At 47.2% G+C, this 121,896-nt stretch overlaps 1 protein-coding gene across 1 annotated transcript; it reads right to left on the minus strand.

Annotated features, from left to right (window-relative positions):
- Positions 1 to 14,485: 14,485 nt before the first annotated feature.
- LOC149371975 (carbonic anhydrase-related protein 10-like) lies at positions 14,486 to 114,709 on the minus strand. The gene is made up of 10 exons (XM_089566314.1): positions 114,589 to 114,709; positions 86,622 to 86,669; positions 49,944 to 50,080; positions 36,862 to 37,053; positions 33,705 to 33,800; positions 30,605 to 30,671; positions 26,384 to 26,538; positions 24,591 to 24,719; positions 22,286 to 22,322; positions 14,486 to 20,915 (listed from the first exon to the last, which is right to left on the minus strand). The coding sequence occupies exons 1-10, from the start codon at positions 114,677 to 114,679 to the stop codon at positions 20,890 to 20,892; spliced, it is 978 nt and encodes a 325-aa protein (XP_089422440.1). The 5' UTR covers positions 114,680 to 114,709; the 3' UTR covers positions 14,486 to 20,889.
- Between the last annotated feature and the right edge of the window lie 7,187 nt (positions 114,710 to 121,896).

Here is a 121,896-nt window from a genome sequence, read left to right on the forward strand (position 1 = left end):
ATCCTATCCTATCCTATCCTATCCTATCCTATCCTATCCTATCCTATCCTATCCTATCCTATCCTATCCTATCCTATCCTATCCTATCCTATCCTATCCTATCCTATCCTATCCTATCCTATCCTATCCTATCCTAATCTTAAAGTATCGCGATCGGCCTCTCTTCGCTGCTATATTTGCAAGGTTAATTGCTGTCTCTGTCTGACGTTCCCAGCACCACAGTCGCAACCGTATTGTCTTGTCTTTCCCCATTCGCAGTGTAGTTAGTATGATTGATAAATAAAACTTCTGCGAAGTTGACACAGCAAACTTCGGACATGTCATGAACGAACAGTAGGAAAGACGGTAAACAATAATTTTTCTAAATCGTTGAAGCAAACCTTGCGCGAGGTGCTTCACCTTGCGGGGGATCTGGAAAAAAGGGGGACCTTTCCCGTCCTTCTAATGCACCGCGGATGCGCAAAAAGCAGGTAGTAGTCTAGGCGTTCAAAGAAACGCAGAAAAGACCCGCTTTTGCACCACTGATATATCTCTGGGAGTACAGAAGAAACGGGACATTTAACATTTCAATTACCGACGCATTACAAGCTTACTGCTCAATGTTCAGGTCAATAATTAGCTGAGGTTCACGGAGTTTGTGAAGTACAGGTGACACACATGATCTAGGAGACATGGAACCCCAAAGCTGTCCTTGAATCTGCCTTGTTACGTCATGTTACGTGAGGAGAGCGCAGTGTCGGTCGTGAGGCACCTTGTCAGTGTGACAGGAATTGCTTGCTAGCAGTGTTTTATTAAGTTTTTTTTTTATCCGGCGGGAAAGTAAACCGTTATCAGGATACGCGTGTTAAGATACCAGCTGATGATAGCGTGTTACTACACTGCGCTCTAGCAGTGCGTACTGTACTCGTCTGTGGCTTTGACTGCCTGGGAAAAGAGGCTTTCACCGCCTCAAAAAGAAGCAATAAAATGACTTACGGACACCGGTGGCAGTAAGAAACGTCTGATTTGTCCTTGTTCAGCTTTTTGTTTTCTTTTTCTTCTGCGTTTCTTTGCATTCTACGATAAGTGGCTTATATAATTGCGCAAGTGTAAAAATAAATCGTAATTAAAAGCCTGCGCTTGTAGACTCGGTATTGTTTATGTTTTCCCATGGTGTATAGTCTTGTCCAGAAGTTAGCGTACTTATGAATCTATGTTAATATGGATAACTAACTGCAGGACGCTTTTTGGTTGCGTTATGAAGAATACTGAGGCCTAAATTTGAACTTGCTTTTGTCCAACCTTTGGGATCTTCGCGGAAAGTTTGCAGTATGAATCACGCTAAGGTGCAGCTACCCTTTTTTCGCCATGAAAAATAAAAGCCGAAAATTTGATAAACAAGTTTAACATTCTATATAAATTAGTTATTGACATGACGTTGCCAGTAATCACCGCGGTTAATGCCCGCGTAGCTAAATAGTACTGCTGCAAATTAGGTGACGACAACAGCTCCACAGCTTTCTCTAAGTGTTTGGACGTCATCAGTTCTAAAACAGGAAAATTTAATATACTCGATAGCCTCCAGATGCTAGAAGGCTCACTCCCGCTGCAGACGAGATCAGGGCTTCGAGGTTACGGGTGTCCTGTTCAGGCCTGGCGTTCTAGAATGCCAAAAAACGGTGGGTGGCTTCGGGTCACCACTCTAAAAGCTTCTGTGCTGTTTTCCGTTAATCATATTTCTTTTATTTTGTTAGTGTCATGAAGTAGCGCCGCTGGACGCATAATGAAGCAGCGCTACGGATTTTTCTCGTGATATGTGGCATTTCCACAGCCCTCCTACCCCCCCGTGACCTCAGCGGAGCACGAAGCGGTGTACGCCTCGCAGTGTGATGCGCGCGACTCGATCCGCAGTGGGCACTGCCGATCGGCCCAGCGACAGCTGCGAGTCCACTTGCCGCATAACGAGCGAATCACTGAACCCGGCCCGGCCGCGTCGTGTCCCGCAGTTACAGCGGCACCGTGCACGCGCCCTTAAAGGCGCAAGCTCGCCCCTGCAAAGTGAATACGAAGCTCTCCTCTCGTATAAACGGACGCTCCGGTGCAAGGCGCCGCTGGCGAAGAAGAAGCGGCCACTGTAAATCTCTCGCGGCCCAGTCGCTACACGGGTTTCGTACGGCTGCCGCATAATGCAGCGATCGGGAGAAGTGCGCGGGTGCTTCCCTCGGAGCCGCCGACTGTTTGTGCTCCGTTCTCGCGCTCGGCCTCGTTGCAGGGCTCACCACGGCGGCGGGATGCATAAGCAATGCCTGTGGCGCGCGTGTTTGCGAAGTCAGTTGCCGGCATCTCGGCTCTAGACTAGCGCGTGCCAGCCGCCGTTTTGCTCGAGTCCGCGGCTGCGACTGACTTGCTAAGCGGCCCTCAAACGAACCCCTTTCTACTCACTGGAGGTCACTTCTGTTCACGACTATTGGCTAGCTGATTCCCTCTCGGTGTGCAGGCGTGTCCTCGTAGGTTTAAACGCTACAAATGGAGCCGACCGTTTAGGTCAATTAGAAGGCCGCCTGTAGTTGCGCGAGGTTATTATTTTTTTTTAAACCAGAAAATGGCACCTGGTGTAGAGCGCCCAAGGTGGTTGTAAATATGTATACGGTGCGACCATTTATGGCTCACTTATGTACCGTTTGGTTGAATTTCAGTAAGAAAGAGAATAAAAACATGTCTTGGACACGCGAAAACAAAAATAAAAAGCATTGGGAAGCGACGCCTCCAAGGAATGTACGCATAAAATGAGGAGCGTGTTTTGCGGCACTGAATTCCGAAAGTCGGTGAAAAATCTGGAATAAAAGTGCGTGCTTATATTTTCAGCATTTAAAGCAATAACAAGAAAAGGTTCCTCAAGAGCATGGCGTTTGTTTGATGATACAAGGCATCTTGGTTCCTGATCGTACTCTCGTACGAACCATTATTGCAGAGTGGGCCGTGTGTTTGGCTGCAGCTTTGATAATCCGCGTGCCGTTGAACTGGGCAGCAAGGACTTTGCACCTATGATGCTCGGTACCCCGTGGTTGCGCGCAAAAAATTTTCAGAGCCGGGCGCCGGATGGCAGTGCTTGATGCTTGCGCCGACGATTATGAGTGTCATTTCTGGACGCAGCGCTCGCTTCACTGGAGAAGAATGTGCACAGAATTAGTTTCTACTAGAATTTCGGTTTAGTTAGTTCGTGATTCTCTTGTTTGCGCCGTTTTCTTCGAAAAATAAGATGCGCGGAAATGATGCACTTACTTATTGTGCTAAGAATTCCCTGTTCATTGCGATCGGAGCGGAACAGTCATCAAAACATTATCGCTGCGTTGAGCTGCGACGCACGTTAGATATATGACCGGATTTTAACGCGTAGTGTTAGGCAGCTCGTGTCGCAGAAAATCCGGTGTCGTCGGCGTCCTTGACGGTGAGCGAAGGATCCCCGAAAAATCCCGAGAAGCAGCTTAGGAGGTAGGTGAGCCAGCTAGGTCACGTGACTTTGTGGCGTCATCATAACCTGCCGACCGGATTGGGAGAAAACTGCCCACCGTGGCAGGTGGCAGTTAAATTAATGATTTGTCGCCAGAGTTTGCTGGGGAGAGCAACCTGGATCGCACAAGTCCCACCGGTGGTAGCACCTGCGATCGCAGGGCAGTGGCGCATCGCTTAACACATGCATCGCTGCACCAGAAGTGGCATGAGGGCTCCCAGGAATCTATGAATGCTAAGTAGAGAATGCCTTTTCTGCTTATATGGGCATTAAACTATTAGCTATTGCGTCATACCGTTAAGACGGAGCTCAAGTGTCCCCTCCAATTCTTATTTCCCGTTCTTGTTTAACCTGCTGGAAGAAGGGCTTAGCATACGGTTCAAGTTATTAGCATCACGGAGAGGGGTAGCGCAAATGTAACAAGGGCGACATAGACAGAAAGAAAACAGGACGAGCGCTTTGTGTCTAAGTCATCCTTGTTTCCTTTGCGCTGCACCTCTCCATGATGCCTCACCCACTGGCCCACACGAAGGTACTTACCAAGTTATTAGATTCATCGTGAAATGTATCTTTCCGGTGAGAGACTCCGCTTACAGAAAATCGCTAAGCATTTACTGAAATCTTGCATCATAAGGGGGGCCCGGATCAGTACGTAGTAAAGACCAAACTATAAATCACTTTGGATATCACGACTACTACCATATCTTTGACATGTGAGTATCCAAGTGGCAAGCATGTCTCATTTTCCATAGCATCTTCATGTAGACAGTGACGAGCACCGAAGGCAGACTCTCAATTATAAGCAGTTTATTTGCAGAAAACAGGTAGCCTGACTACCGCAGTGATTTCAGCTGTCGCTCTGTTGCCCTAAACTTCATAAAAAAAAATAAACAAATCTTTTGTTTGCACTTTTTTCTACATTACTGGGATGTCAGCTGCCGCATCTCCTATGTTGCATGACATGAGTGAAGTTCTTGTGCCTATTTTTCACTGTGCATATACATACAATTCTTTCCCTAGGGAGCACTCTAGCGCAGTGTCATCATCGTTATCCAATTGTTCTCCAACAGCGCTCTCTTAACGGCACAAGTCGTTATGTGGCGAGGGAGGAGGTGAAGGCACTTCCGAGAAGCAAGCGGCCTCGCGCGGTGGATCCTTGAATCTCAACGAGCTCCAGCGCAGCGCACCGCAAGCACTGGCGTGAATGTTGGAGGCGACATTACACAGTCGCACCTCACAGATAAGACACATGGAGAACAGATGAAACTGCTCGTTTGTTTCCCCCTTTATTCAGCATTCTATTTTAAGAATTTTAAGAAAAATTCACGCTTTATAAATTTGTATTGTTTACACCTAGTTAGGGCTACGAATGGGCCAACTTACGAGGGGGTTAAAACTTGCATATGCCCCTTCGTGGGAGATGCGTGACAGCGTGCTGCTGAGCCTGACTGCACGGCAATGTTTCCCAACCACCGTCGGCTCCCCCAAATTGGGCGCCGCTGGTTTACAAGGAGCTTTGTCTGGTCGTCCACGTGTAGTAGACTCTCAAGAAGCGCGAAACTATGGACAAGGAGAACTGGAGGCTTCTCTTCCGGGCCCTCGTCCTTCGCTTTGTTGCACATCGTGCACATGTTTTGCTCGGCGTAGGCTTTTGCACCCTGCATTCAGCCAGAATCCCATTTCGGTCCTGCGATCTCACAATTACGCAGGGAGAGCGAGGCAGCTCCACGATCTCCTCCCGGCCGCCGCTTGTGACGCAATGAGATCGCATCCCTGTCTCTGAAAAAGAATACTGCGTAGCCGCAGCAACAGACTTTGTCTCCATGATTTCGCATCACAACCAGAACCCCCCCCCCCCCCTTTTTCTGGCGGGTTACGTCAAAAGCTGGCGATATTATGGTTCTGGCGCAATAGGCCCGTTCCGGCAGACGTGTCGCAACGTTGTTTGTCGCGCTAAGCATCTGGATAATGGGCCCTTAAGCGCCGACATTTGGTGTCACGGAGAGATCGCAATACGTCTACGAGTTGCTGCAATAAGCACCACTGCATTTCATTTTATTTTTTGTGTAGTAACTCTTCACCGAAGGCTATGGAGTCAATTCGCACGATCTTGGCGCTGCACCGCTCATGAAAATATTTAGTATACAATGCTTCCTATGGGATACCTGCGGATGTTATGTTGACATTATTTTCGTTGCTTGGTTAGGGCAGTGATTATCAAGCACGGCTTGTATTACACGGTTCAAGGGGTCAACAAGGAGTTCGACACAGGTGAAGCGGACGGGGGCTAGAGGCGCAAAATTCGGGTTATACGCTCGCGGACAGAAGATCCTGGACACACGCAAAACGGTCTAGGTGCTCGGTTTCCTCGCCTTCCAACAGTCAACTCATTTTATTACCACACTTTACAGCAATTAAGCCCGACTTTAGCCTTCTTGAGTGTGGTCTCGTGCCACCGGCTCATAACAAACCTGCGGGGTTAGGCTGTGGCTCACAATAGTATATAACATGCTATAGAATCTATATAAACAAACCTCGATCAATAATTTCATTGTGGTAATTGTATGTATCGTGATACGAAGAGAGACTCTTCGATACTTCTGGCTCCAGTTTGTACTCCCCTCCCCCTCTTTTTTTGCGTAATCGCTTTTTCGCATATTACGCTATCATGACACCTCCCGCAACCGGCAGTTGTCGCTACGTGAATAGTTAACTGCTTGATAATTTATTTTTACCTCTACGAAGGGAAACATCGACATCCTATTCGGGATCCTATTATTCGAGAAACATCGAGGTCCTTATATTCAAAGTTTTCATAACAATGAATACTCCCTGGTACCACTGTTATCTCAGCATGAATTCCTGTTTTATGTGGTAGCTTTAATGGAAACCTGGCTGAAAAGAGAAACGATCCGTGTGCCCGGATATACACTACTAACCAACTGTAGGAATTAGCTATCTAGAGAAGGAGGAGTAGCTCTCTTAATCAGGCCCTCTTTACAGCACACAATAATCAATAACATATCAATTCATTACCAAACAATTCAATCTCTTCTTTTAGAGGTTTCAAACGGTATAATAGTGGGCGCGGTATAGTGGCTGCCCGGCTCTAGCCTCTGTCTATTTCTAGAGGAAATGGATGGTATCCTTTAGTCAATACACAGTAAACATACAGGCCGTGTTTTAATAACAGGAGACTTTAACATTGATATTTTTACAGTATCGGATTCTGAGTGTTTACTACTTCTGAAGTCTTCAGTATTACTAACTTTATATCTGAACCAACTCGAATCACTCCTACATCAGCCACAACTTTCGTCATGTTTTGTGCAACATTACCGATATACCTTTGAGAGTCTACAATGTGCCTATATCTGACAATTTACCAATATTTGGACTCCTTCGGAGCCACTGGTGACAACCGGGAAAGGTCTCCAGGAAAACCCAGAATCAACAACAACTTATTACGTAATGAGCTCTTACGCATGAAATACAGCTGTGGCTTTAGCGATGGTGTTAATGCTGTATCTTCAAAGTTCATTGCAAATTTAATTCGCCTAATAACTCAGTGTGGTACGTATTCTAACCTTAGATATAGTGAACCGATACGCCCCTGGATGATTACAGTTATCATTAATGCTATTAAAGAGAAAGACAGGTGGTAACAAAAATGGAAGGTGCAAAAACAAAACAGCTTCTATTTGCAAAAGTTTCGAGCTAGTCGGAACAAAGTGGTTGCTATGATAAGGAATAGGAAAAAAGACGGTAACACTTCACTCATATAAAAGGCCCATGGAAATACGAAAAAAAAAATGCGGGATGTTGTTAATAAAGTAATAGGGAAACCGGTTCAGAAAACCGTAGCTCCTGATTTGGGAGGTGCCATTTCAGTAGACGATTTTAACAGCTACTTCGTGAATATCGGGACTCAACTAGGTAGCCCTCTGGTCTTAAGGGCGTCCCATTTACTGATACAGTAGCATACAATTTTGAGCTTGATGCCACTGATTCTTTGGAAATTACCACAATAGTTTCTAGCTCGGCCAATCGTAAAGCTCCAGGATCTGATGGCATAAGCGTAAAGGCTTTCAAGGACAATGTTGACGTTCTGGCACCGATAATTGCAGAGTTGTTCAATTTTGCTATGCAACAGGGTGAATACCCAGATGTTTTCAAATTAGCAAATGGATGGAAATCATAACGAACCATGCAGCTACCGACCCATATCGGTGTTAAGCATTGTCAACACTGTATTTGGGAAAGTAATATCAGTGCGGCTACAAAAATTTCTGCATGAAAATAATATAATTACGGTTTCATAACATGGTTTCAGAGCTCAAAGGTCAACGGCGACTGTGGTGATGGAACTCACGCAGACTATTTGCTCCTCATTACACAACGGCAACATCATCATCATCATCATCAGCCTGACTACACCCACTGCAGGGCAAAGGCCACTCCCATGTCTCTCCAATTAACCCTGTCCTTTGTCAGTTGCCGCCACTGTATCCCCGCAAACTTCTTAATCTCACCCGCCCACCTAAATTTCTGCCATCCCCTGCTACGTTTGCTTTCTCTTGGAATCCACTCCGTTACCCTTAAGGACCAGCGGTTATCTTGCCTTCGCCTACTAACCTTACTAAGCAGCAGCAGCAGCAGCAGTAGTAGTAGTAGTAGTAGTAGTAGTAGTAGTAGTAGTAGTAGTAGTAGTAGTAGTAGTAGTAGTAGTAGTAGTAGTAGTAGTAGTAGTAGTAGTAGTAGTAGTAGTAGTAGTAGTAGTAGTAGTAGTAGTAGTAGTAGTAGTAGTAGTAGTAGTAGTAGTAGTAGTAGTAGTAGTAGTAGTAGTAGTAGTAGTAGTAGTAGTAGTAGTAGTAGTAGTAGTAGTAGTAGTAGTAGTAGTAGTAGTAGTAGTAGTAGTAGTAGTAGTAGTAGTAGTAGTAGTAGTAGTAGTAGTAGTAGTAGTAGTAGTAGTAGTAGTAGTAGTAGTAGTAGTAGTAGTAGTAGTAGTAGTAGTAGTAGTAGTAGTAGTAGTAGTAGTAGTAGTAGTAGTAGTAGTAGTAGTAGTAGTAGTAGTAGTAGTAGTAGTAGTAGTAGTAGTAGTAGTAGTAGTAGTAGTAGTAGTAGTAGTAGTAGTAGTAGTAGTAGTAGTAGTAGTAGTAGTAGTAGTAGTAGTAGTAGTAGTAGTAGTAGTAGTAGTAGTAGTAGTAGTAGTAGTAGTAGTAGTAGTAGTAGTAGTAGTAGTAGTAGTAGTAGTAGTAGTAGTAGTAGTAGTAGTAGTAGTAGTAGTAGTAGTAGTAGTAGTAGTAGTAGTAGTAGTAGTAGTAGTAGTAGTAGTAGTAGTAGTAGTAGTAGTAGTAGTAGTAGTAGTAGTAGTAGTAGTAGTAGTAGTAGTAGTAGTAGTAGTAGTAGTAGTAGTAGTAGTAGTAGTAGTAGTAGTAGTAGTAGTAGTAGTAGTAGTAGTAGTAGTAGTAGTAGTAGTAGTAGTAGTAGTAGTAGTAGTAGTAGTAGTAGTAGTAGTAGTAGTAGTAGTAGTAGTAGTAGTAGTAGTAGTAGTAGTAGTAGTAGTAGTAGTAGTAGTAGTAGTAGTAGTAGTAGTAGTAGTAGTAGTAGTAGTAGTAGTAGTAGTAGTAGTAGTAGTAGTAGTAGTAGTAGTAGTAGTAGTAGTAGTAGTAGTAGTAGTAGTAGTAGTAGTAGTAGTAGTAGTAGTAGTAGTAGTAGTAGTAGTAGTAGTAGTAGTAGTAGTAGTAGTAGTAGTAGTAGTAGTAGTAGTAGTAGTAGTAGTAGTAGTAGTAGTAGTAGTAGTAGTAGTAGTAGTAGTAGTAGTAGTAGTAGTAGTAGTAGTAGTAGTAGTAGTAGTAGTAGTAGTAGTAGTAGTAGTAGTAGTAGTAGTAGTAGTAGTAGTAGTAGTAGTAGTAGTAGTAGTAGTAGTAGTAGTAGTAGTAGTAGTAGTAGTAGTAGTAGTAGTAGTAGTAGTAGTAGTAGTAGTAGTAGTAGTAGTAGTAGTAGTAGTAGTAGTAGTAGTAGTAGTAGTAGTAGTAGTAGTAGTAGTAGTAGTAGTAGTAGTAGTAGTAGTAGTAGTAGTAGTAGTAGTAGTAGTAGTAGTAGTAGTAGTAGTAGTAGTAGTAGTAGTAGTAGTAGTAGTAGTAGTAGTAGTAGTAGTAGTAGTAGTAGTAGTAGTAGTAGTAGTAGTAGTAGTAGTAGTAGTAGTAGTAGTAGTAGTAGTAGTAGTAGTAGTAGTAGTAGTAGTAGTAGTAGTAGTAGTAGTAGTAGTAGTAGTAGTAGTAGTAGTAGTAGTAGTAGTAGTAGTAGTAGTAGTAGTAGTAGTAGTAGTAGTAGTAGTAGTAGTAGTAGTAGTAGTAGTAGTAGTAGTAGTAGTAGTAGTAGTAGTAGTAGTAGTAGTAGTAGTAGTAGTAGTAGTAGTAGTAGTAGTAGTAGTAGTAGTAGTAGTAGTAGTAGTAGTAGTAGTAGTAGTAGTAGTAGTAGTAGTAGTAGTAGTAGTAGTAGTAGTAGTAGTAGTAGTAGTAGTAGTAGTAGTAGTAGTAGTAGTAGTAGTAGTAGTAGTAGTAGTAGTAGTAGTAGTAGTAGTAGTAGTAGTAGTAGTAGTAGTAGTAGTAGTAGTAGTAGTAGTAGTAGTAGTAGTAGTAGTAGTAGTAGTAGTAGTAGTAGTAGTAGTAGTAGTAGTAGTAGTAGTAGTAGTAGTAGTAGTAGTAGTAGTAGTAGTAGTAGTAGTAGTAGTAGTAGTAGTAGTAAGCAGTAGTTATATTTTTGGGCCTTAAAAAGGCTTTCGATACCATAGCATATTCAATTTTGTTAGACAAATTACAACAGTATGAGTTTGGAGAAATAACTCTTGGATTTTTCACTAGCTATTTAGAGAACCGTCAACAGTACGTTCGTATAAACCAACTTTCATCTTCACGCCTAGCAGTTCTAACTGGAGTGCCTCAGGGTTCCGTTCTAGGGTCAATTTTGTTTTTTCTTCATGTTAATGAGTTGCCCTCAATTATGCGGGAATCTAAAACAGCCATGTATGCCGCCGATACCGCGCTCGTTTTTTTCTGGGAAAGCACTGGAACAGATAGGCACAATTGTGAACGAAGAACTAGTAAACTTGTCATTGTGGCTAAGGACAAATAGCTTAACACTTAACACCTTTAAAACAAAGTACATAGTGTTTCGCTCTGAGCACCTGTGTATTGACACGCATTTTGTAAAAAATTCTTTCGACAATTTTCTGTTGGAAGAAGCGGACACTATAAAATATCTAGGCGTTGTTATGACTACAACCTGAACTGCAAACCACATATTGCGCATGTGTGTTCCAAATTAGCATCATCATGTTATGCTCTACTGAGAAGTAGAGCCCACTTTGACACAGCTATACTGAAAATCATTTACTACTCCATATTTCATTGTCACGTCGCTTATTGTTGCAACTCATGGGGCTCTACCGTTAAAACCTACTTAGATCATTACAAGCCTTCAAAAGCGGGCGATAAGCGTTATGATATTCTCCAACCGACACCAATCAACCCGTACGCTTTATCAAGAACTTAAAATATTTCCGTTCATGCTTGAGTTTCAGATCAAGGTGTCATGTACAGTGCCCAACATTATATCTAACTACCCACTCCCAATCCATATTTTTACTATGCCTACCAGTAACACCAGCAATAAAAACCATCTCAACTTCAATCTCCCTGTAACACGCAACATTTATGGTCAGCGACTGCTGCAGTTCCATGGGGCAAAAATTTGGAGTGATATGCCGCCTGAGGTGAAAATATCCACGAACTTTGAATATAATCAATAGTTCGACGAAAATACGTCCGGTCAGGCATTGAATTAAAGGAAAAAGAATACGGTCACTGACCAAATGCGATGAGAACGCTCTCGAAGTGATTCTCCGAAAAATCTATAAGAGAGCTCTCGACCTCCCAATTGCAACTTCCAACCAACGTCTCCTCGGCCTGGGGATGACGAACACCTTTGGGGAGCTGCGCGAGGCTTATCTCAGCAATCAATACTTGCGGTTAAGCAAAACACGTGCGGGTAGCCGCCTATTGACCCGCCTCCACATCAATTACACAACACAAGAGTGGAAGCGAGTATCCATGACCGAGGCCTGGCGCTTCGCACTAAAGGTTCGCCCCCTTCCCAATAACATGACAAAAGATGCCCATGATGGCCGCCGCCTCGCGCGAGCGGAGGCCATTTCCAAGCAGTATAGTGCTCGACCAGGGGTATTTTACACGGACGCGGCCGGTCCACACCATGGGGGTTGGTACACGGCTGCCGTTGTCCACCAAAACAACCCAGTTCAGGGCCTCACCTTCCTTGCCCCCAACATTACATTCGCGGAGGAAGTTGCTATCGCACTTGCAGCTGCGGATCCAGCGTCCCGAGTCATTATCACCGACTCAAGGGGAGCTTGCCGCAATTTTGAGCAGGGCCAAATTCCAGATCGTGCCTTCCAAATTTTACACAGATGTGAGTACCGGGATTTCCCAACCCGGCGCACTATCATCTGGGCCCGAGCACATGCGGGGATAGAGGGAAATAAGGTAGCGGACACTACCGCCCGCGCGCTTAGCCACCGGGCATCGCCTCTCTCGCCGCCTGATCCGGCTACTGATTTTAATCCGGCTATTACTTTTCGGGAGATCTCCCTCCTGTATCAAAACGCTCACGGCCGATACCCATCCCTCTGTAAAGGCCTCAAGAAGGCAGAGCAGCGTTGGCTACTTCGCCTCTACACCAACACGGTACTGTGCTCGCCAGTCCTCAAACATTTCAATTCGGCCTTTTCGGGCGAGTGTCCACACTGTGGGGAAGTGTTTGCGGACACGTATCACATGGTGTGGGCATGCCCTGCCAATCCTGCTTTCCCACCCCACCCCCACCCCACCCGAGAGGACTGGGAGGCTGCCCTGCTCGGCTGCTCAACTCTCCAGGACCAACGAGCCCTGGTGACAAGAGCCCGGGCCGCCGCGGAGGCCACAGGGGTCCCGGACTAGGGATCCCTCCTAGTGATTGTGAGGGCCGGGCCCTTCAGGCACGGTCCAAGCAATATCTCTCTTGTATATAGTATAAATAAATGTTTTACACCACCACCACCACCACTGACCAAGTCAAGAAATTTTTGAGACGTTTCGGAACCTCGTAGGGGTTCCTTGATCACTGAGCGGGACAGGAAGCGCCGCGACTTATATACGCAACACGGGACGTAACGAGCGTGCGTAGATTGGTGGCATATTTCCTTGCATCCGGTTCATGGTAGCTGGTGTCGACTTGGTGATTAGAGATTCCAGCAGCCGCCGAGATGACACGTTCCTTTCCTTCGCGACGGCAGTGGCGTGGTCCCAGTCAATCGCGTCACCATGTTCTTGCACATGCTGTGCAATGTGTGCACTGTGCAATGTGCAATGTGTTCTTGCATGTGTGAGTCGCGTGATTATTATTTCTTACGTCACGTTTGTGTTCATTGAGCCGTCTTGTGAACTTTCCCGTCTCACCAATGTACACCTGGGGTCAGTCAGCATATGATATCTGGTATATGACGCCTGGATACTCTTCAATCTGCAGTCTATCTTTCACGTTCACGAGCTGGTTACGGAGCTTGCTGGTCGGGATGTGGACAATGCGCAGGTCGGACAATGCGCAGGAAGCGTCTAGAAGCCAGTCACAGCGCCCGGCCAATGGGAAAGCACGCCCGGCGCGATAAGGAGGAGGAGATTGCGCAGCCGATACTTTGTGTATGTGCGCGCCTGCCTTGGCGCGAAGAACGAACAGACGTGGAACAAGCTTATATAAGAAGGGCGTTGACCGCTGTCGGTCAGCCCGAGCTGCCGTTTAAGCTGCCGAGAAGCGCGCCCGCTCGATTCCCGGGACAACACCACTCGCCCAGCCACGGACCGACGAGGCAGCGCGCGCCAGTCTGCGGGAAGGCACCGTCGTCGGATTGTCGCAGTGCCCGGTGAACAAATTGTGCCTTGTTTGTTTGCCTCTCTCTTGTGTTAGTGCACTTTAGGTGTAAATTTTTTTTTGTGTTGTAATCTCTCTCGATTGTAGCTCTGCAAGAGTTGTGTTGTTTTATTAATCACTTTGTGCTCGTGCGAGTGATTGTGAGATCCTCTGTACCGTCTCTTTGGTGTAAAAAAGTTTGTTTTGTTTGTGAACCTATGGCTTCGACCCATTCTCTGACTTGCGACCGGCGAAAGCTGGGCACCAAACGACCAAACCTCTTGTCACTTGGTAGCTGGTCTCTGCTGAGCTTGCCACGCTGAGTCGAGGGTCCACGCTGAGTCCTTTGAGTCCGAGACCGCTACTCCCACACGCTCTGAGGGTGTCTGGGAGCGCCCACTAAAGTGCGAGAAGTGGTGACAATCTCAATGAGATTTTTTTTTCCTTTTCACCATGAAACCCTCCACTCGACCGCAGTTGAGAGGAGTTAAAAAGGCGAAAGAGGGTCCTCAGACCGCTGACCATCACCTCGCAGCCTCCACTGGTGCCATGCTAGGCACGTCAACCTGATGCACTGGCAAGGCTTAGTCAGCGTGCCGTACAGCATGGACTGGCGACTTGTAAATGGCACTGCTTGGTGACAACAGCAACGGGCCTTTCACCCTATAAGAGAACAGTACAACTCCAGTGAGGAAGCCAGAAGGCGGAAGAGTGATGGCCATTTTGACACGAATTTTCATCTTTTTCTGCTCGTTTGCGTTTTTCCCTGCTTACTAAATTCGCAATGATCTTCTGAAGGACGAGAGAAAAAGACAAAATGGAGATCGAGTCCGTATCACGCGCACATTTTTATTTCTCCTAAATTTCCTTCACCATCGTACTGTTCGCAGTCAAGGACATTGCAGGGGTCGATGGAGGCTTCAGCACTCTGTGATTACATTGGTGTCTTTCAGATTCGTAATTGAGAGGGGCCATAAGTTATACACTTTATTAAAAAATATCTATCCAAAAAACAAGAAGCCAAAAAAATTCGTGTGCTTGATGACACTGATAAATCATGGAGCAGTGTAAAAGCTGGTCACAACTGCGCCGTTCAAAGTGATATGAGCCAGTGGCAGCACGGAATCAACCCTATTTGCTTCACCTGTCTCACTAACCGCACTGACGCGAAATGAAGTAGACCGCGATGCGAAGTATTCCCCGTCTTTTGCAACATTCATTAAGGCAAAATACGACAACAAAAACTCAGAGTATTCTTTTAAAACGCGCTTTGATTCCCCTACTTCGATGGTCTCCGATAAAAATAAAACGAAAGCAGTGCTTAAATTTGCTTCAAAGAGGCATATAAAGGGAAACTTGGACCACCCTGTGCCGAAGCTCCCGTTCGCTATGAGAGGCTTTCCTTCCCTTCTCGGCATCACTAGCGTGCTGGGAGGTACTACACCGACAGGGTCGGGCTCGGCACACGTAACTCACGCGATCTTCGGCCCCTTATGCGCCTCGTGGCCGCGTGCTTTTTTTTTTTTTTACCTTCCTTCCAGACAATGTGCTGTTGAACGTGCTGCACCCTCCCTTCGCGCAGTAAGCCCAGCACGAATGGCTATTTATTTCCAGCGACACAGGTGAGCGTTCTTGACGCGGAAGGCAAGCATGAGGATGGCGAGAGATGGGACCCAAAAGAGGGCGTGGCCAGCAAGAATACGTTAGGGTTACGAAGTTACGAAAAGGCGAAAATTTGGACCAGCAGGAGAGTAACAGGACTTTCTCGCGAAAATGTGCTCACACGTCTCTTTTGTATGCTTTTAGTTTAGATTAGAACCCGGCTTGCAAGGAGGCCGTATTAAGGGGCATGGATTCGCACTTCGTCTTGTTTGCAGTCGAATGGATGGTTGAGGACCCTTTACTAAGCACAGCCAAAGTGTGAGTGCCACCTGAAAATAAAATTGAAAATTGGTTTCTGAGGAAAGAAAATGGAGTAGTAAATGTCTCATATATCTCTGTGGACACCCGAACCACGCCGTAAAGGATAAATGAGGGAATGAAAGAAGGAAGAGAGAAAGAGGTGCCGTAGTGGAGGGGTCCGGAATAATTTCGACCACCTAGGGATCTTTAACGTCCACTGACATCGCACAGCACACGGGCGTTTTTTGCCTTCCGCCTGCATCGAAGAACGTGTTTCTGCTCTCTTTACCCATTGGCGGTTTAATACTTCACAAGTTGAGATCAGAGATGTGAAGGCCTGAAAAAAACTGCAATTTTGGAAAAAAAAAACGTTTTTTTTTCGTTTTTTTTCAGACGAGAAAAAATGGAAGCATCGAAAATTTCACACCACAATTTTAATGTTTTAGGATTGCTTGCTTTTAGTTTAGGTTTTTGTTTTTGCTTTGAAAACCATTACAGCGTGCATCATTGAACGATTGGAGAGCAGTCGTCATCGCCGGTTCCAGGTAGTGCTTTTAAAACGTTCTTGCTGCGAGTACGTGAGTTGAAGGCCAGGTCACATATAAGATCCAGGCTTGACTTAAAAACACACTAATACTTGAACTCACGGCTGAAGTAGAACAAAATGGCTGCAAATTTTACAGCACTACACACACGGCATAAATAACATAGGCTGCTGTGCACGTAAGTGGTTTTAGCCAAATACAAGCCCAGCTTCTTGATTTCCAACGTAGCAGAGTACAGGACATCCGCAGGAATTTGGTGCAGGACAGGGGTCTTCAGCGAAGCACGTGGCCCCATCTACCTGGTGGCGAGGCCTTTGCACCAACCAGCCGCTAACTCGTCTGGCTTGCCGACTGCTGCAGATACCACCATCATCCGCCAGCTGCGAACGAAACTGGTCCTGTTTCGGAAACGTCCATACAAGGATTCGCAACAGGCTTTCAGGGGAACGCGTTCGAAAGCTTGTGTATGTGCAGTCGAACCTAGCTGTGGGCACAGCTTCGATTCATGCTGCTGCGCGTAGTGCCGCATCCAGCGACAGTGACTCTGAGTCCGATATGGAGTGACTTATGGATCAGTTTTCATGTTCGCTTTCTCGGTGCAATAGAACAAGAAGTTCGTTTCACAATATGGCATCTATAACTGCATATTCGACTGAACGCCGGAGCATTACTATTGATCGTTGTGCTGTTGCAAATAAATCTGTTTTTGTCCCGTTCTGCAAAATTTGCATTGTTTCATGAAAAAAAAACCCTGAAAGAAACGGTTTTTTTCATGCCATTCAAAATTTCTTGAAATTTTACATCTCTAGTTGAGATCGAACCAAAATAGGATGACATATACTTTGGACTCTGCTATTACTGGTTAACGCAGTTTTGGAAGCTGTAGCTCGTTGCGAATGCGCCGCCACCGGCAAATATATTTACTTCCTGAAAAGAAAGGAGGTTTCAGAGAGTGCTACCGGAGATATCGAAGCGCATTCACGTAGCTGACTGTATCGCTGGTGCTTCTCCCTAGGAGATGACTTCCATGAAAAAACAGGCCACTTTATGCCTCCTCACATCGACGTCTAACTCACGGAAAATTCGTACTGCAGTCCCGGATAAATCTTCGTTCGCGGCATGCCGAACTCCTTGTGTCTATACCCGACGCGGCGATCTCGCTGTCTAATGCAGAACGGCTGCCCACCTGTTCCCTGTTCTAATGAAACTGTAAGCGCACTCTGGCCGTTGGATGTGGTATCAGCCAATCAGGATCGAGACCGATATCTCCGCTGGCATTTTCTAGCGGTTCATGGTTTTGCTGTCTGCTGAGCGCTGGCCAATTACGAGAGCCAACAACGTTACAGGCACAGCCTCGGCCAATCGCAGAAAGGCGGCTACATAAATTGGTCGTGATTGGCCGACGTCAGCTGTAGCTCCGCATCTCGCCACCCTAAAAATGATCAGAGCTGTGCCCACACTCGCATCGCGACGTTTTGGACTCCACGAAGAGTCCGGCACTCTTCGGCCTAGCTCTGGGCTCAGACGGGTGGGCTATTGTTATTCGTTTGACTGTCAGCATTCGAAACTGGACAGTCACTCCTCGTCGTTTTTAGCGGTTGAAGTGCGACTTGATTTCTTTATTGATCACGTTACGCAGTGTTGCATCGTGACTTCGTGGGAACATCCAAAAGCTCGCTGAAGGATATAAATTTCACGGGCCAAGTGCCACACGCTGATTATATTCTCCTGCTAGCTGATTCCAGTGCTTTGCGGTCTGCAGCAGGCTTACATGAGAAGAAGCTCTCGCTAGGCCTGGCCTTATAGAAGAGCACAACTCAGTCACTTCGAGGTGCACTCGCTGCCGCTGAGGCCCGTCGATTGATTAAAAATAACCGGCAATTACAGGCCGAAGAAACTAGGATACACATTTTTTCCAGGCATAGCTGCTCATTGAATATACCCTCGGAAAAGAGAAACCCGATCCATTGGGTCTCGCCTCCTGGGCAGTGACATGGGACGGTGACTTAAAGGAAAAGGGCTGTGGACACCACGACGACTGCTTCGGCTGTTTTAAAGGCATAGGGGCTGCGATAAGCGATGGAGTCTCTTTATGTTTTGCGAGGCAGTTTCGGTGTGCTCGTAGGGCACTCATCTCTCTAATACATGCACTTGCATTTTCATCTCAACCTTCAACGGATGCCACGAGGAATTATCTGAGCTGACAGTTGAAAGCTGATGTACAAACGGTCTAAAGTGTTGTTACGCTGCCGATGCTTCGGCCTCGCAAGGCGCGCAGGCGTATACTGCTTGTTCGTTATTTTTGCCTCCCATGGGGGAATCTGGCAGATACGAGTGGGGAGATACGGAAAGACCATGAAGCACTCAGCGCCTGTGATGGTGCAGTAGCGGTTTTTTTAAACTGCTCGTCTGTTACGGGTGCCGGACATTTTGCCAGTCCGTTAAATGGGAGAAAGCCAGCACCGCACGTTGCCTTCGAGTGTCCAGACTATATCGAAAGCTGCGCCCTCTGAGCACTATCCTTTTAAAGGGTGTGCATATGAAAGATCAGTTTGCCTGCCATTTCCTGACTTATTGCAGACTCCGTCTTAACGGAACTCGGCAGCAAGGAAAAAGTGCGCGATATTGTAGAAATATGACTTCGCTTTTAAGCTCCAAGTGTTTTCACTATGGCAGAGAGCAAAAGTTTCTTTAATCGAACCCAAAGCCCGGCGTTATGGCTGAGGGAAATTCTTTTTGTCATTGACTCATTGCGTAGAGATTACGATGACAATATTTGGCGTTCGTCACTATCAACTGAGCCTGCTGTCATAATGTAGTACATTTTTGGGCACAATGAAATGGAAACAACTATAGGATTCTACGAGCTCACCAGCACAACTTGTTTTTTGTGCTTCAATGTCGATTGCCTGGGGAGGCTAACTCAGGACGCGAAAATATACTATGCTGTAATGCTACACTCCATCAGCCTCACCGAGGAAAGCCAGGATATTTATATTGCCACACTCTCGCGAGGTCATATTCAAAATCCGACAGCTCATCATGCATCATGTGCATAGGTTTAGATCTCAATAAGGTGCCCTCTTTGAAGCAATTTATTTCGGAATGTCGTTGTAAGCCCCACTCTGTGCGCGTATCTACGAATAACAACACATAGATAAGCGTAAAATAATAATAATCACCATCATTTTAACTACACGTCCCTTTCACAGCAAAGTCCTCTCTTATGTCTCTCCAATTAATCTTGTCATTTGTCAGCTGCGGCCACCGTACCCCGCAAACTTCTTAATCTCATACGCCCGCCTACCTTTCTGCCGCCCCCAGCTACGCTTGCCTTCTCTTGGAATCCACTCTATAACGCTTAACGACCAGCGGTTATGTTGCCTTCGCATTTACATGCCCTGCCTAAGCCCATTTCCTCCTCTTGATTTCGAGTAGGATGTCATAACTCGGGTTTTTTCCATAACCCATTTTGCTCTCTTCCGGTCTCTTAACCTTACACCTATCATATTTCATTCCATCTCTCGCTGCGCTGTCTTCAGTTTAAGCTCAACCCTTTTCGTTAGCATCAATGTTTCGGTCCCATAGCCTACTACTGGTAAGATACAGCTGTTATATACTTCCTTCTTGAAGGATGGATATTGATAAACTTCTATCCATCATGTGCAAGTGCCTGCAAAATGCACTCCACCCCATTCTTAATCTCCTGGTCATTGCAGTCGCGTGTAATTAGATGTAAGTAGATGTATTCCCTTAAAACTTACAATGCTTTCCTGCCTGTTGCAAACCGTTGTGCCCTACCCATACTGTTGAACATTACTTTAGTTTTCTGCGTATTAATTTTTAGACCCACCTATCTGCTTCATCTGTCTATGTCCTCGATCATGCTTTGCAGTTCGGCCCCTGAGTTGCTTAGCAACGCAATGTCATTAGCAAATCGGAGTTCGCTACGATATTCTCTATTAGATTTTATCCCCAACTTCGCATGCAGTTCACTGAGTACCCCTTGTTTCAGCTGACTCACCACATTCTTACAATTTTACACTAATTTCCTTCGCCCTTATTCATTCAAAGCGTGCATTCATTTTTATTTGCGTTTGCCCGGCTATTTTCGTTGTACAGCCATGTTCTTAATTTTTGTGGTTGTATGGATGTGTTGTATATGTCTGACATCTCTCATTCGCTTAACCAAGTAGAAAAACAAGAATTACCTTTGCACGCGTTAGCGTTCTGTGTTGTCATCTTCTAGAGGGTATTTGGACTCCTGTCAAACTTACGCCGTTCGCGCAACCATTGACCACAGCCTCTGGCGTCGTGTGGATGGAAATAAAGTAGATTACTATTATGTCATTATTTTTTTCTCATCATTCACTCGCTTGTTCCAGTTATTCACCTCCTGTAACTGTCAGACTGACTAACATTCCTACAAAACGCCATTTATCCACTTCTGCCAGTGTTCCTCAAAGCCTGAGTCGCTTTGGGACGTTCAACCTCATAAAACCACAGCGGAACCACTTCTGCCAGCCCTAATCCAGCACGTCAACTACATTCTAGATGACAAGTGGTAGAAACCCGGTCTCTCCAAGCAACGCTGTGCACGGTAAATGCAATTTTTCTTTCTCTCCACGTAACCGATGGGAACTTGAAGAGTGATTCGATTATCCGCAGCATCACGTTTCTAACCAAACACAAGAAACCTCCGATCGTGGGATATAGTATTAGTATTGTTCTGCTCATCCGGAGTCCACTTCCAGTTTGCTGCCACCGCCTGAAGCACCCCTGGCAGGCAGTTCCCGACAGCAGTTCCTACGTAGCACACACAGGCTGGCGACCACACTCTGCCAGGAACGCACAGGCCTCGTTGGCGTTTCTCCGTCTCCGCGCAGGCGGGGCCGAGCGCGCGGCGCGAAGAGCCGTCGTCGCGGGCTCTCCGCGTGCTCCATCTCGGTGGGCGACGAGGATCCTCTCCTCTTCAGCCACCGGCTGCTGCTATCGGCTGAGAAGATCCAGGTTCGCTGCGAGCGCCAGAGAAGAGAGAACGCGCTTTCGCATCACCTGGGCTCGCGCCGGGTGCACAGAGGGGAGGATCGCCTAACCCCTCTGCACCGGCTTTTAAAGGTCTTAAAACTGGGAATGCTCTTGTTATATTGAACTGTAAACAATATCTTTCCTGCCTGCTCCTTAAGGAGGAGAAAAAGCGGGGGAAATAGCAAGTTAAAGCTTCGAGCAGGTGCTATTTTTTTCTTCGGTGATGCAGGAATGGTTTCTTGAGCATGTTAGAAGGACTGAGGAAAGTGAAAAAGAAAAGTGTTGCATATTAAAGGTGGCCCAGGAAAGTGACTGGCTTTGAAACTGCGTGTGCAGTGCGCAAGGCAAGTAAGTATAGTTCACATGTTTTAGCCAAGATGGGGCTCCACAGACTAGAGGACGACGTTTTTAGGTGATGATATTCGGCATCACGTTGTGGCTGCCGCAGTTTTGTGAACTGGTACAGTCTTCCGTTCGCATATAACTCTACAACGAACTTTACGTGCGTAAATGAAGGTTTGAAAGCCTTTCTTGAGTTTCAAGTACAGTTGGACCGTAACAGCGTATTTCTTTACTTTCTCGCGCCTAGAATGAGTAAATTTTGCTCCAGTAATGTGCGGAGTATAAACATGAACTGCTCAGCGCTCACCGTCATCGTGTGGAACAGTTACCCAGTGATTAAAATGGATCTTCGTGGGTATACATGACGTATCGTCGCGATCGGCTCGGTTAAATGTTCATTATCGACTAGTCCTTCCTGTGGGAATTTCGGAATGCAGTATCCATCCCTGGCCGGTGAGGCGCGCCGTGGAGACGGGCTAAATCGTCCCCCCCCCCCCCCCCCCCCCTCTCCTTGCGGGTGAGCAACCGGATGGTCCGCTCGAGAGCGCTTGGCTGCCCTCTTCCCCAAACTGGTCGCAAGCGCGCACCGCCAGGCGCCGCCGAAGCGGTCGCTGATTGGCCGGAAGTGATAACGGGCAAGTGCGCCGAGGTCGGTGGGGATCGGCTGCGGCCGGGAGGAGACAACCGCGAGCCGCGACAGCGAGAAGTCGTCGGGTGAATACCTCCCATTTTCCCTGTTTGTTGTCGTCACCTTGCCCCGTCAGCCGCACGACCAAGCCAGACGGCAAGGGTCGAAGATCGAGCAGCCAGCGATTTTGGGAGAACGCAATAAACGTTCGGCTCCAGACAAATAATCCTGAGTTCTCGGAGTTCACGGCCTAGACCTCAAAGGAGGCTCAGCGGCCGAGTAAGAACCCCCTCAACCCCCCCCCCCCCCCCCCCCCCCGTTTCATAATGATTATTTTCACAAAACGTCGAGAGGCCGCACAAACACGACGCTTGGATGCAAACCCACCTTGGTAAAACTTGTTGACGTGCATTCCAGGGCAGTCCTGTACGAAGGAAAAAAAATATGTAATCGTCAAGAAGTCGAGTCTTTGCAGAAGGCAGTTAAACGTCTGGTTTGCTCATGGCATGCATGGAAAAGCGGCAGCACAGATATTAATGAACAGGATCCCTGGCAAAGTACTGCACAAAAAAGACACCAATAAGGACACCTTTCGCCGAGGAATACATATCTTTTTGTAAGTTTCCAGAGCTATCCTCGACCAAGTGTCATTCGCGTTCTGATGTTTGGCTCGGGCTTCGGTTATAATCAGGCTATCCCAAAAAGGAGCTCTAGTTAAAGGGATACAAACAAAAAATTTTCCAGTGCCCGTATTTTTTTCCTCACACAAGCCTACGGGCTGAGTGACTGATTAATTAATTAAAAATTGTTTTGTACAGCACTCTCGGTCTTGGTAGGCGCCAGCGCTGGAGTGCACCTTGACGTTATTCCTGATGACGTCGGCATCGCCGGCAAGCACTGGTTGTTTCTGTGAGCTACCACTGGGCTCGGAGACGTCTCGATAACTGGGGGCAAGTGCACTTTGATGTCACTCGATGCGGGTCGAAATGCCGAGCAGCTCCTCTGACAACATTAAAAACCAGGTTAAATCATGTTGTACTCAAATGATGCGGCTGAATCTTGCTGGGCGGCATCTCTATATACCCATTTTGTGTCAGTACCCTGAAAGAATTAGTACGGTTGAAATGGACAAGGAACAGGTGACCATTTCAGCTTGATTTATAGGATAGCCTGACCTATATGTGTAGTTGTGCACTTCCGACGCCCGTAATGAGCTGCAGCGTGATGAAAAAGCAGGACGACAAGAAGTTTTGAGAGGACAGAGAATAAACGAAAAAAAGATAAAATGCTAGTAGCGCTCTGTTCTTTCTTCTATGGTGTTCTATATATTTTTTGTGGTATAACTTTTAGCCGTACGTCTATTGTTCGTTCCTCTATCGACATTCTACTCAATTATTTCAGTAAAGTTCATGCGTTGAGCGTATTTTTATTTATTTATTTTTTGATTACCTGCATCGTCTGTTCCAGGCATTACAGCAGAGGGGACATCTTCGTCACAAAAATCACATCGAAATCACATGCGCAAAACGTGGCAAAAAGCATCATTTGCTAGTACTGGAACAGCATCTGATAGTAAAGCATTCCAGTCTCTAATCGCACGTGCAAAAAAAAAAAAGAATAACGCAAGTGGTCACTTCAAAAAGAAAGTTCATGAACTTTCAGAGAGTGGTCACGCCTTTTCGATATATAAGATGGAGGTTTTATGAATTTATCTCTACTTATTCCGGTTTTACAGTAGTACATATTATGAAAAAAAATTAACCTCATTACAAAGAGGAATAGTTATTCAGTCTTTGAATGGGTTGGTCATAACTGTTCCTGAAAGATATAAGATTCAAGGTTGATGGCGATTAAGAGGAGGGAGGGGGGGGGGGGGGGGGGGGTGATTCGCTGAATGCCGTTGGCAAAAAGGAGTTAATGTACAAGTTGGTACCGCATATTAGTACACGAACCTTTCATCACCAATGCTTAAGAGAACTTCTTGCTGGGGCTAGTTGGTAATTCATTGTAAAAGTAAAGGCGCCAAAAACCACACACACACACAAGACAAGAGAACGGGACAGAGCCCTGTTGCTCTGTCTCGTTCTCTTGTCTTGTGTGTGTGTGTGTGGTTTTTTGGCGTCTTTACTTTTACATCACCAATGCAGCAACAAATACAAGAATCTGCGAAAAAAACTTCGCGCTAGAGTTTGGGGTTATTGTAATAAAGTGCAAAAAAAAAAAAGGGCACACGCGCGATATATTCTTTCACAATATTCTTTCACAAAATGAGATTTTTTAATAGATTAAACATTGTCATTTCTACCATGATTATTGTAACGAATGATGAACTAGTCATACTTTAGAAATGACTAGCTCATAGAACACATTAATAGAAGCATCGAGAAGCCCGACACATCTTTTCGGCATCGGTGGAATATGATGGCTGCGCTCTCTGTTCTAAGATAGTTTCGCAAAGGCGCTCTTATCACTGAGAAGTGGTGGGGGGTTCCTAGGGTCGATCTTGCTCGTCGCTCGCAAGTGCGACTTCTGTGAGGCAACGCAATCGCCCCGCGCAAGCGGTGGGCGTTCCTAACGCGCTCAGGGCCAGCGCGACGCTTTCCGACGCGCCCAGAATAGCGTGGCGACCCCGAGAGAGGCGTCACACTGGAGCGAAGGATTGAATGCTCGAGCGCGGTGGGTGTCCACTCACATCGCTCCTAATATCAATGTTGGTGCGCACGACGCGGCCGTGGAGTGGCTGCGTGGGCCTGAAGTTGTTCCCCAGCGGAGCCTTGGGATGGAATGCGTCGCCCTGCATCAGCTTCCGCGTGGCGAACAGCTGCAGCCGCCGACCACGCGCGTTGGAGAGGGCAGAAAGAGAGGGGAAGGAGGAGGAAGAGAAGAAAGAAACAGGAAAAGGAAAGAGTCAGTAGTCTGCGAGAAATTTGTTCACGCAGGCAGAATAACTGCGTGGAGAATAAGTGTCGAGCCTGCTCAGAATTAACCTTATTGGCAGACTATTATCCCAGTGAGAAAAGCTGTCTGATGCAATAACCTCATACAGGTTTGTAACACAAATTTCATACACATATAATTCTGATGTCGTATAAACGTCATTTAAATGTCATACATTCTTGCAAAAATCGTACATACGTCATCCGATATCATAAATATACTGTATGACATTTGTATGACAAAGCCCTGTTTTGCGCAGGCTCATTCATTGAGGTAAATAAATAAATAACTATACAGTACGTAAGTGGTGCCTGTCTGAAAGCGCATTTAATTGTTCACTGCATCGATGCTGCCACAAAAAAAAAAAGAAAAAGAACACGTTTTGTTTTGAGGACGAGAAAGTTACCGGCGAACTCGACCAGACTTTGGACAAGCTTTCCCAGTGCCTCCCCAAGCACTGTTCACCACCCGTCGTGGTAAAGTCGTCACCGTTCGAGACCTTCGATCGCACGTTTTTGTGACCGACGAGCTACCGGCTAAACGTTTAGCCGATCACGCGCTATCCTGCACTTGTACGAGCTTTGCCCGCTTTTAGTAAACACTGAGGAATAAAGAATACGCATACCCTTCACGGCGACAGAGATGGTGAAGGCAATGAAATAAATCCTAACGACAATATATGTTTTCTCTCCTGGCTACTTGCTTATACGAAATTGCTGGGATAATTACGTTCAACGCCTTGAAACCGCACATTAATAATTTTTTTCTTGAGAAAATAAAAACATTCGCTCCGAATTGAGAACTTGATAATATTTATTCTGCGGCAAGCCGCGCTGAATGCCGCCGAAATCATTTTTCCAGGTTTTCATCGCAGCTACGGCTCATACGTACACCTGCAGTCAAAAGTTTGCGAAATGCAATTACAGCGCAAAGGCGTAATTGCATCACCGTCTTTGCAAGCAACCCTAAACAGTGATGTTTCATACCGTAAAAAAGTTCTTCAGTTAGACCCAAAACATCCATATCGTGCCTTTTTTCTCTGCAGCATATTGAATAATCCGTCATTTTTGAAAAGAGGCGAAAATTGCTCTTCCTAAAAATCTTTGACACTGCGTAATTTTTTTTTTTTGCGCCAAGTTTAACTCGTCATTTTCCCCGGAAAAGGAAAAATTCTCCGAACGGAACATCACTGGCCCGAAATACATGCATGCTGCTTAATTTTGGGTGCGCGAATGGACCAGTGCGCCATTAAATGGAACCAATGAGTCCTGAATGCGAAGAAATCCGCATTTTTCGCCAGTGTGGAGCTCCATAGATTTCCAACGGCGGGTGTACATGGCGCAAATAAAAAAAAAATGCAGCCCCTGAAAATGGCTCCACTGTTGTTAAGTTCAGTCAGTGGTAAGCGGCAGCTAAAGAACTGATGCTTAACAGTAGCGCAAAGGTTTTATCGCGCCTCATTCAAACAGGCTCCATGTCCGCAAGGCGGAGCCCTTTCGGTTTCGTTTTTTATTCAATTGTACCCTTGCAGCGGGACGGGAGAGTCACCTGTTGCCGGGTCATGTACAGCGGCCGGTTCATCAGGATCCAGGTGACCGTCTCCTCACAGCCAGGCGTCGTGCTCGAACCCTCGTAGGTCATGTAACTGTCCGTGTCAGGAAGCAGGTCTCGGATGGACACCGACTTCACGGCAACCTGCGAGCCTGGCGCACGCACTCAGAGTGAGGCTGGAGCCGTTAAAGAAGAGAGGTGGCGTCGTGCGGTGGTGTTTGTCCCAAGCCTCAAAGAATGAATCGCTGATACAGGTTCCCCTGAGGGCCTACTTCGAGCGCTGTAAACATGGGACATCTAATGTGGCGATGTCTAGCCTCAGCATCGGTCCGCTAGTGCTTCCTCTAGGGGCATCGCCTAACCACTTACACTTACTGGACCGCCCCGCGGACAGCGGGAAGGGCCAACCTATGAGCTCTGTTTGATTTCGCCCAGAACATCCACGTCATGGGCCTCCTATAGCCCCTGCACAACCTTTACTATTAACTCTTATCCCCAGCTGTTCCCACGTCAGCAGGCGCTTTCAGTTGCACAAAACCTGTTTTTTGTAAGCTCTGCGGAGAAAAAGAAAATAAGTAGTTTCGTAAACTATACTTATCTGAACTATGCCACTGGTCTGAACCGGTTTGCTGGTATCTAAACATTTTGGCCGAAAATAAGAGCAGATAATATCGGTTTGTGCAGAATTTCGGGACTCAGTGATTATTAGTGTACAAATGCACAACTTTAATTGGCGCAGCTAATGAGTAACCGCATAGCATTTCCAGCCGGCACGTGCGCATCTCTTCTGGCAAGAGAGCTTACAGGGTAGTCACAAATAAACATTGAGAGCAGATACGAAGATCTACATGACGACATAAGGCACGAGAACATCCGGCTAAGATCTGCAGGCTTATTACTTCTGACGGTCCTATATCTCGAACCTAAGCACCAATGAGTGGCGAAGTCCTGAGCCAAAGCCTATCGCGGGAGAAACACCAGCGAGAGATCTCGAGCACGGAACTTACCCATCAGCTTAGTACCTCTCTGGCCTTTACTTTTAGTGATGGAAAGTTCGGGGTTACTCGCTGTACTTCCCCTCCCGAAAAACTTCCTCGTTCCTTTCCTCAAGGACGGAATAGAGCCAATACACCGAGGCACTCGACACCACACACGCGCTCTCTCGCTTAATTGGGGCGGCCGCACCGCCTAGGAGTCGGGATCATCGCGATCTGTCGACGAAACATCCATCTCTCGGCACTCCACTCAGACCAGACGCACCAAGGAGGAGAAGACGGGGCAACGAGAGCGAGAATAAGGCAAGATGCGCCCGAGAAGAAGGCACAAGTGAAAGCATCTAACGAGCGTCCAGCGCGCAGCGGCGCGGTCTCAGAGCGAAGGTCCGCCCTCGGCGCCGGTGGGCCCCGGCGGGCCGCACGCGCGCGCCGCTTTTTCTCCCGCGCGACCGATTAGGGGGAGGCCTCATTAGCCGCCGATGGCCTGCGAGGACGCTGATCGCGGCCCAATTACGAGGATTGCCCATCGCCGGTGGCGGAAGCATCTCGCCGCTCAACACGTGGTCCCGCCACCGCCGCCACGCTACCGGTGCCGTCGATGCCGCTGGCCGGGAGTGCGGGCAGGCGCCCATTCTCTACGGATCGGAGCGCCGTGGCTTTTTACTGCGGGTCTCATCAGCGACGGACAGAGCGGCGGTCTCCACTGGTGCTTGCGCTATGCTCTGCCGGATCGCCATTACTCCTGCTGTGAGGACTGACTCCAAGGGAGGTGTATACGCGTGCCGCACTAAAAACCCCTACTACAGGATTCACGTCAGGTAGGCTACTGAGAAAGCTGGGGATAAAAATGTAGCCAGAAATACAAGGTGCCTGCGTTGTGCTGTTCTGCCCGTGCATCATATAACCAGAATTCACGGCGCCGAGTGTCTATTTTTCGCTTCTTCAAAGCGAACCTCTCCTCATCGGTTAACTCTACGACAAAGCAGAACGAAACGCGCTCAAGCCAAATGCTTGAGGCGAATCAGCATCATACCTCCTTCTTACATATTTCACGAGCCTTCCACCATTATAGGCGCTGCTGAGGGAAGCAGGCATATAATGTGCATTCAAAAACTATGCAGTGAACTTACTGTTTATCTCTCGGGTGGGAAACTAGGGGGGTTCCAGAGTAGTCTCACGATACGTGTGTTACAATGAAAGTCAACGCGATTTTCTGGAACCACCTTTTACTCCTTCAAAGCCCATACACTAGAACTCATTACTTTTCTTTTTCGTTCTTAAACACTTATAACTAATCACCTACTTCAGACCCACCGCGGTGACTTAGTGCTTAGGGTGCTTGGTTGCTGAGCCTAGGGACACGGGTTCTATCCCGGCCGCGGCGGCCACTTGTCTAGGGAGGCGAAACGAAAGACGCTCCTGGGCTGTGCGATGTCAGTGCACCTTAAAGAATCCCAACTTGTCGGAATCAGCCCGGAGTCCTCCACTGTGAGTTTCGTTCTCTGTTTCTTCTTTCCCTCTTTCCTTCCTCCTTCATGTTTTTTTCTCACGGCACGCTTCGGTTGTCCATCGAGAAGGGAGTGAGTTACTGAGCTCATTCCTTTACTCTAATAAAATTTTTTAACTTCTCCTCGGAGTGCAGGGACACATGTTAGGACAGAAGGACCCACTGGATGGATATTCATACCTCAGTTTCATTAAATGCCTATTTGAACACCGCGTAAGAAGACCTGCTCGTTGAAAGCGGCGCTTTCTGTGCGGGGTTTAGTTCTGCGAGAACACCGTCACTGCATCGGCTACAAGAAACCAGAGGAGAACGGGGCTTTGCTCTCCAATACGCTTCGCATAATGAAACACACGGAGGCAAACTTGAGGCTAAAAGCGTTGCACTCGCTCCACGATGACACATTTCGTCTTCGCAGCCCTTCCTAACGACGATGTAACAATTTCATCGAGAATGCACAATGCTGAATATGCGACTAGAGTGCCTTGTCAGTAAAGATGACTAAAACTGGGTGCCTTGGTAATAGAAGGCAGTCAGTGGGCGAGCTCTCTCTCTTTCTCTCTCTCTCTGCTTTTCACTTCGCCTGCCTTCCTCCTTGGCACGACTCAGATGCCAAATGCATTTTTTGTAAAGTGAGCTTGTCTTCTAGGCATCAATGCCATTAGAGAAGCCGAACACCTGACTGAGTAGTACTGCCACACGACGACAAGAGGTTAAGCGGAATAAAAAATCCGCAACCTTCTACCAGGATGATGATGTTCGCTAACCGGAGGCAGTTGAACACATAGCTTGGCATTGTCAACGTCATTATATGTGAGCTTCGCTTCAGTGGACAGTAGTCTTCGCAAGCCTCACAGTGTACAAAACCTCACAATGGCTGCCGCGCCTAAGTTTGCACGAAGCCATGCAACACACTGTAGCGTAGTATAGTCATTCTGCTTGGCAAAACAAATGTTTCTGAATGTCATTTGTTGACATGGTAGAGGGTGCACCTAAATTAAGTAACCCTTTTCATGAACACGGCATCAGCGTGGAGATAGTAGATGGGATTTTCGCAACTTCGGTGCGAATCGTTTGCCCGAAATTCAAAGCCTGACACTTTTGAGCTACACTTATTCCGCTCTTGGAATACGTGTCATTCTACTACAAAGCCTAAAAATAGTACTTGCGACCGTCTCGCGTGATACCTAGTCGGTTTAATTCGAGACTGTAGCACGTTATGAAGAAAAATATGTGAGAAAGGCAGAGAGATACGCATGGCTTGGGCAAATAATAAAAAACAAAGACTGATAATACTCAGCATTCGTAAATTGAGGTTACTTTTGTATGCCTGCTGTGTAGGCTAAGAGTATGCGGCGGCGGTAGTCGAAGTAAATAATACTGCATTTCAAGGAGTGCTGTTAATGGGGGCAGTAAATGCATTAAAATGGCGAAGTTACGAATATTGACCTCGTGTCTGAGTGGTAGACTGCTTTATTTTTTTTTTAATTGGCCAGGAAAGAGTGTCAAACTTTTGTATTTCGATGCGTTCTTCTGTCGAAATTACTTTTATCATAGGCCTGAGCACCTAACACTTAGCACTTCGGGCACCGATGATGTTGTCGCTGAGAGCAAATATGGCGCAGTTTTAATATTACTGGCATATTGCAATTGATGACCATGAACAGTACGTTATAGCACCTGTGTTACCAAGTGTATATCGCGTCTCAATTTCCTCACCTTTAAATGCCAAGTGGAGCAGCTGACTGGTGAGAAGCCGAAGCTCTACGTTGGCGGCGTCTCGTAGCTGGAAAGAGACAAGCAGCAAAAAAAGCAAACTATTTGTGTTCTATCAATAAAACATTTTCTTGGACGATGCAGCTGAAAGAATTTCTTGATTAAAGAAGAACATCAATTCATATGACACCAGCAATGCACTCTGCTGATCGCAATGAAACGAGAACAGGTGCTCCGTTCAATTAAAGGCCGCGGAGATTCTGGTTTGTTACGTGGAAGTTTGCAAGAATAAAGGTGCGTCCGACGCTGTTTGTCTGGAGCTGCACAAAACTGAGCACAATATCGGTGGTTGATTATGAGAGGCACATGAATTCTATGACGTCTGCATAGAATTTACTTCTATTTTTGAGTAGAATAGAGCTGCTGAACACTTGTACCAAGGCGCACGATTAAATGAACAGTTAATGGACAATAGCTCATGTATGGTTGTTCATATAATTTCTTCTTTAGAGACACTGTAAGCTTGTGGAGGGTTGTTTTCTCAGCTAGTGCGGCGGCAAATTAGGGAAGGTAATCTGGTGCACATACGTTGTGGGGATTATTGTTAAGGATTTGTTAGGTAACATATCTCTGTGGCTACGAGTAAATGTTTTAGATGCTATATTTCTCACAAGTGTGTGGCATTGGCCTCCACCAATCCTTATATTTAATCAAAAGCAAAAGGGAGTTTTTACTAAAAAACTTAAGTTGTTCTTTATCTCCTTCAAATTTCATTGTGTGAATGCATTGAGAAACATCGTTCTCGAGTGGTACGCTTTATGATTGCGGTCTACATGAAGAAAATTTCCACACCGCACATTATAAGCTGAAAAAGCAGCTAACATAAATAGACGATCCTACCATTGTTATGCATCACACTGAGCAGTCCCTTAGTCTCCTACCTGAATCTGGAGAGCACGCGCGAATCAATCTATTTGCTCCGGCAAAAGAAAGACCACCGGACCAGCATTGGCAATTACCTCGCCGTGTTGACTGTCGATAATGTGGTCGGGAGCGAACACGACACTTTCATCGATTATGTGCTTGATAATTTGCTTTTTCTTTCTTGCTTATCCAAGCACGGAGCTATCCCACTGCTTTTCTCACTTGTGTGTCCCAGCAGGATTTTTTTTTGCCCTCGGCACATTATTAATTTCTTTCGCCATAAAAGTCGCTTTTCTCCGAACGCAGGACACATGGAGAAAGCTGGACAAATAGTCATCGCTTGTACCACGGTTTTCAGCCGTCAGAAGTTCCAGCATGCATACGGCAGTGGCAGAGGAACCTAAAAAAGGGTAAATTGGAAATGGATATAGCACCGTTACGTTATTTTCGGGATATTCGGATTGCTCTCGCTGATTACCAAGACAGCTTACGTCTGCCAAGAAACCCTGGGCACGTGGCAGTTACATTGCAGACCAGCATAATTCATTGGAAGACGCATCCCGATCTGACGGCAGTGCTCGAAGCGCATGGATTTCTTATGAGCGACGCGCTGTGACGGGCCACGGGCAGCCGCTCTTTCGCTCTCTCTCTCTTTTTTTTTGCGGCCGTGCTTGAAGCGGGACAGTGTTCCGTTGTGCGGCTACACTGTCGCAATTGCGTTTAGTGGAGCCGCGGATTCGCGTGTGCTCGCGCATTCGTCGCATGAATATTCGCCGAGAGCGTGGCCCAGTTTACGTCTCCAAAGAAATACGAAGCGCGCTGGAAGGACCGCCTCGAAGTGAGACGTCTGTGGTCGGTAACGGCTGTTACGCGCCGAGTGTGTCGTTGGTGGCCGTGATAATGGCACAGTCAAATTTCTTGCTGCTTCGCCTTGAGGGAAAAATCTGGGTTTAAAAATGTAGCATAAAATGAGTTGACGGATAAGGGCTCTTTTAGAGCGGAAGCTCTACTCCTCCCGTGCGAAACCTCAAGGTCATGTCGCTCGGAAGAATGACCTTCAAGCGGCGGAGCGAGGGGGTGTGGCTGTGATGTCATACCATGTGACTCACAGCGCCTCGGCGCTGCTGCGGAGTGCGGAGCCGGAGGCGTTCGCTCGCCTTCGCAACTGCGTTGAACAACGTGTTTCAAGGCTCACTTCTTAGTGGCGCTGTACCATGTGACTCGCCGTTCACCTAATCAGATAATAAAAAGCGCGAAGCGTTGCTTGACGCTTGCAGATAGCCATGCAGGAGTCGTGCACTGGAACTAGTGCTTCGGCTGTGTATCGTAGACGGCTTATTAAATCTGATGATTCTTGTGATCAAGGAAGTCGACAGGGCGCGTTAGCAAAGGATAGGACGAGGAAACGTTAAACCACAAAAACATGTCTAACCATGCTTAATCGAGCTTCCGCTCTGTAAACTAGGTTCAGTCGGGTTGAACATCAGCCAATTTTTTTTTAATTCTGCCTATCGGATGCAGACTAATATGAAGAACACCAGTGGTGTGACTTGAAAATTTTCTTTCTCAGCCTGAAAGGAGACGAAGCGGTCACGGACGCGTGAGCTTGAGCGCTCGTTTTGCGTTGCAGCTGTGCGGTTGTTCACGAGTTAAGCGAAGTCCATCGCTGTCCAGGTGCCCAAAACAACTTCTTGCGGTAGAGAATAAGAAAACAACAAAAAGCCGGTACTGTTCAGTACTGCTCACGTTGCAGTACTGCTCACGGAAGCTGTACTTTATGTGCATGGTGCGTAAGCATCCGGCAATCTATGCTTTCGCACTCCAATACTGTTGTTTGCGCTGACTGTTTAGCTACCTCTTCTTTCACCGCAGTTACTCTTCTTCGACTGGTGTCGTTTCAAATATTAAGGAGGAAACTTCAGCTCTCATCTCCGTCTGTTAAGGGTCTATGTCGAAATGGACGGTTTCAATGCCCGCACTGAACGATGTTTCTTTTTTAATTTTTGTTATGAACGAATGACAAAGCGCAAGAGAACGCGGCAAAGCGCAAGCCACTCATCGTCATGGGTATTCTGGTTCCTGTAATAAAGACCAATGAGGGAAAAAATGTTTTCATACGAGCCCAAAGAAAAAAAGTGGCTCTTCTATCTTATAGTAGGAACGAAGAGCGCATTCTCACCTTAATTATGACCGCTAGAGCCACGAGGCCTTGCGCTCGTTGCCTCGCTTCGGACACGTTGGCGTATAGGTCGCAGTTGTAGCCCAGGATCTGTAGCTGTGAAATGACAGTTAATGACAGCACAAATTATCAGTGACCGTTTTGTGAAGTCCTCAAGCTGTTGCTACTCAGGCAAAGTACGCCTGCGCGTTAGGTGAGTGTTATATGCCTTTTGTTTTAGACCGTGCAGCGTCACCTAATGTTTGCAACAAAAAGACACTCATTGTTTTGATGCACGTAATCTTTCACATTTGGTGGTTTCACAACGAGATAGCGTCACGTAACTACTGCATAGCATATTAAAGCTCTAGCTCTTGACAGCCAAATATTAGATGTTTCAGTTACTCCACCGGTGCTCCAGAAGATTTGGTGTGGACACTGCACATGGTCACATCTTATTTTTGTCTCCTTTTGTATTCCGAGTACAGCATTTAAAAAAAAAAAAGCATTGAAGGGCTGTGGCCCCCTGATGGAAGGAGGTGTTTGGCCTTATCAGTGGACCTTCTGCACCACTCACGGCACAGCAAACCTTTAGAGGTAAGATTGTGCATACTCTCCATTAGTCAGTACTCAAGGGGTGCCGTATTCGAGCCAAATAAAGCAGCCCGTATGTCAGTTCTGCTCTAGCGCCCATTGGTGTGTCTAATTTTTGAGGAATGAGTTTTTCAAAGACGCTTGCACATTGACAGCACTTTGCCCGGCACGATCACATGGCCAGCTGCAAATAAAGTGGCCACTTAAGCGTAACGCCAGATTGTAGCGTCTTCAAGAAGGTTCTTTAATGTCACCTGGAGTTCTTCTGGTATCGCGTGTGGGATAGCGTTGCGCTACTGCCTGCAGGGAGTCGAAGTAGTATGCGGAATATACCGAAGTCAACTCACGGCGGCTCAAAAAAGCTTGAGAGCTTAAGCCCCGGCGGGTCACTCATGTGCGCATTAGCGGGTAGAATTCAACAAGCTGATTCAACTCGCTCAACGCAGTTTCACGTAAGCGGGAGGGCTTGAGAAGCGTAGTCACTAATTACGGCCCCCGCTGCTCGTGAGGATCGCCTGATGATTTTCCGATATCTGAGGAGGCTCGTTACAAGCGCTCGCGCTGCCCCCGCGAAGATTCCGGTCGATCGCTCTATGATCGCTTATAGAACGCCGATACCGGCAGACTGCAAATTAAAAAATGGGAACATACTAAAAAAAATGCAAGTGGTAACAAGGCGTTCTCAGGCACAAACGATAATGAAAGAAATCCTAATTAAGAGCATTCCAGATTTTCAATTTTTTTTGTTCAATCTTATCATTGTCAAGCTCATGGCTTTCTTTTTTAAACGTCATCTTTGTTTCTACTTCTGTCCGGCGCTTCCTTCCTTTGCAGAGCACTTTGTTCTATATTCGCTTTGCTCTCTTCGGCCCACTGGCTGACGCTCACTTCGGGCTTCCCAGCTTTTTAAAAAAGCCGCACTTGATGCCCTCGAAAACGAGAAAGGCCAGATGGTTGTCCTCCTCTTCGCTGATATTAAGTGGGGCATCGCTTGAGAGCAACACGTAGCCGGGAGCCTAAAACATGCATTGCCGGCCGGAGAGGGTCGAAAAACGAACACTAATTGCGTGCCGAATAATTAAATAGCCATAACACGGAAAGCCGAGCATTCAAGCGTCGTTTGTTGTGGGTTAATGCGCGCAATTATCTTCGTAGTGTGAGTAGAATTGATAAATAAAACGCATCTGCATGACACGCAACGCATCTGAAAATTGCCCTTTTTAAATTTCACTTACGAAATTTCAGCCAGAAAACGAAGTGTCCATTGGCTCAAAGAAGGTTCAGAGAACGTGTCATGCATTTAATGAAAGGGGCAGACGACGGAATATATTATTGAATACCGAGCTCTGCGTGGTTTTAATGCAATCGACATTCTGTGCGCCGCACGTCCACTGCTTTTACAACCTTACAGAACGTTTTGTATCAATCATAACTACGAAATACAACGCACTTCTTGTTTCTAGTGTGTCAGGTAAGCTTGTTGTCAAACTAGCTAGGTGATATAGACTGTGCACTCGCTTTGTTGACATAATTTACTCCACTGATACCGATAACCTTCCAAAATTATCTACAAGTCGGCGCGTGTTCAGCAAAAACCACGGAATTCATCAATTTTCCTTGGCTGTCTTTAAGCGCATTAACTTTGTTCTGCTAGGAGGGGCATGTGCAACCTAATTATGGGTATCACTGTGTGACTGATGCAGCGAGGTCAAACCTTGCGATAAGCAATTTTCTAATCGTATATCAGGTATTCGATAAGAAATTTTAATCGTCGCAGAATACTAATTCGTTGTCCGCCTGCACAAAGGAACCTCGCCTTAGTCCAGCGCAAATGTTTGTCTTCGAAATAGATCGAAAGGGCTTCCATTCTGCTCGCAAAGCAAACAACTGCAACGACACTGTATCAATTTAGTAACTGACAAATAACCGCCCTAGTGGTTTTGTCTCTCTTGCGGTAGCAGCGTTGATGCATTACCTGAACCTGACTTGTTACTTGCGGCTGAAGGCAGCTGCCATTGCCAGTGTTATTTGCACTTGTTTCAAGTGGCCTTTCGTTAGGCGCCGCGTGACCTCGCTTCACTACGTGCGGTTAGCCGTTGTTTGGACCTCAATTTATTGGCGCCGTTCATACAAAGCTTTAGGATGGAAACACGCAGTAAGACGTGGCGCTCCCCTCTTGTCACCACAAGACACAATATTTAGCATCTCTGTCCCAGTGAACACTCAGTGTTGCTTCTCGAAAGTTTTATTGCGAGTTCCGTCTTCATCTCGTGTATTACAAAGTACTGGCCGCGCTCGAAACTTTAATTTCTGCTGGTCGATGGTCCGGCAAACTGTATTAGGCCTCACTCACATCATTTAGACGCGGAAATCACGCGATCTGTTTTCGCCGATTCATTGCGGTCATCAGATGCTTGACTGGGGCTCAAGGATCGTATTGAATAGATCGAGATCGGTCGCGACTCCTCGGTGTGGATCAGTCTGATTTCCGAATGTGCAAATTCAGTTAGCGGACACGTCCCACCATTGACCAGGGCGTGACCTGCACAAGTCACGTGACCGAGAGGAAGCGTCGTCCCCAGACCTCGGCGGGGAACACGAAGCCAGAGACGGAGTGTTCGGAGCCCCGGTCCTCGGTGCGGCCGAAGTGTAGCCGCAGCTCATAGACACGGTAGCGGTACGACAGCGGGCCCAGGCTGATGTTGACGCCGCCAAGCTCGTCGTCGGACAGGCGGAACACGATGCCCTGGCCCGTGTTCTGCAGAAGACCGTCCACCTGGGAAGAGAGAACGGCATCGGGGCCAGCTCCGCAAAGAGGCACAGCAGGCCCTCCCGTAGGACCCAGCCATTTCGGCAGGCAGGCCCCACAGAGGCAGCACTTTACGGTCGGCGGCACGCGATATGGTTTCCTGGTGCGTCGCCCACTTTCCTTCCTCATGCACCACCTCCTGCGTCCTCATGCCGTGGTGCTGCCGATTTAAGGCATAAAATTAGCTTCGAAAGTGGCGCCTAGAAAAAAAACTCTTCGGCGACACCTGGTGGATCGTTTGAATGCGTTAGCAGCCCAACGTTCGTTATATCCAAGGATGACACACTACGGGTCGCGATATCTGAGGTGGTACACTTAGGTTCGTTATATCCGTGGTCAACACAATAAGTTCGTTACGTCCGAGATCCATACACTAAAGCTCGTTATATCCGTGGTCAACACAATAAGTTCGTTACGTCCGAGATCCACACACGAAAGCTCGTTATATCCGTGGTCAACACAATAAGTTCGTTACGTCCGAGACCCACACACGAAAGCTCGTTATATCCGAGGGGCATACTTATGTTCGTTGTATCCGAAGTAACACATGGAAGCTCGCTATATCCGAGGTTAACAAACGAAATGACGTTATATCCGAGGTGGCATACTAAGGTTCGTTATATGCGAGGGGGAATACTAAGTTCATTCGTAGCCCGATGGGCTCACCTGCCCACCGTGGCAGGTGTGCCTCAGCCACTGGCTACTGACAGACGGCGCTCACGATTTCCGCTTGCACTGCACCTTAAAATGCTAACGCATCAAAGGATCAAAGGTGGTCCCGAAGATATTGCCCACGTCAATGCGCCATCTTTGAAAAAATGGATATCCTGCACTGCCAGACAGCAGTGGAGCTGTTCTACCGTGTGGCTAATAACTGGTGGCGATAGCCGAACTTGGCCGGCTACTGCCTCTGCTGTAGGCTGATTTCTTCTCTCTTTAGTCTGTGTTCAGTGGCGTAGCGGTCAGTTGAGAAGTCAGCAGCGGTTTTTTCCATGGCGGAGCAGTGAAAGATTTATAGGTCTGCCCCTCTGAAGTGAAGCCTTTCTTTTCTTCTTTCTTTTTTACGCACGGCCTCTGTATTCCATATCTCCATCCAGAACAGGGCGCCTTGAGCGCATGCACTTGCCGCCGTACACGCCTGCTCCGCTTCCACGGTACCTGTCGCGCGCTTATGTGCGCGTGTGTGGCCATATTTTGCTAAAATTGACAGACCACAGTCGAAGACAACGTAAGCTAAAAAGAAGAAAAAACCAGTGCACAGCGCGCTCTTCAAGAGGCAGAGCCTCGGGAACCGATGATGATGCGCAGGCCATCCTCTCTCAGCGCTTCATCTTTCTTCTTTCGCTCGGGAAAAATTCTTGCCACCGATGAGTTGCTCCTTCCAATAATTTTTAGGCCGCCTTTCTCTGGGATGCAGGCGTATGAGTGTATTCTGTCGTTTAAATTCACACGATAAGTATAGCTGGTAGTAGGAATATCTTAGTTTCTTTTTATTAATGATTTACGTCACTTGTACTTCGTGCTGCTTAAAACAGCGCGCTAAAGCGCGTATCACCGAGCTACGGGTGCGAGATTTCGGTGTGGACTCCTTCGCCGCAAGTTTAATCGCACAATAGCTAAGGCAACGTCCTGCCTTTGCAGTTTTTGCTACAGTACATTGTCGGTGCGTAGCGCTGAGACTCAAAATTTTATAAGCTGCACCTACAGTGTGCATAGGCCCTGAACTGTCATGCCGGATATAGCCGGGCGCTAAATTCATATTGCTGATTTTGCTTACCGGATTCAGAACCGTGCATTCTTGACCTCCAAATGTCTACGATTACTCAGTGTACGACGTGTTAAAATAAATAACTATGTAATCCGCGAATGCCTAGGAACTACATTTAACTGTCGTGTCATAAAATAGATTATTCCTCTCTGATAAACCCTACGTGATTGAAGCGATATTATGAATGTGCGCTTATTACGTGTTGATCTGGATCCCCTCGGGCGGACGTTTTTGCTGAAGCACTCACTCTGCCGCCTTCACCAGCTGCAGGCTTCGAATTCTCGGAAGCGGATACCGAAGCACCAGATACAGAGTGGTATTAGCATGCTTTCAAGAAGTCCTCAGTGTCGTTAATCTGCGAAATCTTCCTAAAAGATTGCGCAATAGTTAAAGATGTCTGAAGTACTTTTACTATAATGCCATTGAGTATATTAGTTTCATCATGTGAATGCTGTCTGTTTAAAAGACGGCTGTCTTACCTTTCTTTCGAGTTAACTCTTGGTGTGCTTTCTCTGTCCATATGTTTGGATTTACCCGCCTTTCATTTGCCGTCGTCATTCAATACATGTACAGAACATCTTCCGAACGACGGTATGCCCCTCTGAGCTTCATAGAGACAGAGAATCTGTTATCGACCGTAACCGGATATATTATCTGCCCCTTCATCGCTCTGGAGATTGCGCGCAGCAGAAAATGCCCAGGCACCGACAGCAATGTTTCATTCGGAAAATCATCCCTTTTCCAGAGAATTTACTTCCAAAATTGGGCCTAAGGGGAATCTTTTGCGCGTTTCTTGGAAATTATATGTGTTGTCACAGAATTTATCATTTTCAGCTAAATATATTACAAACTGACTCGATAAATTAACGCTGGAAATATTCGACACCACTTACATCGTGTAGGTTGCCTACCGCACATTAAAAGAACGAAAAAAAGATGGCTTTATCTCGCATCGTCTCTGGCGTGTCTAAACTTCTCTTTGCGCTGGACACAAACGGACCGCTATCTCCAGCGGCCTTTTCCTAACGGCGCCGCTGTATTAGCGACATGCTGTACGCTATATGTCGGTCACCTTATGGTGCCTTACAGCTTTCGTTAGGTGACCTATACGGCTTTCCAACCCATACTTTTTTTTTTTTTTCAGTTCTCACAATTAGAGTGTCAACGTATGTATGATGGGTCAACCAATTTGAGAGTAAATACTGTGGTCATGGACGGTTGTCATGCACGTTAAAGAACCCCAGGGGGTCGAAAGTTTCGAAGCACTATGGCGTCCCTCATAGCCCGAGTTGCTTTGGGACGTTAAAACCCCATAACCCATAAACTAGCCTGAATTGCAAAAGTTTTGTATTGGATACCAAATCATGCTATATAGTCATTTACTTGGTTATTTCCTTTGTTTTCATTAATAAAAACAGACTTAAAAGATCAAGGTTGGAATTAGATTCTTAACAGTGTTTTCTTTAAGCAAGCAGTCATAGGGGGTAATAGAGGCCATTTTTTCGCACGTATCGCTCCTGCTTGAAATAACGCGAAAAGAAAACTTAAACATGAGAAACGTGTGCTACTTGACAAATTCCTGCATTCTGTCTTCGTTAGTCCCGAAGTACTGCAAGGATTAATAAAAAAAGATCAATAAAAGTACGCAGAAAAAAAAGGGTATTTTACAAACCGGTGCAGGAAACAGTTCTCAAAACAGAAATTTTCGGGATAGTACGGGAGTTTTTTTTTTATTACGGCGTGGGCAATTGCCAGGTCTTATCATACATCTTACCAGAGTTGATGCCATTTGTCTTATTTTTTCACAGTCAGAACTTAGTTTCTTCCTTAAAAAAAAAATGTGGTGTACACAGCAAAATGTTTGTGGGGAGGTACCAAGGTAAAAACTTCAAAGCTGCGAGGAGACCTTCAATGAGAAATTACAATGAAAGACTTTCGAGCATAATATGTGAGCAACGTTCAAAATTATGACTATAAAGAAAAGAAAGGCCTCTTTCATATGGTATTTATTTCTTTGTGTCTATTTATACACTACTGCTAGGCGCAGGATGAGGCTGTAAGCAAGAGCGGGAAAATAAACTATATGGGAAAATAAACTAATACATGCGCAAAAGACATCGAAACACAACAAGCGTTGCTTGCAGAAACCGAGATAAGAGCCAACCGAAGAAATGCACTCACGAATAACAAAACAGCAGTTGGAGCAGTTACAAGGTAACGTACGAAAGCAAATAAAGCACACATAGCGGCGATTAAATCACTTACGGGTACAACTGAAGAGCATTAATAAATGACTCACTAGTTTGGCATTCCACAATGCTAGCTCAGATTCGGTTCGAGTCACGAATCGTCTTTGGAAAGGGGGAGCTTGTGAATGTTTCAGTGTGGCAGGAATAATCCTTTAATTTTTTATTATGATGCGATCCGGTGATTCGCCTGTACACTGGCTCGATATGCGCGTGTTTACTAATGCCAAGTTTAAAGTGCATACAAGTGCATGCATTTTAATTGATGACGTTCGCGCCGCTTTTGTAAACAGCCTTAGCCTGCCCTTTTACCAGAGCAGTCGCGGAGGTACACCAGCTATGTGACTGGTATACAAAACTAACCTTTTTTTTTCTCTATAGATTCCAGCTTGCTTTCATTGGCTTGTGTGTCCGCACGTCCCAAACAATTGATCCATATTTTATGACAGAGTGAAGTAAAGTTTTTATGCCATTAATTTTACCTGCTGCGTACAGTCCCATAGAGCTATTTTTAAATAGCCAAGGTCCCGCATGTCCTTCTTCGCTATTTGCGATACGGGCTCATTTCACCTCCGATACGGTGTTATAATTATACGCAAATACTTACAGTTGGTTACTACTGGAAGAACGTTGTCATCTGGGAAGTACAAGAAAGTTAACGGCCGCCGCTTCCGTGTGCGGTCTTCGCAACTGACTTTATTTATTTATTGGGACTTGCTAGTTTGAGCACCAACTAGCAACCATTTTCAAGCCTTTTTCTTGTTATGTTTTTGCATGCTTCCGAAATGTGAAATTTTGTGCTATTGTTGTACTGTTAACTGAGCTATCTTTTCGTCTTTGATAGTCTGCATGTTTTCTTGTGACATGCGTTATTTCGTGTCGCTGTACAAATGCGCAAATCGGACTCAGGCGCTGCCACGCCTCCTCGAAATTCTGTCTCCACCCGTAGCGTTGCTCTTCGATTGCATGACGCTGAAGCGGTTTTGAATATGAATCTGAAAGCCTACTTCTGTGGTACCGCTCCTGCGTTTTCGTTTGTTTTTTATGGTTGGCTTAGCCGTCATGTGTACAAAAGCCCAAAACATAAATTTGTATCTGGGATTATTATTATCTTTTTTAGTTATTTCGCTCTGAAAAGTGGCTTAGTGACGGGTGAAGAAAAACTAGGAATTACCGTTGTCCACATAACGCTGACATGCGCGCTCCTCAAGCCTCGCTTTGCTTTCAGTCGTCGCAAGTATCCACCATATTGGCTCTTATACTTGCAGTTGAACAAAATATCCAACTGGCACAGCACCGCGCAGCATTGAAGAGTCGCCGAATGCGCGGGGCTTAGGCTCGAAGTTCCTCTTCTTCTCATTGCTTGAAGAATCGCGTGACTGAGCGGTGTTCATACCCGGAGAGGGTGGCACTAATACAGTGGACTCAGCTAAAAAGAATCAACGCAATAGCACTCGCCTGCTCTTATCGGTCGACATAAATTGGCCTTGTGTTGCCTTGTTTTTCCTTGGCTGGGCCATTTAACGGCATACTCTAGCATGTGGGCGGACAGGTTGAGCTAATAAAAGATTATACTCTGGCAGGAAAACGGCAATAATCTTTACTGATTCGTTGCCGGAGAAGAGTTGAAGGTGCTTGAAAATGCTCCGGATGTTTCTTGGAGTCTGCCACCCGCGCTGGAGTCTGGACGGTATTGCGCTTTTTTGTTGGGTCATTGCCTTTGCGGATGTGGAATTTGCGAACGATTCTGCACATTGTTTGCTGCACTGGATCAATTTTCTCTGTCCGTATTTTACATCTCGATGTAGATACCCGCAACAAGTAGATACTGTCGAACCTCGGAATAACGAAACAGTTTAGCGAAATAATAGATGTAACGAAGCAATGACGATTCCCCTTGGAAGCTCGGTCAACACGGGCTGTAACGAAGCTACGGCTATGACGAAGTAATCGCCAGGCTCCATCAACTTCGTTAAACGAAGTTCAACTGCATATCACAAAACGATCTGCACTGAGAAAGAGTTTCAAATAATAATCCTTCAATGCGGCGAACAATGCTTGAACAGCCACTATATGTCGCAGCGTGTTCAAATGCACTGCGGGCGGAAAGAATGCCCCTCAACAAGGGTTTATTTACGATCAATACTGAAACGGGTAAGCTTATTTAAACCTGAAACACTATGCGGCAGACATTCGCGAACATGGGCGTGGGGCTCCAGAGGCCACGGGACTTGTTCCGACGAGACAGCATCATATTCATCGTGGTTTGTTGCATCCTTCGCAGGCGCCTCGCTTTATCTGTGCATGTCGCAAGCTGCACGAGAGACGCCCGCGAGCGCGCTATTATGGGTGGCTTTTATCTTCAGCGCTGGCGGAGCGGATGTTATGTAAGCGTTATGCAAGCTGATAAATAAAGGATGCCTGAACTGACGCACGCCGTTTAATTGGCAGAATAAGTTCTTTATTTCACTTTTGAGTGCCCATTCCGCCGAGCCTCTAATGGTCGAAGGGTGAGACATGTAGAGGTTTCAGTGAAAGGGATACAAGAGATCAACTCTCTTGTAGGGAGGAGTGGCGGTATGTCTGTTACACGGGAAAGGATATCTCACCTGAGGCTCTTTATCGTGCAGCAGTCATACCCACGCATCTCCCTACATGCCTCACGACAGATCCTCCTGACCCATTTAACATCCTCTGCTTCTCTTATGGCATCTTCGATAAAAGTGCACGGGAGTTGCCACAAACTAATGCGGTGCTCGGGAGCCCACTGTATAATGGAACGCTCTACGCACCGGTGAGACTATTGAAAACGAAAGAGCGTCGTTTATCGAAGACACTATTATTAAGCGTACACGCACCCTCGTTCCCTTGAGTGTATTCTAACACTTAGGTCGAGGAGGCCAACCTGAGGCGACTGCGGGCAGAAGTGGCCCTTACCCCGGCAGTGCGACGCCACTGGCGTAGCCAGACTTAACGAACACCTGACCAGCGACCGCTCTAAGCCGCGCTGTGGTGTCAACTGTGGGCATGTGCACGCGCATCACTGTTGCACGCCCGGGCCCTTCAAGGAGCTGGGCTGTCTTGGAAAAGTGACACCCACTAGCGCTTTTGGCTGCCGGACAATGCCTGCAATAGCAGTTTCTCTTTATTTACACCAAACAGGATCACATGACAACTTGTAGCCATTTATAACAAACACTTCCTTATTGCTTTAACTCTCTACGCCTTTCGGCATACTGTTAGGAAAAAAAAAAATTATCGGGTGCATCGTCTTGGACGCCGCTGCTTTGTCATCTGCTAGTCGTCAACGCTGCTCTCTGCATCTTCGTTAACCAGAACTGCGCTTGAGCAACTTTCTTCCACGCATCGGTTCCATCGGGTATTGACGTTACGTGCTCGATTTTCAACAGAAAACGATGGGCTCAACAGAAGCGTTCGGTTAATATAAATGCAAATGCCGTACGCATCTCTTGCTCGATGGGCGAAGCAGCACGGAGAATAAGCCACTTGAGATGTTCTATCGCTTAGAATGTAAGCGGAGAGAATATTCAAAATATTGCAGAACACCTGAGTGAACAACGTATTGTGGCTGTAACTTTCGACTACCCTGGGACTCGCCGTGTTAGCTTAGTTGCTATGGCGTTCGCTGGATCGAATATTGGTCGCGGGGACCGCATTAAGCGAAATGCAGAAACGCCCTTGTTATGTGCAACGCCAGTGCATGTTAAAGGTGGCCGAAATTATTCCGAGGTCCTCCACGGCGGCGCCTTCTTTTCTCTGCCTCATTTCACTAATTCCCTCATCCTTTCACTCCCGACATGCCTCGGGCGTCCTCCATAAGCTCACGTTTATTTTCTGTTACTTGGCTCCAGCTCTGCAGATAAGAGACTTAACTCGATTTCGAGTCTATTTCTACGAAGTCTGATTGTAACGATCATCCATGTAGACACTGTAGTATAGAACATATACCGGAATTACTTGTGCAGAAACAAACTTCAAGCGCACGCTCCTAACCTTGCTTACAGTTCACTTCTGAGACTGCAAGTTTTTTATTGCATATAAATGGCTGGCGAGCCAGTGAACACTGTCACCAGGTCCTCATTAATGAAGAAAAGGAATCTTGACAGTGTCAGCTCTAACGTGCGCGAGTAATTTTGAATTCCCTTGAGGTATTTTTCTTAGTAATATTTACCAATAAAGAGCTTGCGAGAAGTCATAGCCTCCACCAATGAACCACGGCCAGTATGCGGGATTTTCAGGTGTTATTGAGAAAAAATTGGCAGTGGCTTAGCTCAGCTAGGCCAGGATATACGTAACGAAAGCAGTTTTGTCTACTGACATTTCGGCAGCGACGCGCCGTCGTTGTCGTTATGCAGCTTGGCGACCTCTCTTCGCGAGACGTTCCTCTCGTTTTTCGGGCTTTCTCGCCTCGTTTTCAGGCTGTCGGCCGGCCTTGTACCATGCGACGACTTCTGGATCGGAAGACTCAACTTCACTCAGCCTGTACTGCTGCCGTGACGAGCACGGCCCCTCTACTTCCATGCTGCGCGTCTCAGGAGCGAGCGCATCGCTTGGTTGGTTGGTTGGCCTCAAATACAACAACAGAGAGAGAGAGAGAAAATGACGGAAAGGCAGGGAGGTTAACCAGGCGATGCCCAGTTGGCTACCCTACACTTGGGGAGGGGAACAAAGGGGAAAAAATGGCCTCAAATAAAATGGCACATACCCAATACGGGGGAGTGGACAAGGCACAGGCGGTGAACTGATGAAAAGAGGAGCTTCTGGCTTATATCCCAGCTGCGCGGCGCGACTCTGCGCATGCGCAGTGCGGTGCAGCGGCTGCGGCGCCTTGGTTGCCATGGTAACGGCGCATGCGCAGTAGTTGTCTTTTGCAGTCACTGCGAAATGTGCTCCTGATGGCCTAGCGTAGCTTTCGTTAAAATAACTTGTTTTTAGTTGGGGACTTACCGAGGAGTGCGAGAAAACGATCATAACAGAGAACGATGCGAGACTGTCAATATGTCGAGTAGTTGTCGCCACTTTTAAATGCCACGCCTTGGTGTTCCGCGCGTCATTTCATTTTGTTATGGCTGAACAGAGTTTATGCCAAAGAGCTCATACAAACTTTGGCGCTCACGCCTAACACATAGGTTGTCGGGAGATGGGGATAAATTAATCAATTGAGAGGCACCTCCCCTGCTAAAAGATCCGACGTTAACACTACAGAACCAGAGGGATGCCGACAGATCGTCGTTGTGGCAACTTCGCTTGCATGGTGACAGGATGAACGAATAGAGCGTAAAACATAAAAGAGCGAAACAAACAAGAACGGGGTTGTACGTTTTGCTCTGTCATATTGTGCGTTACACTTAGCCCGCCAACATGAACCGCCTTGCCATAGAGCTGCTGCTTTTGATTGGAAGGACCTGTTTCAATCATGAGAACATATTCCCGGGTGGTCTTGTGAGGCATCATTTTGTCGGGTATTCCTGTGGACTCAGACATCTCATAGATTTTTTTTTTTTTTGGGGGGGGGGGGGGGGGGGGGGGGGGGTTAACGTCCCGAAGCAACTCAGGCTATGAGGGACGCCGTAGTGAAGGGCTCCGGAAATTTCGACCACCTGGGGTTCTTTAACGTGCACTGACATCGCACAGTACACGGGCCTCTAGAATTTCGCCCTCATCGAAATTCGGCCGCCGCGGGCGGGATCGAACCCGCGTCTTTCGGGTCAGCAGCCGAGCGCCGTAAGCACTGAGCCGCCGCGGCGGGGCCTCGTAGATTGAAACGCGCCTTCCGCGCATTTGAAGGCCTGGTTCCAGTTTGCGCACGAATCTGGCGGATCGAGGCTGTCATCTGGAACACGTCACTGCATGAACGTAGCACCTTAGCTGCCCCAGGAAATTGCTTTTACAGATTGAATCAAGGCTACTCGAGTAGGCCACATTAAAGAGAAACAAGCAGGCTTCCAAAGGGTGGTGGAGCTACGTGGGGTCTAGTGTCCCAAAGATGCACATGAGCTATGAGAGACGTCGTTGAGGCATGCCTTTTCGACCACCCGTGGTTCTTTAACGTGCGCTGCCATTGCCCAGCACACGGCGGTTTTAGCATTTCACCTCCATGTAAATGTGGCCGCCGCTACCAGGATTCGAACCTGCGTCGTTTGGCTAAGCTACCAAGGCGAATTCAGATGGATCTGGGAACTTGTGGCATCTTTTGGGCTTTTTGTGGTAAGCTCTAAACACAAATACACCCATGTCAAAGTAAAAATGGAGAAAGCTATCCTCTAGCGCACTTTCTTTTGTAAAAGAGAGTGTGCTAGAGGCCAGCTTATTCCCTTTTTGCTCCTTTCTGTATAGTGTAGTATATGCCCTGAAGCTGCACCATGAGCACTGAGGGACGCCGCAGAGCAGAGATCCTGGTTACCACCAAGCGCATGCAGGCAGATGATAACGTTATTTATAATGTACAGCGATATCTCAGTTCCAACCTGTTTTTGTGCTTAGCCCGTACCGGAGCGCGGCCACCGCAGCCAAGTGTCCGGACCTGCGGCTTCATTCCCCGCAGCGGAGAGGCTGTCGCTGAGAGAAAAATCTTCCGGACACCAATGTAAGCGGCACGCTTTATTTTTTTTTTTGTTTTCGACTGTTTTCTTTCAATGGGGAATGCGCAGGAACGCTCGGAGACGCGGCCATGCGCTAGAGTGGCCGCCGTCGCCGATAACCACTGGCGACTCCAGTTCGACTCAATACAACAGCTCGCCACTTTTACAAGCGGCAGCGGGGAGTCGGAAAGGACGACGACGAAGAAGAAGAAGCGCGGGCACACTCGAGGAGGTCCTCGCTCCACGGGGAAGAGTCCGGCGCAGGGTTCATCCCGGGGCCCGGAGAGTGATCGCGGCGCCATTTGTCTCGCGAGGGGTGTTCCCGTCGCGAAATGGGTTCTCTCCTCGGTACCCTTGTTGTCGGCGGGCCACCGATAACGAGCCTCATTTCCGCTCTTTGTCGCCCCCCGCCCGGCGGCCAGATATCAGGCGCGGCCATCACGGACACGTCCGAACCAGCTGGGGCCGCCCCCTCCGCCCGTGCCGGCACCACGACGAGGAGAGCAGTGTGCGCGCGCGCCGCTGTGCCTCGAGGAGAGCGCGGAGCCTGTCTTTTTGCTGCGCCCACGGCAAGCAGGAGGAGAAGACGGAGGAGGCCAAATGACCGGCCGGTCGAGACCACGATTGCGTAAACTCGTTTTGAGCCCGAGTTTGGACGCAGCTTCAGCTAGTTAGCGCGAATTTCCCAAATCTGCGCGACGCCGCCCTCGAGGCCACTGTCGTGGTCGCTGCTCGGTCGCAGTGCGCTTAAAGTTGATTGCGGTGTTAGACTTATCTTGTGTTCGATGTTGGAGCAGGATGTTTTAATTTGTCCCCGCGCGTGCGTGCGTGCGTGCGTGCGTGCGTGCGCCGAGAGTGTTTGTTCAGGCGTGTGCACGCGTGGGTTGTTGTATGGAAGGGCAGGATAAAACACCAGTCGGTGCCTCGAGCTCTCTCCAGGTCCGGACTTTTGCGTGCATTTTGGCATTCACGGAAATTAACTCGCATTAGCTGTCTGGCGCGCTCGGAACCTTTGCAGTAGAGGGAGCGACAAACGTATATGCCTGGTTTGTCCAACGAGTGCCACGACTACAAGGACGGCAGCTTATTCACGGCGAGGTGAGAGAGGACGTAGTAAGAAAGCAAAGTGGCGTCTGGCAAGTTTCTGCTCTAGGCAAGGTCGCCTTATACCAGGTTGCGCCTAGTGCGACGAAAGGCACATTTGGTGCTCCAGAAAAGTTGAATATGATTCGCTTGTTTAAATATGATAGCGTTAAAAAGGAGCTCGTGTCGCAGAATATCTGCCGTCGTCGGCTTCGCTGACCGCGAGCAAAAAGTCCACGAAGAGTATACCCACAGAGGCAATCTAGGAGGCAGGTCGGCCACCTAGGCAGCATAACCTTGTGGCGTCGTCACAATCTGCCCTCCCGATTGTGAGCAAACTGCGCATCGTGGTTAGTGGCAGTTCAATTTATGAATGGTCGCTAGATGTTGCTCGGGAAGGGAAACTTCTAATTCATTCTCACACTGCTCATTCACAGCCTTTCCCCGCTTTTAATGCTGCAGTCTGCACGACAGCAATGTGTGACCCACTTTCCTTTAACCCTTTCTTTCCCTCTATACCTCCCCGTACCGTGTTCGACTGTAAATCCTCGTTTCCACTTTCACGTCTATGAAAACTGGGAGCCCCTTTTCGTTCTTCAGACAAGGGCGCCTTGTTATTATGCTGGGACAATAAAAAAAACGCATAAAACCAGCACTCAGGGCGGGGGACAGGAAATAAGAGGGTGCGGCGGAAGGTTATTCACCCAAAACTGAGATTTCCGAGAACGACAGCTCATTCTGGCGGCCCACCGTCTTTTACTAAACACCGAACCCACCATAATGGGGTCCAGATCTCTGGAGACTGGATACCCTCAGATATCATACTGTTTCCATCTATACAGAATCGCTGCTTTTTATCGTTTCTTTTCCGGCGTTTAATTTTCTAAAGAAAAAAACTATTTCGGGGACAGATTGGAATATACCGTTACTGCATGCTCCCGGATATGTCCTTGGTGCAAACCCGTAAAATGTTTCCACTAACACAGCTGGAAACAAAAAGGCAATAAAAGTGCACGAGCTCCGTGCAACTGAACGGATGGCCAGGGGCAGTGAAACGCAAAGCTGGAGGCAGCCATATTAGCAGAGGTAATGTACAAAATGGAGGGCAAAGTAGTATGGGAGAAAAACGAGCAGCTGCGGGGAGCAAGAGTATCGTACCCTGTGATTTGAAACCGCGATCGGCTTCAGGTTCGGGTCGAAGAGTAGCTGTCGCGGTTCTATGTTCACCGGAGACTGCCGTCGTCCCGTGCTGCACAGGCTCCAAGCTGGATTCAGCCGGCCCCAGAAGTCCGGACCTGCGGCGTCGTCGAGAAAGGGGAGAGCGCATTACACTCGACGGCTGTCACGCAAGCGCCCGCTTCGAGGGGCAGGCCACTTTTCAGAGAAGAAAACAATGACGGTTACCGTTCACCTGCGCGGCAGCCATACGGCTACGAAGGAACAGTGTGCAGATGCATCAAACCTTCGAGAAGAATTTAGAGAATTTGCGTTGGCGTAGAGCCAAAACAGCGCGCAATGAACACTGCGCGGGCAGCCGTCTCACCGACTAAGCTGATCAAGATGGCCAGCAGATGGCTGAGTGAGGCAGATTAGATGAACGCCTGGAAGCAAGAAATATATTTGAGACAACCTAAAGATTGCAAGCATTTGTCTCCTGTGAAATTGGATACCGTCATCACTCAGCCAGCGTAGCTGGTCACGTGTTTGTATTCCAGTGTGTCCCAGTGCACTACCGCAGTCTTGGAAAGCGAGAAGGCAGATGAAACGGTCCGAAAATGCCTTCAGCATCCGAATTACAGATCCAAACTGTGACACTTCGTAATGGTATAGATGTAGGGATATGATCAAGATGATTGCCTACGAGGCTTATCATCGTTACGCATTCCTACATTCCATTGCTTCGAACCTGAAAACAAGGCCTGTGCATCGGCTGCATCGCCATCTTGAAGCTCTGTACCATCAACTCCGTCTGAATGGTGCATTTATAACAAGTTGTCGCTACCGCATGGGCCCGCCGCACTGTGACAAATGCAGCTGTACTGAAACTGTAGATTTTTTTTTGTAACGCCCAGCCCATACAGATGAGAAAACATGTTGTCAGTTTAAAATGGATACGCTTAACCTAGTGGCGCTCATAACTGAAAGTATATCAGGTCCCTTCAATTGTGCTTCACAGCAGCACCGTTCTTTCGCTTTACCTACCTTAAAGATATCGGCCTATCAGGAACAATCTAAAATCACAGCGAGAACAACTTAAACACATTTTTAATGGTTTTCTTTTTCGGCTTTGTATATTTGTTCGACAGCACAAGACGCATTGAATGTTGAGGAAATTGAATTTAAATATGCATAATTTTCTTCCACCAGTGGATTCAAACTGTTGGAGACAAGACCGAAATGTACGCAGTGAATGGCGGTATAATAGCCTCTGAGATAGGTGAAAGAACTGGCGATGAGGCGATACCTGTATTTCATTCCTTTGCCTTTTCTATCTTACAATCTTTTTTTCGGTGAAAGTACCCTGTTTGTAATTGCAACGCGGTAATACACCGATACAAGCCATCATCGATTCTTTTGTTTTTGTCTTTTGAATCGCTATTTGAAATGCATTTACCTTAATTCCTGGTTCGAGTCTGATTATCTTTTTCATTTTTTACTTTTTTTATAACCATTTTGCGCATTCTTCTTTTATCTCCTTTCTCTCCTCATCTACATTCCCTCCGCAGAATAACATGCCGGGGCGTTTACATGGTGCCTAAAGTCTATTCTTTTTCATTAAAGAGCTCCCTCGCTCATTCTCTCTCTCTCATCTTTCAAAGTACAGTGTGGCTAGACGTGCAACCTCCCTGACGGTTGCTACGAAGTTCAGTGCAGTCTTAATTTACTGTATGCAGATAGACGTGGAAAACAGTCGAAGATTTTCGCGACCCAGAAGAGGCGCCTGAGTTAATCCATTATGGCGGCCTTACGGACGACACCTATTGGGGGTAGCCAGGGTAGAATCGCACTTGTTTTGAAACTTCGCGATAAACTCGCGCTTCTTTATCTACGATGACTGCCTGGTTTGACCCAACCAGTCAGTCTTTTCTCGACGATGTAAAGGAATAAACGTGCTACAAAGAAGATATGAATGTGTAGCGTTTGAAACTGGCCGACGTGAAAGAGGAACGGTACATGATCGACGCACGCTTTGAAGATATTTTAAGAGAATGACATTGGCGATGATGATTCTTGCACCACGGGTGAATGCAGAAAAACAGAAGATCAGGTAATTAAGCAATATCCAGATATTGTCAATTTGTCATGATGCTCCGCCGACAATGAGCTTGAAAACTTTGCCAGCCGTTGTCACTTGAGTTCTAACCAATGAAGCTGCGTTTTCTCGTGCTCATAAATTCTAATAGCGAAGCGCTATTTGAAAAATGAATAGCAATTTCTAATTGTGTGCACAGGCGGAAAACGAGAGCATTGGTGCCGCCTTTCCTGCACACTGTTTCCTCGGGAAAATTAACCGCTCCTTGTGCAGTTTGTAAGCAGCGGATGGAAAACATGATATGAATGTAGGATCAGTCTGGTACATTACTTTTTGTTCGATTGTACATCGATTGTATTTGACTCTTATCATTCACTGGTGTGACTGATTGACCACAGTGACAGCGAAGACATGGGACACTAACGAAATGCAAAAGAATCGTAACGAAATGAAGTTTTAATGAAATCATATCACTCTGCCCCTCTTCTTGTGAGTAAAAAAGCATCACATCACCATACAGGCATGCAGTAAGAAGGCTATCATTACGGAGACAATCAAGCACAAAGCTGCCGCGCTGGAACTGCGCCAGTTAGCCACGTGTGTTCAGCGATAGTTGTTGACAGATAGTGCCTGGTATTAGCAGTATTAACATAGGCCCTTCTAGTGCAGACAAATATAACCTTGGCTCTGGATAAGAAAAGAGCTTTCATTGTCCTGCAAGTGTACCACTCCAGCGGGAAAACTTCTTGTGCCCATGCTCTGTGTTACTCGCACCAGAAAAAAAAAAACACAAGTGACGCCTAGCGGCCTTCTGTCTAGTTAGCGCACAAACATTCAAGTAAAAGATCTCTTTAGATGTACGTTCACAGCAAAACTGATAAATTTGTCTGAAGATACCAGCGGAGCAATCACAAAAGTGGAAGAAACGCGGTTTGGCGCGCACCGATTCTTATTCGATTCTGATTCAATTTTTGAAAATCGTGATATGCATACAAATGCAACGGCATTGATAAAACATTTCGTGCACCTAGCAGCAGTGAGCAAGGAGTCAGTACGCTCAGACGCGACGTCACCGGGGTAGGGAACGCGCGGTGAGCTGTGTCGCTCTGATCGGTTGCGAGCTACTGCGAAGAGAGATTTTAAAAAAATTATTTATAAATTCTAGGCTCCACGCAGAGCTTTCACATTTGACTCGAAAATCCACAAAGACAAACTCTACAGATCTGTTGCACCAGAATATGACCATCAAAATAATTTAAGGGTCCCTTTAACGACCATAATTAACGGCGTGCAATCCTTTCAGTGCTGAAATACATTTTTATACCAATTTACCGCCTGCAATATTACCTTTGGTAGTTCTACAGGGTCATGTCGAAGAGAAAATGAAGGCGGGCTTGGACGACGAACACATCGTCACCGCTTCACCAAGTGTCTCCTTGCTTTGTCGTCATGGCTGCCAGGCTTACAACCCGCATTGCTGAACAAACACAAAGGAGCGAGCCAAGTAACGGCAAGCGCAGCCGTTACGAGGGGATCGGTTATCAAAACACGTCTTCCGCATGACGAGCAGCTTTATCGACGTTTGGCGGTAGTTCGATCAAAGTATACGTGCGCACTTTCCACGGGCGTTCATTGCTTGTGCTCGGTGGGTTCTGTCCTTCCCTCTCCCATCTCAGCGCAGAACCGCGAACGAAGTCCAGCGCGGAAGGGGCGCCGCTAATATAACGACGACACAAGAAAGTCTGCGCTCAGCGCATCGAAGTTGGGCGAGAGCTGCTCTGCCGGAACGAACAAGGGTTGACTGTATACAAGAGCGGCCCTTCTTCCAGCGGCGGGACGGACGGGGAAAAGAAAGCGAGCGTCGAGGGATGGTGGCTCACACGTGTTCTCCCGAGCATCGCACCATCGATCGCGGCAGCAGAGCCCACGTCGCTGGCAAAACATAGGGACCCGCGTTCAGCAGCAGCGAGCCACGAGGGCCGCTGTTGCGTATAACTCCGGCCGCTGTTTACCTTGTCCCGAGAACTGCAAAAGTCCCGCCGCGCTGTCGAGCCATTGATCGGGCTTCAGCGACGCTGCGGACCCTCACTCGGGGCCCTTCAAGCCGGCGGGCAGCAAGACAAGAATCGACGGAGACTGCGGTCTGCCGACAAACGCCGCCGTGCTGAGTATAATAACGTGCGCGTACACAAACTGGAGGAGGGGGTGGGGGGGAGGCGCATGCTGGTCTTCCCTGCGAGGCTTCGCGGTGCCGGCGTCCTTGTGCTTCGGCTTCATTCTCGCCGCGTGCGCAAGTAACGGATACATGCCGCACCCGCATTGGTCTTGAGAAAAAGAAAGAGCGCGGTCACTGTCCGACTCCTCGGTGGACACCAGAACCGCGCCGTCAGGGAAGGGAGGAGAAAGGGAGTGAAAGAAGAAACAGAGAGGAAGCGGGACCGTAGTGAAGGGCTCCGGAACAATTTCGACCACTTAGGGATCTCTAACGTGCGCTAAAATCATGCAGCATCACGGATGTCTTATGCATTTCACCTCAACCCCGTATACTCTAACAAAAAAGAGGAAATAGGGAGTAAGCTATCCTATAGCGCACTCCTTTTTATAAAAGGCAGTCCGCTAGCTTACTCCGTGTTTACTCCCATATAGGCGTATTTAGGTTTAGAGTGTAGCCGCCGAGGTGGATATCGCGGTGAATACCGAGGCACGAGTTCACATTGACCTATCGATATGAGGGGCATGCTCTGGTGCTTTTACTAGACAAAAGGGCACTGCTGTTGGACATACAGACAAGGACACGTACTACTGCTTGATTATTAACTATAGTAATGGTCCGGATACGAAGTACAGGAACCTTTTTCGTGGAAACAAGACGAATAAACCTTGGTAAAAGTAAGAAAAACAATATACATGAGAAATGTTTGGAAGGAGAACGGAGCGTTTGCAGTAAACGTGGCGAAAGATGTTTTATAGTAGTGGCAATCTGTTCCCATGCAAGAGGTTCAAGAACTCCATTTTCGAATCATGATTAAGGTTGCTGGTCGCGCCCCCGTATGCGTCGTTTCCTATGTGCTTGGTACTAGGGCGCTATGTAATTCGCGTAAAATTTCCAGTGCAGCATTTATATCGATGGGTCATTCCAACCATTCCGCAACGTAGAATTTCAATTGGCCGGAGCGCCTGCTGTCATCACTCGTTGAATGGATTCCAACTGTATATGATAGAAATAGAAGCGCAGCCCTTGCAACAAATGCCGAAGTCGGAAACGTGCAGCGAAACAGAGCGCTGTTTCTGTCAGCCTCTTTGTCATTAAGTATGAATCCGCTCCATGTTTCACGTCCTTATTTTGTGCCTGCCTCCTCCCAAATCACCTCCTTTTTTTTCTTTCTTTTTCAGATGTCACCTCGTAAGCATAGGATAATTAGTGGTCTCCGTTAATTGCTTGTGCCGTGAGCCCATTATAAAACTGCACCTGGTGGTGACTGTATTTAATAGCCATGAGACAGTAGAGTCTGAATCTCTGGTGTCAATGACCGAGACATTTCCGATGACCGTAACAGGGTTGTAGATTTCCGGAATCGCTCGCTGCAAGGCAGCGGGGATGAGGAGAGAAGGGTAAAGCGCGCAAGATCGCGATAAACGTTCCCTTCGCGGTAGTTCGGTTCCGTTCGGTCGAACAAGACTCCCGTCTTTATTTCGTCCACGTGCCATCGATTATTCAGCTGGTGCCTCCTGTATACGAGCGTTCGAAACTGGCTGCAGTGGCTGACTTCGCCTTGTTGGGGAAGGTCTGTGGGAAAGGATACTGCTCACGCAGGCGCGAAGCGCAAATTGGCGTTCTTTTGTCAATGAACGCCAACAGTTTTTAGAGCACAAGAGCTCCTCATTCCATAAAACTATCCATCGGGGGAGGAGGGGGGGGGGGGGGGGGGCTGGTCGAAGGCAGCTCAGGTATATAGTCTGTCATATACACCATGCAGGTTTGGACCAGTACATAGTTCACAGCAAGGCATAACGACAAAGTCAACATAGCCTACGATAAAAAAAAAAAAAACAGACTTAGGTAAACACAGGGCTACATTACAGATAAAGTTTGCGATTGTAATATGTTGCCACATTGCAGTATATATTGCAATATATTGCAACTCGCCGTTGCATAGCGATAATAGGTCTCTGGCTTCTGTAATACTTTCGGGCCACTAAGAAAAATACAAATGAAATGAAAGAAGTCTCATTTTATTAGAGCTAACTGTGTGAAAAAAAAATATCTTTTCGCTCTGATTTTTTCCAGAACGCATGATGCCTCATAAAGTTCAATTATCGTTTTACATCTCTAATTGGTTTCATTAAAAGGCCCGAACAACTTCGAGCGCCACCGCCCGTACAGCAGCTCGACGTCGACGTCGGGTGCTGCTTTTGCTCTGATCGCAACGAACGAGATTCTGTAGTTTTTTTTAGGATGCAAGACTCACCCATATCGTGCGAAAGCGCTTGACCATGTGTGTCGGCGCGTCCTTATAAATTCATACTTTCCTATTGTTATCTGGAAGAGCATGTAAGGCGTATGGTGTACGCTCTATCAGTCAGTGTGGTGCCGCTTCATGCTACAAGGTTTTAAGAAAAGCCTTGCTCTGTGAAAACACTCCTAGCCACTCAAACAAGTGATGCGTTGCATTAGCCTACATCGTCTAAAACGACAACACAGTCGTCTCTTGTAAAGTCACGCTGAACTCAGTGCTGCTTGGTGCGCCGCGAATCCTATGAGGACCGAAAAGGGATTGAGCGCATTGTAGTCAGGTTATATTAACTCTTAGCAATCAGGCTCAGGCACAAATGAAAGAGGAACGTGCTGCGGCGCGAGTCAGTTCCTCGATCTTCGCATGCCACCCACGTAGCCCACGATGAACATTGCTTTCGCACACGACAAAGGGACACGCGGATGGATGAAGAGAGCAGGATTCAGCGTGGGCCGTTTATCAAACACAGTTTCTTGGCGCTTCTGCGGCAGTCGGACATCAAATAAAGCCGACTCCCTCGGAGCGTGAATGCGAACGATCGCCATTGGCCCAGTTGCGTTCTTTGCTCCCTTCTTTTTCCTCGTCACGACGCGTGGCGGCAGCGGTGAAAATTAACGCTCACTCTCGCCACGTCACGCCGGGTCGGTTCCGAGCGGGACAACTACAGCGCGGGCGGAGGATGGTGAGGTGGAAGCGCAGATAACAGCGCCAATGAATCAAGATCCGTCTCCGCGATCGCCATCCTCCTCACTTTCCGCGGCCACCCCCCTCTCTCCCATCAGGGCCCGTGGCAGTTGCAGCAATCCGCCAGAGAGCGGAGAGCGCCGAGGCGGCGAGCACGCTTGCGTAATTAGCCCATTAAGGCTAATTAGTTCCGCTATTATTAATTGAAGCGTCCGATTTATGACGGCTTATCGAGAGCGCGAAAAGATGGGCTGCGCTCGCGCGCACGACCCTCGCTGCGAGCGTTATTTGAAGGGTAGAGAGGAAAGATCTGCGGGCATGAGCTGAGGCGGACGATAAAAAGAAAAAGGAAAAAAGAAATTGTGCGCTGAAACTCGCCCACGACTTCACCGAGAAGGAAAGGCTTTGGCTTGGAGGGGGAGAATTTTATTGCAGCTCTTTCTCCTTTCCCCTCCTGGCTGTCATTGCTTTACTGTGGCGTCCTTTTTGTATTCTTGAGGCCATCGCATATAAGGCGTCTCTGCGATTGATGAAGCTTGTGCACGGATTAAACATTGTTCTTACGAAGCGAGTGATCGTTAACTGTAAGCCCCACGTGCTGTTGAAGTTGTCCGCGCTTATACAGCTGCGCATGCTATAAAGTTTCTCGTGTTTGCCGATCGTGAACTACACGACTACGTGAAAAATGGTTTCTTTGCAGTGTCTTGTCTGAGGTAACCTTGAGCCTAATAACCTGCTCTTTTTCTTTAACTTCACATAAATTGACTGACAGTATATAAAGAGAACGCAGAAAGATGGGATTGTAGCGACCCGCGCGGCCGGCAGTGGCGAAATACAAAAGAGGACGAAGGGTCGCCAGCACGGGCTGGAGAACGCTCGGGACCTCGGCCTCGGCCGGACGTTACAGCAGTATGTTACATAGCTAATGTTGGTTACCTTGCACATAGCGAAACGCTATTTAAGCAGAAAATTGTGACCGATTGATTTTTCCTTAGCCACAAAATCCACAAAGCCATTTCTCATCGTGAGGTATCTTTCTACAACTGTCACCCAAGCCAACGCTACGCTCTGGGGCACTCTCAAATAAATGATGCCGCACTGCATCTGGTTCCTATGTGCGCCACAAGATTCTTTGCAACAGGAAAGATATTTATAAATCGATCGAGTACTACATGTTTTAGATACAAGCAAGGTCTCGATTAGATTTTGTAATACGCAACAGATGCTCGTGCGTGCTTGGGCGCAATAAATGACCGCCGTTTAAGATAATTGCGTTTTTGCTTCTCTAAAAACAACATTTGATTTCAGCAAAGAAAATGCGATAGTGCAAGATCGCCAATCAATAACGTCACTTTTTAGGGGCTTACGAAATTTTAATGCGCCTGCGCAATGCTGAGCTTCGGTCCAGTCTGAGGGCTGGCTAGCGAGCGACAGCTTAGCAGTTGGGTGATGAAACCATGAATGACTCTGAAAGGAGAAAGAAACTAAAAAAAAGCACTATACGTGTCGGTGACTTTAGCTAAACATCGCTCATCGTGTCTTTGTAAAGGCGAGCCCGCCGTCTGTCTCTAATGTACAGATTTCATAACGGATTGAGTCGAAGTGCAATGAAGTACACTGGGGAGACCATGCACTCGAGTTTCTGGCGCCAGAAAAAGCGTTTTGCTATCATTGCGAGGCAGCAGCATGATCGAGGACAGGTAGGCTCACCATGGAATCAGATGGACAGGTTTGAAGCAACACGCTTCAGTCTACCTTGTTTTGAATTAAGAACAAAATGATGGACCTTAGCACCGCAACTATTGAGCACTTAGAGAACTACAAGCGAGCCTTATAAGTTAGCAATGAACTGGTGGTACAAAAGTCTCCACGACTCGTGAAAAGCGATCTAGGCGCATAGGTTGTATATCCTCCAGCGATCCATATTTCACTACCGCACACTAGGGCAAATCAGTCCGACCGTAACCTCCACAACTGCGTTGTCGAGCCACCAGCTCATACCAGGTTTAGCGGCTGCGGTTGCTACTCACGCGTTCTGGACACCTTTGTTCTAGGTAGCACCCATAGTCTGCGTCAGGGGTCGCAAGACCGCCTATAAAGGCAATGGGCGCCCTTTACCAAGTGAAGGCGGGCTAGTTGGTGGTTGACAATGGAGTGCATATTGCAACCGCGCAAAACGACGCAGGACGAAAAGAGGAAAGTACAGGACAAGACGCGTCTTGTCCTGTGCTTTCCTCTCTTCGCCCTGCGTCGTTTTGCGCGGTTGCAATATCCAGCGCCCTTTACGCAAGGCATGGAATAAGCTGCGGTCAAAAATAGTCTCGTAGACAATTGAGCACTGCGCAGTGACTTGAGCTTGTAACCGAGCTTCGACTTTTACTGGGTATAAGGGGACAGTGCCAACGCACACAAGTGCTGTGACACTGTCTACAAGCACAACTCAGAGAGCTTTAGTAATGCGTGCATACCGAGAGGAAAAATGGCTTCATTTCGATTTATTCATGTGAACGCGATGAAGCAAGGTTTTCATGCTCTGGAATTATTTGAACCGAAGTGCTCGCTAATCAATCCGGACTGGTCCCGATGCTTCAGGGTGTGAAGAACTCATTTACCAAGGCTGTAAGCAAGTGAAGTAGGAGATTGTGTAAATTTTGAGTGGAAGAGAAGGGAACGATGGGAGCATAACTCGTACGAAAGAGTCATGTTCATAACTGCATATCTTCTCGCCTCAGGAGAGACTCTGTTAGTTTAAGGCTGTGAGAGGCCAAAAGTACACTGCAGACTCGGCGCCGAACTTTTGACCGCTGAGGCAGCCCTTGCCACAAAATATACTGATAGTTTTTCCCTGCGGCATTTTCCCGGTTCACTGAAGGATAGACACGTTCATTTCTTAAGTGAAGGTAATCAAATGACTTTTATGTTCTTGGACATTGGCGCGCGCTGTTAAGCAGGCATTAGCTCAGGGCTCCTGATTAATTCTGACCACCTGGTTTTTTTTTTTTTAACATGCACAGTAACTACCGTACGGGAGCGCGTTTGTCCACTACCGGCATTAGAATGTAGGCGCCGCTGATCAAGGAGGCGGGGCCGTGCTGAGCAAGGGAGAACGCCGCCACAACTGCTAATATCTATACACGGTTGTCTTTTTTTGTAACAGTATGGACACTGATTTCTACCTGTTCCTAGGACTTCCCAAGCTGAGGAGTCAGAGAAATTTAATATGGATTGCGGTGTTAATAGCTTCCCACTATGTACAGGGGAGGGGTGCTATGAAGGACGCCGTAGCGGAAGGCTCCGGATTAATTTATACCACCTGCACAGGCATTTTTAGATATCGCCTCCATGAAAATGCGGGTGCCGCTGCCGGGATTCGATCCCTCGACCTTGGAATCAGCAGCCGATCTTTGGTACCTAAGCCACTGGGCCGCCGCGGCAGGTTGCTTCCGAGAAATCATCAGTAGATGCATTCTGTATTGCACTCGCATTCACTCTTTTTCGCGCAATATGACGACGCTAAACAGTTACGATTTGGGCGGCAGAACCGCTGAACTCTGATTCACCATGCTCAGTGCATTCGCGAATAAGCATACGTTCGAGACTTACTTGTACCGCCTTCTATGCAACCGCATCAAAGGCAGGCCGTTGTCCCGCTCAAAGTGGGGTTGACACGGGTGCAGCAGGTTGAACTGGGCGCCCGCAAGTGCAAGCTCTTCCTTTTTTCGTACTCAGCAGTGTACAGATTTCGGATCCTCTGGATATATAATAGGATGCACTCCACAACTGAGGCGCACACCGTTCGTTGAACTGTGTACATTCATAAGGACAACTGACCGTGTCTGCTCGCAAATCGGACTGGCCAGCGCCTCGCCGTCAGACATTGAAAAAAGATTCGCTCGTGCGCTATGAATGCAAAACCCACACCCATTCATCGTCTTTAATCTGCCACGAAACCCTTTTGCATGGCCCGCATGTTTGCGCCGTTCAGAGTCGAACGGCAAGCACAGTTCGTCCCGCACTGTAAACAGTTTGACCGCTCGGAACGCCGCAGACACAGGCAGCGCTCGCCGGAAAGAAATAAGTTATTCCATATGCAGAGGCGAGATCCTACAGATGCGTGGGGGGCTCATTCAAGGAGCGACGCGCACTTCAGTGTTGGTCTTGTTCAAATGCACGTAGAAAGAGGAGCGGGCGCATTCCTTTTCTCGCTAAGTAAGCACCAGCAGCGCTGAGCGAACGGCAAATCTGTCACCGGCAGCGATACAAATCCAGCATTGACGGAGCTCAGACACACTGGTTAATAAAGAGAGGAACCTATTTGCACACATGTCAAGACACACGCCGAGAAGAAAGACAGATACCAAACACACGTGCACAAATTAAAAAAGAAACGAATAAAATAACAGAGGGGCAAAAGAACCAAAACAAGGTCACCCATGCGCACTTCGTAAGCACGAGTCCACCCGCATGGAGCTGTCCACAGATGGACAGAGCGCATTGCGGACGCAGATACATTGCATGGCTAACACTTAATGCTGCTTAGAAATCTTTGACGGTCCAAAGCATAGAGTTTCTTACTATTACCTAGAGGGAATGCGTGCGGCGCTGCAGTTCAGCCACTATCGGCGCTCAAAGCATCATCGGACGGTGAGCTCTTTGTTGCCGGACAGTCGTATTTTTTCGGGAAAATGGAGTGGCACTACTAAGATGTTTCGTTCCGAAAACGCTGTTCGTGTGTGCGCAGACGACTTTCGCGCGAACGCAGTGTGCAAAAGCCATATTAGTGAAAACGCAACGACACACGACGCCAAAAAAGGTTTCACTTTACCGAAATGCCTATAAAAAAAAAAACCTCTTAAAGTATCTACGCAACAACGTTTTTTTAATAAGGAAGTAATTACTCATTGGCATCCACCCAAGCGCAGCCATACGGCTACAAAGGAAAGCTATACAGCTTTCTCAGAAACTTCGTAGGTAAAGAACACTTCCCACTTCGAGTTACTGATCAATTCGCTCTCGCCCTACCATAAGCTTGCCTACCGAGGTTTTGACGAAGAAATTGTATCCCTTTTCCAGAATCTATCCCAACTGAAGAAGTTGGAATGGTCGCTGGAAGCGAGGAGTGCTGTAGCCATGTAAATAGCCATGCAAATAGTAACATATGTTGTAATGCACTCTATTCCCACGCCTTTGAAGGCAATAAAGAAAAAAAAAATCCCGGTTAGCTCAATTGGTAGAGCGACTGCTCCGGTGTAGCGGTGGTCCCGGGTTCGAACCCCGGACCAGGACAAATTTTTCTTTAACTACGAAGTTTCTGAGAAAGCTGTATAGCTTTCCTTTGTAGCCGTATGGCTGCGCTCGGGTGGACGTCAATGAGTAATTACTCCCTTATTACAAATCTACTCCACCTTGGGGGATTTCCCTAAACATTTGACCAACATTTTTTTGAAAAACATAATCATTTTTAAAAATGCGCCTGGTAATTACGAAATATTAGTTTTTGTTGTGTTCATTACTTGGCCAATAGGAAAGCTAGCCATCTCTTATTTTGGGCAAACTTTGCATTTACATGCTTTTCTGCTCGTTTGTTGCAATTTACAGACAGGATATTAAATGATAGGACATTTGTGGTTATCTAACACCTTTATTTTTTATTATTTTTTGGCCAAAAGTTGTAGTTCTGCAGTCGGTAGCTCACCGCCTCATGATGCTTTGAGCACCCATGGTGGCTGAAGTGGTCTCGAGGGGCCTCCATGTAAACTCTCATAGACGGGTTGCCAGATTTCCCTCTAGGTAATAGTAAGAAACTCTATGGTCCAAAGCATCCAGTTAAAGTCCACGTTGCACGCGACTGAAATCTTACAAAAAGCAGAGCGAAAAAACACAAGGACCAAAAAATACGAATGCACACTGCGAGCGCTGCTCGTATCTTTTATTCCGTGGCTTTTTCCCCGCTGTTTTTCATAATGGATCGTTACCGACTCGCCCAACTCTCTCTGCTTGAAATGTCCGTGCTCTTGTTACGGTTGTCATTTAGTGACTACATAACAAGCAAAAAACTGTTAATGTTTCAGTTTCAGCGCTTTGTTTCAGCGCCCTTGTCTGGTTTTTCGTTTCTCCTCGTCTCCCCCGCTCGTATATACTACGGATCGCAACCAACTCTCCCAGCTTTCTGTCCTGTTAATGTTATACTTAACTAGGCTGGTTATACCAACCTGACTGGTTTGAATAAGCAGCCATATTAACAAGCGAGAATTATGATCAATGCCTGCCAGACTAAGACCATCACTGCCTGCTACCTCTGATAGCATTTTCCCACCAGGCTACCATGTTTTTAGATGGGATAGAAATTCTAAAGGAGGGGGGGGGGGGGGGGGGGGGGGGGGTGGCTATTGTTATGAAAAGCACAGTATCTGCAGTCGCTCTTAACTGCAGCCTCTCTGAAATGGTGTGGTGCAAGGTTTCTTGTGGGAACCTTGTACATTTAGTAGGTGTTGTGTACAGGCCGCCTTCTACATCTCCTGAATTTTTGGATGAATTGCTTTTGTTCCTTAACTCTCATGTAAATAAGAACACCAGACTGATAATGGCTGGCGACTTCAATTTGCCGCATATTAATTGGGAAACTTTGTCAACAGGTAATGTAGAAATAAGCAGTGCGAATAAAGTAATGGAAATTATGTTTTCTCATAACCTTAAGCAAATAGTAAAGGATTTTACAAGGGTTACATCAAGGTCCCAGTCATTGTTGGACTTGGTTTTCTTATCCCCTAAAGTGGCAGACCACACTATATCTGTCAAGCCGGGTTTATCTGACCACAAGATGATCTGTTTGAATGTGCGGTTGAACACACAAGTCCGCAAAAAATCGCATGTTTTAATACGGGTCAAAGACTACAGCCGGGCAGACGATACGTCTATCTTAGACGTCTTAGAAGAAAACTTGAATCAGTTTGCAACATCATCACACCATGAAAGTGTCGAGTAATTGTGGCAACGTTTTAAGGGCACACTAAAATATTGCATTGATAAGTTTGTTCCCACTCGCTCAAAGAAATCGAAGCAGCTCAATCCTTGGATCACTAGAGAGATCATTCAGTTAAAGCGCAAGGTAAAAAGGCTACGAAAGCAAAAAAATAGAGCGACAGAACTTTCAAACATCAAAAAGAAGCTCAAAACAGTGTTATTGGATTCGAAAAAAACTTTCTTCAATACAACACTGACTAATTTTCTCACAAGCTCACCACAAAAGTTCTGGCGATATTTTTCAGCGAAAAAGAACGCAATCACACAGGTAATGGATGGGAACAATGAGGTGACTGATAAAACCGATATTGCAAATCTGTTTAATGATTTCTTCCAGTCGGTCTTCAGTAGGGATGATAATGACATTGAGAGTGATCATACAACAATTTACACGTTGCCATACTCAATGCACGAGATTCGCATCAATAGGGAGGGCATCTGTCAGCAGCTGCTGTCTCTGGACCCGAAGAAATCGAGCGGTCCCGATGAAATACCGACGGAATTCCTTAAACGGTATGCTGAGTGGTTATCATATTATTTGCAAATTTTATTTGAAAAGTCATTGCGGGATCATTCTTTACCTCGTGACTGGCGCAGCGCAATAGTAGTTCCGGTATTTAAAGGCGGTAATCGACTTCTTGTAAAAAACTACAGGCCAGTTTCACTCACTTCCGTATGTTGCAAGGTTTTTGAACACATAATAGCTAAACACATCCTTCATTTTTTAGAAATAAATGACCTATTGTGTCCATTTCAGCATGGTTTTCGGACCGGCCTTTCGACAGTGACGCAGTTAATTGAAACAGTGAACGACTTTTGCAAGGCTATAGATGAACGTCAGCAGGTAGATGTGGTCTGTGTAGACTTCTCGAAGGCTTTCGATAAAGTTCCGCGTCATAAGCTTCTTTTTAAACTACGCAGATTAGGAATCGCTGAAAATATAGTACTATGGATTCAGGCCTATCTAAGTAACCGCTGTCAAGTCGTCAAAATAGAAAGTGCAGTATCGAATAGGCGTGAAGTTCTGTCGGGGGTGCCACATGGCTCCGTTTTAGGTCCGCTTTTGTTTTTATTGTATAGAAATGATATTTCTGCTATCGTCGAATCGCCTGTCAGAATGAAACTTTTTGCCGATGATTGTTTAATTTACTCTCCTGTGGCTTCCCCGGCAGATCAGATGAACATAAATAGATGTCTTCAGTCGTTAAACTCGTGGTGCCTGAAATGGGGTATGGAAATAAACTACCAAAAATCTAATTACATGCAAGTAACAAGGAAGCAGAATGTTATGATGTTTCGATACAATATCGGTGAAAATTCCTTAGATCAAGTAAAGTGTCTCAAGTACTTGGGAGTGACATTAACAAATAATCTTGACTGGCGCACCCATATTGAAAATGTCTATTTAAAAGCCTACCAGAAGGTCTGTTTCCTGAGGAGGAAGTTGCCGAATGCGACTAGAGAAATTAAATTGATTGCGTACAAGACGTTCGTGCGGCCAATAATAGAGTACGCAAGTGCAGTGTGGAGTCCTCATCAAAAGGGTTTAAAACGGAAACTGGAAAGATTGCAAAGGATGTCAGCACGTTTTATATGCTCTAAATACCGCCGCACTGATTCAGTCACAGCAATGCTAAAAGAGTGTCAGCTAGAATCACTAGAAGTAAGAAGACTAAAGCAGAAATTGAAACTTTTTTTTCTGATAATGAATGATAAAGTCAAAGTTAATAAACATCACTATGTTGCACCTCCCCTGAAGCGTTGCCCTCGGAAAAATCACAGTAAGGTATTACAACCTATTATTACACGTACTGATGTCTATCGCTACTCCTTTTTTCCCGATGCTGTAGAAATTTGGAATCAACTACCAAGTGACGTCGTGGACCAAACAGATGTAGACAAATTTGTGATAGGTGTGAACGCGTTCCTGGAAGATTGCTGTGCAAATCTGTAATTCTGTGCATTTGAGTGTATCTTTCTTTAGCGAAGAGAATTGCACTTGTGTCTGTATATGTTTCCCTCCCTGTAATGACCCTCATGCAGAGGGTTAACAGTATGAATAAATAAATAAATATTCTTCCTACAGACTCTCCGTTTTTGGCCTGATTTGAATGCGGTAAAAAAAACCTAAGTTTTTTTAATAATTCAGGATGCATCTGACAAACGGGAACTGCATCGATAACTTAGCGCTATTTTTTATCTGTAGAAGTTTTTTTTTTTTAACAGGAGCCTTTGATTTGGAACTGAGCGCTAACAAAGGATGCTACAGGATACGTACTACATCATGGACAAAAGTCTCCGGGACGCATGAGCCGCAGCCGAAGCCGATTGCTGTGTTATTGGTCAGTGGCTTATGACCGCACTTATAGAGGTGGAAGATAGACGGGTACTGCTGCGTGATTGCTGAAAAACGTGGCATCGATGCACCAACATTGCTTTCTGCACGTGCAGGAGACTTTTGTCCCTGGTTGCACGTGACAGGTTACTGTTAACGATTAAAGGGCGGAATGTCGGTTCCTCGTATTGTTTTATGACGTCGCCTCCCTCCCCTTTATGTAGTAGCCTGTAAAGGGTCCTTAAGGGTTCAGTAAATGATGATGATTATGATGACTGTTTTAAACATCTAAAAGGAGACATTTTTGTGATGTCTACTGTAATTGTATGTATGTTTTTTTTTATTCAGGCTTTAAAGACCAAGCTGTAATGTCGCTGAGTTTAGAAATTCTCTGCAGATCGCTCTAATTTTCTGTTCCTCAGAATTCACCACATTTTCAATTTTTATTTGTTTCAAGAATGCATGAGAGCATTGCTTTACAGCGCTGTCATTCTAGCAATCAATGTTTTGATGTTTAAGACGGGCATTATCTTGTATGATTTGCGTTTTCTCGTCATGGTTCTAGTCAGACAGAATTTGCGTCTGGTTAGTTTCATTTTCTATCATTTGTTTCATATTTTTTTTTTACTGCGCTTTTGCGCCTCGTGGGATTTATGGCGCTACGGATTGCGCACAGCATAATTATTTCTCTGACTTGCTAGCGCGTTAACAGAAACGTTTAGCATAAAGTGTAGCGTGTGAACGTTACCATTATCGGACTATCGAGGAGACGATTGCGCATGCGCGACTTTTGCCGAAGGTGATCACGGTACCGGGATGCGCTTTTTAATGCGACACCGTAATGGCCGCCGGCTCGCGCCTTTATTCGAGTAGAAATTAACACTTTCTCTCCACTTACTAGCATACCACGAATCCCAACGTTTCCTATATATAACGACCTATTGTGGGATGGAAGCTACTATATCTTCGTGTAATGTCACATACCGTATTGACTCGAATGTAACGCGAGTTTTTTAGAATAGAAGTGAAAAGTCATCCCTCGCGTTATAATCGAATCAAATCAAATCAAATTTTATTCGTCTGTATGCGTACGCGTTCATAAATTCTGATCTGCCTAAGCACATTTTGCTTGTTGGCTGATCAGGCAGCAGGTGGAGAAATACCTCCATATGCATACATTTCTCGTCTAAACAGTCATGCTAACATAGAGAAAAAAAAAATTGAATACAAAATAGCACATACGAAAGAACTCAAGCTATACACAAAATAGCACATACGAAAGAACTCAAGCTATACACGGGGCAATACATTTGCACACCAATTTCTTATGTCAGTCATCATCCTACGTTTGTTACTTGCAATACATAGATCGTCGGGAATTTCATTAAATACAGCCTGTACATAATAACTGCACATCTTTTTACCATAGTTTGTGTAAACCCGTGGCTTAAAAAAATGTTCCGTTTTTCTCAAGGTGACATCTTTTTTTTTACGGGAGTCTTGTATTCTTTTGAATAATAATACCGTGTTAACACAACAAAGTGAAATAGTTCACGAATCTGAAGGATGCCTAACTCATCGTATTTCTCTGTCATGTCAACCGAGCGCAGTTTCGGGCCGTACGATACAGTTTTCGCTATTCTTTTTAGGATAACATTTAATGCTTCTTTCTTGTATTCGGAGCAGTTACCATATAGAGTAATGCCGTACCTTAAGACAGGCTCTACAAATGCTGTATTGATCAGTCGTCTAAGATGAAGTGGAGCTTTACCACGAAGGTGATACATCATAGCCGCAATGGCCGTTATCTTTCTAGAGAGGTAGACGATGCCCAGATACAGAACTGTTCGCTCTATTTGCATAGCTTTACAATTACACTGGTAACAATGGAATGTATGAAGATACAGTGGTTGGTTGACAGCAACAATTTTATGAGGGCTTTTAAAGCATGTCAGTTTTGTTTTGTTCATGTTTAAAAAAATGAAATTTTGTGAGGACCAGTCAGCGACTATACTTATACCTATCTGAAATGACTCCACGCTTGTACGATAATCAGTAGCTTCAAGCGCTAGCGCTGTGTCGTCAGTGTATTGAAAAACGTTTGGCTTACGCTGTAATAAACCCAAATCGGATACATATATGTTAAAAAGTAGTGGGCCAAGTGTACTTCCTTGAGGTACACCAGCAACATATAAACAAAAATGTGCGAACGCGGGAGTCGAAACACTGAACTGCGAGCAGTAGACGCTCACTGGACTCTCCATAGAGCGCGGGGGGGGGGGGGGGGGGGGGGGCAGAAAAAGTCCAGGTAGCGCTCGTTCACGCCTTCCAAGCAGCAGAGAACAAAAGGGGACAGAATTTGCGCTCCAGTTCCTGATGCATGATATCCGCGTTGAAGTCGAATATTCACCATCATCGTCATCAGCAGTACTACACCCACTGCAGGACAAATATCCCTTCAACTAACCCTGTCCTGTGCTAGCTTCGGCCATCCTATCCCGCAACATTCTTGATCTCATCCGCCCATCTAACTAACTCAATGGGGGAAAGTGGTCGCCCCTAATAGTCATCAGGAACTGGAGCGCAAATTCTGTCCCCTTTTGTTCTCTGCTGCTTGGAAGGCGTGAACGAGCGCTTCAGTTCAGTGTTTTGACTCCCGCGTTCGCGCTTTTTTGTTTATATGCTGCCTTTATTTTTTTCTCCGCTGCCTTTCATTTTACAAGGCAAAAAAATAAATAAGGAGCCAATCTGATCCTTTTCTTTTAGCGCCACGTAGTTAGGATTAGGTTAATCATGTACTGCCAGCGTACATGGTGCTGGTACTACCTATCGGGCAGAAACATGGAGGCTAACGAAAATGGTGCAGCTTAAGTTAAGGACAACGCAGCGAGCTATGGAAAGAAAAATAATAGGTGTAACGTTAAGAGATCGGAAGCGGGCGGAGTGGGTAAGAGAACAAACACGCGTTAGTGACATCCTAGTAAAAATCAAGGGGAAGAAATGGGCTTGGGCAGGGCATGTAATGCGAAGGCAAGATAACCGCTGGCCCTTAACGGCAACGAAGTGGATTCCAAGAGAATGCAAGCGTGGCATGGGGCGGCAAAAGTTAGGTGGGCGAATGAGATTAAGAGGTTTGCGGGGATACGGTGGTCGCAGCCGGCAAAGGACAGGGTTAATTAGAGAGAGAGACAGAGAAAGGAATTTTAATGAGGAAAAGCTGGAGAGGTCGGCCGGTCGTGACATAGCCCTGGCCTGCTACTCCACACAGGGGAAAGGGAAGGAGAGGAAAAGGAAAGTGCGAATGAAGGTTGATGATGGCATAATACAATGAGTATCATGGGTGTTGTCTACACAAGGTTAGTTAGAGCGGCATGGGAGAGGCCTTTGCCCTGCAGTGAGTGTAGTCAGGCTGATGATGATGACGCCAGCGTCAACCGAGCGGTGGAGCCCGTGTTGTTCATAGGACTATCGGTACTATGGTACGGGATTATGGTATGCTAAAGGTCATTTCGGGCACGTTTCTACGGTACGCAGCAATGGGACTTCCGGTGCTCCGGTAGCGGTAACGGTAACGCAGTGCACGGTATGCTAAAGATGTCAATGGTGGGCGAATCAGAGTGCACGTACCACTCGCGCGAGCATTGTGCACTCACTCACTCACTCCTCAATCAATCAATCAATCAATCAATCAATCAATCAATCAATCAATCAATCAATCAATCAATCAATCAATCAATCAATCAATCAATCAATCAATCAATCAATCAATCAGTCTATCAATCTATATATCAATCAATCAATCAATCAGTCTATCTATCAATCAATCTTATATTCACATGTGCAAGACGAAGAAAACCTGACCGTATTATGCTTCTTGGCTGGATTAAGCTGACTGACAGCACAGACCATGTTCACAGAACGTTAAACATCTTAATCAGCTTCACCTTATGAAATGACCAATGCCCTTATAGGGAAAATAAATTTCAAAAAAAAATTGGCAGTGGCTTAGCTCTGGTTAAGCCTGGATATATAAGCGAAAGGCTGCAGTTATGCTTTGTTTGACGTCATGGCTGTCGCAGTTCGCGCACAATGCACTGGGAGCACCACGATAACTTTTTTTTTCTTTATTATGGAGCACCACGATAACAGTACAGGCAAGCGCGTTATATAGCCCTCCTTCAGCATGAATAGTAATTGCGGTAAACACGCGGCTGCAACGAAAGGTGAAACGGTGGCGAGGAGGCGAGCGCGCAGTAGTAGCGGCAATGAGGAGGCGGCGCACATGCTCCGTAGCGCGCGGCTGCCGAAAGGTCAGGCGGTGGAGTCGGCGACGGCTGCGGCCACCTGCGCCACGCGTGACGTCACCTGGTTTTGCGCATGCGCAGAACTCGCCATTAGATTTCACGGCATACGCGAAGCTCGGCTCCGACTCTCGTAGTGAAGCTTTTTGCTTCAAAACTTCACGGGGCATTTTGACTGTCTAAAGTGCGTAGAGACGAAAATGTTTTTTTATTGCGAAAGCAATACTACTCGCACTTTCAAGCTTTCGCGTGACCCGGCCGCAGTTATGTTTGACCTTTAGCGGAGTGAATATGGGCGACCAACTCGCTCCTTCAGATCGCCCGGCTGCGGTTACGCCGCGCCGCGCACCTGTGGCGCTACTGCCGCTGTGACGTCATACCAGCTGTAGATTATGGGCGACCAACTCGCTCCTTCAGAGAGCCCGGCTGCAGTTACGGTGTGTGTTTGCCGCGCTGCACACCTGTGGCGCTACTGCCGCTGTGACGTCATACCAGCTGTAGATTATGGGCGACCAACTCGCTCCTTCAGAGAGCCCGGCTGCAGTTACGCCGCGCCGCGCACCTGTGGCGCTACTACCGCTGTGACGTCTTACCAGCTGTAGATTATGGGCGACCAACGCGCTCCTTCAGAGAGCCCGGCTGCAGTTACGGTGTGTGTTTGCCGCGCTGCGCACCTGTGGCGCTACTGCCGCTGTGACGTCATACCGGCTGTAGATTATGTTTTCATTCTCGCAGTCGCAACAACATCAAAAACAAAATAAAAAAAATTACCGAAGACGCTTTGAGTCATCGCGCAGCGGCGGCCGGTAGCCACGCGTGACCTGTAGACGCGGCGCACTGCGTTCCTTCAGTTGGAGGCGCTGCGCTTTTGCTTTCGCAACCTACCAGGCTTAACCAAAGCTAAGCCCCCGCAATTTTTTTTTTTTTACCCGCCGCGGTGGCTCAAATACGACTTATCGATTATGCGAATTCATTCAGCGAGGAGTGGCTCGCGCTTCCGTCTCTCTCACTCTCTCTCTCTTTCTTTTCTCGGTTGGGGGGGGGGGGGGGTTGATCTTTGCAGAGTTCGCAACTGTGGTTCATTAGCTTCTGCATCATCTGCATACAGCTCCTGCGATACTTTGGCGCTCAGGTCCAAGATTGACCCTCTGCACCGTTGGCTAAGTTCCTACGCAAAGGCGAATCGCTGTCGCTGTCTGCTGGCATCGCTATACGTGCCGAGTGACACGGCAGCATCCCTATAATTACCACATATAAAGAAAAACTGGAAATCTCACATGGTAGAATGACTTCAATTGCGCAGACAATCGTCTAATGAACTTACGACAAGAAAGAAGCACCGCGTTCCTCGCTCGACACCGCCACCGCGTGTCGCCACTGCAGTGCACGCGGGATCTCCTCGGCGACTGTAAACACAGGGCGACGCGGTGGCAAACCTTTCCCACGGGCCGACGCCTCCGCGCCTTGTTTCTGTCAGCCAGCCGTGGGCGCCGCGCACCGAGAGATTAGGGAGAGGAAAAATTAACCGAGAGCCTCCGAGAGCGGGGAGAGAGGGCGCGGCGGCCGCACCGCGAGCGGCACAATCAGTGCGCGCGCGACCACCTCGACGCTCATTAACGCCGTTCCAGCGGGAAATCACGAGGCCAGCTCCCGCGAGGGGGGAGGGCCGCTTCTCGGCGCGCCGGGTAGAGAACACCGTGCGGCGCAGCAGCCAGCAACCGGTGGACTGCGACGGTGGCGATATTGCGCGCGTGCGCGCTCTGATATTGAGGCGGCAGCGGCTGGCGTCGTCCCTTCCAATTTCGAAGGCGCAGCCGGCCGAGCGAGCGCCGAGCGTCAGCTGGCCGGCTGCTGCTTGCAGCGCGAGCGCGCCAAGAAGCTGCTGCTTCTGCTGCTGCTGCTGTGTCGCTCGTTCTCGCGCTCCTGCTTCGCCGCTCCAGCAATTCGCCGCTTTCTCTGGCGCGTAGTAAGCGGAAGACCGTCCCGCCGGTCCCGTGTCTTGTCGCGTCGTGCGTGTGTGCGTGGGTGCGGGTGGGCGAAGCGAGCTCGGATTTGCGCTCGCTGCAGCCGCCGCCCCCCTTCTGCTTGTCCCGGGCGACGAGGAGGCGCGTCAGAATCGGATCCGGGCGTGTAGATGTCGCTCACGCTTGCCTCCTCGCCCTGGTCGAGCAGTTTTATCGGCGGACGCGTCCCGATATCGGACAGGGCCGCATGCGGAACGCCGTCGCGGCCCTTTCGCTGACTGAGGAATTCGGACAAGCCGGTCGTGGCGAAAGTTTTGTGCGACTGGTCTTAGGGAGGTGGCGGCTAGGACACCTGTTTCTCTTTTCTTTCGCTTAGTCTGCAAAGTTCTTGTTTCCTCCCGAACATCAGCAAAACGTAAAACTAAAGAAAGGCTCTTGTATTCCATCTTAACTGTTTCATACCTACAAGTGCAGTGTCCTGGCGAAAATGCAACGCCGCGCCATTTTTGGTGTACTCCCGGCCAGTTCGTTAACGGCATTCCAATAGTGCCGAATAAACGATCGCAGAGCACTCTGTAACAAAGCATGCGCCAAAATAATCTGAAAACGGCAATAACTTTGCGCGCATGTGCATAATCGCGGCTGTTTCGCCACCTGGCGTCGTCACAGGGGCCGCTCTGCGGTCATTTATTCGACACTAGGGTTATACTGCTACAGAACTGGCCCGGGTGTGCAATGTATCCTAAGTACACCCATACGTCAAAAACGACTACAGAATAATTCAAGAGTTTCAGAACGACCTATTGTAAGCTTCAGAATAAAGACTCTATTCAGAGCTTCTCGAAAAGTGGCTCATTCCGAAATTTATTTGCCTTTATTTGGTTCGAAATAAGCGCAGCTCGCGGTAAGTTTTAATGCGCCATAATCGGTGTTCATTTATTAGAATGCGATCGGGGTTTAAGCGCAACAAGTCAGCTCCGCCGCTCCGCCTGCTTGCTGGTTTCCAACGCAGAGCAAATGTAAGAAAGAAAAAAAACATTCTAATGACCCCAAGCGGAGACGGCTAAAGCGCGAAGCAGCAGCCAAAACGCAGCGATAAGAGCGCGATGCTCTAAGAACCTCGAATGACAACAGTCCGATGCACTGAAAGGAGGATAGTACACTCTAAACACGAATACGCCTGTACGGGAGTATACAGAAGTACGCACTCCCTTTCGCTAGAAGGCAGCTTACTCCCTTTTTACACCGCAGCGATGGCCTAGTGGTCTGAGCATCCTCCTCGCATGCGGGAGGTACGGGGTTCGATCTCCAGTGCCGCCGGGCACGCACCAGTGACACAATGGGTACAAGCTTTCCCGTGGTCTGATGCTCGGCTTATTTAGGGTGAACTGCTTGGGAAATGGGTACTTGACCCCACCTCGAGTGGAATAAAATACCTTGTGCCACGGCGCTCTTTGGCCACAGATGCCCTTTCGCCATAAAAATCCACCACCATCATCATCATCATCATACTGTCTTTTTACTCCTTTCTGTTTAGAATGCAGGACATTCGCAAGGTTGCGGGACAGAAAGAGAGTGGGGTTCCGAAGAAGCTTGGGAGCTAGAGGAACTTAAGACACTATTGGCATAGCGGGACGCTCAGGATGAGACAGAGCAGGAATAGCTTGCCTGAAGCTCGGAGTGATCTGGAATGATTAAGGGCGAATGGGCTGAAGGGAGGCCGGCAATGGCGCTGCGAGAGGCTTAGCAGACGATGGAGGAAAGAGCGCGTGAAATCCACAAAGGCACTGAACAATTGGAGCTGGACGTACTGAAAGTAGATCAACAGTGGTACTGCGAGAAGCTTGGCAGGCAACGTGGAAGAAAGAAATTGAACATTTTGAAGCTAGGCAGAACTCCGAAGTGCATGGGGTATACAAGAAGCGCTAGAGAAAGGATGGCAGTGGTAGGGCGGAAAGCGCAGATGATGGCGGAGCTGCAAGAGGTTGAAACCTGGAAGAAGTGCCGACGAAGCATGCGAGCAGGAAGCACTGAAACGAATCGCTGTCATTGGAAGAAAATAAGCCCCGGGGACTCTAAAATAATCCGCAGTCCCAAACTAGAGAGCCTGTCATAGCCCGGTATGCACAGCTTCGGGACGTTAGACCTCACATACCATATCGACTCTTTACCAGGTATCTACAAGGCACACTGTGGAAATGGAGAGATGTGCGAACTTCGATTTCGTTTTTTTTTCTTTCTCTTTGATTGATATGCAAAAATGGATCTGATGAAACAATATGCTGTGGATGAACATTTCTGTGAGAAATTGCACTGCCAGCAGTAACACTTTGTAGTGCTTTTTATATCAGGATGGTGTTAAAGTTGACAATCGCTTTTGTTTTGTTCAAAACGAAAGCTGTTCAATTTTGGACCTAATAATAAATGTTTTCTCTCCAACGGCAAGCAAACGGGGCGGAAATTTAATGAGTATATGCCACACTTGAGTGTCGTGGAAGCCTGCGTCCCGAGGCTAAATAGATGAATGTTAGGAACGCCTCCTTAGTGGCAAGTGTTTCCATGGTCAGTATCGCTCTAAAGCTTTATATCGCTCCCCTCGAGGGCGACACCTGCTGCAGAGTCGCTGCAACCCTTTCTTTTTGAGACCGGCTTTAAATAGACACATAGCGTTTCGCACCTCCCTGTGCGAGCCTATCTGTGCGAAGCGCTATGACGTTGCATCTCGCAGTGATTGCACCTTTTGCGTTACGCGCGTGGAGCCCGTGTCCCATGCTTCATGCTTAGAGGAGCGCTCTCAGCACGCGGCCGACATTTGGGGCCCCTTTTGAGCGGTGCTCTCGGCGGTCACGTGGGAGCGCCCGCCGCCGACGCCTGCGACGGGACCCGTGACTGCTGACAGCGGAGACGTCGTCGCGGAGCGAGCGCGAAGGCGCAAACGATTTGCGCGCGCACAGAGTCGTCCTCGACGGAATGCGGGCCGGTCACCGCGCGCCGGGATGGGGGGGGGGGGGGGGGGGGGGGGCTGGCGTGCGGCCCGGCGGGCGCTTAATCAACGTGGCGGCCCGCAGGCCTGCAATTTGGGTGTCCGCCCATTTTTTTCATTTCGGACGAGCGGGCCGCCCCCATTATCGGATTATGGGCCGCGCTGCTGCTGCTTCTGCCGCTTGGGGCCCTGGGGGAGGGAGGGAAGGAGGGGGCCTCCCAAAGGCGCGTGCATTTTTCATGCGCACCGCCACGACGGGGAACCCCGCGCGCGCTTCCCGGCTCGACTGCTCCTCCCACTCCTCACCCGCCGATGACGAAGACTGCGGCGGCGGCGGCGACCGTTGGCGGCGGCAGCGGCGCAGCGACCTCGGGACTTGCGCGGAGCGGACGGCCGCCCCTTTGACACGATGGGGCTAGGTGAACAGCGATGGCAGCGTTTTCAACAGCACATGCGTTATCTCGAGTGCCTTCTTCGGTGTATTGGATGGTGTTGACTGTAACCGGTTTTATCAATATCATGCGCGCGGCGATTCCATCGCTGGACCTCTGGCGCGGCGGCTGTGCAGGAATGTGGTTCGCTGTAATTTTGCCCAGGTGGAAAAGTCTTCCACACATCCTGGGCGTCACACGCGCGTTGGATCGCGAGGCTGATCACGAGGTTAAAAAAGGATGGCGAACATCGCATGCAATACTTGGAAAGAAGGACATCGCAAAACAGTATAATCGTCTACATTAGGCCACGCATTTTTTTCTGTATTAACTAGACGAAAACGTAGGACCGCGATTCCTTGGCCATTCTTGAAAGATGATCAGCCATGACTTCGGATTGCATTGCGATGATCCGCGAATCGTCCCATGGACGGCGTTTTCTAGCTATAAAACGTTTGGTTGGTGGTTGGTTTATGGGGGTTTAACGTCCCACAGCGACTCAGGCTATGAGGGACGCCGTAGTGGAGGGCTCCGGAAATTTCGACCACCTGGGGTTCTTTAACGTGCACAGACATCGCACAGTACACGGGCCTCTAGAATTTCGCCTCCAAAGAAATTCGACCGCCGCGGCCGGGATCGAACCCGCGTATTTCGGGCCAGCAGCCGAGTGCCATAACTACTGAGCCACCGCGGCGGGCCCTAGATATATAAAACGAAATAGAATCCATAATTTGGGCCAATCGTCAATTCGATTACGAAACTATTGCATTCTAAAACACTAGAAGAAGTTCGCGGATCTTCAGATACGGCGCTTGGTGCACATTAAAGACAAAGTTGTTATAAGTAACGAAGCGCATGTGGATAAGGCGAATGCAAATGAATACACATGACTTTGAATACAAGGTACATTTGTACATGGGCATACAGCAGTCGCGCGAAGCTGCGTTTGTGTACAAGAACGGCACAGAAGTCACCACCCTTAAAGGAAGCGGTGGCGACGAGAAATCTTAGGAGGTAGAAGCAGCGGCAACCCTGTGTTGAGCAAGGAATCAAATAAATTGACCATTGCTCTATGGACACAATCGCGTGACGCAGCCAACGGACTTGCGCGTTGTCATCTGCACAGAATAAACCCCCACGAGCCCACGACGAACTGCGAAGGAGCGCCAGGACGTGCACAGCTGCCGCTTTGCCTCTGAGACTTGTGCCGAGCCGTTTTATTGTTTTCTTCATTTTTGTTAACATTGCATGTTCGTAAACGTGTTCACCTCTTCTGTCTTAAAGACAACTGAGAGTCATGCGGTTTTCATTAATTTTCGCTTAAGTGGTGCACTAATTCGCAATAATGCAGCACATTTAGCAAAGGAACATAATTAGGAGCCCAAATAAACGCGATAATCACCCAAGAAGACTATTTCAGAGGTCCTATTTATTGTTGTGTTAATATTTTTTAAGGCATGGCTCAACTAGCACATGTCTCAACGCTGTGCAATACGCAGCTCAGCAAAATAATCCTCGTTTACGTAGCTATCGTTATTGTGCCGCTCACAGTAGACCACGTATTGTCATACTTCCGCTCCAGTGGAGCGTAGTACACCGGTCTCCGCCTCGCCGCCGTTGGATGAGCGCCTCTGGCCGGATAACGGAGCCATCAGCGTGAACCCTGCCGGCGAAAGGCTTCCGGCAACTGATGTCGCAACTTTGTGACTCCCAGCGCGAAAAGCGAGGGTTTGGAGCTCGCTTCCAGCAGCCCTGTTGCCGGTCTAAGACACGACTCGACGCTCAGTTGGCATTTTCGATCTCCTCTGTGGTTCTGTATTGAACTCGGAGGTGTCTGCGCGAGCGAAGGAACACAATACTACTATGACAATAATACTGACACAATACTACGGAGATGTTGTGTAGAACGGCCGTTGCGTGAACATTCTCCTACAAAAAAATTTGAAAATTATAAAATTGTAAAACACTGTTATGGAGATGTTTAAGGTAATTATTCATTCTTCAGATACGTAGCAAAACCTTTCTTATAAAGTGTTTCCATTGATCGCATATAACAATTAAGCGGCCGTGAAAAACCATGAGGAACACTTTTGACGATAGCAAAAACGTTAATAGCAAAAAAAAAAAAAAATACAGGCCTGCCGTCGGGTGATTTTTGGATATATTGATTGTTATAGTGAAATTTTCCATTATATGAAAAAATTACGTTCATGAATGGTTTCCTGCTCAAAAATGCTTTCGTCCAGAGTTGTTGGGTATGCTTTTTCGAGACCTTCGTTGCTGTTTCCGTGAATTTTCTCAACTGAAAACAAACGTCGCATTGTACCAGCCCTGCAAGAAAATCAGTTTTGTTTTTCTTGGGAAGTCGACCTTGGCGTCAAGTGATGACTGCACACTTACACAGTTAGCAACCTTCATGTCTCGCCTTCGTTTCTTTCTATATATTTTTTATCAAACAACAAATTGCTTTTTAGACAACCAGGAACGTTATTCTGAGCTCGTTTCCTTGTGTATAACGGGAGAAATTGCTGTCGCAGTGAGGTTCAGTTAGCTGCTATCTACATTTACAATATTCTTCTCACTATTCGTGTATGCTCTCATATATGAAGACCACAGCTTCTTCATAGCCAATAAATGCGTATGTGTTTTGCCTAAGTCAGTGGGTGCATGCATTATGTAGCAACGTGAAGTACGAACTGGTAAGAATTATTTCTTTACATGTACGTCCGGTGAGCGCAAGCTTGGTATCGCACTTTTCTGTCGAGGTAAGCTACGAGCACATTTCAGTGTGAGTGCGAACTACATGGACATGCACGCTCGCATCACACTTCATCCGCTTTAGGAACCGTCAACATCTCTCTGAGTAGATTGTGCACTCTAGACATGAATTACCTACAAGGGAGTAAAAAGGGAATAAGCAGTCCTATAGCGCGCTACATTTTTGGGGTAGAGTATATGCTGCAGAAGTCCTGGGGTAGATTTTGATCGTTTAATAATGGATGTTTACTGTTTTTAATGGAGGCATATTCCCACCTCGAAGCATAGTAGCTTAATGCAGTCAGCATTGGTGTGAGTCTTTTAAACGCGGCATCGGAGACTTTAAGCTTAGCATTGAGCTTGGCAATTAGCTTAGCAAACATCGGTTAAAATCTTGGTAATCGTAGGAACTTCGCATGTTTCAAGAGGGAATCTATTTTGGTTGCCAACCGTAAGTATTTCATATATTTAGTGATGGAAGTCTACCCCAGGGCTTGGGCAGTGCACCCTGTCCCCATTACAAAATACGCTAGAAGACCGTTTACACTTCTTTCCCTCTTTTCTAGGGTAATTCATGCTTACAGTTGCGGGATGTGGGTTAGGTTTGCACTCTAAAAAAGAATCTAGTATCTTTACTGCGCGGTTTTGTGGCAGAAACGAGTTCTGCGGCAGAAAATGCAGCGCACAGCCTTGCTAGCGCGCTCTGCATCGAAGCAGCCGAGGAAGGTAGTCGAGAGCCAGCCGCTCTTCTCAGAAAAGATCCAATTGGTATAACCTCGTTTCTGTTTTTCATCTCTACAGCAGCCTCATGCTAACGTGCAGGTACGACTGAATTCTGGAAAGCACTTAGGAGCAATGCGAGCGGACAAGCAGGCCAGGCGGAAGCCGCCTGCACCCACGACCGCCCGTGCGAAGCCCCGTTCCTAACCACCGACCAAGCCTGCGGTCAGGAAGAGCACAAGGTCGTAACATTATGCGCACTAGAGTGATTACTCCCACGTCTCCGCCTTAATTCTTGTTTAGCATATTCCGGGGTGAGTAGTAGCCCATTTTATTCCGGCAATGCCAGGCGGACGCCGCAAAAACCAGATTTTCGGCGTGGCATCTTAGTAAAGCTTCGCAGAGCCCTAGCTAATTCGTCGAAAGGAACTGGTCCCCGCGAAACCACTGTACGCACAGTGTCCGTTTCACTGTGGTCGAAAAAACTAAGCGGAAAAATGGCTCTTTCGTGTAAAGGCCGCACCCCGTCAAAATATATTTCTAAAAAGAAGTTCTGCCTTTATATGAGTGCATACAGTATTCGCGACTGAAAAATGTGCGCAGGTATATGATACATGGGCACACACTGACGCAACATTACTCATTAGTTGTCTCCAAGCCGCACGAATCTTCGGAGTGGCCATGCTCTGTATATGCCGTGGACGGTAGCTTCTTTGCAATATGACCCCTAGTGCGAAAAAGCCGAACTCGAGTCAAATGCGCTTTGCAAGATGGGCAAATGTTCGCTTGAGTGTTTGGTACCCCGCTCTTATTATGAACTTTCATGGCCTACTGATCTGTACGCCTACTGATCTGAAGTTTTCGTCGCAGGCTGATGTTATTCATTGTAACCCCCTGCGGCCTTCTCAAGGCTGGCCATACCTCTGTCTGTATACAAAAATTAAGAGTAAACATTTTCATACAAGATGCATATATGTAGTTCTTCCGAGTCTTCCGATCCAAAAGTCGTCGCATGGTACAAGGCTAGCCGACAGCGTGAAAACAAGGCGAGAAAGGCTAAGCGGGCGGCCGAGATGCCCGAAGAACGAGAGGAACGTCTCGCCAAGAGAGGCCCTCAAGCTGCTGTACGACAACGACGGCGTGTGGCTACCGAAATGTCAGCAGACGAAACTGCTTTCTGTGTGTATATTCTGGCCTAGCTTAGCTAAGCTGCTGCCAATTTTTTTCACACTGATGGTTCCAGGCAGTCTCACAACACAAATATGGCGCTGTCGATCGGTGCTGTTGAACCTGGAATCCGACACCGGTTGCTTCTGTTGCAACGAGAGGTAGCTGCACGATACTCGTGCTGCTTTCTACAGCAGCAGCTAGCTGCGCGGGGCCGGTTAACCCTTTTCTCCAAAGACGTTTGATGCTACCAGTTGTCAGCAACGCTTATATGCGCGCAAACGGAGTTGAAAGCCTTAAGTCGCGACCGTTGCAGCGGAAGGTTTAAAGAAGAGTTTGAGTCGCAGCCGCGAGTTCTTCGCGGCTCGGCGACACACTCCGACAGGCAGGCGTGCACACGTACGCAGCGAGTGTCGGAAAAAACGACCACGAAAATAAAAGCCTCCTGAGGAAGCATCTTCTGAGAAACGGGGATGGTTTTGCCAGGGACGTTTTTTTCCGCAACCCGAACGCAGCACGACTTTTAGTGGGCTCCGTGTGTTCCAAAAAGAGAGCGATGTGACGAGGCGGCGCGATGAAGACCGCCGTCGTTCGCTCTGCCGCTTAGTGGGGAAACCTCGTGCAAACGGAGGCGATAGGTGAGCAATGCGACGCGCACCAGCGGAGATGTGCTTTCGTTCTTTCAGTGTAAGCGCACTGCGGCTTAGTAAACACTCCCGTAAGCCGTCCCCTCGATCTGCTTCCAAGTGAGCACACTATACAAGCGAACACTTGCGCCGCAAGTGATTCCGCATCCTCTGCTGAAGCGCAGCGACGGGGGTAATCTAGCGCCCGTACCCGACCGACTCTACACGCATTTCGCCCTGCAGTGCGCCTGCCTGTAGCCGTTCCAAGTGTTGTTAGCCCTTCGTTATCGACAAGGAGATTGTTACCTTTTTTCAATTTTACGACTCTGCCTCATAGCCGATGCAAATATAATTTTCTCGTTACGCCTGTGGTGCAGCGGCAGCGGCGATGTGCATGCCGATGCGTATGTGGCTCGATACGTTTCTCGCCCTGCAATGCGCCCGCTCGTAGAGCGCTCCAAATGTTATTAGCTTTCCGTTACCGGGGTGTCGATTGTTTTCTTTAAGTGTTGCGGCACTGCTTGTTCACTGCAAAAGCAAATGAAATATTTCCTCTATCGCGGCGATGCAGCGGCAGCGGCGATGACCTATCAAGCCGACGCACTTCTTGGGGCAGGTGACAAACCGAGAAGTACTTTGTTTTGAGCTAGTTGGTTCATAGCTAAAATCGATTCTGAAGACGGCACAAAAGGGACATGCATGGGCTCAGTTTAAAGTTGGCACCTGTCTCGTTGTTTGTTGTGACCTTTTTGCGCCGTCTTCAGAATCAACCTTACCACAAGCCAAAAACGTCCAGCTACGTCTGATTAGATAATCGCGGGGAGACTTCCGGGAGATGAGAAAAACTTTCTTTGGATGCAGAACCGAGCAACAAACGCTACACGGGCAAAACGCTTCGCGCGAGGCCGCCGCTCGTCGCTTGCCGCCGTCACCTTCGTGTTCGCGTGAGTTCCCGCGTACATAGAGCTCAACCTTTATGCACATGTAGGCTGATCAGAGCAGTAACATATGGCTGTCGCAACTAATTTTCAAGCCTGCGAGTGAAATATGGCCAATTTGACATTTACCCTACGAGCGGAAGGGGCAAACAAGTGAGTTGCAGGAGCTTTTCTCAGCAGATCATGCCGTTTCGTGCCGCGCTTGCTCATTGGCCACTATGGCATAACACGGCGAAACGCACACATCGGATAGATTTCGATACCGAGGGTGCGCGAAACTAAATCCAGGTCACTGAAACTGCTTTCAGCACGAAAGCACTCCTTCACGAGGTCTACCAATGTTGTCAATTCTTAGCGCGTACGGCATTTCGTGAGGTATGAGTGTTATTTATTTATGTTTAATTATACAAAATACCTACAACGCCCCCACTGGGGCATTGTTGTAGTGGGGGGGGGGGGGGGGGGGGGGGACATCATAATAGCAACAGATGAAATACAGTAATTGAGGCAAATGATGCAATATACTGAGAAAAAAAATCCATAGACTATGGGAGGAAAGGCAAAAATGAAAACAACGTTGCAGAAAGAAAAACACGCCCGCGACAGACGTGGAGAAAATGGCATTCAAAATACAGCACTGTTTTAGCAACACGAAACTAGAACACAATGCACTAGGATAAGAAATATTGCTACACTGATATCATCAGTGATAATAACATGCTTTTAACTTAAGACAATTATATTAACAGGTGGTTTTGCAAAGCGTTGTAAACAGATGTGGGAGGGGAAGCAGCAGTTTGTGCAGGCAGACTGTTCCAATCATATATTGTACGTGGGAAAAAAATATATTTAAATGTATTAATTTGGGAATTGTACTCGCGCACTTTTCGTGGGTGGTCGGTGCGGGCGGAAACGTGACTTGGCTCATGTATGTATATCTCTTTTGGAATACCAGTTTTTCTATTCAGGACATTATAAAAGAAAGAGAGTCTCAAATATTTTCTCCTTTTTTCAAGTAACGGGCACCCCAACTTGTCGCGCAAACCAGAAGAGCTTTTTTTTTTTTCGAAATTAAAATCGCCAGAGACAAACCTAGCAGCCCGTTTTTGGACACGCTCCAGTTCCTCAATATTAAGTTTTGCATGCGGGTCCCAAGCGGTGCAAGCGTATTCAAGTGCAGGGCGTACGTTGGACATGAATAACGTCTCCTTGAGTGGAATTGGAGCATCCCTAATGTTCTATCGGAGGAAGTTTAATGTGCGGCTGGCTTTAGCCGTTATATAATTGACATGTGTATTCCATGAGAGGCCAACCGAGAAAAAGACTCCCAAGTACTTGTAAGTTGAAACAGCAGATATGTCTGAGCTGCCAAGAAGATAGTCTGTTTAAAATTTTTTTTTTCTTTTTTGGAAACCGGATGAGATTACATTTGGAGAGATTCAGCGCCATATTCCATTTTTCGCGCCAAGAGAACACGGAGCTGAGGTCATGCTGTAAAGTAGCGGCATCTGCTTCCGAAGAAACGTTGCCGTAGATGCAGCAGTCGCCTGCATAGAGTCTGATTTTACTTGAAATGTTGCTAGTGAGATCACTTATAAGTATTAGAAAAAAAAGTGGACCTAAAACCGATCCCTGCGGAACACCCGAAGTCACGCCCACACTTGCAGAACTGATTCCGTCGTAAACTACGCATTATTTTCTTCCGACAAGATATGCCTTTATCCAGGTTAGGAGAGTAGTATGGATATTTAAAAGTGAAAGCTTCTGTAATAATAGGTTTTGAGCAACTAAATCGAACGCTTTTCGAAAGTCTAAAAAAATGTTAGAGAGAAAGACGTCATTTCTGGTTATTGTTCTTTAATAAAAGCATGCAAACTTATAATCAAACAGTCGGTTCACCGGTACAATCTTGTGTTGTATATGGAATTAGCCGGAGAATCATCTAACCTGCTGGCAACAAGACGAAGCACTCTTTTTTAGTAAAGTCAACAACTTGTGGATATTGAACGCGGTGGTATGACCGCAGAGAAGGAAATAATACGTAAGTGTGAGTCAACAAAATATGTAGTAGAGACCTAACTTAATTTTTGTTGGTAAGCGCTTAAATAATTTCGAAAAACTTGGAAAGTGTAATGGGCATTTTAGTCCCATAGGCGTCCCATGTCATTGCGGACGTGAACAGAACACCTAAAGGTGTAAATGTATCGACAAATTGAATAGAAGTGCCTTTTATGGAAATAGGTGGCGTTAATAACACCAGCCTCTCTTTTGGGTGGAATATTCAAAGGTTGCTTTTATCTTTATTTGTTTGTATGAAATTTGGTGAATAACAGTCTGCTAAAATTGAGAGTACATGATCAGCGGTGTCAGTTAACTCTTTTACATCTCGAGAGGGAAAGAAAAGGCTAGTATCGTCTGCATACATATTTTGCCTGAGTAGCAATATTACAGAGGTCATTTATGTATATGTTGAACAGCAGTGGTCCGAGAATACTTCCCTGATGCACACCCCTTGAAATATGCCGGAGGTCTGCAGAGTAGTTATTAATGAAAATGCATTGGCGTCTAGAACCTAGATAAGGCTTGAGAAGTCCTAACGAATGTCCTCGTATGCTATAGTGCTCGGCTACTGAGCCGGAGTACCCGGGTTCGATTCCGACCGCGGCGGCCGCGTTTCGATTGAGGCGAAACGAAAAGGCACTTGAGTGCTGTGCGATATCAGTGCACGCTAAAGATCCCCAGGTGGTCGAAATTATTCGGGAGTCTTCCACTACGGCACCTCTTTCTCTTTCTTCTTTCACTTCCACCTTCCCCCATCCCTTACGGCGTGGTTCGAGGGTCCACCGAGGTATGTACGGCAATTACTGCGCCATTTATTTTTCTCAAAAACGAAATCTTTTTTTCTAACTTGGCGTACAGGGTTTAAAGATTGAGCGTGTCGAACGCTTTACTAAAGTCGACAAAAATATGAAGTGACAGAAGTTAAGAGTCAAAACTGTTCAGTAAGTATTCTTTCTTAGCACGCAAGGCATGCTTGGTCGATTGGTTCTTCGTAAATACGTACTGGGAATCAGCTATTACTGAGTGTTTTAGAAAAAATCCATGCATGCCATGATGTGTTCTTCCTCCTAATGTTTTAGCAAGGCATGGAAGTATAGATATGGACCTGTAATTCAATAGTTCATTCTTGTCACCTTCTATATATATAAAAAAGCCACCCTTGTTACCCGCATACCAGTAGGAAACTGTCCTGTGATTAGTGAGGTGTTATAGGTATACGTCAGACATAGTACTGCTATTGGCAAGACATACTTTACTGGGCGGTTCTGGATGTTACACGAGTCCAAGTTAGTCGTATTTCTTGTTTCTACAAACATAAAATACTTCGCTTTCGTCAGTTGGCTGCAGAAATATCTACTCCCTTAACTTTCCGCCAAGATAATTAAAAATGTTAGGAGAAGGTAAGTGACGCCAACCAAGTAAAACACAGAAGAAAACATTAAATTTCCCAACCACACAGACTTCTGTCGAATGTTTTCTTTTGAGTTTAGTTAAAAATGCCTCGATTGTAACAGATGGAACCTATCTCACAAGAAATTTCTTGAAAGAATCTGATAAACTTGTGCCTATTTTCTGAGTGCCATCAATACTTAAGGTAATTACAGTCTGATATCGTGCTTTTAGATTTAAAAAAAAATTCAGCATAATTCAATTCCTGCTGTAAGTATAAGAGAAGACAGTGCCTATGGAAACTGACTTTAACTTAAGTTTTAATAAAGATATCGGCGCACAAATTGTACAAGAGAGACAGCAAGAGGAGAGGTAGAAAGGCTAACCAGCAGGGCGTTCCAAACTTCAGCTGGTTTAGCCACTGAAGTGAGTTTATGATCTAGTAAAACTTCCGGAGTGACGTATCACTTCTCCTTTCCCAATAAGCCGCAGAAACTCTGCAGAATGAATAAGCCGGGCGCCTGTAAGAACTTTCCGTCAAAAGCCAGATTTACTCGCGAGCCGTGCACAACGACGAACGCATGACAACTGCAGTGTCACGCGAAGGCGTATAACGATTTCCCTGCCAATTTTTCTCGACTATGGCGCGGTGTTTTCAGAAAGAAGCATTGCTCTTGGCAGGAGACTCACCCGAGATTCCCTCGTAGGTCCACCAGTCGTCCCAGTTGGCAGCAACGCCTGAAAATATGCGAATGCAATGCATCAGCTAGTGGCTCCTTGAGCAGCCACGATCATAATGGCTATTGAGCAGGTTTGGAATGCTCAATAGAAGTGTGCTGCTTCTGTTTTTCACAGAAATGAAAGCCTTTTCTTAAGCTACACCCTCTAAATTCAACTAGATGCGGCTAAAAGAAATAACCTCTTCAAATACGTAATACTAGAAGCGAGGTATGCACGCTAAAGCTTTACCCATAAAGAAAGAGCTTATTGGCATCGACTTGCTCCTGTGCGAGCAAGTCAACAAGGAAACAATTTAGGAACAGAGAGATATTTATCGGCCTCTCGAATAACGTATACACATAAAAGGAGAAGCGGCGGCGGGGCACAGGGTGCTTATTACGGACAAACTCGGAACAAAACGGCAGGGGCACAGCAGAAGAGAGCCGAGAGCGGTGTTTTATAGCGACCCGGAGGGCAGCCAACTGGATGAAGTGTCGGAGGGAAAAGCGTCCGGTATTGGAGAGGCCCCCTCGGAGAGAGGCTGCGAGCCAGAAGCTGACGCGGCGAAACGTGTCACGCTTCCGTGTGCCCCTACTTTATGTGGCTGCTCTGGTGTGAGGGTGCCCAGAGGCCCGTCCGCTCGCACTGGGCTGACTGACCCCGCGCGGGCAGACGCGCCAAGGAGCGCTCGCTTGCGACAGAGCGGGGGCTCCTCTGGAGAGGGAGCTCGGTAGCGTGAGGCACCGCGCTATGTGAACGTGGGCAGCAAGAGCAGCTCTGGGGGAGGAGTCTTCAAAAACGGAAGGTTTCATTCATTCATTCATTAGACATAATGCCCTTCAACACTGTACCCGATTACAAAACGACCATTTTAGCCCACCGAATAATTGGCACAGATACTCCGCATCCCTCTACCATATTCACGTCTCTCAAACGTGACACTAGGCAGGCGGTGCTCAGTATCGTTCATCGAGACTAAAATACGGAATGACGTTCCGTGTAACCTTAAAGAAACGTCGACATTTGTGTCCTCGCTAAAACGGTACTATCTTAGCAAGGAATCACGCACCAAACTAAATACATGTTGTTGTTCGTGGCTTTGCTCCATAAAGCGATTATGTTTGATAATGTTTGTAATGGATCAATCACTAGCAATCCAAATGACTACGCAGCACTTTTTGTGATATTTTCTGTATAATTATTGTGTGCGTACTGGTTTTAAAAAATAATAATAAAAAGTAAACAGAAAAACGTTCTCATTCATTCATTCATTCATTCATTCATTCATTCATTCATTCATTCATTCATTCATTCATTCATTCATTCATTCATTCATTCATTCACTCATTCATTCATTCGGGAATGTATTGGTCTAACCTTAGAGGATTGAGGCGGCATCAGGCGCATTCACTGGGATAGCGGATAATTTACACTGCGATATTGATATGACACTTGGCATTATTAAACGCGACACAGGATAACGTCAAATCTTGTGTCTCGCCGTTCCAGTAAAATCAACGCTGATCATGTAGCCGGGAAAAGAAATATATATATAATGAGCGCCGAAAGTGCGCTCATTATAAAATGAACTCGGGCAGCCTCTTAATGAGAGACACGTAGTACCTAATACGCCGAAACTGGATTCAATGTGCTCATGTTGTTTTGTACAGTGGCACACGCCACACTGGACGATCGGCTGATAATTGTGTGGCTTAAGGCTGGCTTATCAGTATAACATGGCTTTTCTGGGTTAAAAGGTAAACCAAACACCTCTGAAGAAATAAGTAGAGCTCAAGGCTTGAAAAGGATCCGATGGGGAGGAAATACATAATGCGCCAAGTTGAGTACAGCCAGACCCGCATTATATAAACATTAATGCAGTGTGAACTGAAGAGACAAAGGAAACAGTGATGAAAGAGAACTGCTGATGTCCTCTGTACTAATCGCCCCAATTGTTCTTTCCCTGTCTGTCTCTCAATATGTTTATTTTTTTCCCTGATTTGACAAGTACTGCCTTGTGCTAAGCCTCTCGTAGCCCCTTGGAAACGCACTGCAGTGGCACTGATGGGCCCATGGCTAAGAGTGTGGCACAGGCGTGATTAATTAGAGGGGTCGGCGATTTGATAGGCTGTCTCAGTCAGTGCTGCGAAGCCTTCTTTATTACTTGATGACCACTAACTGGACGTCCCCAGTAAGGCTGCGAAAGCCTGTGAGGTCGTGGTAGGCTCAGTAAGGGCTTTGACGAAATTCAATCCGCTCTGCTTATCGTTTTACTACGCCGAAAATGAAGACCGATTTCATTGATATTAGTACCATTTACTGTTCCTCTAATCCTTCCCTTTCTCCCAGCCGCACCCCTCTTCTATTTCATCTCTCTGTCTACTCGTTGTCCCTACTCGCAGGCGTGGCAGGTGAAAGGTGTGGTCACATGTGGCGATGGTGGTCGCCCGGTCTTAGCTCAAACGAGGCTTCTATACTATACCACATAACCTAAAAACAAAAGAATCAGTAGCAAGTGCGGCTCTACCCGAGACGCAGTAGAAAAAAGCTTGCCGAGGTCCTTTTGAGGATGGAACGTCAAGTACATGGTTCGCAAACATGCTTTCTCAGACTGGAAAAAATGCGAGCTTTCATCGACAGGTGAAGAGGGGAGAAACGAAGTGGCGCAGCTTTGCGAAAAGTTCAGTTAAGAAGTTAAAGGACTCAGTTGGGAAAAGAAGCTCAGCGGAGGGGCTAAACTGCAAAGACAAGACAGTGAGAAAGACACAAACAGCTTCACACTTTACGCCATGTTCTTGCTTATGTTGAGTTTATTTACAGTCGCTACGAACGAGACAAGATCACGCAGATGAAGTAAACTTTGACGCTGTTTGTCCTGGCACCCTGTTCACTGCGCCATGTTCACTGCACTGCGAGTCATGTTGCCTATGCCCTTGGCCCATATTTTCCCGATCGAACGTATACGCAGCTGTGGCAGCATCACTCCACCCATTATGAATTACTTTCATCGTTAGGGAAAAAAATAGAAATTGTCATCCGACCTCCTTTTAATGTACCGTATCAACTGCCCTTGGAAGTGGCGTAACATGGTCGTTCTACTGGGACGCAAAATAGAAAGTATACGTCGGCGTTCACTCCAGTATCCGTGTTAGCGCCTTTGCTGGAGGGGGCGGCTGCAGTGTTCGTTGTATCCATAAATCTGCCGCGGCCGCTTCAAGCGGTGAAAAACGTGCGCAGCGCGCTGGTCGCCGCGGACCCAAGGTTTAATCCCTGGCCTGGCGTTTCGGTGCAATTTACGCGCGTTCCGATTAGGCGCCCGCACGTCGTGTCGGGCGCAAACGGCGCGTCGCGCGCCATTCGGCTGCCGCTGGCGCAAAATGTTGACCCCCCCCCCCCCCCCCCCCCTGGTAGCAGTGTACCCTGTGCGTGAAACTGGGCTGTTCGGTCGAAGCGCACAGTGCTTGTGTGCGAATGTCCTTGTATTTTCTTCTCTCACTTTTGTAACGTGCCTGCCCAGTTCTTGGCGAACGAAAGCAACGAGTGAGGCAGAAACTCTGTATTCCTGTTACGTTTCAGCGTGACGTCAACTGCGGTGGACTCGGCGCAAGCGTTGTTGTCAGTATACTCAAGGGTGACTTTATCCGGCAGCGAAGCAGAAGCAGCTAGCCCGAGACCATGCCTGATATGCTTGCGCGGTTGGCTCGTGAGCGCCTGGGGCTGATAGTCGTGAAAACCGTGTGCTCAGGATCGTGGATACGATTCTTCCGCAGCTGGAGAAGGTTGCTCCCCATTTAGCTGAAAGCGACAGTCCTTTATGCATAACAATCTTCAGCTTTTGGTGGTCCTGCTGAGTGCAGGAACTTCATTACTCTGTTAAGAGCAAGAATGTTTTCGACTGAAGCTACATTAAACACCCAACGAACGCTATTGTTTCGAGTTTGGTTAGGTTTATGGAATTTAACGTCCGAAAGCGATTAAGACTAAGAAGGATGCCGCAGTGGAGGGATCCGGATAAGCGTGCACCGACATCGTACAATACACATGTTTCTAGCATTTCGTCTCCGTCAAAATGCGATCGCCGAAGCCAGGATCGAAACCGCGTCTTTCGGGTCAGCAGCTCAGCCCCATACCCACTGAGTAACCACGGCGGCCGCCAAGGTTAAAATTAGATACGGCCGTATAGAAGCTGCGAAGCTGTCCCATAAGGTGGCCCAAAACTAGCGGCAGCGAAAGAAAAAACACGTCAGATGTCCTCTGGTTAAAGTTGAGCCAGAACGGCTTCATAGGCATACGATTAAAATCGCATGCAGCAGGCGACTAAACGTCACAAGTAAACCACGCAATGAAACTGTTTTGCTTATAGTAATTGCACAATGGATCGACTTCATTCTCGCCGTCTTGTTGCGAAAACCATGGCAAAGAAAATCTAACATCTTCCGTACCGGTGCATTTTTTCCCACCTACAAGGGCTTGAAACAGTGAATTTAACATCGTTACATGGCAGATGAGACAGTGAAGCAAGCAGGCACGCCAACCCGCTCGATATAAAAGTATATATTCAGTGAACTTGAGATCTCAAAATGAAGAGACAGCTTACGAGGGACACTAATAATTCGCAACGCAATCGCCTACGGTACCATAACCCCTGACGCCCTCGGCCGGCTGCTGTTTAGGCATGACGCGAAACGAGCAAAGTGATTTAAATAATGGCAGCACTGAGCTAAGTGGGCAAAAGCCCTGCAAAGATTTTGTTCAGTGCTTATTATGCTCTAGGGCTTGTTTCTTTTAGCTTGGGGAATGCCGTTCGCCAAACTTTGTTTTCCTCCAAGGGTGGAAGAGCGGGCTAGTTGGTAGTTCATCTTGAGGAAAAACACAGCGCACTCCTAAAACACGGACAAAGAAAGGCAAGACGATACAGCGCTACGATACCGCTACGAGACCATACCGAGTTTTCCTTCCGCAAATTAAACTGATCTGTCTATAGCTTTGATATTTGGTTGTGTAAATAATCCTGTTATTTGTCAATTTTTTAAAAATTAGGCAGTCGTTCTCTTGTTTTTGTTTCTTATCTGTATCAACACGACAGCGATAAGGAGCTCGTGTCGCCGAAGATTTGCCGCCGGCTCTGTTGGCTTCATTTACCGTTAGCGAAAAATCCATGAAAAATCCCCAGAGAAGCAACCTAGGAGGCAGATGGGCCACCTGGTCACGTGGCATTGCGGCGTCATTATAACCTACCCACTGTATTGTGAGCAAACTGCCTACTGGTGGCAGCACCTGCCACCATCGCAGAGCAGTGCCGCATCGCTTGACCGCTGCACCACTGCGTCAGGAGTAATATGAAGACTCCCAAGGACATACGAATGTTAAGTAGAGAATGGACAATTCAGTATATATGAGCATAAACCCTTTAGCTATCGCGTCATAGCCTTAAGGCGGAGCTTAAGTGTCCTCTCCATTTTTTTTTTTTTTTTTCACGACCATTGGCGCATGCGGTCTTTATGCGAGTTGAATGTGCTTATGTGGCTGTGTTTCCATGTGCACTTGGCTGTTGTAGCTCCAGAAATAGTCACCTCTCCAAGCATCCGACAACTGTCAGTTTCTAAGCTCGTGTCCTCCATGTATGAAAGCCAAAACAAATGAATTTCAATTTGAACATTCCAGTCAGGTCCTGTCCCTCATCAGAACAATTCGCAAGTAATTGACGTAAAACCGGTCGTCCATGGTCGTGAGCTTTCACGAACACAATCACGTCACGTGATGTGCATTGGTTAGCTATAGCTCGCCCTCCGTTGCGAAACGGAACAATACTAAGGGCATGACAAGGCAGCAGGAAAGGAACAAGAAAGGCTAAATAAGAGATGAAACGAAATTTCATGGAAGTTTTTCCAGGGTGCAACTTCATGTTCGGTCGTGTTCAGCACGGTCTCGAAAAGCGCTGTTGATTCTTTAATAATGGCAATATTCATTTTTTGACGCACACACAGCGCACATAGTTGATCGTCTCGTACACTGTCGTGCAGAAAGGGGGGTGGCTGCTCCGGTAATGCACAGCGATGGACCAGGATAGTGCCGCCAGTGTTGTACGCCAACTGTATCACTTGTGGCCAACGAACGTTCCGCGGATGATGAGCAAACAGACGCCAGTTCGTGTGCGTGCAATACTGTCTCCGTATATATTTACGCGACGACAGGAAAGGGAGAGGGAACGTCAGACACGATCTCGGTGTAGATGGTGAAACCGCTAAGGCAGCCCCACTGCCGTCGAGCGAGACCTTCGAATTATTACCATAGAGCCCAGAATGGCGCATTCAAAGCGCCAACGTCACCAGTACCGCGGAGTTTATTAGGAAATTTTGCAAGAATGTTTCCCCAAAGTCGTCTTTATTGTGATCGTAAGCAGTTATGCAGAACTGTCAAATCCGCATCGATTTGGCAAGTCTTCTCCCCCGGTGCCCGTATAAAGTATAACGGCGGCGTTAAAGCAGTACTGATAACTATTCATAGTTTCTCAATATTACCCAGAGGAAAAACGGGCGCCACCGCCCCTGAGAGTTTCTTAAAGATCACTTCATCCATCGTAGGACTGCCGGGAAGACGAAGTTACTTATTTCACTTGACTAGTGTTGGTCATAAAGCGTGGATTCTGCCTCTGCGCCACAATGCTCTCCTTTGCACGCAGCTGAAAATTTATTAATAGTGTGTTTTTCACTTCCACAGTTTACCGCAAGTGTCAGGCTGGTATGGACATTAACCCTCACGTCTCTTACTCTCACAACCCCAACCCTACACTTGTCTTATGCCAAGAGCGGCTAACCGACAAAACGCTCGAATGCCAGTCTGAACTGGTCCGGCGAGCCTGGGCAGTAGCCGTAGCCACCGGAGTCCCATACTAAGGTTCCCACCCTCGACCGAGGAGGCAACCTGTTCACCAAAAATAGCTGACCTTTTTTACTCTTGCTGTGCCCATTGCCGTCAGTCAAAGCGCTAAGTACGAGCAAGAGATGATGAGCGAGCCTTGTAACGTGCCATAAACATGGCATAGCAGATGTGCAGTCGAGGCGATGCCGAACATCTTCAGGTCGAAAAGGCGCCTACAGTTCAGCGAATGACAGTTCAGAGCTTTTCCAATGTGGGTGCGAGAGGTCTCATTGCTGAATTAATACTTAATTGTCTGCGCAATCAGAAAACATCAGAGAAGGCGCACAATTTGTGGGAATCCTGGCTTTCCGCCGTTGCCTTTGCGCGGCTGTGCCGGCCTCCCGCGTTGTTTCTCCTCTTTTCCTTGCTCCCGCCTCAGGCGGTGGAGAGGCGGCTGGGTGACTAATCACTGTCATTTAGCCACAGCTCCGCCCCGGCTCCCCAAGGGCCTTTGCCATTGGCGCCTTTTGGCGGGAATTCGGGACCCGCTTTGGGCGGCCGCGCGCTGCGCGACCGTCCGAGCGGGGCCCAGAGAGAGAGATCCCTCCGAGGCAGCGTAAGGTGCGTACGCAACTGTTTGTCCCTGCCGGCCTTTGCCGCTCGGACCAGTGCATATACTCGAGCTCGCCCGCACGTGTCCTCTGACCTGCAGCGGCTCGAGCCTGTCCAGCGGGGTCCAGCGACCTCCGACAGGCGTACCTTGCGTTGATTGCCCACTCTCTCTCGCAACCGGCCCAACGGTCGACACGAGAGAGAGATCACAGCACTGCCGCGGGGACATTCTCCTGCAGCGGCATGCTAGCGGCGCGCATTGCTCGAGTCGCATCGTGCGCGCAGCGGAGCCTTGCTCCTCGCGCGCCCCGGGACGGGGTGACTATTGAGTGTGTGTGTATCAGCTGGAGGACGACGTGAATAAACGTCTCCTTTGTGAGCTTGGAGGCCTATTTCTTTGCGGCGAATCGCTCTCCTCCCAGCGGAGGTTGAGTGCACTGCATCGGTGTCCCAGTGTGTGTCTGGTGACGGCTGATCGGGGCCCTTGGCTCGCGCGAAGCTCGAACCCGCGGTGGTTGGTGGCCTGTGTCCACTTAGAAACCCACAAATTGCAAGAGCAATTTATGTATACCTCTGTGCCTTCCCTGAAGTTTCGTCTTTTTACGTTTGTCAAGATCTAGTGGGGCCTTATCTTGAGGGAGCGGTCTTTCTGTATAACACCTGGAAAGCGTTATCTTTAAGCGTGACGAAACATCACGCCTGGATTAAGCGTGCAAATCATCAGTAAACGCAGGCTTGCTAGTCATGCACCTTCTTTTTAGTGTGTATGGAAGACAACAAAGTGAGGTTTTTCGGATATTCTTACTGAACGTAGTTGCCCTTTTGCGGCTAGCGAGCCTACCTGCTGTAACTCTTCCGATTTAGCTGAGACTGATGTTTTCGACTCAAGGCTCAAGGCGTGAAAGCTGTACAGCATCGTCACTGCCGCGTATTCACTAGTCATGGCAACGAAGCAGCTGGATGCTTCTGCGCCACGATGTACGTGTGGCGCGCACGCACGCACGCACGCGCGCGCACACACACACACACACACACGCACGCACGCACGAACGCGCAACACACGCACGCACGCACACACACACACACACACACACACACACAGGCACACACACGCACACACACACACACATACGCGCACACGCACACGCACGCACGCACACGCACATCCCGGCCGCGGCGGCTGAATTTCTTGAAGGCGAAATTCTAGAGGCCCGTGTGCTGTGCGATGTCAGTGCACGTTAAAGAACCCCAGGTGGTCGAAATTTCCGGAGCCCTTCACTACGGCGTCTCTCATAGCCTCAGTCGCTTTGGGACGTTAAACCGCAATAAACAAACACAAACACACACACACACACACACACACACACACACACACACACACACGCACGCACGCACACTCACGCTAGTAGGCAACTAGTACATCTAATATCACTGTGCCCCGCATATAAATTAGAACGAGGAACGATAGAATGAAAGAGAACGATGAAACAATGCCGCGGTAATAGTTGAACAAGAGAACAACTTTTCTGAGCAACCACCGCTCATACTGGCAAGAAAAGCTTCGCGAACAATAACTGACGAGCAGCAGCTGTGAAACGACCGGTAGCTGCCATTGTCCAGCTAGTTTGCGTACTTTGGCGGCGAAATCAATATGGTGCGCGCATACTCAGTCTCCCTTTTGTTGAGCATCGCTCTTCAATACGGTGAAGCGCATAAGAGTGCCCCACTTCGGCCACGGTGACACACGTCTCCTTGTACCGACTAGAACCGATAAAAAATTGTAAGCCTCTGTCCCCGCGAGCCTGAAACAAGGAGCTTGAAGTTTAGGAAGCGAGCGAAGACCTTCGACCTGATGAACTCGGACTGTTGACGCTGTTGTAGACCATAAATAACCAAGGCTGCACAACAGCCTATAATTATTCTTCTGCCCCTTTATTTACGTTTGGCACATAAGCATACAACAGAATATTCATGGGGAAAGACTTGCATAAGCGTGTCCTCGTCTGTGCCGAATGGTCCAATAATGATATCGAGTTTGACGTTTCCAGTCAACTCACAAAGTGCCGTCAAATTTGGTGCAAAAAGTCCGAGGTAAAATGACGTTACAGACGATGTTAGTGTGCTGCTCAAACGTGGCTAAAAAACAACTTTCTTTGAAAAATTATGCTCCCTTCCTGGTTCCAGTGAATTTCAGAAATGAACCAACTAGCCCGGCAAATCCTTTTGCAACATATTTCCAGTGAATAGCTGTCCCTTGTATGCGTGTCACGAAGCAATTGGTAATAGAGTATCTGTACATTACCTGACCGGACATGATAGCTTGGATCAAACCATGCACATTACGGCATCGAGGCCTGCGCCCTTGTAGCTACATTTTGAAGGCCTCTTGTGTTTACTGACAACTCCTCGGGAAAGCACACTCTTTTTTCTTCTTGCCACCAACGCGAAACACGCATCAGTGCAAACATTTGGCCTTGTTCACCGCGAAGCGTACTACAAATGCTTGGTTTATTCCAGTGCATCCAACAATGACATTAAGGCGGCATCGGGTACGTCATGCAGACTAAGAGCATTTTTTACAATGTAGGCGGGTGTTTGATCAAGTGTTTACATCACGCTGTCTTAACAAGCGCCAAAAAGTGCATAATACAGGCACGAAGCTTAATGTTTCTTTTTTTTTTGCGATATTCTTAGTTTATAGCACTGGCACGTACTGTTATGATCAAGTTTTCCACGCGAGCTGTATTCTTGTACGCTGAATTGACGCGACCAGATTGCCCTGGGAGTATTTTGATCGTGCGCGCCAGCTTCCAGGGTGCTCGGGCCTGTTGACGTCGTTGTAGGCGCTTATAAGTCATCTTTAAATGCAATTCGGTCGAAAGCGAAAATTAGCCGGTTTCCGAAAAGTGCCAAGTGCAGGTGCTCCTATCCGCCGCCGCCGGTTGCTTTATTCCTTTGGAGGGCACGAACGCAGTATTCGTCTTTCTCTCAGTTTGTTGTCCCGGCCGCGTGGCAATACACACGGAAAGCAAAGGTCAAGCTTACTCAGAGCGTCAAGCTTGCTCAGCAGCATATCCCTGTATTGCCCACTCTGCTTGAGTTTTTCATACGGCATGAAGTTTCTCTTCATGACTCGTTAACCATCCAATAAATTTTTATTATCGGCAAGAAAATGTTTATAGAACGTCCTGTGGTCTCTTATAAGGCGAAAGCCTTTAATGGCTCATACTGCCATCCGTTAGCAGAGGGGGTCACACCTCTGCAGCGTTTAACTCGTGTTAACTCAGTAACTAAAAGGGATAGGAGAAAACGAAGTGTTGCTCCAGATAGAGGAGAGAGCAATGAACATAGAGGCCAAGTTTGATGATTGTAGATAAATGAGTTAATTAATTATAAGCCAAAATGTCGAAATTGCGTCGAAATAGCTCGAACGTCGATATAGCCATGGGAACGGGGTGAGGTCACATCCATCGAAAGTCGGCACTTCATAGTGAAAATTATCACAGAAGGGTCGGAAAAACAGATCTTTGTCAAATTAGATGAAAAAAATGTGTAATTAAGCGTAATTAACACTTAAGATCCTCGAAAGATGTATAATTTGGGTATTGATATCGTCACGGGAACGGTGTGACGTCACCGGAAGTCCCGGAAGTCGCCATGGCATGGTGTCCTCGGCTTTCGCCTCTCAACACTTTAATTGCCAAAGTGTCCTCGCAAATTTCTCAGCTGTGATATGTACTGAAAAAAAGAAAAGGTATTATTGTCTGGTTAACATAAGAAAGACAGCGTAAATATTCCATTCTATCCCCCCCCCCCCCTCCCCCACCCCTATTTTCATGCCCGGAAAGTAGGAAAAACACAGTTTTTGCAGAAACCTAAGGTGACGTTCATAGCAGGTTCCGTATTATGTCGTTCTTTTGACGATTCCCTCAAGCTGTCATCAAAGCGAGCGCACCTCAAATCAACAGACGCGTAACAACGCAATTTCAAGGCTGGCAGTTGGAAGTGAATGGACATCAACGGCGATAACAAAGTGCACCTTCTACGCCTACCTCATTCGCGTGCGGCCCGGCTGCCTCACCTGGTAAGCGTCAAACAGCACTGCCAACAATCCTATTGTTTCTGATTTCGGCAATTTTTGTACGACGTACGAGCCGCAGTTTATCAAACGTAAGGTCAGTAAGGGCAATTTTTTTACCGCGCTAACTACCATTCGTCTGGGAAAGCGACCGCCATCACGTGCGGGGTAAAAACGTTCATTCAGAATTTACGCTAGGCGGAGCAGATTTGCGTAGGAATTTACGTTTTTTTTCTTGCTACACAAGGACACAATGCATCCTGATGGGATCGGGGCACCGGCCCCACGGTTTGGCCCCGTTGTTCCTGATGGTAATTTTTGCAATAAAAGGTAGTCAGGCCAAACGTCTCCGAGATGCCAACCATGCCAACGGCATGTTGAAATGACAATGACACTGAGGCTGCTTTTAGGGGCGTGGTGTTTCGAAGCTAGATTTTCAAGAAAAAAAAAATCACGTTAGAATTGGTTAAATACTGTAACTGATATTATAGCATATTGCCGTAAATAGGATTACGTTAAAATTACGTGACATTGTCTGTTTCCGTTTATTCTGTTCTTTTTCATCCAACAGCACGAGCAAAGCAAGACATCGCTTGAATAAGGCGTGTTCGCGTGGGACAACGTCTTCCAAGCGCGGCACTCGAGGAAAGCCTTCACGTCCGCGCATCCCTGAGCATCGCGCTACGAACAGTCTAATGAATGAAGAAGAGCGTCACCTGGCGTTACGGCTTGATGCATCGATCGGTGGCGGGAATCCTGCCGGCGCACCCGACCTGGGCCGTACGCGCTCGCGAGCGCGGCCCTCCAGCCCAGCGTGGGCCGCTGCGTCGCGCTTTACAAAAGCCGGCAAGGTCGCCCTCGCAGAATAAATTGGTCCGCCGACCGAGAATGCGGCCTCCCGGCTGACAGCGGCAGCGCGGCTTTCGGCGGACGTGCGCCGTCACCGCGGGAGCTGTCCGTCTCGTCTGCTGCTGCTGTGGGGGATGTCTTGCGCTGCTGCCGCCGGAGTCCTTGTTGCGCCTTCTCCCCATCCTCCTCCGGCAGGAACAATGCGCGAGGCTCCGGTGGCCGCATTTAATCCGCCCCTCACGGTTCGCGAACGTCAGCCTGCATTTTCTTGATATTTTGTAGCATACAATGCGTGGCTACGTGACGTTGCGCCGCTGATTCGAGTGAGTGAGTGAGTGAATGAGTGAGTGCGTGAGGGTGTGAGTGAGTGGGTGAGTGAGACATGGAGTGAGTGGGAGAGTGAGTGAGTGGTTGAGTGAGGGAGTGAAACAGTGAGTGAGTGAGTGAGTGAGTGAGTGAGTGAGTGAGTGAGTGAGTGAGTGGAGTGAGTGAGTGAGTGAGTGAGTGAGTGAGTGAGTGAGTGAGTGAGTGAGTGAGTGAGTGAGTGAGCGAGGGAGTGAGACAGTGAGTGAGTGTGTGGGTGAGTGAGTGAAATAGTGAGTGGATGAGTGAGTGAAACAGTGAGTGAGTGCGTGGGTGAGTGAGTGAGTGAGTTACGAAGAAGCCATGAGAGAACGCAGTGGCAGCTCATGGACATAAAACATGGGCGACGTGTGGTGCCAGGCGAGGAGGCCTGAGAACACGGTGAAGGGACGGCGGTGGAACTCTACCATGTTAAAGAAACAGGGCAAGCCTCGAGGAAGTGAGGCTACCGTTTCAGATGAAGCAAAGACAGCCATGGGCTCCAGTGTCTGTCAACAATGGTGCTTTTGCTTTCTTTGTCTCTTCTACTATCTGTTCTAAACATGCGACCACGTTTAGAACAGATAGCAGAAGAGACATAGTACATAGTACAGCGCTTGTCTTGTTGTTGTCCCGCCTTTTTTGCGCTGTTCACCAGTATGAATGCTTACCAACTCGCCCAGATCTCAGCCTTACATAGTAGATACAAATAGATAGGGGATGCAACCATGTACATTGAGCGCGCAGACATTACCAGTTTGAAAGCCAGGCTGCCGCATCGAGCTTAGCCGATCTGTTTGTCACGTAGAAGGGAGGGAATGATCGGCGCAGGACGGCCGTGGTGTAATTCTTAGGCCCTGCCACATTTGGCCCGCGTGGCGCATATAGCTCCTGACCACTCAGCTATGTTTCGAGGTATGCGTGTGCGTGGACTAGCCCTATACCATGTGATGGGCAATGATGTGAAAATGTTAGCTTAGGACAGTTACTCTCTTTGTCTCGAAAAACACAAAATTTAACACTGGACAGCCAATTCCCTGTTCTATTTGAAGTTGCTAGAAAAAAGGCACGGCAGGAGTCGAAAAAGGGCTCCAATTTTAGTCCTGTTCATAGACACGCATAACTTAAAATGGCTTTGCAACAAACGTTATGGTAGTCATCAAGACGTGTGCTGGTTATTCATCATTTTGGACATACATGTTATGGAAAAACTGAGGCTGTTATCTGTGCAATTACCTGTATTATGACCACTGTATTATGTAACGACTGCTCTCCTCCCCCATTATGTAATGCCCTAAGCCAAGGGCCCTTAAGGGTAAATAAATAATGATGATGATGAGTTGTCCGACTGAGGCACCGACGTCGCAAGGGTTAGCGGCTCTTCGTAGGAGGTGTCCCAAATTTCTGATCGCAGTGTGTAGTTCACATCTGGACATCCTCGCAGTGGTCTTAACCAGGAACCTCGTCTTGACGGGCTCTTACGTTGCTGTCAGTACAGCTCCATGTGCAAAGCTGACTGGCCAGCGAGCTACATCATCAAGCCTTCTCCCCCAGAAGCTCTTCTCCCGCTTTGCTGCCACGCGCTGCAAATGTGGATGAAAGAGCAAGCGGTAATATCTGCAGCGTGGTTGAAATGGCTCTTCATTTACTCTTCTGTTATCCGCTGCTCACGACTTGAAGAAGGGCTGGTGCGTTGAAAAAAATGAGAAAGGTAAGAAAAATTCATTTGAAAAATATTCACTCCCTATTAAAGTTTCGAGCCTAGAGTTTAAAGCTAATGCACCTGTCAGAAAGACCTTTGATGCTCCTCAGGTGAAAAAAAGAAGCTTAGCTCTTTTGGTTTTTCTTTTTGGGGAACCGCAACAGCATCACATCTTTAATGTAAGGAAAATTTATGCAGTCTTATGCTTAAGAACAGGAGCAGGCAAGGAATGCCACTAATTCACGTTCTTCACGCCAGTCGACACGGCCATGGGTCCGGACCGTCTCTGAGTTTGTGTCACTTTGCCTCAGACCAAATACCTCTCGGCGCGGACTTAGTCACTTTCTCGCCATTGTGGTGTCACCGCGTTGAATTTTCATCGAATCAATGAGCGACGTGCATGAAGAGGCTCACTCGCAATGGATTTGTCCTGTGCAGTCCGTGCGCAGATCCTCAGCCGAACACTTTCGCGCTACGAAGAGTACTTGAACAACAATTACGGCAAACTAATAGTCGTATTTTTTTCTGCCATTCGTAGTGCAATATTTAGCATTATTTCAGTTTCAAATTTCCCGGAAAGCACCTTAGCTTTTTACTTCAGGCACTTTGTCCTGTTCAAATGTATACGTTATCGGCTGAGCTTTATTGAGAGTTCGTGCTGATGTACAGGGTCGGTCAAAAGTTCCCAGGCCACAAGGTCAGGCAGTTACGACACCCGCGAAAGTCATAATATCTGTAGAGGGTAAAAGAAGCATCGTTCTAACCTTCTTACAACCTTATCGGCACCTTAAGTGCAAGAATATTTCGATACAGGGGGACAGCCCTGTACCTTTAGCTGCCCATGATATGCTTTCCGGGTGCTTGCTGGGCCATTCTAATGAATAACATGCTTACTGTTCCGCTTAGTCGCTTTTGATTGTCGTTGTTGTTTTCTATGCTCTAATCATCTTTTTTCTGTCTTTAATTCACAAACAGCGCACACGAATGTTTCTTCTTTTTTAATTCTCCTGCCGGGCGACCATAGGCTATTCCAACTCTGTCAATTAAGGCTTTCCTGGATAGAAAAGCATTTAAGGAACGTTTTCTTCGGATAAACATCATTTGCGAGTCAGCGCTTCTGTTGTGTCTTTCTTCGTTCGTCTCGTTTTCCCGCGCTGTTTTCACTATGAGCTCTGTCAAGTCGCCTTAATACGGCTTTTACTCCCATTGTGCCTCAGACATAAACTCTTTGAAATACACTCTTTATACTCATTACTAAACTGGAGCTCTGGATGCAACTGCGTTCATTTACATGAATATCATAAAAATTTATCGCTTAAAGACAGATTTCATGCGCTGCACTGCAATACAGCTGTAGAATAGGCCTATCTGAAGCTAGTTGGAACCGACCTATGGACTTCCATGCTTTGTAGTAAAGAGCAGCTTTGGATCGAGTCAATGTCAGAAACAACCGTTCTAAAATCAACACTTCTTGCGCTATTCTCCAAACAAGACATCCAAATGCCGAGTCTTCAAGAAACTATGCAAATGCTGTCACCGAGGTACGCAACGGGTAGGCAGCGCCGAGCAGATGTCCAAGACTGCCACAGAGACGGGCACGTCGCCAGTGCCCTGGCGTCACTCGCTCTGGCGTGCCGGCGCTATAAGCGACCCTCTCACACGTCCCACGCAGAGCGGCGTCGATGCACGCCCGTCGGCATCGCGCACGGCCCCTAATCCTCGTCTCCGTCGCCTTCCCTGACACGAGGCCGACGTCGTGGCTCGCGGAGACGCACGGCTTCCCGTGACAGCGCTATCGGGTCGCCGCGATCTCTCCGTGACATATGGACTGCGCGCCTAAGTCGCTCAAGATGGCCGCTCCGCCGTTATTCTCTTTTCGATCGCCGAATGACGCGCGCATACAACAGCGGCCCCGGTCGGGTCGCTGCGCGGGGCTAAACATAAATCATGCCACGCCGCGGGCTCTGGCAGAGACGTCATTTGCTGCCTGTCTCTGCGCGCTCCAGAGTCCCCCCCCCCATCCGAGCTGCGGTTTTAAAGCTCCCCGCGCTCACGTCGTTCTTTTGCTACAGTTTATGCGTCGTTTCCCTGGCGTTTAAATATCCGGCCAGGTTGGCTCCCGAACGCCCAATTTTCGACAGTGGCTTAGCGCAACGGGATGACTTTTTCCCTTCGGGTCGAGAAGGATCCTCTTTTGTGCGCGCGCCGATCCTCCGGTGCTATGTGCTTCGCCTTTCGTCCGTGTCACTTTTTGCGCGCTTTGTCCCACCGACGAGCTTCAAACGAGGGCGTCTTCCTTTCTCTAAGGAAGACGCGTGCGTGACACTTTGGACAGCGCTTGCTCGTAGTCCAAATCCGTTAGAGGGCGCAGGGTCCGCGCGCTTACTGTCAAACTGTCACGTGCTCACGTCGCATGGGCTGCTCATGAGTGACTCCCCCAGCGTACTTCGCTCTAGTAGGGAAGAATATAGGGAATCTCAGTACCATTTCGCCCAAAATGCGCAGCAAAAATTTTGACAGCATTCGGACTTCTTATTTCCCAGACAACATAAGGATTAATTCGGCGACATTTTTGAGCAGCTGCTCGGTTGCTTATGTTTTCTCGTGATTATTTGTTGGAGGTTGACTCTAGGAGTGGCATTATATCTGGAGAACCAGCACAACTGCTCCTAAATTAAGATTTAAAAAAAAGCAGGCCTTAGCCATGGCTCACAAGTGATCTAGACAACAACAGGTGGCTTGTCCTCGTTCTTAAGCGCCAAGTCCGTCGCGGACGAGGCAGTGTAGTACGTTTAAGTCGCTAAGCCTACTCCAGTGAATGACCCCGAAGATTGATTTAACTATAGCGTTCCTCTGAAAGCCACGAGCGCCGATTCCGCACTACAGCCACTTCGCAAGCTCGAGGAGATTTACATTGCTCGGAGATTAAACGAACGTCCCGAACCTGCGCCGTCGGCACGTTGAAGTGTTGTGCAGCGTGTCGTATGAGCCGGGACAATAGAGGCAGACGTTGCCCGGCGAGCTGGCACCGTCTGCTTTCTCGGAATGACACGGGGCAGTTGCCGTGGCTGACCTCTACAATGATAGAAACCACGATGTCGTGTGTGCGTGTGTTACGCGATGAGCAGCCGCCACTTACTGTGCACTGTAATGGTGTCAACATGTATTCTGTACGACAGACTTACTACGATTTCTACAGTGCCGAGATACCATCATGACATAGCTTCAAAGAAAATTTATTGTCGATGCATGGAGACAAAAAGCACGCAGGCACGAATTCTGCGCAAATACAGCTCCTGCGTAAAGGCCGTTTTGCTTCAACAGGCTGTCAGCGGCCTTTGAAGAGTCCCTCACATAGGCTATTTTAGTTTCGCTTAGTGAAGCACGTTGATCTTAACCTTTGGGTTAGCTTTATGCTGCCCACTACCGCACAGCTACTTTCTTTTTGGTTTTAACTAATTCATCACAAAACTCATCGACATCCACTAATAGGCACGAGCATATCCTATCATTGTGCTCCACTTTCCTGCTGGTGAAACGCTCAAGAAATGTGCAATCCGGCCTCTGAAACCTAACCAGAGCGGAGTGAAAAACGATTCTGTCAGATAGGTCGCGTCGAGCTTTTAGTTTTAATTTATCTGGGTGGAAAGCAAAGATCTGACAAGAGCGCGCCCGTGCCCATTAAAATAACCTGAATATTCCTTGTGGCACAGGGACATAAGCTCAGCTGCCAGAGATGTGTTCCCCTCGATGTCTCTTAACGTTCACATTGTGAGGCTGTTTCGTCCTTAACAATGTATAAACATTAGTTTTTCGTATGCCCTTTTATAAAGGAGACCGACTAAACAAAAAAAAAAACTCCAACACAAACTCGTTTAGAGAGTATCAGTCACAGCACTTCTTGCTTCTGTTCCGTAGCGCCTGCGGCGATATTATGCCCTCCATAGTTGTTTCTCTCAGGTATTCCTTCTCCTACCTACAGCAATGCGTTACGGTAAAGCCGCCTTAACAAGCGCCATTTAGGTTCGCGTTTTCACCACTAAGCCAGACCCTCAGAACGCTCCCCGGCTCTTCAGTCGGATGTCTTCACGCCACCGGACATGACCACAAGGGATGTTGGTAGCAGCTAGAGGCGCTCCGAGCTGCGGGCACGAACGGTAAAAGAGCGCCTTTAGGACTAACTGCTGTGCCTCAAATGGTAACGGTCCTTGAGAATATTTTTTTCCAAAAAGCCGTTTCTGCGCAGCTGTTGACGTCAGAGCTAGTTCTGCTAGTAGGCAACGGCATAATTTATTTCAATTACTTCACAAACCCCTACGTTCGCTGTACCGCAAAAAGAAACAGTTTTAAGAACTTTCAGCGCATACGTGCACAATTCTGTCTGAAGAAAACAAAGCGCAGAATAAAATTCCTGCCTAAACTCGGCCACGGCTAATTCAAAACATTCGATGAGAGCCGTAATCTCCCTGTATTTTTTCTGCGTCTTTCTAGACATTCTTGCTATTCTGCTACTCTTGGCTAGGCTTCTCTCTTCTCGTTGGGCTTGGTTCTTGGTGCGGCTTTACTTGGCTTGTGCATTTATATGACAACTGTACAATTGGTTTGAATTACGTGGCGACGCAGAGCGGGCTCCTATTAATCGCTGTCGCTCTAAAAACAAGGAGGCTTGTCGGCGTGCGCGCGCCAGAACACTTCCTCGAGGACGGGACTGCAAGTATGAACTAGAAATCGGCGCTTTCGCTCATTTTCCACACTCGAGACTGCCACTTCGCGTACGGTCATTTTTATGTCGCGAACGCAGTCTTGTAGTCCTAGAAGTGGCGCGATGCATACGCAACTTACGATTCTGGGTCTTTCAGAAATGAGATCGATGCAGGTGTTGCGAGATGCTGTGACGCTAATTACGAGCGAGAGGAATGGGATATCTGACCAGTAGCGCAACAACACAAGGGACCAGCGAACGAGTAGACGCACACAGAGCTAACTTCCAACAACCTTAATGGAAAGGATGCAAAACACTATATACATACTATATACACTATATACAAGACTGTATACATTGCAAGTTAGCGCTGTGTGTGTCTACTCGTTCGCTGCTCCCTTGTCTTCTTGCGCTACTGGTCAGAAGTATGAACTAAGAAGCCCAAATTTCAAGGTTACCGAATGGGTCATGTTATCGTATGAGCGGGACATAGAGAGAGAGTGGCATGTCAGTTCACCTTGTCACTTGCACGCTCTCCAATGCTCCTTTTCGCTGCCCTAGCCCTCACTTGGCTCCCAGTCTGACCACCTTTCCTACCTTTCTTACGCTCCTCTATATTACCCGTCACCCTCTTACAGGGAACACAGGACGCTGCTTAAGCCAGGAGTGGGCGCGCAATAGCTACGCTGTAAAACCGCAGTGCCAATCTCAGCATCTCAAATCAAAACAAGGTTTTCTGAAATCAGAATCCGTAAAAGATCTCTTAACTGTTGCGATGTCATAACTCTGAATGGGAAATGACTACAGAAGAAAATACTGACGCGCAAACGCGGATTTAGCCTATTTGCGCCTCTCATATTTGTGCGTGTGCGTGCGTGCGTGCGTGCGTGCTTGCGTGCGCGCGCGTTTGCATGTGTGTGTGTGTGCTGTTTTTAATTGCCTGTTATGTTATCATGTTTTATGTTATGTTTTTGGCGCGCACCTACGCCTACTGCCCTAAACTGGCATAATTCCAGAAGAGGCGAAATACGGTCTGGTTGGTACATGTTTGAAGAATTGGATAAAACAACGCAACGGAAGACGAGACAAGAGAAGGACAAACACCAGCGCTGAGTCTCGTCTTCCGTTGCGCTGTTTTATCCAATTCTTCAAACTGGCCTAATTCCGCTCTTGCCTTCGAGAGATGCGCCGCCTTGCAGCGGTATACCAGACCGGCAATCTGAGAGCGCCGGTGCGGCACCACCTGACGTCACGCAAGGCTTCGGATATCCTGTTGCTGTATTACGTGTATTGGTTCGTTCGTGACAGGAAGGCTTTCCTAGTATTCAGCGAGCCCATGATGGTCACGCTGTAAACGGGATCTGTCAGCTGGCCCCAGAGAGGCCCCGCTACTGGCGAGCCAACCTATCGAGGATTTTTTACCGTTGGTAAAAAGAACAGCAATTGCTCCAATTGCTATCTTCCCCCTCTCCATGACTCTACCCATTCCCAGATTCATCTGGGCCGCATGAATGCATATACCTCATTGTCGAGATATTCAGCAAGTAAAGAAAGCGGCTTTTTTTTTTATTGCAATATACTACCGGACGCTGCTCACGCCGACAAAACTTACACTTGCAAAGAAACGAATCCGATGTGCACACAAGTGTTTACGGATTAAGGGCTCTGGAGCCATGTATCTGAGCACCACCTCCGCGTAGTACATCCCACCGCACTAGGCGTCCACTTGAAGACACCTGAAAACGTTCCTGCATTACTTGAACGGGATTTCCTCCACCATCACAGCCACCAAATGCCAGTCATCCCTGACTGGAATAACTTGACATCTTGAAAACATGCATTCACCCCTGTGTGATTTCCCCACCATTTATGTACCCAGAAAGGGGTATTTAAGTTAATAGAAATGAAACTGAACATAACCTGAACGACCAAAACATTGAAAGAAAGAGTAAGATTTTTCACGATTCAGCGAATGAGAAGAGAATCGCCGCGTTCTTGAGAGAGCCGTTCCGGGCGCGGTTAAATTCCAAAAATTTTTTTACAAAGTGACCTGTCCTATAGGCTTCTCGGATTGTTGGTAAGGACTAAGAGCACACAGCACGTACGACTTCCCTGTATCTCTGTTTTATTACATTATGTGGCTATCCATTCATAAGACAGGTAAGCAGGTTGTAGTTTGAGGTCTAAGAAGAGAGACCTCGCCTTTACCACTAAAGCATCACGGCGAGGTCTCTCTTTTCTCTTTTTAAAACTCAGACTACAACCAGCCCCTGACAGTGACACTCCTAGCATTCTTTCACCATAATGGCACCACTAGATACCTAAGAGATAAGCGCAGGGGTGACCGCCTTCTACCTCGCCGTCGGCGCGGTATCATATTGCAGCCTTCTACGTCACACTAATTTCCTGGGCATGGAAGGAGTCGGCCCCCCGGAAAAAACGTGTGTGTGTGTGTGTGTGTGTGTGTGTGTGTGTGTGTGTGTGTGTGTGTGTGTGTGTGTGTGTGTGTGTGTGTGTGTGTGTGTGTGTGTGTGTGTGTGTGTGTGTGTGTGTGTGTGTGTGTGTGTGTGTGTGTGTGTGTGTGTGTGTGTGTGTGTGTGTGTGTGTAAGCGCGTAAGCGCGTAAGCGCGGAGGGGGGTTATTTTTTATGGTGCTCTCGAATTCCAGTCACTAAGGATGCAACAACTGCTTGCAAGTGTGTACCGAATTCTGTTTATCCTCTTCTCGTGTGTTGTACCCTTGTAATGCTTTGAAAAGAATTACTAGCTATATTCCCCTAGCGCGTCTCTCATAGCCTTAGTCGCTTTGGGACGTTAAACCCCATAAACCAACCAACCTATTCCCCTAGCTTTTTGTGATGCCTTAATTCTTGTGTAAGTTCTACGCGTTTTGTTTGATCAGTAAGTTTTAGTTTATATAATCTGTAATATGTGTTTCTTTTGTTGATGCTCTTACAAGTATTGAGAGTGATGTATAGCTTTCTGTTTACTAACTTACTCTGTCTTTATTTTGGTATATTGTTGCCTGCATGCTTGTATACCTTTTTCTATTGGACCCATTGCTAGCCGTCGGGTATGGGTCCGAGCAGTGTTTGCGTATATTTGTATAGCAACAAAGAGCAATAAATAAATGAAAAAAATAACAACATGGAATTCACCCAGTGTTCACAACCAGGTTAGCCGCAACCCCCGTCCTCGATACAGATGTTCATCGCAGACGTTCCGCCTTCCCGGCCGGCCAGACATCGCTCAATGCAGGCTTCCCTACCCACTGACAGACCTCTCGCGACCGTATTTTCAGATACCTGGTAATTAGTGGCGAAACGACGTTATGCTAAGGAGATTATGCGGCTGAGCGCCTTTATCGACCTTCTATGAATAAGTCGCGACGCTGTGCCTCGACTGCCTTGGGGTTTTCGATGCATACAAAAGGGCACTGGTACCGCCTTCACTGGTGCATCCTTAGACAGAGCGCCTTTTTAACAGCGGAAGCCATTAGATGGAGGGTTTGCAAGGAGAAACTGCGTCTAAGTGGTATTAGCTTGAAGCTGTTTAGAAGCTGTCAGAGCTACACATGGTCAACGCTTAAAACTGAACAGAAGTTTGGAATAAGAAGGTTTGCATTAAGACTTTGAATGAAATACAAGCTCTTCTTAGCTGTTAAATAGCACAAAATTGGGATTTTAAAACTAGCGAAAAAGGTGGTCTGGCTCATGAGAATTCTTTTCTCCCACTGTTTTAAAATTTAATTCTGTCACGTGAGCCTTCATAGCAGTCACAAGCAGCGCGCGTAAATGTTTCATGGTCGTGCTCCTGATCTTCCTTCGATGTGCCGATGGCGCGCGTCACTACTCTCACAGGTTATGCTTTTATTCTTGCCAAGAGTTATATAATTCTGTATTCACGAACTTCAGGCCATGTATTGCTTCCTCTTGCTCGGGTACACCAGAAGACAAGTTTTTATCATTCAATTCAACATGATTTCTTTCTTTTTTGCCTTCTTATGCCTTTCTAACACTCGCAGAGCGCATCTCCAGGACTTCATATAACGTTGAAGACGCCGACGTTTGTATTTGCGTTTGTGTTATAAATTCCCACACTTCTGCTCGAGAAAGCAATAAAAAAGCGGTCGATGGAACAAACGACTGCCATTCATATCTTGCACGTTGTGCTTGTCTTGAATTTCATGTTTCTGGTGTTCAACCCTCGCGCGTGCAGCTTGACGCACGTTAATAGCAACCCCTAAGAATGAGAACAATCACGATCATCACGAGCCCAGTTGCAGTTGCGTTATTTCCAGGATAAAAGTCTCTCCCATTGATCTTCAGTTACGCTTGCTCTGCCGCAGCCGCCAAATCCCGAAATTCTCTATCTTAGCTCATCTTCGACCACCCCCGGCTGCGTTTATAATTTCCTTTTATGCGCCTGTGCCTGAAAATTTCAGGATTTGTGTACCAGGAAAGGATAAAAAGAGAAACGCTGTCGACCTTGACAAGCTACCTTCCTCGCCTGAGAGAGCATCATGATAGCTCTCTGTGACATTCACATGCCATCGGTTATTGTTCTTCTCACTGCACGCACCGTCCAGGCACAGCGGTGACAAATTTGAGAGAGAACAAACTTCTTACACAAAATGGCAAATTTCTTGGTTATTTCTGGGTGAAATTTTGCAATGTCTTTTGGATCTTATACGCCAAGACAACAACTGGCAAAAGAACAGAAAAAAAAATTTGAGCTTGTCACGCATAATTATGGAGTAATCAATAAATGTGTGTTCAAACATTGTTCCCTCTCATATTTCTCATGACTGTACATTGCCTTCTCTCGATTTCCGCTAGAATATCATCGAATGCAATTTGTTCTCAGATACACGTTTCTCTACTATCGTCCCTCAGGGTTTATTCCTTTTATTTCCTTCTCTAAAGCTGTCTGCGCTGTTTTTAATCTGATTAAAATCTTTTTTGCTATTATGCATGGTGTAGCACAGGAAAGCACTGGCATGATGCAATTGTTGAGTACTTTTTCATCTTTTGGATATCCGGTAAGTTGTTCCACATAACTTTAGAGTGTCTCTAAAATGCATTCTAACCTAGTGTCCTGCTCGTTCGGTTCTGCAGTTAATACATGGCGCAGATGGACGTAGTGTCTTACTATTACCAACGCCAACTAGAGCACCGAACGCTAAATTCGAAGCTTGTCGGTTCATATGCCCCCGGCGGAATATGGTTGCTTTTTCTTCTAATTTCTAATCAGTTATCTTTCAGCGATGAAATAATTATACAGTTAATTTCCCATTAGTCAACATCATAAAATAATAATAAAAATATATAAACACTCCCCTGTGTTTTCGTTGGTTTCGGTGATTGTTGGCTTCCTTCGTATGTATGTCATAACGAGCCCCTCATCTCGTTTTCCTTGTCTGCCCAATCACTACCTTAAGCTGTTATTTTCTAGCGAGATCATTGATCACTTTTTTTTACATACTGTTTTGGGGCCCTCAGCTGTGCTTCGCCTGTATTTTCATCCTCAGTTGTGCTCTGCAATTCGTACTTCGAGTCATTCCTTATCAGGACATATTTGCAGCAAAGTTACACAGGTGTTTTCAGGTGTTCTCCATCAATTTATATACCTGGTTCTCCCATTACGACTTGCTGAATATCTTTTGTAAACATTCAGTGAATAACAGCGCAGAGAATGTGCCTCAAATCCTAACACCCTTTCCAATGGCATTATCTCGCTTCTGCCATAGATGACAAAAGCGACGAGTGGACAGTCGATTTATGCGTAGAGTTTATGCGAGATTTATGAGTAGCTGTCTGTCGTCGGTGTTGTCTGTTTTCCTGTTAGTTCACTGGAATGTGAGTAAGGTGCAATTAGAAATAGAGCGCTGAGGTTGGGATTGGTTCAACTGTTGCAGTCACTTTTCGGCCACAGGTAACGGTGACGTTCTGGGAGTTCTTGTACATGTGCACCGAAAGGACGGCGCAAGCGATGCATCAGGCACTATAGCAGGCCTAATGAAAAAAAAAGGGGGGCCTACACTTGCAATGCTCTTGCGGCTAAGCTCACCTATTTAAGTTGCATGAAGAATCGCTTCCGCTGTGGCATTTTTCGAGTGTCCAAAATATCGCCTCCAGACTCGGCGGCTGTCACTACTCACCCTGCCTGAGTTTGTTTGTTTTTTTTTTCGTTAGCAGCTTCAGGTCATCATGTGGCTGCCTGCTGAAATACCGTTGTAGTGAATCCAAAACGCATTTTTTTTTTGTGCTCGTGCAATTAATCGTCTTTTCTTTGAGTTGTGATTTTTACGTGCTCAACTCAGCTTGTGACCACTTCGCACCAAACTTGTTTAGCCACCTCGGTGGCTTAATGGCTTTGCTGCTGGGCTCAAGGTTGCGGAGCAGAGTCCCGGCCGCGGTGGCCGCGTTTCGATATAGTTGTATCGCAAAACTGCCCGCGTGCTGTGCGATGTCAGTTCACGTTAAAGAAACGCAGGAGGTCGAAATTAAACGACAGTTCTTTACAAAGGCGTCCTCATAACACACGTGCCGCTTCGGGGCGTTAAGCTCCATACACCCATACAATTATAAGTATCTAGGTGTTTATTTCTCATCCGACTGTTGATGAAACAAATATGAAGACTAATTAACCAACAAACCAAGTGCTGTATTAAATTTCTTCAAGTGAAACTTAAAAAGTGCTCCCCTGACCCCTGTATTCCCTTTTCTAGAGTATGCATGTCCGCGCATAGCCTAATTAACAGACTAGAACGCATTTAGAACCGCGCTCCACGTTCCGTCATTAACGCCACAGCGAAAGAAGCATTAAAACCCGCCTTGGATGGCAACCCCTTAATCGAAGGCGGAAATTACTAAAGTTGAAATCCTTTCGTACTGTATTGAATGGCGACGCTGATATCGGCGAAAGGATTTACTTGGTCTCCGCACTACACGTATTTCGCCCTGGAACCGGTCGCACGAAAAAGTTCGAACGATTACTTGGCGCACAAATGCTTTCGCTCGTTCTTTCTTCCAGTTTACAATAAGTGAGTGGAATCATTTGGAAGAAAGAGTAATCGATGTTCTATTCACTGAGTCCTCACCAGCCTCGCTAGAGGTATGTTTTGTTTGAGTTTTATTGTATATTCGCCATGCATTTTTTTGCCTGTACACTTCTTTTTTGTATCTGTTTTTACTTTAGATTTTTTGCGTATATGACATATTGTGTTTGTACCCCCCCCCCCCCCCCCCCCTTGCAACAATGTCCCGTGCAAGATGTAGGCATATGCATAAATAAATAAAAATAAGCCTTCCTGCAGGAAATTCGTGACGCCCACTTGTTTCCTGTTCTCTTGTTCTTTCAAGGTGGTTTATTTAGGCGGTGCTACATTCAATAGCGTGAGTGTCAAGCGTGGTATTATTTCTGCTTATAAAATGCCACTTCTCTATTGCGCTTACCCCTTTCACTTGTCAGACGTTTCGCTTCAACGGTAGGTAGCGGTAGTTTCTATGAGGAATAGCATCTCCTGAAGGTTGGGAAAATAAAAGTTTAGGTAATACATTTGTTTGGGTTGAGAAAACGTCAGTGTCATGACGAATACCGGCGCATTATTGGGAAGAAGTGAAATCGGTCCTTCTTTGTTTGCGGATTTGGTTTTATTTGTTAACATTTTTTATCTCTTTCCTCCAGCTCGAATTTCTTCCAGCCATGCCAATAGAACAGGCTTCCCATTGGGTGGTTACTATTGTTGCTTGTATTTTTTTATCAATGATCATGCTGGCTGACTCCTAAAGTTGCGTTTGTTCTCACCCTATATTTTTTGTGGGCTAGCCGCCCGATGTTGACAACGAACGTCTTATTTACTGATTGAGGTTTCCTTGCTGATTGAATTTTTCAGCAAGTCGTTCAGTGGAGACTAGCTGCAAACCTCGCACGAACACGTTCCGCCTCCTTTCTCTCAGTCCACCGTCCGTCTGGCCCGGGACCCTTCAATGACGGCTTCAATTGCTGTCACGCAAATGTTAATCGAAAGCTAGGGTATTAAAAATTAGCACCCCCTTCCCCTCCCCTCAATCGATACCGCAGCAAAAGTTTCGTAGTCTTACGCGAGTAACGGTTCAAAATTTCAGCGTGCACAGCCTCTTCTCCGCCTGTCACGAATGCCTTCATGACTTCACTGCATTCCGCGTATTCTCTTCTGCCATAGAACTGCAAGCTGTTGCGCACCACGCAATGGCGTTGTAAGCGAGAACCAGTCGCATTGTTCGTTAACTTGTAGACGCAACCGGGACGTACACAAATAGCGAGAGAGAATGCGGCAATCTGAAGCTCTTGTACTCGTCGGATTATTTCCTCCTGCTAATATTTGTTCAAGTGGCGCCAACAGGTTCTCGAAACCAACATCAACAACTACCCCAGCGAAGAGTTTGACTGACGCGCCACGGTGGATATGACCTACTCCAGTTTTGAACAAGGTAGAGGGGGCAATTTCTAAGCAGCGGTTTGATTTAGATGTCGACGACACGCGAGAAAGTCCGAGTACTGAGACTTCAATGGGCGTTCACTTGGCCAAAGAGGTTGAAATAAATTCTAAGCCCTCCGCTAAAGCCAGCCTCACAGCCCGGGTAAGCGCGTAACATTAGTTTTCTTTAACACACACTAACAATAAACCATTTTTTTAACACTATATTGTGACGCCGGTTATATCAGTTGTGCTATCTAGAGCAGTTTATGCACGCTCAAAGCTGCGCTTACGGAACTTCTACTACGCGTCGATTAGGCTGTACGCTCACCAGGCAACGAAGCGAGGCAGCAGCCGAGCAGCACCAGCGCGGCGGAGGAAAGCGCCGGCATGGCCGAGGCGGTTCGCGTCGTCGGCTCCATCGACGACGGCCCTCATGGCAGGCCGCCCGGACGCATGTGCCGGCCCCATCGCGGACGGGACCCGAGTCGTCGGCCGCACCACGTGACCCACAGCGGCTCCGCCCCCCGAGCCGGTGCCGGGGCGCCCCTCGCGGGACGCGCGCACCACGTGCTAGCCGCCGCCCGGGGGACACGTGCTCCACCAAGCCACGTGCTCCGAGCGACCCCCTCTAGCCGCACTAGGGTCGCGGGTTTCACTTGCGTAACGCATCTCGAATTTAAAATCCCGCCTCTGGGGATGGTGTCACTTTGCTGCTCGTCCCTTATTTATGTGTCCGTGCGTGTGCGCGCAACAGTTAAGACTTGGCCCAAGCTTTTCGCTCTGCTACACTTTTTTTTTCTTTCTTGTCGCTCCTTTTCACGTAAACGTTTTTACTTTCAGTAGTTGGATTACTGCCTGGTGGGGCGACACGGGACGGCTCCTCTTAATACGATTCACTTTCTCTTCACGGCTTCACTTGCTTTTATATATTTCCTTTATGACCGTGCACATGATACCTCGCTCGCTGTTTCCTGGTTCTTGCTTAGCGTCTGACTTCTGTTGCTGTTATGTTTCCGAGTTACATTCTCTTTGTCTGCTTGCGTGCCAAAGAAAAAGATGCAGAGGATTGCAGCAACTAGCGAAAGAAAAACTGCTCCTGAAGAGCGAGATTATGACTAAGGAAAAGTGCCCGAAATGTTTTCGCTTCAACGAGGAGCGAAAGAGAGAGAGAGAGTTATTCAGGAATCTCCACATCCTCTGCACTTCCAACGCAACACGCAAGATCACTGTCGCTCAAAATTCGCTCTCTGTGTACGGCTCAGCTCTGAGCGCGGCCGAAACGCTAATGATGCTTTGGAGATCTCTGCCTCTCATGGCAGAATCCCGTGAGGGGCCCCATGGGACGCCAGCCCCATTTTTTCTGCCGACATTTACGCGCACATCAATATCACTACTCACAATAGTCTCGAGACATCGTGCACGGAGAGAAATTCGGCGCTGGAAAATGGTACTGTCTTCACTTCTGATATTGTCTTGTCTTCACTGATATTGTCTTCAAACGCGAGTCATTTAAAGTACACACACGTGAAAGATACTGGAGAGTAGTCTAATATCAAATGTTTGTCATCTTATTTAAATAACAGCTTTGATTCAGGCAGTGCGTATGGTCATACTGCAGCGCACAAGTGCAAATGAAATCATTATATTAACCCAAAGAAATTTAGTCGTCAACTCCACTCATACGTGCCTCATTTTTGTCTTAACCCCGGTTATCTTGATTATAATTTTCTTGTTTTTTTTTCTAAGTTTTAGCTGTCTTTTTTTTCAGGTTCCGCTGCTTAAGTTGTATACTCGATGCCTATTTTTAGCATGAACTGCTTTTTAGCTCCCATTTGCTACAAATTAAGGTGAACGTCGTCCTAACATGAGGCCCAACATCGGAGAGAACCTGACGCTGAAACTTATTCGAAATATTCCGAAACTTATCGTCCGAGTGATATCCAGATGGAAAAGAAAAATCTCTGCCTCTCCCGTAACCGAGAGTAGAATAAGCATGAAATGTTTACGGGCATAACACATTGGTTGTAGATGGTACTAGTCAAAATCTTGAAATGGGTCTAGTGTTCAACACACCACACCACACCACACATACTGTGCACTGGTCCATGTGGACGCAATCGTTTCCTGTGAGTGTCTGGGGAATCTCTTCCGCCCTGCCTCGTCAGATTCAACAGGAAAATGGCGCAAAAGACGTGGACAAAAGAGACAAACACGACAGGACGTCGTGTTTGTCTCTTTTGTCCACGTCTTTTGCGCCATTTTCCTGTTGAATCATGAACCAACTAGCCCAAACTAGAGTTCTGCCTCGTCAGCTGTATCCGGTTTCTGTTTGCCTTTCATCTTTGTATTCTTTGTTTTCATTCCTCGGTTATTTGTACCACTTTGCCTATGTGACACTGGTGACGTCACCACTGGATTACCTCACACATAATTGATGACGAAGTAACGACAAATTACTAATTAGTGACTAATTACTGCTTAATGACTAAATACTAATTAACTGCTAATTAATGACGCTAAAGCTTCGCATTCAGGAGTGGAACGCGACAGCGTGTTGTAGCGCTGCCAGGCAGTCCACGGAACGCCACCACCCGTTCGGCGCGATGTCTTATAAATAAATTGATAAATTGGTTTTTGAGGAAAGGAAATGGCGCAGTATCTGTCTCACATATCTCGGCGGACACCTGAACCGCGACTCACAATGCAAATTCTGCGTGGAGAAGGCGGACCTGTACCATATGGTATGGGCCTGCCAACGAAATCAGGCGATCACTTTTAATAACCAGCCAACGCAGGAGGGGTGGGAGACAGCTCTGTCCAGCTCGGACGAAAAGAGTCAAAAGCAAATCATCGAAAGAGCCCGGACAGCAGCCTGCGCCAATGGGGTTCCGGACTGAGAGCTCCAACCACCGCTACAACCTCCTAAACCATTTCATTAAAATATTTTCACCACCACCACCTGAACCGCGCCGTAAGGGAAGGGAGGAAGGTGGGGGTGAACGAAGAAAGAGAGAAAGTGGTGCCGCAGTGGAGGTCTCCGGAATAATTTCGACGACCTGGGGATCTTTAACGTGCACTCACATCGCACAGCACACAGGCGCCTCTTGCGTTTCGCCTCCATCGAAACGCGGCCGCCGTGGTCGGGTTCGAACCCGGGTACTCCGGCTCGGTAGCCCTTTGAACGTGTTTGGAATAATATTTGCTAGCGCTTAGTGAACACACGAGGTAAGAACACAAATACACAGGACAGACGCTAGCGTCTGTCCCGTCTGTTCTGTGTATTTGTGTTCTTGTCCGGTTTGTTCACTAAGCGCTAGCAAATATGATTCCAAACGCTTTCCAAGATTCCAAACGCTTTCCAACTAGCCCAAGTTTCCGCCTTAATTAACTTTGAACGCGGCGCTTTTTGAGGAAAGGAAATGGAGCAGTAATTCTCTGTCATCTCGGTGGACACCCGAACCGCACCGTACAGGAAGGGAGGAACGCCACCACCTGTTCGGCGCGAAGCTACCGGCGCTTGTATGCCGGTTCTGTAGGAGGGCTTAGAGAGTCTCGTTAAATCTCGTACGGTGCCCGGATGCTCTCGTTTCGGTGCCCGGATGAGTGGAATTCATTGCCCAGATGTTGGCTCTCGGTTTCAGCGTGACGTCATCACACTGCCGACAACGGGAGCTAAAAGCATTTCATGCTTAATATTCATCCCTGAGAAGCATTTGAACCGGCGGCGCGCAATCAGGCCAGCTTCCGGATATTTGTCACGAGCGGTTTTTGTCCAGGTGCTACGCCTGTAAAGCGTGCACATCCTCAAGCCTAGCGTTTTTGAGGTGAAGAACACTTTAAAAGCCAGAAATATTGTCAAAGTTTTTATTCCGTTAGCTATGTGTGTGTGCGTGTGTGCGCGGGCGTGTGAGTGCACGCGTGCGTGCGTGTGTTCGTGTGCTCGTGTAAGCGCGCGTGCGTCTGTGTGACCGGCTGCGCGCTGCGCCTGCTTAGTCACACAGATATCGCAGGTTGGAATCCTGGAACCTTGTCGTTATTGCTTATCCATGTCCTCCTTTGCCCATGCTCATGCCGCGCTTTGTTAGATGTGGCGAAGCTACCTTTGCGATCATATCTCTATGGAAAGAGGACTCTATATACCGAATGCTGTTAGGACCGACGTACTGTTTCAACTATTTAAAAATGCCGGAAGTGGCTGCCGTTGTTTCGGCAGAAACAAGGCAGTAATCGAAATGGCAAAAAGCGAATTTGTCATTCATAACATTCTTTACATTAGTACATTATGCGCGCATCTGCCAAGTAATGCGTTCTACATGTGACACCAGCAAAAGTCGAATACTAGAGCTTCGAGCTGCTCCAGTAGCATCGCAAAAGTCTGCGCCTGCTGTGAAAATTTACAGCCTTCGCTCGCTAGGTTGTGCGCTGTGGCGACGCTGTTAGTACGGAAAGATTCGTCGCATGTCCCGCGTTATAGATACTTTGAACGTGATAGTGCGCCATGCTCAGCTTCCTCCAAGCTTCCACGATATCACTCGAAGCTTCACCTATGCATCAGTCAGTACTACTTCGATGCAAACCTACGATAGGTAATTTTCCTTCAACGAGGACGCATAACTTGTAGGCAATAACTGGAGTATTATTTATGCGCAGAACACGATCACAAGAATTCTAAAGTCGTGGCCACGTTAAAAAAAATAAACTGATACCGCATGCACCGAGAGTAAGTTGTCATCACCGACTACTGAGCATAGAGTAAACATGTGTTTCTTTAAAAAAAAAAAAAAAAAAAATTTCCCGTTCATTCAGAGGAAAACTTAGGCCTGTAGCTAATTTAATTTTTGTGTGGAATGCCAAAGTTTATTTCATAAAACTGGCTGCTTTGCGGATTTTCACAGGAGTGTTTTGCTAGCTTTAATGCCCTTTTGCCCGCAAAGACGCGTCGCAAATACAAACATTTCGTGGAGCCATTGTACCAATTTGTTGAAAACAGAATTGCGATCATGGTGAAATTTAAACAACTTTCCTATATATTTGCGAATGTTTCCGTGCTAAATGAAGTCGTCAGTTCGTATTGGAGCGAGCCTCGAGAGTTTTTTTTTTTTTTTAGTGCATCAGGTAGTTTGTTTGCAATTGTTTCTTTTCACGCTGTTCAAAACTCCCGGCGTCCTGGGCGAAAAAAAAAGCAGTTAAACCTGCAGAAACCGCAAGGAAGCTCTATCGATTTTTTATTTCAACCTAGAAGCGGGTTTCAAAGTCCGACCTGGAACAAACCTTCCTCTCTTCAGCGACCTCGGACCGTGTCCCACGCGTTTTCGAAAGAGAGAGGGTCACACGGCGGCGTGTTTAACCGGCCAGAAATTGCCTGCCTGCGCGGGCTCGGCCGCTGCGTCAATATTTTTCTAATTCGACGACGACGAGAAACAATAGCTTGTCAGACATCGGCTCGAGTGTCCGTCTCAGAAACGCGGTCGAGTACTCTCGACGAAGGGTTAAGGTTCCCGGAGCGACCGAAGGTATTACTGCGACTAGAAGCGACTAGAAGAACGCGCACAAAATGCGTATTCTTCAGTTTATGTAGGAGCGACGTCGGGCGCCTCTTTCATCTTCGTGTGAGCGCTTGTCATAGGAATACCTTCTTGTCGCTGTTATTTTTATTTGTGTGTGCGTACGAGCGCGAAGCCTGTGTCAGTGCTTGGTTTACGCAACAATGAGGGAGGATTTATTAACGAAGAAAGACAGACACTCTGCAAGTCTTCCCTGCTTAACCGGCTCGGCGCTGTGGGTACGGGGAGCACACAGGAAGGGTTATTTAAAGGGAACTTCTTTCCTTTCTAATTTTCTACCATAGCCTGAGCATGCACACTTGTTTGTTTTTTCATTCTGCTTACCTGTTTATTTTCCATCAGTACGTCGCAGCCATTACTTCGCTCGTCGCACACTGGGGAGCATAACGTAAGCAGTTCTCTTCTTCCTTGTTTGTGCGTCTCTGTCGGGAAGTAGAGATGTTCAGCACCCGCATAGCGAATGCAGCCGACAACGCCATGTCAGGGAGCAAATGTTTTCCCGAGCAAGCTGAAACAACTTGATTTATTGCATTGCGAAGCATGGTCATTATTTCACTTTTGCTCGGTCGAAGGAGTGACGTATTGATCTCTGCGGTTCTTCGTTTTTCTTTATTTCTGCTGTAAACGCTCCAAGCGCGGGTCGACCTGACTTTCTATCTCCGAAGTGGATGAAGTATTGACCTGTCTACTAAAATAATTTCCTGTCTAATTAATGGCTCTAGAAGGTCAGTGCCTGCGTCGTTGAAGGAATGGACGTTTGATTTTCTGTTAACTTCGTGAATGGCACCACCACGCTTAAACTTGGTACCGTCCTGATGCCTTCTGTGTGCTCACTTTTATGATTAAGCACTGGCTTTAACACGTGTGCAAGTGGCGACAAGAAGGAAAATTCAGCTCACAGAATGGTTATTTTGAGCTCAGATACTCAGAGACTGCAAAAAACGTTCTCGTAATATTTGCGTATTGTTTGTAATGCAATGAAGAAGGAAGTATGAGGGGTTTGCCGTACCGACACTGCGCATGGCCTATCGCCTCGATCGAAACGTTGCCGCGTCGGAGAGCATTCCATCCAGCTACCTTGAGATTAGCAGCCCCAGCCAAAACCACCAAGCCATCGCGGCGGGTAATGAAACAAAGCTGCGGTTCGGTTTTTCTTAGACCTAGCACGAACCTGTCATACGGGACGATAAGTATGCTCTGGTACAGCGTTTAATGGTGTGCCCTCTCTCTGCTGCAAACTTCCTACCGAATGGCACTCTTTGCAGTGCTCACTGGAACTAGTTATTTAGTACGCTCGGTCTCTCAGGCTTACAATATTATATTTTGCATGAGTTGAAAACCAGCTCCGAACAGTGAAATTTAGGAGAGCATATAAAATACGACGCCTGGATAGACAATTAATACTGACGAACAGGGGCTTCTGTAGCGCTTTAAACATACTGAGGCAAAAAAAAAATAGTTTGTTCTCGTGTCTCCGTCCTGGACCACTTATGATGCAAAGAGATTTTTTTTTTTCAGGGCAGTCAGATATGCGCCTCTCGCCCATCTTCACACTCATCTCCGTCTTTCATTACAAGATGTCAGATATAAATTCGAAGAAAATGCCTTGACATTGAAGGGCAGCGCGTTCAGATCCATCGAGAAATAAATTTTAATTGGTTCAGAACATCCAAGCGTCAAATGGAAACAATAAAGGCAATGATGATAAAAAGAGGGATTGGCGGGGTCTTAACATTACTTATTGAAATTTTAATACAAAATCTTCACTTAGAACTTTTTTTTTTTCCCCGGCCAATCTTTTGCTTTTCCATACTATTTCTGCACCTATTTTCCCGTTATAGCTATCTCATTTGCTGTTTCTATGGGCCAACTAGCGTATGCTGCCGCTTCACCAATCATTAGTTCTCTCCACTGGCCTTCTTTGAGCTTTCCTGTAGATCTCGGTCGTGTGGCATAGAGCAAATCACAGCGCTTAAAAATATGCACGGATGAATGAGATAGTTTCCAGTCTCGTCAATGCATTTCTCGTCCACTGCCTTATTTATGCTTAACAGAGTTCATACACTTGCCTG

The sequence above is a fragment of the Amblyomma mixtum genome, chromosome 1 (genome assembly GCF_055824585.1).
Source record: "Amblyomma mixtum isolate Tamu chromosome 1, ASM5582458v1, whole genome shotgun sequence".
Classification (NCBI taxonomy): domain Eukaryota; kingdom Metazoa; phylum Arthropoda; class Arachnida; order Ixodida; family Ixodidae; genus Amblyomma; species Amblyomma mixtum.

What these genes read in the sequence shown, in the direction of transcription:
- LOC149371975 (XM_089566314.1), bottom strand. Translation starts at nt 114,679, where the DNA reads ATGGAGCCGACGACGCGAACCGCCTCGGCCATGCCGGCGCTTTCCTCC. An exon ending in TGTACATGACCCGGCAACAG is followed by an intron (nt 24,720 to 26,383) that starts GTGACTCTCCCG and finishes CGGCGGCTGCAG; the next exon opens with CTGTTCGCCACGCGGAAGCT. An exon ending in ACATTGATATTAGGAGCGAT is followed by an intron (nt 22,323 to 24,590) that starts GTGAGTGGACAC and finishes TCCTTCGTACAG; the next exon opens with GACTGCCCTGGAATGCACGT.